This window comes from Xyrauchen texanus, chromosome 39, assembly GCF_025860055.1.
Source record: "Xyrauchen texanus isolate HMW12.3.18 chromosome 39, RBS_HiC_50CHRs, whole genome shotgun sequence".
NCBI lineage: Eukaryota > Metazoa > Chordata > Actinopteri > Cypriniformes > Catostomidae > Xyrauchen > Xyrauchen texanus.
Genome location: NC_068314.1, coordinates 19,652,685 through 19,774,580, shown reverse-complemented (window position 1 = coordinate 19,774,580; position 121,896 = coordinate 19,652,685). Strand labels below are relative to the sequence as shown.

Sequence of the window (121,896 nt, the reverse complement as noted above, 5' to 3'; positions counted from 1 at the left end):
TGTTCATGGTGTAATGTCAGATTGCAGAATGGTGCAGCACTGCTATGATTTAGTGCTATATGAAGAAGTGAATGGACAAGGTTTTTCAGTGTCTGCATTGCATATACGTTGAACGCCAGTTCTGATTTGTTGTTAATGGATGTGTATAAAGAGTCCATAAATGTCTGTCACACACACATTTCTCCGCTTCATACGTTCACCACAATATCGCTTTTCTCAGTTTATTGCAAAAGTGAACACATTGTAAAGATGTTTAAAGCTCAGTTGTTCAAAGTTAATTTGTTTCTCCTGTTCAGGAAACGCAGTCACACACATATGGAAAAGACTGAGTTTGAAGTGTCTGCTAGAAACAGACGCAAAATTAATCAAACAATTGTTCTGCCAAGTAAATTCCTTGATCAGGTTTACAGTTTCTCTACGAATATGCATCATAAAGTCATAAGTCATAAACAGCAGTTGGATTGTGATTTGTTGTTTTTATTTAAACCAAGGAGAAACACAGATGGGTCTTTATGATCACTACAATGTCCTCTGTAGACTTAATCCTATTTTTAATCTCTAGAATGATACTTATTCTATGTCTGAGTTGCATTCACATAATCAATGTGAATGCGGAGGTTGAGTGTGATTCGGAGGTTGCATTTTCTCTCTAAAATTAAAAATTGACTCCACTGACGGTTGGGCTATGGATTTGGGGATAGAGTTAAAGAAATATGAAATATGTTTTTGCTGAACATAACCAAAAATGGGAATAAAGTACATTTTAATTGTTTCGGAGTGAAAAGATTATTTTAAAATGCTGTGTAAATTGTGCTCAGAACGAAATGAAAAACATTAAATTTTTAGTACCTCATTGGTGTACTAATGAAACCGATAAAAATTCTGAGGGCAAATATTTAGTGAAAAACAAAGTTTATTTAATTAGCATATATGTGAATGTGTTAAACAGGTAATGGTTATACATCAATAACACCAGCTTTAAATCACGTCAGTAAACAGTTGACACAAATGGTGAAAATGTACATGAGAAAATATGTTTTAGGTTATGTATATCAGGCGCTCAGCACCCTGTTTGCAACTATAAAACTCATATTCACTCAAAGTATAAAAAACTTTTACAAAACATTAAATGCAAGGTAACAAATGGAAAAAGGATCGCTTGCTAAACTAGCAAATTAATGTGTACTGACTCTTGAAAACATATTTTTACCCATAAATGGTCATAGGTCATTTAGGTATGGAACCACTTCTACACAATGTCCCAAACAAGATTTTTGGTCTGTCTTGTACAGACAGATAGATGTTTCTTCGGGGTTTAGGCTGGAAGGCTTTTACAGAAATTGATGATTTTTTCTTCTTTTTTTGTAGACTGGAAGTCAGTATCATTGCACTTTTCCAAAATGTAGGTCCCACTGCATAACTCAATATAATCACCTGGCAAATAAATTCACAAAACACTGATCTTTATCTGTGACCTTGTCAGGCTCTGCCTGATTACCAACAACATCAGCTTCTAGGCATAAAATCAAGTCTTTTTTACAAACTGTCATTGGATTTTATTGCCCTAGACCCAATGAAATCACATGATGAGTTTTCTATCCTAAGTGTTGATACATTTCCTATTAGTTTACAGTTTGTGCTTGGGCAGGACATATGAAAGGACTTTCCCCTTTATTTATTTATTCAAGCCAAAATACTAATAGGCAATAGGCTTTAGTTATGCCACAGCCATGAACCATAATTTGCTTCTTGCTAGTCAGTTGCAAGTGGTATAAGTGAGAGGGACATTCTCATTCTAGAGAGCACTTGATTGGACAAAAACCTGTGCAGTGCAAGATGAGTCATTGTTTTGTACACATAAAATCCATATGTATATCTGCAAATGGTTATGTCAACTTTCAGGGAGTAGACTAGCACATAGATGGCTTCAAAGTTTATAGACGTGTAACTATACCCACAAAACTAAAATTTTGTGTTTATGGGGGACTTCATTTCTTTTATTGTACAGTCTAAATATTTTCAAATTTTATCGAGGATCACGATGAAGGATTGATCATTATAAAGTCAGAATATTGTTTGTGTGTATTATTTTCTTGTTTTGCTTTTCAGTGATATTATATAGTCTGCTATATGAAAATTGTTTGGCTAAAATGCAGTAAAGAACAATTGAACTAGTTTAATGACACTTTGCAAGATGGATTCTTTTGTTTATCAAGGATAATTTTCTGTAGATGGTTCATCATAACTGTGAACCTTTCAAAATCTATGCTACCTTTATAGATACCTGTGGCCTTTCATCTTGATTTGGCAATATGCTTTGACTACAATCTTCATTTCTCCCATGGAGGAACGTTAGTTCTTGTGCTTTTTGGCCAGGATTTTCTTGAGAGTGGGTTTCTGGTCCTGCGTGGTGTCCTGCTGTGGATGGGACAGCTCAGGTTTGGCTTCGTGAATCTCTTTGAAGCTTTGAAGTGACTCCTTAGTCTCCCGTTTGGCCTGCCTCAAGAGACGTTTCATATTCTTCACCTTTTCCCTCAGGTGGTTGTTGGCCTTCTCCAGGGTCTTCACTTTCTGAGAGAGATTTTTGACTCTCTCTTCCTCCTCAAATAAGGCCTTCTGCACGTTGGAGCACCATAGCTGAAGGAAAGAAAATGGAGTAAACATGAAGTGAGCAGTGGTACACTAAGTAATATGTGTGTGGTGATTGCTTGCACAAAAGTTGCCGCAATGATGCTATGGTGTTTTGGGTGGTTGTCAGGATGTTACTATATGGTTGCTAGGATGTTCAGTGTGGTTACTAGGCCATTGCATGGTAATTGCTACTGTTTTATCATGGCTCTCCTCAGCAACTGAAACGATTTTAGGTATTATTCATGTCTGTAGCACAAACAGCACAAGATGAGTTTTGTGAACATAGCTATTCAATGATAAAATTTGCAGTTTAGTGGAATGGGATTTTGAACCACACTTACAGCGACTGGTTGCCAAGTCGCTAAACTGTCACATGTTGCCTCAAATTGCCAACTCCCATAGATTTTAGGTCGCTTTATTGCCGTTACAGTGAATGCCCCAATATCATGGTGATTTATTGCTTTATGCTTGTCAATTTATTCCTCTGTGCCTGCACAAGACATAAACCCTAACCAATCAAGTTTGTTTTGATAAGATCTTGTAACACAAGTATAGCTTACTGTAAAACGTAGCAGGTATAACATGTTCTGTGATTTTTCCCTTCAAATATGTGCATTCTTGCAGCTCCCAAATACACAAAAATTGCTCTTTGTGTTGCTCAACCTACAGTATGTGAGGCATGTTGATCAAGGAATAAGGAGTATGACATAATGAGGAAATGTGACTAATTGGGATGTATTATAATTAGGCTTTGATTAGAAGCTGGATATCAAACCAGCTGAAACTAATCAGATCTTCTGAAAGCAGTTTTTGTACTTTTTAGGTGATGATAACATCATAAGCCTGGGGGAAGCCAAGTATTAGATGCTTGCCTCCCACATGTGTTCTTGAGTCTTGCCCCAAAAAGATTGTACATCTGGAAATTAGTCACAGCTGATCCAGCTAGCAGGGCCCTTTCTGTAAGTGTAGATTTCCTGTAGCTCAAACAGTAATACTTGCACTTGAACCAGTGTGTAGATCAGATGCCATTGTAGAGTTATGTGATATAAACACATAACGACTGGCATCAATATGGAATATATTACGGTATCTACCCTGAGGTCACGAGAACCTATGCACTCAAAAAAATATTTTAGCCTATTTGTAAGATGTATCCATTTCAATTGAATAACAAATGTCCATCTAATTGAATTGAATAGTCTTGAAGAAAATGTAATTAATAAAACTTGCATTTTGTAAGATATGTACATTTTATTTTGTTAAAGATTAGGCAATTAAATTAGATGGAAATTTGTTATTCAATTGAAATGGATACATCTTGAAAATAAGCTCAAATATGTTTTGAGTGTGTCTGACATTAGTGGTGATATATCCAAAATATACCATGTTGGCCAATCCAACCAATGTTGTCTGAACACAGCTTCCTGTACATGATTAGTAATTAAATTAGGCAGGCTTCATTTCTATTGGCTGCTACTTCCAATTCCTATGTGGATCAAACTTTTGTTGACTTTGTTCTCATAGACATCTGGGAATGTTATGGGAAAGATTCTTGCTTAACTATTTCATTCTTTATGTTTCACATAAAATGCAGCCAGAACTGCTTGTTTGATGACAGTTTAAAAGCAGAAAGAGACATGGAGAGTGAGAGAACTTACAATTCACTTTCTTGACATACTACGCTTTACTTTTACTCTGACTTTTGTTCCAATTACTGAAACAACCAGAAAATGTAGTAATTAATGTCATCCTGACACATCCTGATTACTTTACCATGACTGAAACCTTTCATGTGCATTCAGGACCTGACTGAAACAAGCCCTCAGACAAAGGTCATTGAAAAGAACACTGGAATGTACAATGATTTATTAATTTCAATACAGTTGACCATGTATATTTCTGCAACACGTTGACATAGCAATACGACACTGTAGCAATTGAGATGAACCATAATGAAGTCATGCACAAATCCTTAGACTCCATTTGGTATAACAAAAATCCCTCTGCAAAAACAGTGTGAATGCATGTAACACAGGGTTTAGATTTCAAACATACCACTACCATTATGAGAAACACATTTTCCCAAGGCAAATGAAAAGCTAAAGAAGAAAAGATGACCAGGGAGGAATGTTAATATCCCAGTGGTCGTTACGCTCAATTCTCCTGAGACTTAGACCATACACTTAAGTGTGAGCACAAATTCACTTAGCAAAATATAGGTTTGCACATTTTAGTTGGTTTGGATCTCAAGAAAAGTTGTCTACTTATTCTTGCAGAATCTCTGTGGCCAGGGGTGGTCTGGGAAGAGAAATCATCCCAGGATTTTACATAGGATTTTAGGTCGCTGTCATTTTCTGCATATCATTGCCACCTTAGGCATATTGCAGCGTCATCTTGTGGCCCATTCTACATAACACGGTGGCTCACTCAGCCATTCTGCCTGTTTTGCGACCAGCCCGGTTCTCCCCATGGCCAGTCCACCCCCGATCGGCCCCAAAGTGCATCGGCACACCGGGAAACTGCCTGGTATGCCACATTACCAATCAAGCCCTGTCTGTGACAGAAAAGTTCATTTTTAAGCACAGCATTCATGCAATATTGTTTTTTATGTTCAACATTCAAAGCCACAAACAATCTGTTTGTTCTCTGTCAGCATCCTTTACTCTCTCTTAACAAGCCAAGAGAACCACAAACAGACATGCAAAAGAACCCAACTGTAAAACTCTGCCATTCCCCGCTGTTTTTTCACAATGGTTTGTTTTTCTCAGAGGCACAGTTTTTACAGATTTTGAGAAAATGAGCACACAAAATGGCTTACTTATAGTTGTCTCTGCATATTAAGCTAAGATACAGTAAGATATTTTTACATAAAAACATGACACGTCACCTTTAAGGGTGAAGTGTGTAACTTTTTCAGTGTTAAAACAATGTCTCATATCCCAGCTTAGCATGCAAAGACAACAATAAGTAAACCATTTGAAGGTTCATTTTCTGAAATACTGTAAACATTGTCACTGTGGTGCTAGAAAAATGTGTTTCAATCTGTTTGTTTTGAGTGACTCGTGGGGTGCGTTTCACGTACAACAATGTAACCAGTGCTGGAAAGAGTATTGTCACTTGAGTACAAGTAGAATTACTGATAAATACTATGACTCAAGTAAGAGTAAATAAGTAGTTTGCCGAAAAACTACTAAAGTTATTACGTTACAAGTTACTTTATGAAAATGTAATTATATATAGTATATATGCTTCCATTTCTAGAACACAAAGACATTTTTGTTCTTAAAAGAAATTGATGCTTCCTTTTACCAAGGATGCATTCACTTAATCAGAAATACTGCCAGAAGATCGCAATTTATGTAATTTTAACTATATCTGATATTTTGAACAAAACATAAACATAAAACAGCATTTTTAGCCCCATGTTTTGAATTTCGGGGATATTCTTGTAAATTTCTGTGGCATTTTTGCCCCTTGTCCGACACTATTGGCACTGTATCTTTCTAAGGTATATAAAAAGTTTTTTTTAGACATATAAACAAGATATCCCCACATATATGTCAAACTACATTGTGATAATGTTTGGCACAGTTAAAACATTGCCAACCTTAAAATCAAGTGAAGTTTGATTAGTGGTTAAACGAGTTCAAACGGTTCCTCATACCTGAATGAACGGTTCCTTTCCAGAATAAAATGTAATCATCTAGGTTACGGATGTAAGCTCCGTTCCCTGATGGAGGGAACGAGATGTTGTGTCGAAGAAGCAACACTAGAGGTCTCTCTTGAGCGCCTTTTGCATCTCTGATCTATGAGAAAAGGCCAATGAGAAATTGGCAGACAAAATGTGCATGTCCCGCCCCCGGACATATGGGTATAAAGGGAGGGAAATGGGACGAGCCGACAATGAGGTTTGGCTGCAACAGTGGCTCGGTTCAGCGACGTGGCCAGGAGGACACAACGTCTCGTTCCCTCCATCAGGGAATGGAGGTTACATCAGTAACCTAGATGTTCCCCGTCTGTCGCTCACTTCGACGTTGTGTCAAAGAAGCGACACTAGGGGTCCAAGCGGCTGTGAGCAGCGCGCAGACCCGAGGAACCAATCATCCAGCCGCGTCGGCTGTGGGAAGGATGGAGGGTTCCAGTCCAGCCCGCGCTGATGGCGGCCCGGGCAAGCAGGTTGGACATCTGGGCGTCAGCCTCAGACTGCGCGTGCTGGCCCAAAGGTGGCAGCCCGGTGGAGTCATCCACATCAAACGCAGGACCACTCTCCGATGCAGCTCAAGAGGATAGGCAGGCTGGCTGTGAGGCGAGCCGCTGTTGCCTCAAGCCCGGACGGAAGTCAACGAGCGTGCCGGGGGGGCGGGTGGTTCGCGGGGACGTACCTGGCAAAACCGAGCCCGCTGCCATCTCCAAATCGCCTCCATCGCCAGCCGCGTCGTCCTCAATCCCGTGGGAAGAAGGAGCGGTGCGGAGGGCGGAAGGAAGGAAAGCCGCGACTGCAACGTTGCCAATGTCCCATCCACAATGAGCCATCCACAAACGCTGCTTTGGTGTGATCGCTGGCCGTCAGGAGCAGAGAGCACTCTACCGCATCCAGAAACTACACAGGGGCGGAAGGGCATCTTTATAAAGACGCGTCCTGAAAAGGCCGTTCAACACCAGCTGTGTATTTGCTCTTTTAACTGAGCTGTCGAAGCGCCCAGGGGCAAAGCTGCACTGCCGTGCAGAGAAGGGAGAAAGCCGCTGATATGCACCGTAGATCCAACAGCAATCCCACTCAGAGATGGGAGGAACAGTGTGTGACTCGCATCTTGCTGCGTACACAACCAGTCAGCTCCGAAGAAAATTTCTGAATGAAACAGACGTATTTCCCTCCCTTTATACCAGTATGTCCAGGGGTGGGACATGCAAATTCTGTCTGCTAATTTCTCATTGGCCTTTTCTCATAGATCAGAGATGCAAAAGGCGCTCAAGAGAGACCCCTAGTGTCGCTTCTTGAAGAAGCTAGAGAAGAGAGGACACAGTTTATGCGCGTTTTAGTTTATAAACAGATTTAGTGCTTATAACTTTCTTCTTCCCCAAAATTTGGAAATATTATGTATTTTTTTAGTACTTTGTAATTGTGGTGAAAAATAACGGTAGCGAAGTTGAATACTTTGTTTTTAATCAACTCAAGTAAAAGTAAAAGTACTATTGTTTATTTATACTTAAAATCTTAGACAAATTTGTTGAAGTACTGTAATGAGATTATTTGTAATTCATTACTTTCCACCTCTGAACATAACACACTGCTTAACCACCATAATAAGATGCATCATTGGAGAAATGAACTAGTCACAGCACAATGCTTCCCGAAACCATAATAACTATGTCGCACATCCATCATTCGAACCACGTTGGTTCAGCAAAATAGAGCATTAATGATGTTACGCATGGGGTGGAGAAATAATTTGTGCGGATATCAAATTTGAATAGCTCATTTACACATATACCAGAAAGCTGTTTAATGCACGAAAGCTGCTGAAGACATGAAAGTGCCATTGTGTGATGTAACAGATATATTGCGCTGGGGTTTCCCTCTACACAAACATCACAAGCCGTGTTTTCCAACAGAAACCATGTGTGTAAAACGCTTTCTTTTGACAGTCTTTAATCACTTAAATGGCGTAAGGAAGGCTGCATTAACGTTTACAAAACAGCTCTTTCTGCAAAACCCTAGAATAAGCAGTTGCATGTAAACATGGTCAAAATCTTGATATAATGAAAGATAAATTAAAGGTATAGCAAACTAACAAGGAACTATAGTTCTTACCACAGGTAAAGCACTGTATTTTTGGGAAACACCAAATCATTGAACTATGTTGGTCATGATGGAACTTGCGACCATAGTTGGCTAACGATGCTTTGCATGACACAACAACACTGAGTGGGGGTGGGATTATCTGTTTGTTTGATCAACAGAAGACTGGGGTGTATTCAGAAGGCTGTTTGAAAATGTTTATTTTTGCAATTTTGTTTGATGGTGCAGAAATGACAAATTAATTGGTGCAGCTTTAAGATAACTGTCATACTGAAGGAGTTTCTTTGGCATTGGTGGTAATAGCCCCTTGTCAGGGAGGCAAATACAAGTTAAAAGAGATTTCATCTACTGTTATTTTGCTATTATAAATGCACTAAAAGTCACTCACTCTGTTGTCCTCCTGCACCTCCCAGTCTGGAGTGTACATGTGAACCTGTGTGCCGGCTGTGCAGTTGGAAAACTGGAACAAACTGGCAAACATGCGATGGTTCTCTGGGGTGTCTGGGAAGATGGGGTCCTGGAAGTTAACACCATGAGGAATGATGCTGTAATTTTCATCCATTCTATAAAGAAATGCAACACACAAAACATTACTTTGCTGAATTATCATTGTGTATGGATTTGACCTCATTCTAGAATAAGAATATATTTAAGAATTTTTTGGGAAATTCTAATAAGTGGTGCTCATCATGCACATTGGTGCAACAGACATGAATAATACCTCAAATTGGGTAACTTGTTGAGTAGAGCTGTGCTGTTACTTTTGAGTGATTGAATTTAAGATCATCTGGGGGATGAAAAAACAAGCAATAAAAATCCTATAGATTTACATTGAAGGAGGGACACAAGTCAGGACACGAATATCATAGAGATTTAGGGATAGCCTCTATTGACTCCTTTGGGCCAGTAAGTAACTACTTTACAACACTCCAACAACGATCCAGAATACCCTTGCAACCACAAAGAAATATTCTAAAAGCTATTTAAAACACCTTAGCAACCACATAGCAATATTTTGGCAGCCATCCACAATACCCTAGAAAAACATGTAAAAATCTACTTAATCTAATTTATTTAAATTAATGAATTAGAGAGAGTGGATTCAGATTCTATCCTACCTTTTTCAGCATGTTACAGTGGTCCTATGCTTAGGAAATTAGTGGTGGTGGCATTGTGGGCTAAAGCACATAACTGTTAATCAGAAGGTCTACAATAAAATGTGGAACATGCAAACCATAGGCACTCCTCAAATTGATCTGAAAAATCCTCATTCCCATAAAAACACCCACAGTAAACAAATGATAGAGATTCCTCTTCATTAACCTCTTTTATTGCCATATATACGTGTGTGTGTGTGTGTGTGTGTGTGTGTGTGTGTGTGTGTGTGTGTGTGTGTGTGTGTGTATGTGTATTACTGTACAATGAGAAATGTCTTGATAAAATAATCAAAAGATATTGCAGAGGTGAATTTTATGTATGAATTTTCCTTTGTTTTCTATGAGCAAACAAATACAAACGATCACTAAGGAGCTGAAATGAACTTAACCATCTTTATTCAACACTCCTTTTCCAAGTTTTACCATCCACCTAAAAAATACATTTTTTGTGCAAGAATCGCATCAGGTTTTCTGGATGACTCTTCCCCTAGAAAACATCATTAAGTACAGAATGTATCAAACAATTATTCAGTAGCCTACTTAAGTCTTCACTTTTCTCTGTCTTTTCTTAAACAATATAGTAAGTTTTGTGTTGTTTTTGAACCAACAAAAAGCCTTGAATAAATGTGTGCGATTTTCTTACCACATAGCTAAATCTAGAAAATAGAACAAGGAATGGCAAACTTAAGTAAAGCAGCCAATTTATAATGTAAAATTTTCATATAAGTGGAGGCGCATTACTCGGTCTCTATTCTCTGCTGCTACATCTCTAGCTGTCTCACCCAAGTGAGGTAGCGTTACCACGTGTGTAGCGTTTATGTCAGAGCTGATATTAGATAACGTTGATTTAACGTAACATTATATACATAGTCTCATCATTATTTATAACAAGTTAACACTGCATTAGCTACATCCCTCAATATATGTTAACTAAATTAGGAAGCTTGCGCACCTAGCTAGATGGCAAATAGCTGGCAAGCAACTGAAACTAGCACCCTAAAAACAGTAAATGCATAGGTAGCTAATATGTATAGCTAATACTCGCTACATCTCTTTGGTTGAGGGGTGAAGATGAGTATAGGTGCAGATGCAGTGTTACATTCAAACCGGATGTGGGATATTCCGCTTGATATATCCGATCTCCGACTAAAAGCATTTCAGTGCCAGATGCTTGGAAGATGACATTAAAGGAAACAAGACTGCAAGGCTCCTGTTAATGTAGCAGGTGTTTGACTGTCGTCAGATTTGTCTCCAAACAAGCCAATTCATTAACTATCTGCAATGCTAGAATTTGTGCTACAGGTGCATGATTATCCAAAGAGAGTATAATTTTGATTTGAACACCTGCTACTCAGCTAACATTTGTTAAACATGCTTTACTATCATGTAATGTAGGAACTTTGACTATTATATCGTTATTATTTAACAAAAGTGAATGTATATCACTAATTTTGTACATCTTCCTGGGTGCCGACAAGATTGTGTGACGAGTTTAAAATTTCCACACGACTTTCCAAGTTGTAATTATGACTTCAAGTGCTGTTTCATTGCACTTTTCCCAGTAGGAAGTTGGAAATCCGACTTCCTGAGTTAAATGGAATGCAGCAAGAGGCAGAATGTTTTTACTACAAGTGTGATAATGAAGCATAATTTTATGGGCATGTGAGGAGTTGCGTTTAACAGCGAACATGTAGATGGAAACCTTTAGATGCTTCACGCTACAACCCCCCAATATTCAAGCCAAATCTACGCCCTTGGGCAGAATGGTTGGGAAACACTGGTTTAGGTAGACAAATTGTATTGTAGACATCTCTCAGACAGCAACAGTTTCTTCTCCTGTCTCTCGCATTCACTTTCTTTCGTGAAGGGGGCGGGGAGGGGTGACAGCCATTAACAGTAACAAAGATTTCAAAGTACAAATGAGGCAAGTTATTGCTGGCATTTGAAGCAGGAAGTTTTAAATCCAATCACAGTAATGATGTTAACAAATAAATCAGACAATTGACAGGCAATTTAGTGATATATTGTGGTCTTGAAATAAAATCCAGAGTCCTCATTGTCTGAGACCGATACAAGACAGATTCCTTCAAGAAGTGGTCTCGAGACCGGTCTTGGGCACCACAACACTGCTGTCAGGGTATGTAAAGGGAAGAGATGAAAAAGTAAGAATCCAAAAAAGAAGAGGATACAACGACGAAGGTAAACATTAGAAACAGAAAGTAACAAACTCTACACCAGTATGCTGGCTAATAAGGCACCACATACAAACAAGAATTGACACAGGAACAAAGAACAAGAGGGTATATATACACATTGGCTAAAAAGAAGGCAAGGAACACCTGGGATATAATTAGGACAATGGACAGGAAGACAAACACCACAGAAGATATACATTTCAAACTAAGTGTCTCATGGATATTTCTCATGAGTTCAATGTGTGACAGAGATTATATTTGAGCGGCTTATTTTTAGAATTTTTTGGTCCAATAATTATTACCTCTGTTTTGATGGAATTGAGAAGAAGGAAATTTCTGGCCATCCAATCCTTGATTTCATTGATACACTCTGCTTATTTGAAGAACTGAGAAATTTAATCTGGTTTACAAGTATAAATTTGGGTATCGTCAGCGTAACAGTGGAAACTTATTCCATGATTCCTGATAATATCTCCCAGGAGAAGCAGACAGAATATAATGAGAACCTTAAATATAACGAGGCCTTAAAACTGATCCCTGTGCCACTCCTTACTTTTGTTTGATTTGACAATTCCTCGTTTACACATACAAAGTGGTAGCGGTCTGATAAATAAGACCTGAACCATGCTAATGCAACTCCACTAATGCCAACATAATTCTCCAGTCTATTCAAGAGAATGTCATGATCTATGGTGTTGAAGGCAGCACTAAGATCTAAAAGCACTAGAAGAGAAATACAGCCATGATTAGATGATAAGAGAAAGTCATATGTAACTCTAATAGGTGCAGTCTCTGTACTGTGATGGGACCTAAATCCTGACTGAAATTGTTCATATATATATTTTCCTTGTTGTCCGCCCCGAGTCTCACTGTCCTTGTAGAAAACTACAATTCCCACAATTCCCGGCCTCCCTCACTGCCTGCACACATCATTGTTCTCACCTGTGTCTCATTTAGTCTTTACTGTGTCCTTGTGTATTTAAACCCTGTTTGTTCCTCCATTCTCTTGTCGGTTGTTGTATGTTGATATGTTGTTCTTGTTCGCTCGAGGTTCCTTTTTCGTTGTGGATGTTTTGCTGTCTGTTCTACCCGCTGTGTGTTCTTTTGTATTTGAGTTAGTTTTTCCCCTCGTGGACTTTTCTTTGTGTTTTGCTTATTTGTTATTTTGAAATAAACCGCATTTGGATCCTTACCACCCGTCTGCCTTCTCCTGCTTCCCGCACTCATAACAGAACAACCGACCACACAAATGGATCCAGCGGTCCAGCAGGCCAACTACCAGCTGCTTTGTTTGAAGCAAGGGGACCGACCGGTAGAAGACCACGTCTGGGACTTCCTTGAGCTGGCAAACATCTCCAACTTCCCGGACTCGTCCTTGGTGGTTTTCTTCTGGGGTAACCTGAACCCCTCGCTGAAGGAGCGGCTGCCCCCGGGGACGCGTGGCTGGACCCTGCAGGAAATCGTGGAAGAGACTTTGCTGGTCAGAGGCTCGCCACTCACTGTGGGCGTGGCAGAGGAGGACCCAACCTCACCTTCCGCAGTGGAGACTTCCCACTCGCCCATGGCTCTTCCCATCACGCCTGCCCCACCTGCCAGTGAGCAAACCCCCACACCAGTCGTTTCCCATGAGCCTGCACGGCCCACTTCGTCTGCCCGGAGGAGGAAGAGAAGACGGGCTTTCGCCTCCCGGCCCACGCCTGCCCGGTCTGTGAGCCAGAGCCCTCGTCAGCCACGGTCAGCGAGCCTGAGCCCTCGTCAGCCACGGTCAGCGAGCCTGAGCCCTCGTCAGCCACGGTCAACGAGCCTGAGCCCTCGTCAGCACCCCGGTCAGCAAGCCAGAGCCCGCATCACCCACGGTCAACCAGCCAGAGCCATTAGCCCCCGATGTCAGTGAGCCAGCGCCTGTAGCCTCGACCGTCCCTGAGCCAGCGCCTGTAGCCTCGACCGTCCCTGAGCCAGCGCCAGTAGCCTCGGCCGTCCAAGAGCCAGCGCCAGTAGCCATGACAAACCAAGAGCCAGCGCCAGTAGCCATGACCGTCCAAGGGCCAGCGCCAGTAGCCATGACCGTCCAAGAGCCAGCGCCTCTCGAGCCTTCCAGGGCTCCGCCTCCCGAGCCTCCTTCGGCTCCGCCTCCAGAGCCTCCTACGGCTCCGCCTCCTGAGCCTCCTTCGGCTCCGCCCCCAGAGCCTCCTACGGCTCTGCTACCAGAGACTCCAGAGCCTTCTAGAGCTCCGCCTCTAGAGCATTCCAGGGCTCCACCTCCTGAGCCTCCTACGGCTCTACCCCCAGTGACTCCAGAGCCTTCTAGGGCTCCGTCTCCGGAGCCTCCCTCGGCTCCACCTCCAGAGCCTTCCAGGTCTCCGCCGCCTGAGCCTTCCTCGGCTCCGCCTCCTGAGCCTTCCTCGGCTCCGCCTCCTGAGCCTGCCTCGGCCCGGCCTCCGGGGCCTCCCTCGGCTCCGCCTCCTGAGCCTTCCTCGACTCCGCCTCCTGAGGCCCCAGAGCTTTCCATGGTTCCGCCTCCCTTGGCTCCGCCTCCTGGATCTCTCTCGTCTCCACCTCCTGGGCCTCCCGAGCCATCCTCGGCTCCGCCTTCCTCAGCTCCGCCTCTGGAGCCTCCAGAGCCCCCCTCAGCTCCGCCTCCTGAGCTTCCAGAGCCTCCCTCAGCTCCGCCTCCTGAGCCTCCCTCAGCTTCGTCTCCAGAGCCCCTCTCAGCTCCGCCTCCGGGACCTGTCCCTGTCCTGAGGCCGCCTCCTGGACCTGTCCCTATCCGATGGCCTCCTCCCAGGCCCCCTGAACCAGCCCCTGCTCTACAGCCATCTCCCAGACCACCTAAACCTGTCCCTGCCCGGTCGACGCCTCCCAGTGCACCTAAACCTGTCCCTGCCCGGTCGATACCTCCCTGGCCTCCTAAGCCTATCCCTACCCTGTGGACGCCCCCCAGGCCACTTGACCCGGTTCCCTTCACACACCCCCAGAGACTGCTTGCTTGCCCTCTCGGCCTCCCTGGTCTGCCAGACTGCCCTCTCGGCCTCCCTGGTCTGCCTGTCTGTCCCTTGTGCCCCCGTGGACTGCCTAATTGCCCCTTGTGCCCCCGTGGACTGCCTAATTGTCCCTTGTGCCCCCGTGGACTGCCTAATTGCCCCTTTTGCCCCCATGGACTGCCTAATTCTCCCTTGTGCCTCCTTGGTCTGTCTCTGTGTCCCTTGTGCCTCCTTGGTCTGTCTCTGTGTCCCTTGTGCCCCCTTTGGTCTGTCTGTGTTCCCCCTTTTCTAGCCCCTCTCTCCTTGAACATTTGTTTATTTTTTCTATTCTTTTGTTTCTTAGGACCGTCTGGAATCCGGTCCTTTTGAGGGGGGGCTATGTCACGTTCCTGTGTTGTCTTCCCCATGTTGTCTGTTTCACATGCCACTTTTCACGTTCCATGTCACGTTTCCTCGTTGTCTGCCCCGTGTTTTCCGTTTCACCCTTCACGGATCACATTCCATGTCATGTTTTCCTTGTTGTCCGCCCCGAGTCTCACTGTCCTTGTAGAAAACTACAATTCCCACAATTCCCGGCCTCCCTCACTGCCTGCACACATCATTGTTCTCACCTGTGTCTTGTTTAGTCTTTACTGTGTCCTTGTGTATTTAAAACCCCCTTGCCACCCCATAAAAAATTCTAGATCCATCCCTACACCACATACAAACAAGTATACACATGGGCTAACAAGAAGATAAGGAACACCTGGGTGTTGCCAACTAGTTTCAATGGAAAGTAGCGAAAGCCTGCTCAAAAAGTCGCTAAATGTCACTAGATGACGTCATATGCTTATTAACTTATTCATGACGTCACTGCGTCTCTTTAGCATTTTGCATAGTGTCCGCGCTTTACATGTGTTTGCTTCTCTGTGCTAACCGTACATACTGTAATACCCTATTAATTCCCTATATCTATCAATCACTCAGAGAGAAATTTAGAAGCAGAAATATTTGTGATTGTATTGTGTGTATACACAAATGTAGCAAAATGTTATGTGTTTGAATAAAGTACAATGTACAGAGTTGCCTAAGTAAGTGTCTGAATTCAGAGAGTTCAGAAATAGGAATGAACAACCGTCTAAAAATCTCCTGTGATTAAGTGCATGAAAAGAATAAAAATAAATGGTCAAATTAAACACTTTAAATATAAAACTAAAGGGGAGCAAACAATACAGATTCGTGATTGGTCCTTGACAATTCTGTTTGCTCATGCGCAGCTCATTCACGTCTATGTCACCTGCTGTGCGGTCAACTGATTGTGCTGCTCCACCTTCTCGCCTGCTCAACTCTCTCTCTGTCAGTCTCACTGAACAGAGTATACGCAGAGAGAGGTGTGCCTCCGTGTCCGGGCAGGAAAGCAAGACCACGTGCTCACGGTATTGGCGACTTCTATGGAAGTAGCTAAGGTTTGTCCAAAAAGTCGCTAGATCTGTTGCTAGTCACTTTTTTTAATAAAAGTCGCTAAAGAGGTCTGAAAAGTTGCTAAATCTAGCAACAAATTCGCTAAGTTGGCAACACTGTCTGGAATACCATTAGGGCAATGAACAGGAAGACAAACACCACAGAAGAAATCAATTTTATAATAAAGGGTCTCGTGAGTTCAATGTGTGACAGTCATGCAGTTTGTGTGTTTTATTGTCTATCCTGCGTGGGGCCTCTGCACTATGATAGTAAGCTACCACTTGGGACACTTGATGTCAATGACCCATATACAGTATTTTTACACAGGGAAACAGTCAGGATGAGGGGAGGTATCAATAAAGAGGATGCAGGGACAGCTGTATTTGTTTTCTTTACATATATGTGTTTGAATTAGAGCTGCCTGTGTATTTTTCTAAACATCTAAACCTAAAGGTATTAGGTTTAAAACAAAAAAGTGAGGTGGAAATATATATAATAAAAATAAGAGGTTTATAGAGCATACTGTAAGCGTTAGAGGAATTATACTTTGCATGTAGCTTAGGGAGGTCTATTGTTTCTTCTGTGTTCTTTCTTTTTTGTTTGTATCTGTGTGAGCAAAGAATTCATTACTTGATTGGCATTCAAAGCTGCTCTCTGGCTGGTTTCTTGCTGTTTTGTCCTGCAGTTTCTCAAACTTCAACACACACTTATGCACACACCTCCCAGTGGTGAGGAAATGAGGAAAATCTGTATCAAAGTTTCATGGGTGGTTTGAAACTTATTAATACAAAAACCATGGTTACATTGGCACAAAGCAGGGAAACAAGACACTCTCTACATCTAGGACTCTCCACTACACTTGTTCTCTATTATTATGCGTGTTATTGTTGGCAGTTTGCCACATCAGCCTGCGGGAAAATCTCACTTTTTCCAGTCAATTTGTGTTTGTACTCTCTAATGGTAGAGAAATGCAAGTTTAATGGTTTGCAGTTCTTAAGTGTAATCAGAAATTGACCAAAGGCAGACAATGTATATTTTTTATGTTAGACATTTACCTGGGAAGTGTTTTATGTTGTAGGTTTTGGTTGGAAAAAGGAAATAACTGTTACGGCATACAAATGACAATTCAGAGAGCGTGTGTGTGTGTGTTAGCATGCCAAAATTCCCAAGAGACCTTAGCAAGCACCACTTTTACTATTGCTCATACTTCAGAATTAAGGATTTGAACAAACCCAAAGTATTACACTTTGGTACATAAGGAATTTTAGGCTTCTGGTTCCAATTTTGGCTTCTTAATTGTTCCATTAATGATTTTTATAGTATTTTTTTTATCAGGACTAGTTCATTCTCAAATATAAATGTATTCACCCTTATGTCATTACAAACCTGTATGCTCTTATTTTCCCTCTGAAACACAAAAGGAGAAATACTAAAGAATCTTTATGCATCTCTTTTCCATACAATGACAGTTCATGGGTGATCATGGCTGTTGCTTCAAAATGGAACATAAATGTCCATACTGCATGATTTATGTGCTATATTGAAAGTCTTCTAAAGCCATACAACAGTTATTTGTGATGAACAGACCAACATTTAAGTCATTATTCACTGATAATCTTTCCCTCCACCGAAGCTCTGAAATATTACTTGCCTTAAAAATAAAAAATGGTCCACTGAAATGACAAGCCAGGTTTGATTGACATCATTGATGCCAAATGCCATTGGTTCTCGAAGGTTTGTACTGTATATGTTGAATGAAGAATGAGATAACAGAGTTGCAGTGGATTGGAAGATTTTTAGTGCAATATGACTAAAATGTAGTTTTTTTTACTCACACAGAGCATCATTAGGCTTCAGAAGACTTCGACTACCACTTTTAATTGTTTTTTTTGTTTGTTTGGTCCTTTTTGGAGGTTGGCAGACATGGTCACCATGAACTGTCCATGAATGGAAAAGAGCTGCATGAAAATTCTTTACAATTTTCCTTTTGTGTTTAACAGGAAAAAAAGTGAAAGGCCATAAAAACAAAAAGACATGAAATTACTATACAAAATTCAATTACAAAAGTACGTTCTTAAGGACGTTCAGTGTTCCACTCTCCTAAACCTTCAAAAAGATCTTCTATGAGTAAAAAAAAAAAAAAAGTAAAAACTCTAAGCCTCTCAAGAAAAGCATTAAGTCGCCACCGAATGTAGCTGTTCTGTGCACCATATTGCATTAATTATTGTTTCCATGCAGAGCGTCTCCAGTTTCTCAGGCTTTTGACGGTTTAACTGGCGAGAACTGGGCTGCCAAACTGGAACAAGCTCTCTGATTGGTTCGTGGCTCAGGTTCATGACATATGGGACATAAAAAGGCATGTTGTGCATGTAGACTAAGGCAAAACCCAAAGTCTAGCCAAACAAGTGGGCATTTGGAAGGAGTGTTTCCCTTTTTGTCTTCTCCAGAATTCAGTCTGGCTGCCAAATGCTGTGATGAATTGTGGACAGCTTTGCAGACTTTTGTTTGGAAAATATGAAAAGAAATATGGAAGTCACTAGAGAACACAATGGAAATTTTGCTGATTCAAAACCGACGACATGGAGTGTGCAAATGACACCCACTGGAAAAAATGCACCACAGATCCCCACACAAATCTTAATGGAATAGCTCACAAAAAAACAACAACAACTAAATCTTTTGTCATTATTTACTCACCCTGATGTCTTTCCAGACCCATATACTGTTAGTTTTTCTGTGGAACACAAAATAAGATTTTCTTTTTCTTCTCATTTCCATATAGCAACAGTTCACAGAGACCACAACTGTCAAGCACCAACAAGGAAAAAAAGTACCATAAAAGTAGTCCATTCCACTTGTGGGCAATATTTCAAATCTCTTGAAGTCAAATGATAGCTTTGTGAGAGAAACAGTCCAAAATGTACAAAATTATTTTTCAAATGTTCCCCATGTAATGAATATTCCCAACTACAGCTCCCTAAGCCATATGGATTACTTTTATGATGCTGTAAAGTGGTCAATGGAAAGGAGGATGTGAGAACCGGGTTGACAATATAAATAATAGTTTTAATGATAAACTTAAAAGACAAACACACACATGACAGACATGTCCGTAAACGATCTCTCTCTCCTGCACGATCCTCTGCAGTCGACCTTTATCCCTCTCGGAGTCTTAATTAGTCTAATATGGGACCGGGTGTGTAGGATCACGACCCGGCCCCGCCCTCCGCCCTGCCACATTCCTCCCTCGTTCTCTCAGGCTGGGGAGCCCCTGGCCTGAAGTACACCCCCCTTTCCCTGGGGGAGGGCGTGCTTTAAGCCTAGTCTGCCCGGCAGGTCATCCCCATCTACCTGGACGAGGGAGGGGACAAGGGGAGGGAAACAGAAATAATTAAAATGGGGGGTACTTCCTGTAACAGTGTAGTACCCCCCCCCAAAAACACTAAAATTTAAACGAGAGGGAAAAGGCCAACGCAGAGCGGCAGTGAGAGAGAGAGGAGAGAGAGATGAAAAAAAAAAACCTACTCGCCGGTTCTCCGATATGCCGTAGCTTGTTCCTCGGCCACTCCTCCACCCTCCAACGCTGCGTTCTCAGGGAACAGAAGGGGTTTCCCCCACCCCTGGCAGCGGTTCTCCCGCTCCAGGCGGTCGGCAGCGAGCCCCTCCCTGCTCGCGGTCGGTGGTCTCAAACCCCGCTGCGTTTGAGCGGTCGGTAGGCGACTCCTGCGCCCCTGGCAGCAGCCCTGACCGCTCCAGGCGGTCGGTTAGGAGCCCCTTCTCCCCTCGTAGACGACTGCTCCGTTGGGGTGGATGGTAGTGGCGAGAATTCTACTAAGGCGTATTCCTCCTCAACAACCGGCTTGACAATATAAATAATAGTTTTAATGATAAACTTAAAAGACAAACACACACATGACGGACATGTCCGTAAACAATCTCGCTCTCCCGCACGATCCTCTGCAGTTGACCTTTATCCCTCTTGGAGTCTTAATTAGCCTAATACGGGACCAGGTGTGTAGGATCACGACCCGGCCCTCCGCCCTCCGCCCTGCCACAGATGCATTCATCCCCATTCATATACTTTTACTCTATGCAAAACAGCACAGTGAATATTCTGCTTATCATCATTTGTGTTCCACAGAAAGAAAGAAATTCATACACGGTGCAACCCGAGGGGTGAGAAGATGATGATAGAATTTACATTTTTAGGTGAACAACAACAACTGTTATGCTGTTAAACTATTCCTTTAACTGTTGGATTTAGAGTAGAGTTTTTTTAAAGATGCTTTGAAATTCCAGTGTTTCCCTGGAGGATTGTTTCTGGCTTTAGTTAACTGAAACACATTGGAGAGTTACAGGATTTTCCCTCCATGTGCCCTATGTGAAAATGATCACTGCACGACATTAGGGCATGTCTCAAAGGGCATGTCTTTTTTAAATTTAAAAAAATATATAAAATACATCAAGAAGTTTCGACAAGTCCTCTTGTGCCAGAGATTCTCAAATCCAGATTAATCATAGTTTTTAGACTTATACTGTTACACATGATTTCAAAATGTTCTGCACCAAGCAACGTTTTGGCACTTTATTTCTAACTTTTGCTCTGGCGTGTTGAGGGGTGGCGTGCCTTGTTAAAACTTTATACAAGTATGGTTACAAGTTGCCTATGATGCTTACTTAAAACAGCCAATTGCAAAAATACTTGCATGGAGAAGAAATTATAAAGATGAGTGATTTACAGTAAAAAAGGTCTTACATTTTTATCTATTTCTTACCCACACCTATTATATTGCTTCTGAAGACATGTATTTAACCACTGTAGTTTTATGGATTACTTCTGTTTCTGTTCTTTTATGTGATTTTTGGAGCTACAAAGGTCTGATCACCATTCACTTGCATTGTAAGGACCTACAGAGCTGAGATATTCTAGAAATCTAGAAAAGAAAGTCACAAATATGGGATGGCAAGATAATTTTTGGGGTGAACAACTCTATGGGAGTAAAAGTTGTACATATATATGTATGTGCCAACTGAAAGCTGAAAGCATAAAATGAGCCCAAATATTTCATAAAACAAGCACGTAAGAGGTAGAGGATGTGTACAACTTTGTAAATGAAACGTATTCTATTTCTGCAGAGCTTTTTGTGGAGTTTTGGTGGCACATATTCAATTTGTGGGCCTACATATGACCAATACTGGTGTGGAATGCACTTGAATATACAGCAGTACGATTGCTTTAAGGCTGCATGGGAAGCATGGCTTCCCCTAAAACAGTTAAAATAATCGATGTATATATGTATATTAAGCTACATATCACTCTTAGTTTTATAAATTTTATTAATTAAAGTGTGAATATCACACATCCCTATCGCTCTGTTTAAGTAACGTAACGTGTTTTTTTTCTACATGAATATGTCCATGAAAGTCAGTGGTCGCACTGCCCATAGAATCCTATTGATGCCAAGCTTGATGTCTATGTACATACAGTACCTGTGCTATTATATTTTAAAGAATCAAAGATTGATGTTCAAAGATTTAAGTTCAGAGAGGCCCTTAATAGGTAGTTCTGGGTACCACCTGGATGCCTTGCTAAGGGAGCTTCATGAGTGCTAATTACATTGGATTTTTGGACATCATAATTATTTGTTTTCTTTACTGTCATTATTGGATTAATACTTTGAACAGCAGCTTTTGGTGGCAACATTGCGGAATAAAAAAATAAAAAAACAAACAAATAAAAAATTACATTAAAAATCTCAGTAAACTTTGTAATTGATAAGTGATCTGCATTTCCCTGAAAAGCAGCAGCCCCCACTGATGTACATTAACAACGAGGAGATGGGACAAAGTGTCCACAAGGACAACTTTAAACCCAAAATTAAGATGCAATGCCAAAACAGTCTGTTCGCACTCTCTTGGACCTCTAACCTTCTGCCTTCATGTAACCCCAAGCAGTTAGACACTGTAGGTGCTGTGTAATTAGGTTGGGAAGACGGAATTCCAAAGCTGTTTTAACTGCTTTGTTTCTGAGACTGGGAGAATGAGTATTAACCTGTACATTAGCTTTCCCATGGACTGAGTAAAACTGCAATCTATAATATAGTCACAGAATCTAAGCAGCATTTGCAACAATGATTTTCTTTAACCTGTATAACCATTTGAAGAGGTTGCATGCTAATAGTGTATCATAAGGAAAGAGAAGCAGCTATTTAAAGTTAACATAAAACTGACCCTATTTTTCACTTTCCTTATTGTGCACGATTCAAGAAAAAAAAAAGATTGTCTTCATAATCTTTATTTAAATGGAGTGTATATGTATTTGCACTAGGTGTAAATAGCACTAGCCACAGAATGCAACTATTTGCACCCCAATAGGCTGGTGGAAACCAGGGGCGGCTTTAGGGTCAGTGGTTATCCGGGGTTAGCTCAGAGACATCCATACATTCATCATTATACACGGGATACAGTTTAAGATATGTTTAAAAGTTACATTGGCAAAGAATATATTTTTTAATGAGAAATCTCTCAATATTTTTGTTAAAGAATAAAAAACATAAAATGTATGCCTGAGCATAAAATGAGTTGGACTGAAACAGAAGTGGAGCATTCGTTTAATCATAATCACAATTGGTGTGTGTGTGTTTTGGGAAGACTGCAGCTGTGTGAGGGCTGGTCAGAAACTTTGCTAGCTTTTCTCCCTCACAAATAGAAATCAGAGAAACTATTAAAAAACTGACACAAAAATTTTAATAATACGAACGATTAAATCTATGGTTGTCGCTTAAAGCCCCGTTTCCACTGTCAGCGGTTTTGTCGCTGGATGGGACAGGAGGCCATTGATTTTCAAAGATAGCTGGCGACTTCCGGCGACACGAGCAACAGCAACCGTTGATGACAGGATGTGGGCTTGTCAAGAGATACAACAAAGTTGAGAAAACTTTATGCAAATGCAAAGCTATATCATACAGTGACAGCCAATGAGATTATACAGTGAAACTCACATCATCTGTCACCTGTGAGATAATGGAGATGAGTGATGGAAAGACGAAGGAGTTGTTGTTGTCATCGATTTTACTGTGCTATATCATGTTTCTGTTACCACTTACATGAATACAATAAATCAATGATTTGTGGAAAACCATGTCAGAAATTGTCAGCATTCTGAGTGAGTTTGATTGATGCATTAAAAGATAAATCTTTGAGTTGATATAATACATTGAGTTTTTCTGCGGTTTATAACACTTTCCCGTCCAGAATGCTCATGCGAGGTCGGTTGATCACACATGTTCCCTTCATCGTCTGGGTGATAGGAGGATGGCTTTCTCCCACAGTTCTACATCGATTGTGTGTAGATTGTATCTGTCCTTTTACCAAAGTCTCGGGAGACTAACCATACGAAAACTGACCATGGAAGATTAGGGTTAGGTTTAGGTGTTGCTGTGAGGGTTGGTGTAGGGTGTCTGTGGGATACCCCAATCATGTTTGTTAGTATTTAAATAAGGGGGCAAATAGTATCTGCCACTATTTGCACTGAGTGCAAATAGCATCTACTGCTATTTGAACTTAGTGCAAAAAGCCTCTGCCTTAATCAAAATGTAATTTTCGGATAATGTGAAATCAATTTGCTGCCTTCACACACTTTCTCCGTTAATGTTTATGGTAACTTACAGTGACCCTATTTAAACCCTGTAAATGCACTATAGTGCAGCCACATGTAGTTAAAAAGAGAAACTGAGCCATATGATGTTTTATACGTGTTAGCGTCTCCTTGGTGAAATCTAAGAGTTTCAACAGCCCCATAAAATGTTGCCACTATTTACAGTCATATGCCTGCAGGATTGCTATCTGTGTATTTTTGTTAAATCCTGTTAACTATTAGTTACAGCTGTTTGAAGGGTTCTAAAAGAAAGACTGTTTCAGTAAATTTGTTTCAGGTGATATTGTCAGGCCTGGGAAGCTGGTTTGCAATCAGTGTATGAAGTGTTGCCTGTCACAGTAAAAGACTTTGCCAGAAATGCTCTGAGTGTGATGAGTATAGCACGACATGAGGGAGTTGAAAATACTTCAGTGTAACTAATTGGACCAGAGGGGCGAGACAGGAAACACAAGCGAATCAGTCTAGTTGTCTAGAGATACAAGACTTTAGGCTACAACATGAACCAGGTCCAAAGTGTGTGTTTGAGTGAAAAAAGAAAAAAAAAAAAATCATGACAATAGTGAATCAAAAATTATCTCTGTTTTCCCAATCCATTTGAGTTGCACTTCTACAGTATGTGGTTGGCCTGTGAGCTACTTCATCCCATGTAAATTATTCTGCCAATTTGAATTAATTCTCACTATAAACAGAAACAAATACAAACCAGAACAAATTTTTTCTTACACAATTTACAATATTCTTTGTGATTATACTGTACAGTAGACAAAGTTATTCCATTTGCATTAGTCATTAATGAATATACCATGGAAGATCAGGATAATTTCCCTGGTGGACCATGCATTAACCTTACCATGGGCAAATACATGCTAACACTCTGAGCTAAAAAGAGGACAGTTAGTGCCCATAGTCAGACATATTGAACTATACTCATGGTAGTGCTAAAATGCATGGTTTTCCTTTTGTTAAATGAACAATGTTTATAAGCCATCCACATCTTGACATGTAGTATATCTTTCATCAAGCCAACACATTTGCATTCCAGCCTAGTCTAAACCAACTCATGATTTTGACTCATGAGTTAAAATGAGCAAATTCTAACTCTTACCTCAGAAAGAAATAGTAGGAGTTATTCTCTATGACGCTGTAGGAGTAGCAGGGGAAATATCCCAGTCCGCTCACATTGAACCTGGAGCCGGCTGGCACCTCCAGCATACTGCCCCATGCCTGATCGCACAGCAGCTCGATCTCCGCGGAGAAGAACAGATCTGTTTCGTACTGCCACGGCAGGTAGTTGTACACGCTGTAAGACTCCTTGTGGATGGCGAGCACCTTGGCAAAGACGATTATCTCCGCTAGTTCTGCCCTGCACGCTTCAGTCTGAGGTCTCCAGTCATGGGGCAGCTGGCATCCCCACGCAGCACCAAGAGAGAGCGCTAATATGAATGGCACTAGAGCACCCATTGTATGCAGCCTTACCTCCCTCGTGCAAACTGCCTCTGACAAAAAGTGAATCCGTGCTCTGCACGCTGATATCCCTCCAAACAAGACTTAACCAGATCCGCGCAAAACGCACACCATTAATACAAAACTCTGCAATGCACTGAATGGTATTAAAGGCGTTATAAGCGTGCTTTTATATGCTATAGACACAGTGCATCCCTGAATTTAAACTGATCTCTCAAGGTCTTATTCCACTCCATTCTTCCCTGTGCGCTCTATGCATGTGCTTTATGCATGACGCGCAGTTCGACTCGATTAGCGGAGCCTTTCAGTGACGCTCAGATCTATTAAAGACCTGAAGCAGAAAACAGTCACAAAGTGCCGCACTGCCACTAATAGCTGAGCGTTCAACATAGAGCACTGTTGGCTCCAAGAGAGTCACACTAAAAAAGTTTAAATGTTCTTATAGGGTCTATGTGTGATTTGCTGTTTTCAGCACCCCGACAGAGACATGAACGGATTATGTCACAAAGGTCGCCTGGTATCACTTTATAATAATTGTATTTAATAGCATTAACAAACAGTATTACATTAAATAATAGTAGTTGATGCATTACAGTTCATATTAGTCAATGTACAGTCTTTTCAAATAATAATAATAAAAAATATATATGAAATTTTGAAAGATTCTGCACTACATATTTAGGTCACTATCAAATGTTAACACATTTATGACATAACGTTAATTCCGTTGAAAAGTCCTGATTCTCTAATCACACTTGGAATAATACAGATCATCTGGTTTTGGAAAAACTTGCATAGTCCATGTGGCAGCAGCTCAAGTGCATGCTGCCATAAAACAAAAAGGGGTACATGCCAACACTTTGACATTCTGAATTTCACTGTATTATTACTAACTTATCACTAAAATTATTTTGCTGGTAATATAATACATATAAATAAGATAGATGCATTTTCACTAGTGGTCTAACTAGTGTGGATCCCACTATATAATATACAATCACATGTACTGTACAGTACACTTAACAATTATAGGTTTATCCAGAGAATTAGTGTACATCCCTCATTGCATGCACTTTTTATTCACAGTTTGTCTTTTGCTAGGAAAATGCATTATGGGAGGCCAACAAAATTGTGCATCTTCATCAAGTGAGCCTGTTAAAAGAGTTAAAATGCACACCAACAAGCTCATTTTGTCTGAAGCAGACTTCACATGCAAACATTTGCAAAACCTACAACATACAGATCAAGGGAGGAACTAGGAACTCCAAAGAGTATTTTAGACACATTAATGAGTTCATAATTTTTGTTTATGGTAAGAAATATCTGCAGTGACCCACATTTTAGCACACAGTTTACTTGCAGGATTAAGGATAATATACCCTTTACTCATGACATAAGGTTAAAGGTGAAGAACAAACATCTCCAAGCTGACAAGCAAGCTTACCCTCAAGCAAATAATTAATGCATAACATGTGAAAACGTGCAGAACATTTTATCACCTCACAGGAATTCTGTAGATATCCCCCCGCTCATAAGCAACTAGTTGTAAATGTTCTTCATTGGCCTCAATTTCATCTAGTCACTCACACGTCACACACATTGCACTCCTCACATAAAATGCACAAGAAATAAGCACATAGTAGCAGAAAAATTGGCTTTATGTATACACTTTTTAAATATTAATTTACTTAGATATTTGACGTTGCTTTAATTTCAAGTAAATTTTAGGTGTCTGAGAGAGCAGCGAAATTTTGCTTCCTAAAATGTAAGACAACCATTCAATTTCTGTGATGTCCAGGTAGACTTTTCAACCAGAGTAGCAAAACATGCAGCAATCTTAAAGGCATATTCCAGGTTCAATAAAAGTTAAGCTCAGTCAACAATACTTGTGGCATTATGTTGATTACCACAAAAATGTATTTTGATTGATCCCTCCTTTTCTAAAAAAAGAAAAGAAAAAAAAGGCACAAATCTGGTACATTGAGGCACTTACTAAAGAAGTGAATGGGGCAAATCTGTAAACATTAAAATACTCACTGTTTCAAAAGTATAGCCACAAGACATAAACAATATGTGTGTTAACATGATTTTAGTGTAAATTGCTTACTAACCCTTTCTTTGTAAATGTATGTCCAATTTTACAGCTTCGTTGCTATGATGCCATTACACAGCAATTCTACAAAGTAACACCTTGTTAGTTAATGCAAGTGCTTTAATTAAATTATAAGCTCTACATTTCTATATTTAAACCCTCCAAAAATCTCATTCATCATTAGTGTCTCACTGTAACTTTTGCTTCTTCTTCTTTTTTTTTTTTTTTAAAGAAAAGGATGCAATGATTCAAAATAATTTTTGGGGTATCAAACTTCCACAAATGCTGTTGATTGAACTGAACTTGTATTGAGCCCTTAACATTAATTAAACTGAACATTTTTAGCAAGACTTCTACAATAAAAGATGACTGAATGAACAGAAACGGCATGAGGGAAAGAATGAAATGAGACTGAATGAACCAAAAGATAGATTAATAAACATTTGTGCTAAAAAAATAAAGAAAAACTGAGCATTATTCCTAGGCCTATAACAGATTTTCGGATAATCCACCGTTAACTCTTGTATCAGGACAGTGAAATCCAACATTTGTTCATGTCTAATCCAGTCTTCAGAAGCTTCAGATGGATTGGCCAATCAATAACATTTGCATCACTTAATACATTTTTCAACTTTAATCACATCCTGTGTACAACATTTAAAGTTAATTTGTTGCACAAAATTAGTTCTAAACACATTTCATGTAAGTTGAAGATCTAATTAAGATATGTATTTGCTATATCTAAGGTGGACAACAGAGTCTGAGAAAATGGCTCATCAGACAGGATGTGATGCCTTGATGCCTTTCTACCTCTGTGTACTGCCTGCAAAAGCAGCATATTTCAAGTTTTGAACAGCAATTGAGAAAGGTCTTCCTAAATGTATCCTGAGCTTTACTGCCACCCAGTGGTCTGTTGCCATCTTGTCAGATTCTCACTTCTCTAAAAGTGTAAATGCATCAAATAAACATCAGCATCACATCCAAACACATAGCATAGATGATTTTGAAAACACCCACTAAATGTCTTAATTGTGATCCATTATTCTGTATTTGATTGTATTGGTCCTTGGTTTGTAACAGCTGGGATGCAGGACAAGAATAAACACAATAAAATGTGAATATGTGCAGTTGTTAGCTTAGGATCTGTCCATTAAAATACATTTGTTGGAGCAAACTTATATGGACAGTTCATTCATGGTAAATAATATTTTCACATTTTATAGCTAACTCAACATAACAGTTTTTACTGATTCCATAGGTTATGTTTAAGACCAATGCAAAAAAATCAGATGAGTAATGAATCAATGTGGTGTGTTGCATTGTTTTGTAGTCTAAAATTTATTTCTAAATTCCAGACTATTACATTTTGTACCATAAAACTACTCTTTAAAAAAATATTTTATTTCAGTTTCTTCACAGAAACTGATAGTGGTCTACATCTGTTGCAGTATACACTTGATTTTCCCTGTTAGCCTGTCGTATTTCAGCATTTGAGTTATTTGTCAGAAAGCAAGTATACAAAAGCCTTTCTGCAGAGTTTGTGCTGCTCTTTTATTGCAGGGCTCCAAGGTGTACCATTTCCTCTTGAAATGAATTCATATGGCCCCGGCTTGCCCTCCAGCCCTCTGGTTCCTCAAGTCACTGAAGCATTTTGTCTCCCACGGTATAGCTGACACCTCACCATGTTTACATGGCTGGCATCACCTAGCAACCTACCACCAGGGACACCACACATAGTCACAGGAAAGGGTGTCAGGTGTGCCAAAGTTCTTGAGTGCTCATGTGAACAAGCAGCTCTACCTGACAACATTCTTTAAAATTCCTGCTCTCAGCTCGGGTGGGGCAAGTAGAAAGTCTCCTTGTTTGGCCCTTAGTGTTTAAGATATCAGAAACTACCATTTAATTCCTGAATTACATTTTTATTTTTTTTGCACCATGTCTTTGCATGTTTATAGGTTTAGCACAGTCTGTCTAGTACTGGCGTTCTCAACGGGGGGTGGTACTGCCACCCTGGGAGGCATTCAGAGGATGCCAGGGGGCGCTGAGAGCAAATTAGTAGAGAGGTGGCGTTAGGTTACAAATGGGGGGCGTTTATCAGTCATAATAATCAAATCTATTGTCAAGTTTCTCTTTGCATTAAAACGTTTATCTAGACTTGGAGTATATCAGTACTCAATTATCTATGTTGGAAGTCCAGTGACGCATCTGAAGTGTCTGGTTTACCAATTTCAAATACACACTCTGAGGCACAACAAGGAGCAAGGTGTGAGAAGCAGAAAACATTTGAATTTGGCACAGAATTCTACATCATCATCCTTGAATTTAATATAGTAACACTAACTGTACTTAGAAACTTTTGTACTTTTGGCAGAAATAGATTGATTATAAATATTATCATATCACTACTTAAGCTATATTAAATTGGTCATTAGGGGAGTGAGGGAATATAATACATTTTTGTTACAACTTATAAATATTATACTTTGTATTTATTGATTTTAAATGTGTTTAGAATAGGTCTACTGTTTATAATTACAAAAATGCCATAGTTTGTTTTATAGAAATCATGTTACATCTAACCATGGTAGCGAAGAAGATCCATGCTTCCTTGTGTTTACGATGGTCTTGTTATGAATACCACTGTTAAAACTATAAAAAAATTAATAATTAATTAATAATTTAAAATGGTCTAAAAGGCAAATGTAAAATATATGAACAATATCACTTTTATTATTAGTTTCTGTCTTTGCATTTTCATTTTATATGCCCCAGATATAGCCCTCTGTCTGCTTGAATTCAAGAAATGCAAGGTTTGGTCTCACATTCAAGATGCGTAAGCCTGCTGAATTTATTAACAAAACTTTAAAATTATGCAATGCAAGTTGCATTGAGCAAATTAACAAAATAACACAAATACTGAGTTTTGTGTTTTATGTTTTCTTCTTTTGTAGTAGGGAGGCTTTTATCAAAAAAAGCTTTAGAACCACTGGTCTAGTAGTACTTTGGTGGGTGTCATAAAAATTGCAACCAGAAGGAGGCAGTAGAAAAAATTTAAAGAATGTTCTAGTTACTGACGCAACCTTGGTTCCCTGAAAGGAGGGAAGGAGGCGCTTCATCAGTAGGTGATGCTGAGGGAACTCCTTCCAGGGCAATGTCCTTAAAACCCTGCACCGTCATGGCAAGTTGATTGGCTGGTGACTCTTGGCGCGCCGCCCTATGCATGCATCATTGCTGGCATGTAAGTTATAGTCCCATCACTTTAAGGCATACAGTCGCCTCATTGAGGGGGCCTTGGCCTGAAATATGATGTTTTACACTGGTTGAGACAACTCTATTGTGTCTAACAAGCCCCGTTTATAGGCCAGACATGCAGTCTCCATAATTCTCACCAAGGATGCCAGATCGTGCCTTAAGCTTGAGAGAGTAGATCCGATCTCAAAGGAATTTACCATGGGGGAACATTCACAGCTCTACCACATCTGAGACCATGGCTATTGGGCCATTTGGCACAACACGTATCACTGTTTCCTTGTCTTCCTTTATCTTGCACAATACTTGATGTAGCAAGCTGAAGGGGAAATGCATATTTGCCAGAGGGTTTCAGGTTCGGTTTCCTGAAATACCTCCCAATTCTACTGAACTGATTGCAGGTGGAGTCTTCATTTCCCGGTCTGGGCACCCTGATGCTAGAGTTAACCTGCTCTGGTGCTCAGGTAGCTGGGAACATGCGTTGCACAAAGGAGTCATGACTCGCTCCAGAGAAGAATTCGGCTAGCCAGGTTCAACATTGGGCACTTTGACCGTACTCTCCTTGCCGGTTTATATACACCACAACTGCAGTGCTGTCCATGCGAGTCAGGATGTGAAACTTTGATGTCTGACCAAAAGGCTCTCAGAGCCAAGAGTAAGTAGTTCAAGGCGATTTATTTGCCACACAGTTTGTGCACATTTTCATGTGCCAAATGCCGGACATCCATTGCACAGGGCTGCCCAGCCTGTGTAGGACACGTCGTGGTGACATCTTTGCATCTGACCATCTTGACGGGTGTCACACTTTTCCAAAATACTCGGTTCTCCTCAATAGCTATCATGACTTAACATATCCAAGCATGATGCGTCACTATAAGGCTAGCTTGATGAGGGACCCTCGGGCTGATCTAGTATTGTAGTTTTCTCATCCGTAGCAAGCCTAGCAGGGTGACGGCGGCTGCAGAAGCCATCAAGCCCTGTCCTTGCTGGTACTGAAGCATCCAAGTGTAGCAGAATGGACTGAACGCGTTCATCCATCAGGTGCCAACATGGTTACAGAGTCGTGTTTCATTCCTAGGAAGTAAACTTGATGACTGGGCACTCACATGCTCCTTCGTCCAGTTACCTTTGATGCCCCAATATTCGAGCAACAGATCTCTGTGCTTACACGCATGTACCTTCAACCAATCGTTGAGATAACACGGATGCCACTTGGACTCAGTGGAGTGAGCGCAGCATCTACATATTTCATATACGTGCAAAGAGCCAAGAACAACCCAAAGGGCAGGACCTTGAACTGGAAGGCATTGTCCTTAAGGGCGAATCTCATAATTGGTCTGCAGCAAAGGGATATACATGTCTGCAAATCACTTCACACAAACCAGTTCAGTGGACGGACATAAGACAAAATCTGTCTCTGAGTAACTACCTTGAATGGAGACTTATAAGTGTCCAATTCAAGTGCCTTATTTCCATTATGTGCAACAGCCCACATTCCAACTTGGCAACCATAAATGAAACTCCGTTGAAGAGAGCTGTCCTGGGAATGTGGAAGAAACCTCTCCACAAGGTCTTTGCTGCATGCATGCCTCGCAATGATGATTAACCTTTGTGTTGTGACATGTTCTCTGACATGACATGACATATTCTCTTCATAGAAATTAATTGTCACGCCACAAACTCTGGTTCACGACAGCTGGGAAACTGTTGTTTTGGCTGACTAGGTAAAACCTAAATTCTCTGTGTTGTGACATGGCAGTCTTTTGATATGGTGGTAACAACAGTAAAAACCTCCCAAAGACCTGCCAATTTCCTAGGCAGAGATCTTGGTGACCAGAGTGCCAATACTTGGCATATTGCTTTTAACAAGCACCACAAAGGCAGCTGCAGTAAAGACTGAATATGGAGGTTATTTATGACGGTGTGAAGCTGGGCTCCATCTTATATGCTCACGATGGCGTCAGCATAGATTGCGTGCTAGAAATGCAATGCAACAGAGTGCAATAGAATTGGCGTGATGGTAAAAGATGGCTTTCAAAGTCATGCGTCCGGAAGAGTTCTCCCATAGCGTCAGCTTCTGATGCAGTGTTGAAGTTACCTTCTTGAAAGGCAACCATAGTTACTACGATGTAGCCCTTGAGAAAACTAATAGCCCTTTTCAACCAAAATGGCAATGGTTCGCTTGCAGAGTCTGTGCTCCGCTGGTTCACAGCCAGGGCAATCTGGAGCCTTTCATAAGCCGGCCTCACTTTTCCACTGACTTAAGACAAGAACGGTGACGTAATGGGTTACGCAACTACTTTACATTCCAATAAACAAACATGTCATGTCACAACTGTGTTTGTGTACAGCTTTTACTCTTGTTTTTGAGGACATATTTAAATATACAGTACGGAGTAATGCAGTCTAATGTTATTACATTGCTTAACAAGATTGTCAGAGACAACATCTATGCTAAAGATGACAGATAATGTAATTATATTATTTTGTATGAACTATGGCTTAACTAACTAAATTCTGTAAACTGTAACAGTGGAATCATTATTAACATTAGTGTAGCATATGGTTATATTTGGAGTTTTGCCATAGCAAATACTGTAATATTATGTTTATGTCTTTATTGAGAATCCCTACGTTTACTTAACTTATAGCTAACGATCTTCCGAAGCTGATGAGTAGCTGGTCAAAATTGCCATTTCTGAACAAAACAATGCACAAAATAAGAGGACAACAGTGTAAGGAAAGCTAATAAAGTTGGCAAATATAATAACTTACTGAGATCAGCAGCAGAGGACACCAGCGATTCAGTGTTTATCTCGGCTGAATTGAATATCCTGGTTGGATAATAGGCTGGTCGGTGTCCGGGTCCAAAACATTATTGCTCTGTCCACTGTTGCTTTTGTTCCCTGCACTTCCTTAAGTGTTTTTCAATTTGATTATGATTTGGTCTATTGTCTGATTGAAGCCGGCATGCATCATTTCGTGCTGTATCTTCTCGTAGACAATTTTTTTCCCCTTTGCAATTTCTCTAGTTTATCTCGGATCTTCGTAAAGACCACATCCCAAGTAGAATGCTTGTTTCCTCCGTGTTACCTGAACGCATTTGACGTCTGACAGTTTTGTGTGTTCTTATTGTTTTTATAGAGTAAAGACGAACTCCTTGCTGCAGACAGTAGCTACTGCTGTTGTTTGGGAAGAATTTGGTGACAAAACATTATCCCGCCCTCTGCTCCCTTATATAATCGGTTCCTGCGTGGAGACCAGCAAGTTTTGTCCAGTGGTGTCAGACCAGATTTTGGCCCCGGAATGGCCTTTTCTGCTGTGGAAACGCACGGAACAGTTCAAGAATTTGCACCGGCCCAGGAATCCACCCTGAACAATGTCGGTGGAAAAGGGCTATAAGTTGACTACAACTAAATTCAAAGGCAAGGCATCAAAATTTGAGACAGTAGAAAAATAATGGACACCCAAAAATCATTTTTTTTGAGGCATACAGTATTTTGTTGAAAAAGATTTAGCTAAAAGTTTAAGCTACAATACAAAACAAATTTTGTTAATGAACAGAATGCCATTGTTGAGTGAGTACATAAAAAAAAAATCAGTGTTCAAAACAATATCCTTGCCTTACCTAGGTTCACTATGGTAAGCCTACAAAATGATTTACAATTAGAGCTGTCAGGTCGAATTTTACCTGAAATTCGCAGGCTTATGTCATTTATCCCTGTGTCTTTACATCATGTCTGCAAACAGAAAAAGCTTTTGCATTTTCTGGCTGCTGGGGAACAGGGACTTGCAGAGAGTTCCTCAGGGGCAGGGGCTCAAATATAAAAAGGGCTATCCATCACCACAGAGCTAATTTTAATTAATACCAATATTACAACTATTAATAATAACTACATATTCTTCACCCTGGTAGACATTGTAAACAGACCTTGTGGTCACAATAATGAATGTGAGACTACTAACATAACCTAATGGTATTTAATTTTTTACATTGATAGAAATAATTACAACAAAAAAGGCAACTTTGAGTGGAGAGATGAATCCAAAGAATATTTAAAGGAAAATCAAAACATTATGAAATAAACTACAGTATCACCATCTGGACAGATTATTACACACAGTTGTACTGTAGTGACACACCCACTGTATGTCACTTACTGTAAAGTCAGTAAAACTATACATTTCACATTTAATTTACATTTGGCAGCAGTACACTCTTCCTCAACTCCATAAAAGCTGCAGAGAACATGAGCACCTTCCTTGGCCTCATGATCCAACACATTTCTCCAACACATGATCCAACACAAAATTCCTCCAGTGTGTGTGTGGCTCATGATCCTTTGCTGCTGATGTTGAGCAGTGCATCAACTATGCCGGTATTATTCTTCTTCTTCCATGTCCAGAAATGGCATCAGGAACATCAATACATGCTGCCTCAGCATTGTTGGTGGCTCTTTCATAGATGGTTTTGAACTCCTCCTTATTACTTATCTCTCTCAGCCGAGTGACTACACCACTTACAATGGTTTATGCAGCTCTCAAATCCAAGTCTTCATTTTGAAGGGCAATGGAGGCACTTGCTGTTTCAAGAAAGGCAGTTTAAGTTGTCATTTCCAAACAGAGCAGGAATTCAAAGTTGCTTTAATGCAGCTCTATCTTTGCTTCTCCAGTGGCTCCATCTCGTGGGTCTTGTTCTGTAATTCTAGTCAGAAATTTCACAATTGCTTGCAGGGTTTTCATTGAGATTCAATGGGCATGTAGGGAGAAGGCCTTGAAAACCTTAGAGAGTTTTTGTAACTCGAGTGGATGCTGATCTGGACACATTTGTTTCACATTTGAAACACGCCACTATGAAAGCATAAAGCTGTTCCACCAAAGTAAAAGCTTGCCAAAGGCAATTCCTTGTTGTGTCAAGAACAATGTTATATCAATTAAACGAAACAACCTGTTCATCTGTCTTTCCTATTCTCTGGCTGCCAGCATTTTTTGGTGAGCTCTTTCAAATGCTGTTGTTAGAGCATTTCTCTTAAGTGCATGCCATTTTATCATACTCAGCATATGACACTCACAACTACTGTGTTCTTTGATCTTTTGTTTTGCGTTCTTCCAGTTTATAACACCAACTGCCATCCATCCACCTTGGTGTTTGTACATGTCTTCATGGCTCATAAAAAATCAACATCTGAAACAGTACATTCTGTAATTTATGCCATCAGGTGAATATTCAATCCAGGGACTGTCACTGTACCACTGCTTCTGGAAAGATCACCTCCCTTAATTTTTAAGGAATTTCATATCAGGTCGGTATTAACATTTTTTGATGGCAAACTTAATATAACCTTGATTTGACTTGTTTGAGTTGAGATATTTCTGTACTATTTCTGTACTAACCCTGGATCTGTTGGATTTTTACATTGTAAACGTTTTTAAAATTCTGTGTTGCTTTTTGTGACTAGGAGGAGGGTGCCACCAGGCTGTGAGTGTGCATGCCCAGGCTCCAATCGGGCTAATAAGCTGAGAAGAGGGATAAAGATAAGCCAGATGTGGCAGTTTGAGAGAGAGAGAGGCACATGTAGCTGCCATGTGTGTGTTTATGTCTTTTTGTTTCGGTTTGTTTAATCCCTCCTGTTACATTGGTGCCGAAACCCAGGAAGGAGGAGGGATGCGCTGTCGTGGAGTTCTCACTACTGTCGTCCACCCAAAGGAGCAGCCATGGCCATCCGCCAGGGGATGGAGTCGCCGCAGCTGGCCACTAGGACGTGGAGGAACGACCGTCATTCACGAGGGGAGGAGGGGTTCGCTGTCTGCCCCCTGGAGCGGTGGAGCATGCTGCCAGAGGTGGATGGGTCAGAGGAATGGCCACCATCCGCAAGGGGAGGAGGGGCTCGCTGCCGACTGCCTGGAGCGGTGGAGCCTGGCAGTAAGTGCGCACACCTGGCCACCAATAGGGCTAATCAGCTGAGGAGACGGATAAAGATGAGCCGGATGCAGCAGTTGAGCTAATATGAGACAGATAGTTGCAAAAAGGCTCATTCATCATATGTTTATAAAGAGTCAATATATATACTTGATATATATATATATATATATACTTATAGAAAAACTGTCCCGTTCGCTTCCTCCTTCTTCAACTTTTCTTTAATTTTCTGCTGTCTCTGTTTCTTTGGGCCTCTTCCAGGCCTGGACTGGCCATCGGGAGCACCGGGACAATTCCCGCTGGTCTGGTGACTAAGTTGGCCTGCTGCCAGCCAGCGGTTTTTTATTTTTTTTATTATTATTATTTTATATTACTACCTTTACCAGTGATCATTTTTGAATTCGTCATTCAATAAAACTATTATTAATATTAATAACAATAAAAAAAATTAAATCATGAATCTGTTAGTCTTGACTGGCAAGGCTACGATTCGACTTTACGTCTCAGACAAACGGTTAAACAGAAAATGCGAGCAGCACCCGATGATGGGGAGAAAACGGCCAGGTGGAGCAGAGAGGGAAAAGACAAAAAAAAAAGAAAGCACTCCAAGAAGAAGCAGCAAAATGTTGCAAAATTACTGACCTGTTCAGGGCTTCAAGTGCAGGTCAGTTTCATCTGTAAATACTGTAATTTTTTCTTCGTTAACTTAGTATTGAACTGCTAGCAAATGTAAGCGGTAGCGCCTGTCTAACGTTACATTCGTGGAGAAATCAAAACAAATGAGTGCACACAGAAAACTCACAGAAGAAATGTACTGAGGTAAAAATTCTAATTGTTGTTTTTTTTATTTATAACATATGATTTAGTTTAAAATAACACAATTACGTGAGCTGTTTTGCTGAATATTATCACGATTGAAAATGTTACATTGAATTTATTGTTCAATAAACAAGTAGCGTAGTTAATATTTATTATTAAGTTACTTACATTTGAGACGCAAACCATATTATCTGTTTTTGTTCTATTTCACCGACTAAAATAGTTCCAAAGGAAAGCTACATCAGCGCTGTGTTTTGTTACTGAATGATTCAGCGTTTTGAACGAATCTTTTGTATGAATGACTCACTAATTAAGACGGTCACTTGCCTCCACCTATTGACGGTTTAGTTTAATGTTTAAGTATTGCATTTTTTTATATTCAAACATTTATTTAAAACATCAATCTCATAACATTATTTATTGCAGTTGTAATTGCAGTGCACATTTTTTAATCCTAATTCTCACTAATGCCTATCATGTCATTGGACTGCAAATTTTTGTTGACATTGTCTGTGACACAAGTAGCCTGTGAAAGAAGCTTCTCCACACTGAAGCTTGTGAAGAACAGACTTAGGACCTCTATTAATCAGGAACACCTTGAGGCTTTCATGTTAATGTCAACAGAGACGGAGATACTTGTTGGAATTGACACTGACAACATTATTGATAAAGTTGCTGAGAGCAGTGAAGTCTTACGCAACCTGCTGACCTTCTAAGCTAACATTTTTGTTTAACCTCTCTTCTGCAGTTTATACACTTATGAGTGAGAAGTAGAGAGGTAGAAACCGCTTTGGACTTCTAGAGTAAATGCTTGTATGTACATTATGTGCAGACCCATTTGATATTAGGACTGCTTTACTTCTAGGTTGGTTGTTTATGTTTTTATGTTATGGCCATACTGTGAAATAAATGTTATTTATGGGGAAAAAAAACAAGGTTGTCCGTGTTTCTAAATTTTATTTGGGTGCATAGGATGGCCTGGATGGGTGTAGGATTTCCCGGCCTGAAATTGTGTCCCAGTCCGGCCCTGGCCTCTGCTGCCGACTTATAAAATAAAATATAATATAAAATTAAAAAGGCAGCATGGCCGTCTTCAACTGGCAGTGTATCTGACACCACTGATGCACTCTAGAGTGCTGTTTGAATGGTAGATGGTGTTATGCAGCAGCTGCTGTTAGTAGTGGGTTGCAGTGCTCTGGGGGCCCAAGCATCAGCAAGCCCAAAAAAGCAACTGTACTCTAGAAACAAAACCACAACCCACAATAAAAATCCCATATTTATAAGTGACTTACTGAAATAACAAACCCAAAGTCGCTTCTAATAATCGTACATGGTAACACAACTCAAGTAAATTGTTCTTCCGCAAGTTACTTGCAATTTCAAGTTTCAACCACAGATGTCGCTAGAAAGCACAAAGTTCCATAGTGCAGCCAGAGATTGTTTAACTAATTTTAATAATAACCAGCACTGTCCTATCAAAGGAGAGAGCATAATATCAACTAGTGTGTTAAGACAGTAAGTCATGGTAAGTAAGTCAAGTCATCCCACACAAATGAATGGGGAGAGCCGTAAACTGACACCTACCTTTCAGAAAAATGTCATGGTCTTCTTATAATAAACAGCAATACTCCACACATGGTTCATTCAAAAGGGATTGTTTAGTGTAAAACATGTTGAAGATTAGCAGGCAGATAATCAGTTAATTACAGGATGAACTGTTTCCTCACAAAAGCTGTTTATTCAGCACACTGAAGCATCTCTTCCATAGACATCCATTCAAAAAGAACTGCCTCTTGACTCCACGGCAGTGTACCGCTATAGAAAGTCTATGGGACTGCCGCGTTATTCTATATTAGGCTATTAGCCTGTAGCTGGTTGACCTTAGAAGGGCTCTGGTGCAGCTTAAAATACCACTGAATTTCTCAGGCAGAGAAGAGGACCCCTTGTGATCGGTGTTGGTTACACGGGCTTAATATTATAAGCTATATATACATATCTCTTATTTTAAATATAATAAAATATATACTAAATTATAATTCATATATTAAAACTTAAAATATTTTTTTACCTCACTATTTTACAGCATAATGTAGGATTTAATCTTTTTTCACTCTGACTCCAATGCAATCTGTCCTGACAAGCTTCATGTCATCTTGTTCTCCCCTTTATGCTAGCACTTAAACCCTTAAAAAAAAACTATGTTCTGCACTATTTTGACATTATGAAACAACCAACCAACCAAACAAACAAATTCAAGACTGTCCCTTTGGCAAAGATATTACTGTTTCAAAATACATAATTTTCTGCCTCAGTATTTCCATCAAGAATGCAGTAATGCTGTTTACCATATAATTGCATGGCTAAAACATAATTTTGTGTATCTTTATGCAAACTACTATATATCAACAAAAAATATTGATTCAAAGAAGAAAAAAAAGGACGTTTGTGATCTATTTACAATATAAGGCAGTTCATCTTTATTTCAGTGTGTTCATCTTTATAAAAAGTATTTATTAGATCATTTGCACTAATAAGAAATTTATCGGAAGCACTTTATAGAACAAGAAGGCTAGTAAAATAGTAGAAAAATAGAAGAACAAATTAAAAAGTATTTTTTATGCTAAACATAGTAAAGAATCCAACATGACAAATATTATATGTTGTGTTGTAATAGGTTTTAATAAGTAGACAGATACAGAAACACAGATCTAAAACCACCCAATCTACAAAAAGCACTGTATGGCATGGTGCTGAATGATTACTAAATACCATGTTATTGTATTTAAAAGGTACTTCAAGGCATTTCAAAGAATAACCTATACCATAATTACCTATATTCACGACACACACATTATTCTCCATACTACAATGTCATTTTTGTTTGTTTGTTGTTGTGTGTTTTGATAGTAATTATCAGACACATTTTTAGCAAATGTGAAAACGAAAAAAGAGACTATTTTTGTTTAATGACAAATTGTTGTGTGAGGAGTTTGATATCGAATTAATTCCATATTCTTGTATCATGGTATTTACATACTACTCCATGGTACTAAACAGTATACTGTTACATTTTACATAGCTGTCCAAAAAACATTACAAGTTTTGGCTCTTTTTTGTTAGTGAAGGTACATTTTGTGAGGTTCATTCATTACATATGTATACTGTCTAAATACTGTCCTCTAAAATGAATAATGTCAGTTTAGCACCATGACTATAGTGTCAAAAGGTAAAGACTTTCAGCAGCAGCATTCAAAATAAAAACTCCATGTGGTTGGCATCACCACATCCATGTTAGAATTACATGAGAAACTTTTCCATACAAATTGATTCATAATTTTCAGCCTGCTTTTCTACTCATTTGCAAAAATTCAACATTCCAAAACACTTTAGGGTTCTATACTCAATTGTAACACCAATTGTCCTATTAGATTATTAAAATATCTGTCTTTATCCCATTTTGGAGCGCCTGTGCTTGTGTCCAGTTAGGCAGTACAGTGAAGCCCCTCAGGCATTCACTGTCTCTCCTGCTGTGCAGATACTCACAGCCCTTGAAACATCCACCGCTGGGCTACATACCTGAGCCCTCTCCTTGAGGCTCACCATCAGGCCTCTGAGAGGTGAAAGGAGAGAAAGAAGAACAGAGAAGCCACAAATGCATGGATTGAGTTACATGAGTTACATTCCAATTTACATACATCAATGAAGAGATATAATCGACTAATTGAACATGCAGTACAGCCTCTCAACCAGGGAACAGTATCCATTCATAAATAAATACATGTAATGACATATAAATAGTATGACACATACATTTCATTACACTATCAAGTATGTTATTTTAATACAGTGACCCAAAAAATGTATTTAGCAGCAGTGAAAGGTAATTACAGCAGTACTGAGTACGGTCATAAAAACGCATTTGTGCATGGAACTACTTTCTTACCCGACCGATCAGAATCTGCCGTTGATGGTTCAAACCAAATGATGCGTCCAAGCATTACTTGGTAATTAAAAAATTTCACTCCAGAAATAGTATCATGGCTTGTGCTGTTTCAAACAAGTTATTGGATAAACACGGATGGATGTGTGTGTGTGTGTGTGTGTGTGTGTGTGTGTGTGTGTGTGTGTGAGAGAGAGAGAGAGAGAGAGAGAGAGCATGAGTGAGTGAGAGAAAAACTGAGTTTGTGCGATCACCTGTTGCCACTCCCAAGCAGAGATGCTGTCAGCTTTCTGAAGGTCAGCTTTCTCAGTGGAAAAATAGTGTCCAAGTGGGGGTATTTCTCCCTATTTCGCGGTAGCCAGTGCGCAAGAGCTGATCACTAAAGAAACCGCAATGTCCTCCGCCATTTTAAACAGCATCCATTGTGTAATTAATCAGTTTGTTGTGTCTTTCAGCTGTGATGAGTCATAATGCTGAAGTTGTTTTTTGAAGCCGTATAAAGCTATTTCAAAGCTTTAGTAGTGTAGTGTAGTAAAAGTAGTAAGCGATCACGAAGAGCTGTTGTATGTAAACGGCTGACGCGGATTCACTTCACGTCACCTAACTGGCTCATATTACACAAAACAATGATCTTTTGCCACCCCCTGCTGGCTAACATATGTCAAGTAAAAAAAAGAAAAGACAAACCAAAGCTCTTAACAGATTTGCACTGCTCTTACACTTTACTTTAGAACGTCACAGACACAAGCGGAGTGATACACACACAGTGAAGCATCCGATTTAAAAATAAAAAGTGATTGGAGACTTTCTGTTAAACGTTGTGGAATATATTCAAAGTTAAAATGTACCAATTTACTAAAAGTAATTGCTAAAATGGCTGTGAATATTTTGGAGAAAAGGTCTAGCATCCTTTGTTTTCAAAGGCCACTTGCTTTTGATATTTTGCATCTGATGCAATGACATTTAGACATTTTGTGTGACTTATGTTAAGTTTTCAAAAGTGTCCAAATACCTTTTGGGGTTACTACGTGAAAGCAAGTCTTACCATGTTTACACCAGATTGAGCTCCACCATTAAATAACATCTTTGAATTGTCTTGCTCCTGATATGTGACAAAGAAAATACATCACATTAAATCTGCTTGTCAGTTCCATAATGTGTGTATAACTAATATATATTTGACAATAAAACAACACAATTCACCACTTAAGATTTTCTGCTTGTCTCACTGCATCAAGTCACTATATTACTTAGATTATGTTACTAAAAGCCATGAAAACTGAGCTGAGATTGATTGGAACCCCATTGGTGCTTACTATTGACTTTAATATGTGGGTGTCTGCTATCTAAGACACTGTCACAGATAGCTGCAGTGATCTTTTCCTTCCTGTGCTTTGCGGTGGACTCACATAATCTGAGTTGTCCTCCAGTAGCTCTTCTGCCTCACTGTCTTCTGAGCTGCATCCACCACGTTGACATCTCACCGCACGCCTTTCTCGTCCAGATCTCAGAAAGTCCACTGCGGAAGACTTCCGGAGCAGTGCTGTAATAAAAAACGCTCAATGAAATCACGTTATCAGTTTAGGAATCTTCTACAATCTGGAAGCAATACAAACTACAGGCATACATTGGCTATACCCAATATTTCTAGTGTGTACAAAACATGATTAATCTGAACTTTCATTGTCTACAGTTCAAAGTGTTTATGTAATTCAATTAGCAAATTCTAAAATTAATAAAGTGTATAATATACTGTAAAATATTATTATATAATACATATAATGCTATGATTAATGTGCTTAAAAGCAAACTCTTACTAGGATTGAACTGCAATTAGCAGTTTATCTAAATATTTTTCCTTTGTATCAACATTTTGCCACTATATTTCATTAATACCAGTCAAAAGTTTGGACATGTTTACTCATACAATAATATTACTATATTCCATACTTTAGAATCCTAGTTAAGTCATCAAAACTGTTAAATAACAAAAATGGAAGTATGGGAATTATTAAATCATAACTATAGTATATATTAGCTTTTTCAGTGAAGCCACCCTTTGCTTCTATTACAGCTCTGCACACTCTGGCCATTCATTCAACCAACTTTGTATGCTGGCCACTTGTTTGCTGTTTGTTCTTTACTTTTTTATTTTATTTTATTATTATTCATAATTAAAATGTGAGTTTTAGAGAACCATAAATTATGTCCAGTGGTTAAAATCTTTTTGATAGATAGGCCATATATCAATTCTACAAACTCTAAATTGTCTACTCATTATCAGAAAATAGTTAAGTGCTATGTAAAAGGAAAAGATTGAGTGGCTTAAGCCTCCAATACCTGCTTCACCGATGTAGGTCACAAACATCAGGATGAGTAGCATTAGAATCACCTGTCTGTACGGCCCCATTTCTCATATCAGCTCTGAGCACAGAGTCTGACTCCTGCTGCTTTGTACCATACCTAAGAGTGAGGCCCCTCCCACAGCAGCATCAACAACAACAACAGGGTCTCAGAGGGGTGTGGCCTTCAGCATCCACACTAAACACATGGAACTGGACCAAGACAGGAATTTAAATTTACATAAACCTTAGCACAGTTTACGCAACACTGGGCACAGAACTGCATTGCTTTAGGTGATATCAGAAACCGTGAGAAGCAAACACTGATTACAGGGCTGATCATATCAAGAGACACATAAAGCAGGTTTTATATGAACATGTTTCATTTACATTACATTATCCGAAGTGTTATGGTACAAGTTTGCAGTACATAGCACTTATTGTGCTCTATTTTCATGAATGGGCTAAATGCAGTGATACGTGTAACAGCCTTGCGTGACGTCTTATCCCATTTTCATGAGTTTTGAGAGTTGATTGAATGAGCAAAATTTTCTTTCCAGCGCAAAGTGAAATTGAGTCTGGGTGGAATTTTTTGCGCTATATGTGGGTGTATGCGCGCAAACTGTGGGTGTATTGTAGGTAAATGAAGTGCACAACGTTTGAGAAGCACCTCTATTCTCTGCGCAAAGTCTAAAATCAGTTCCTGCATTTAAAGTTTAGAGATTCCATCAGCAGGATGTTACAAAGTCCTTTTCCAAACTCTAAAAATATAGTGGAACATCAAATTATGTCTGACAATCACTGTTAAAGCTGTTTAACAAAACTTTATAATATTTGTGTAAAACCTGTATTCATAAACAAATTTGTATGAACCCTTTTCCACCTGTTGTCGTAGAGTGATATTTAATCACTGCAAAAGAGGCCAGTGAAAGAAGTTGGAGAGGTGATTATATTCAATTTTTTTGATCACTTGTGAATGTGAATGTTTATTTTTGGTTTAATTTTTTGTTTCAATAAATTAATTTAAAGGTGGAGTATAATCCAATACACTTTTTGTCTAATTCCATGAATATCTCTTCACAGTCCACTAGATGTCTGTTCTGTGTGTGCGCTGAAAATCAATTTGGTGTTTCCACACAGCCCTGGCTCAGTAAATGGGAAAATAATTAAAGTGGATCAGACTGATCCACACAACACTATTGCCCATGCATGAATTTGGGGGGGCGGAGCTTCTGAAAGAGCACGGGATGAGTGCGTTTATTTGGCTGTTGAGTTCAAATATCAACAGTCTTTCTCAGGAATCACTTACTGTCTCCACCTTTAAATTTTAAAGCAAAATCGACCGGTTGAAGTGATGTGCATGCAAATATCCACAGCTTAACCTGGAAGGCCGATACAATAACTGTTAATACTAGCCATGATTTGTGTGTCAGTATATCAAAACTATTAATAATACTCACCTTCTCTATAATTTAATGGAGCCTGCATCCACATATAAAAGGAGCGTCACTGTCATCGAAATACGCCTAATATTCAACAATGACGCAGTTAATACACAAAAGAACATAAGTCCCTATTTCTGTTCTTCTATTTAATTGTATACAGCCCATCTATACTACCAACTTCTCATGAATGTGTTGTCTTTGTTTACATCATTGGTGCTTGACAGTGAATGGACTATAGAATAGGACACAGATGGTGAAAATCCAGAGAAGAACCTCAGAATTAAATTGCACTTGACCCAGCCCTTACAACAGCACATATTTGCATGAAAATTCCAAAACTTGATGGCTATGCCCATTGACTTTGCACTTAAGATTTATCGTATAGTGCTGCATTTAGCGCTATCGCTCTTAAAATAGGGCCCGTCATTTTTTAATGAAAAAGACATCAAGATTTTTGCTAAATAATGACTTTTTCAAACTTTAAAGAGAGGAACTATCCACTAAAACTGAATATGCCCTCCATTGAAAAAAATGGAGGGCATATTCATTAAAACACTCTTTTGAGTTCCGTATAAGAAAGGAAGTCATTTGGGTTTGGAAAGACATCAGGGTGAGTAAATTATGACAGGAAAATTTGAGCTTGTTTTAATATTTTTTTAAACTGGTTTACATCTCTTTATATATGTATGTATATATATATATATATATATATATATATATATATATATATATATATATATATATATATATATATATATATATATATGTATATATATATATATGTATATATATATGTATATATAGATATATATATATATATAGATATATATATAGATATATACAGTATATATATAGATATAAACTTAACAATTTATCCTAGATGGTAATGGCAAAATGTTTGTTTTTATCAGCTTGCATGAATTTCACACGTTAAGTTCAAGACAAAACATAAAAAAATAAAAAAATAATATATATATATATATATTTTAAAGCTAAGTTTTGTCTTGAACTCAACATGTGAAGCTGATAAGAACAAACATTTTGCCATTACCATCTAGGATAAATTATTAAGTTTATATAAATATATCCTGTTTGTGGATTTTAGCCTTTAGCACCATCATCGGCTCTGCTCCAGGAGAGTGTGCCTGACTCCACCTGAACCTCAGCTCCCTCATCAAGAAAGCACAACAGAGAATGTACTTTCTGTGGCAGCTGAAGAAATTAAACTTGCCAAAGACAATGATGGTGCATTTCTACACAGCCATCATCGAGTCCATCCTCACATCCTCCATCACTATCTGGTACGCTGCTACTACTGCCAAGGACAAGGGCAGACTGCAGAGAAGGTGATTGGCTGCAATCTGCCGCCACTCCAGGACCTGTACGCCTCCAGGACCCTGAAGTGTTCTGGAAAGATTGTGGCTGATCTCTCCCACCCTGGCCACAATCTCTTTGAGACACTCCCCTCTGGAAGAATGCTGAGGTCCATTAGGACAAGGACAAAAACCTCACGCCACAAGAATAGTTTCTTCCCATCCGCCACTTGCCTTATCAACAAGGCCCGGTACCCACCCTGACACTCTCCACACTCAACCTCTGGCTCTACATGCCACTGTACTTACTCTGCTACTTACAGCGGTGAAACACTTTCTTAAGATGTGTTACATTCATACGAGCAGACGTAGAAGTAAGTTTGAAGTAAGTTTGGAGCAGAAGAAATAGAAATAAACCTTGTGTAAATTGTCAACTTTACGCTAAGCTAAAACGTCATGGTTAGTGTTGTAACCTTCGTTCCCTGAGGGGGATTTGACGTTGTGTCGAATTAAGTGACACAAGGGGTCCCATTCAAAAGCACCGCACACTAGTCCGTGTTACGTGAACTGCCGACACAGATGCAAGCAGGCTGCTGCGTGCTAGAGGCAACTGTATTGGCTGCACGTAGCCCTCCACAACGCCCCCAAAAGAGATGACATATACAGAACTTAGGTTCCCAGCACCCCTGAGGGGGGGGACAGGTGCTACATGACTAGCATGGGAGCAAGTCCGGCAGCCTTTTCTCTCTCTATGTATCTCGAATAGAGTGTGAAGCGGTGCATCGACCTGAGACTCCAAAGGAGGAGATGGCAGGCGAGTTGTGACATATGACGAGAGTGCACAGCACCTCTATGTACGCTTCCGTTGTGGTGCTGTCTGAATGGATCAAGACTCCGAAAGCAGAGGTCTGTCCAAGGGTTGAAAGTCTGATGGCAGGAGGGGGTGATTATCACACGGTATGTAACACAGCGCCATGCCCATCTCGAGACTCGAGTCCATAGCCAGTGCTGAAGCATTGAAGGTCCCAATGAGCACAGTGGCCTCCTTCATCCATAAATGGAAGAAGTTTGGAACCACCACGACTCTTCCTAGAGCTGGCCGCCCGGCCAAACTGAGCAATCGGGGGAGAAGGGACTTAGTCAGGGAGGTGACCAAGAACCCGATGGACTCTCTGACAGAGCTTCAGCATTTCTCTGTGGAGAGAGGAGAACCTTCCAGAAGAACAACCATCTCTACAGCACTCCACCAATCAGGCCTGTATGGTAGAGCGGCCAGACGGAAGCCACTCATCAGTAAAAGGCACATGACAGCCCGCCCGGAGTTTGCCAAAAGTCACCTGAAGAACTCTCAGACCATGAGAAACAAAATTCTCTGGTCTGATTAAACAAATATTGAACTCTTTGGCCTGAATGGCTAGCGTCTTGTCTGGAGGAAACCAGGCACAGCTCATCACCTGGCCAATACCATCCCTACAGTGAAGCATGGTGATGGCAGCATCATGCTGTGGGGATGTTTTTCAGCGGCAAGAACTGGGAGACTAGTTAGGATTGAGGGAAAGATGAATGCAGAAATGTACAGGGACATCCTTGATGAAAACCTGCTCCAGAGCGCTCTGGACCACAGACTGGGGCGAAGGTTCATCTTCCAACAGGACAACAACCCTAAGCACACAGCCACAATAACAAAGGAGTGGCTACGGGACAACTCTGTGAATGTTCTTGAGTGGCCCAGCCAGAGCCCAGACTTTAACCCGATTGAACATCTCTGGAGAGATCTAAAAATGGCTTCGCTCCCCATCCAACCTGATGGAGCTTGAGAGGACCTGCAAAGAAGAATGGGAGAAACTGCCCAACAATAGGTGTGCCAAGCTTGTAGCATCATACACAAAAAGACTTGAGGCTGTAATTGGTGCCAAATGTGCTTCAACAAAGTATTGAGCAAAGACTGTGAATATTATGTACATGTGATTTATTTATTTTTATTTGCAAAGATTTCAAACAAACTTCTTTCACATTGTCATTATGAGTTATGTCATTATGAGAATTTTGAGGAAAATAATGAATTTAATCCATTGTGGAATAAGGCTGTAACATAACAAAATGTCGAAAAAGTGAAGCGCTGTGAATACTTTCCGGATGCACAGTATATAAATATATTGAAAATTAAAATGAATTAAATCAATGATTCATAACAAACACATTGTGCTGTGGCCAGGTCTGCATTTGTACCTGTAGCATCCCCCTGAAATATCCTTGTTTTTCACTGTGTTCATGTTCAGGCTGTTGTGTTGCCTGTAGTTAAGGTGTGCCATCGCTCAGTTCAGGTTCACAGCCGCCTCACGTCAAACAATTTAGCCCTTGTTTACCAGAGCACAACAAATCGGATCCTGAAGATTCTTTGGGATTAAACAGATTAGAGGTGGATAGTGTGTTTTTGTGGACAAAGGGTCTTGTGATTCAGGGTATAGTATTACTTGTCCCTCTAATTAAGAAGCCATCGAGAAGCTGGATGGAGGGTACACATGGAGACTTTCCATCAGTGGAAAAACTCCACCAAGGACCCATTAAAGTGAAACCAAGCATGATAACCCTGAAGCAGACCCTGTAACCACCTGTAGCATCATGCCACTTCACATTTAGAGTATCTACTTAAAATTCACGGCACACACATTATTCTCCACTGTTTCACTTTAGAGGTTTGTGAAATTCCACAAGCAGGAAGTCTGGAAACCTAGCCCCGCAGACACAGAGCTGGCATTAAATACAACCGAACTGAACTTGATAGCTTATTGTTAACTTGCTGGTGCATGTATATAGATGTTTTTCTTTGCAGGTGTTATGCAAAAGCAGAATGCATTGTTTTGGCTGGAATAAATGAATTTCAATTAATCCTCTTAAGTGCATCGTAAAAATAAATAAAAAATGGTCATGCAACCTAAATAATGTGGGTAACACTGTAAAATGTACCATTAGTTAAAAACATTAGTTAACATGAACTAACAATAAACAATACTTCTATATCATTGATCATTTTTCAACATATACAGTAATAACACATTTAACAAAAGTTATGTTAAAATGAATGAATGCACTGTGAACTAACAATGGACATATATATATGTGTGTGTGTGTGTGTGTGTGTGTGTGTGTATGTTTTTTTTATATATGTGTCACTGGTCTCTTGTATAAGCTGCTATGTCTTGTTAATGTGTGTGTTTTGTTGAATAATAAAAAAAATTGTGCATTGTTAGTTCATGATACCTAATGCATTTACAAATGTTAACAAATGTAACCTTATTATAAAGTGCTATTTATTGTGCTTCATGTGGCTTTTTATTTAATATGATTAATTTATACAACTGACTATATAAGGTTATAGCAATAAAAGTAATTTTAAGAGCAAGGCCAGGTAGAAATATCTCCTTTACGTTACAATGTTAAAAGTGACCACAAAGTCAATGTAACATTAGTTTCTTTATTTGTATACATGTATACATCTTTTTATTTATTTACATTTTTTGTAAGTATTTCTTTGTTTATAGTCATGGCTAAAGCTACTGAAAATACATGTAGCCTATACTTTGCCATATTTTGTCAGTTATCAACTGTAACAACATCAACATTAAAATAACATTAAATTAAACACAGGGCAGAAAATATGAATGTGTACATAACCAAGTAATACATTGATTGATAGGCTTTAGGAGCCAATAAATGCAAGAATCACTTTTTTTGTGCTTTTAAAACCCAAACACTGAACATGAGATTAAAAGAATGGATACAATTTATGTTAGAAACAAAGCAATCATTTTCTGAGAGAGAATGTTCTGCACATTGCACTTATCCTTGCTCTCAGTTCATTCCATAGTGCCCCATATTATGTTTCTTTTTAAGTGGTCAATTAAAGTCATAGATTAAAGCAGTCCATCTTTTGAAAGTAAGCCCCATTCTTTTTCTTTCAGACACAAACAGCTATTTGCTTTAGGTTACGTTTCATAAAGATGAAATTACAAACAAAATCTATGCAGAATTGCTTGAACTGCAGTAACAGCCAGGCAGCCTCTCCTGTTCTGTTATTTTAACAAAGGCACTGGAGTAAGCACAAACATTTCCAAACCAGACAACTTCCCTCTTTTTTACACAGCTCTAACTATCTGTTGCGTCAAATTAGAATGTTAGCTTTGTATCAAGGTTCATTTGTGAACATTCACAAAATCATAATTATAAAGATGTTTCTGAATTACTGGTTGTCATTTATGATGTAAAATAATGATCTCTTGCACACAGTTTCATTGTCTCAGAGTTATGCTTCAAATCAAAACCGTCGAAAGACTGAAAATAATCTTAATCATTAGATTCTCTTTTAAAAGTGTCAAGTGCTGATTGTTAGGTATTAGAGACAATGTTCAAATTTAGGCAATGAACAGTTGGTTTGATAAGCAATCACTTGTCTCTCTAATTGACGCATTAAATGTTCTGCTTCTGTTTTGAGATCAATACATGTCAGAAGGCTATTTATTAACTTTGAAACAACACATTATACCTTGTTTTCACCCTTTCACCTTGTTTGAATAAACCAGAACATAGCTGTCCATCTATTCAAACACGAACACATAAGCACCTTCATCTTTAACTTATCAGATCCAATCTGGAGCAGATATAGTAAAATGAACAAATCTAAACCAAACACTTGTTTTCTCCTTGCAGTCTCTCAAAATCCCTTGAGCCTCAACTTCCTTGTAATGTGGAGCTGTAACAAAGGCTCTTGTACTCTGCTCTCTAGTAACCTGCTGCATAAAGAGGTGATAGTGTTGTTGGTGTGAGTCAGGAAATAGAGACGCACAGTCATGTGGGTGGTGTTTAGGAGCTGCAGCAGGTCTCTATGTTACTGGTTGTGTACAAACATATGCACATATAGATCCAGTCTGTCTACACCCTTACACCTCCTTCTCTCCAGAACTTGTAAATGATGTTCGTCTCAGCTTCTCCTTCACTTTGATGAACTCCAGAGCATTGCAATTACTGTCCTCCAGTCTTGCTTGTTCTTTCTCTAGCTAAAACACCAAGAAAATCAGGTTACTTGCCAGTGGAACTGAAATATCTCATTTAACCAAATGCAGGAAAATCCATTAAGCAAATATTTGATTTTCTTTTTTGGTGTTTACTTATTTACAACAGGGCTCTTCAAATCATCGAATTTTCAAGGACCCATCGGTGGATAGAGAGACATCTATGTCATATATATGTCATATATTGTACATTGTACAAAAAAGCTAGCGGTACTAAAGCCTGTTTTAGGTACTTTTCTCCGGGACTAGTACTTTTTGTCGATTTCGCACATATGGAACTATAAGGTTCCTCCAAGACGTTTTAGGGGACATTTTTAGCTCCTACTCCTGGGTAGATACATTTGGGGGCATATACTGTGGGAGGTACTGCAGCCTCTAATTGGACAAAACCCTGCATTGAGAAAGGAGAGGAGCTCCATAGCCACCAAGAGTAAACAATAACCTATCCTGCTACTGAGAGGACTGCGCTAATTTTACAATTACCTTAACAGAAATAACATATCACATACAAAGTTTTCAAAGAGAGACACGTTTTGAGTTTTCATTGTCTCTGTACTCTATTCTGGATTACTATCAATTTTTTCCTGGGATTACAGATATAAATAATAAGATGTTTATCAAGAGTGTGTAATTGAACTTTATTATACACTAAACCGTCATTAATTCTTGTTTACATGAGGGTATATTGTGTGCCTGTCACTGCATGGTTAACTTGCAACTTTTTTCAATGAGTCTAATAGTCAAAAAATAGTCTAATAAATAGTCACTGAGTGAGTATTTCAGTACACTAATTTATGTTGAGTCATAAAACCCTTTATTGTAAAAGATTGTGCTGATAAATAGGTTTATAGTGCATTTTAAACATGTTGTATTCACTGAGGTCACAATCAAGCGTGTGCATCGCTTTTAAAGAGCACTTTTGTCGCCTCATATCATCACTACACCGGCAGTAGGCAGCACAAAGCACTCACACGCATGCTTTATGAGCACAGTTTAAACTGTAATCTGCATCCGAAAACTGGAAAATTATGGATGAAGGTAGGATCAAATAACATGCCTAATAAATTGTTCAGATAGTTCCATTAATCTAAAAATACTGTTGTTTAAACCATTAACTGATAAGGCAGCTGCCTACGTTTTCAGATGCAGTCAAAGTTCATATAAAACTGCCTTAAACAAACAAAAGAGTAGCTCTGATACCGTCACATCCGTTGGTGTTGTTGATTTAGTTGTTACTACTGAAACGCACATGCAAATAACATCAGAATAAAAATGGCGATACTAGATGGCGTCACTAAGGTGGTTACTTTGTGAGTGCAAATGCAACAGGGGAAAAGTCTCATTGGGTGCCCCGTTCCTCGTAAGAGATCTCATCAATAAAGTTACAAAGGGAAAAGTACCAGGACTCTAGGTGGGAAAGGGCCTCATGTTGTATTTTATTAAAGTGTTGCATTTTGGGCGATACATCGAATACCCACGATATAAACACGATGATTTTGCTGACGATGTAAATAAAATTCAACAGTACCGTGAATATCGCAATGATTTTAACAAGCTTTTTATTTGGCCATTAAGTTTCATAGATTGCATCAGTAAACTAATTTGCAGGTTCACGCATTCGCGCAATTCCAAACATTAGTAACTGCTATTAAGTTATTATACAAATCTACAAACGCGGAACAGTGTAGGAGAGTTTGACAGCGGTTCAAACTGTCAAACAAACATCGCACTTTCTGTTTCATAATAAAAGCTCCTGGTGAAGGTGAAATTTAACACGACTGCATACAGTGTCAAAATAAAATAAAAAGTAAATAGAACAGAAAAATATTAATTTATCTTTAACAGGTCTTATCCTGAAAATAGTTTACACACCTTGTTCATTCACAAAGATTAAAAAATAAATAAAAAAATAGATGAAGGTAAATAAGATTTTTTAAATTAAGCTTCCATATATGATTGTATGTTAAATATATGTATAAACGTGCAAATCAATGAAAATAATTACATTTTACTCTCCCTTGTGTTCATTTAGTGAAAAACTGTGGGAAACACACCTTCATCATTTTATAGCTTTAATCAATTTGTACTTAATGCCTTTGAAATATTAATTCTACATGGCTACAATGGCTGTTTAGATGAAATGATGGTTCCTCTGATTAAAAAAAATAACAAATTTTTCATCCTATTTCAGAGCAAAACATAATTATTGATATATATATATATATATATATATATATATATATATATATATATATATAGAATATCATCAATTTGCTGAAAAATATTGATATAAATTCTGAAGCCATTTCACCCAGCCCTATTTCAAAGGTATAGCCACAAGATGTAAACCACATTTTTAAACAATATGCATGTTAACGCGATTTTAGTGTGATAAAATCACTTTTCTGTGTAAAGTTATATCCAATATTACAACTTCGTGGCCATGACGACACAATGCTATTAATCCTAAAATGATTGCAAAATGTTTTAATCAATGTTACAGCTCAAATAATACACTAGTTTCAACAGAAGAATTAATTATTTAAACCCTACAAAAATTTGCCCCATTCACTTCCATTGTATGCATGTGCCTAACTGCAACCTCGATTGTTGCTTTGTTTTTGTTGTTATTATTATTAAAGAAAAAGAAGGATGAGTCAGAATAATTTTTTGTGTCGAACAAAATGTCAGAAATGCCGTTGACTGAGCTTAACTTGTTTTGAACACTGTATAATTGTAATTTTACTTAACAATACACTTTAACAGAGGGACAATGTTTTAGCTGAACTTTTCATTTTTATAATTTTTTTGTTAAATACACATTTCCTTTTTTTTCACAAAAAATATTTTGAGATCAAATAATAATTGACAGACCCCCGCAGAACTGCAGTGGGTCCCCAACTGAAGACCTCAAATTTATTTGAACCTGGTTGAACTAACAATAAGACTAAGATACACCTATGGCACATTTAACCCACAGAGGCAGTGAGCTTAGTATTGTAAGACCACTGAGATTATGGGAAAACTAAAGAGTTACATAGACTGTAGACCCTCATTAGCCCATGTCAATTTTACACAGGTGTGGATGAATGGTTCCTACCTCCTCCAGTTTCTGTTGTCTCTTGAGGAGCTCTTGTTCCAGTGGAGAGATTTTCCTCCTAGCCTCCTCCTCCTGCTTTCTCTGTCTTATCATCTGCTCTCTCTTCCTTTGCTCCAACACTTGCTGCAGTTCTGGCTTATTCTCCACACAAATACCCCTGAGAAAGAGAGGGAGAGCAGAACATAGTAAAAAAAAAATAACATTGAAAAAAATAAAATGAAGATAAGAAATTAGAATAGAACAGAACAAAATAGAACAGAATACAATACAACAGAAGAAAGAAACATAATTTAGATAGAACAGAATGAAAACCGAATACAACAGAGAAAGAGAAAAAATATATAATATAATAAATTAGACGAGAGAAATAACATTTAAGTGTAGAATAGAATGAACCGCATGGTCCAGTGCACTTAATTAGACATCCAGCAGGTGGAAGTAGTGTCATGTTTTATCAGCTCCATGTGCTCAATAAATTTGCTTATAGAAAGATGAAAATGTGTGCATGCATGAAAAATATATGATTCAAGTCTGGAAATCTGTGTATGTCTGGAAGTCTCTAATGTAGCCTGGGGAAAATGTAAAGGAGAATCAGGACACTTGGAGATTTGATTCATTATCTCTGATTTACTTTATTATTATTTATTTTTTTACATCAGGCAGAGCATCCATTAATATTCCACTGTTCTTACCCTTCTGTATAGAGTCTTGCCATCTTATTCATATCATGGCCAATTTAACTTATATTAGAATAATTTTGACAGCTTCAATGTCTGAATTGTGTACTGTACTTCATTCTTTAACGGCAGTAAGGCTGTATCATTATCAAGTAATTCCTGACATTTAATCATAGAAAACATTCCCTGTCTTAGGTCACTTAGGATCACTACTTTATTTTAAGAATGTGAAATGTCAGAATAATAGTAGAGATAATTATTTATTTCAGCTTTTGTTTCTTTCATCACATTCCCAGTGGGTCACAATTTGTTAATATTTGGTAGTATTGCCTGTATATTGTTTAACTTGAGGCAAATGTTTTGGATAGCCTTCCACAAGCTTCTCACAATAAGTAGCTGGAATTTTGGCCCATTCCTCCAGACAGAATTGGTGTAACAGAGTCAGGGTTGTAGTCCTCCTTGCTCTCACACACTTTTTCAGTTCTGCCCACAAATTTTCAGATTGAGGTCTTGAGATCAGGGCTTTGTGATGTCACTCCAATACCATGACTTTGCTGTCCTAAAGGCATTTTGCAACAACTTTGGAGGTATGCTTGTGGTCATTATCCATTTGGAAGACCCATTTGCGACCAAGCTTTATCTTAGAGATGATGTCTTGAGATGTTGCTTCAATATATCCACATAACTTCCTTCCTCATGATGCCATCTATTCTGTGAAGTTCACCAGAACATCCTGCAGCAAAGCACCCCCACAACTTGATGCTGCCATTCTCATGCTTCACGATTGGGATGATGTTCTTCGGCTTGCAAGCCTTACCCTTTTTCCTCCAAACATAATGATGGTCATTATGGCCAAACAGTTACATTTTTGTTTTATCAGACCAGAGAAAATGTATCCAAAAAGTAAGATCTTTGTCCCCCTGTGCACTTGCATACTGTATTCTGGCTTTTTAAGGTGGTTTTGGAGCAGTGGCTTCTTCTTTGCTAAGCAGCCTTTCAGGTTATTTCTATATAGGACTCATTTTACTGTGGATATAGATACTTGTTTCCTCCAGCATCTTCACAAGGTCCTTTGCTGTTGTTTTGAGATTGATTTGCACTTTTTATACCAAGTTACGTTCATCTCTAGGAGATAGAATGCAACTCCTTCCTGAGCGTTATGATGGCTGCGTGGTCCCATGGTGTTTACACTTGCGTAATATTGTTTGTACAGATGAATGTTACCTTCAATCATTTGGAAATTGCTCCCAAGGATGAACCAGTCTTGTGGAGGTCTATAATTTTTCTTCTGAGGTCTCAGGGGTGATTTCTTTTGATTGTCCCATGATGTGAAGCAAAGAAGCACTGAGTTTGAAGGTAGGCCTTAAAATACATCCAACTCCAATTCACTATATCTCCTTGACATCATTTTCTGGAATTTTCCAAGCTGCTTAAAGGCACAGTTAACTTAGTGTTAGTAAACTTCTGACCCACTGGAATTGTGATACAGTCAATTAAAAGTGAAACAATCTGTCTGTAAACAATTGTTGGAAAAATTACTTGTGTTATGCACAGTATATGTCCTAAAAAACTTGCCAAAACTATAGTTTGCTAAAATGAAATCTGTAGAGTGGTTAAAAAATTAGCTTTACTGACTTCAACCTAAGTTTATGTAAACTTCTGACTTCAACTGAATATCTTAGCACACACTCGAACCAACACTGCCGAAACTCTCATGACTGTCTCTCAAGGTGCCAAGCTGCTGTTAACATGAGAGATAATTGTTAACTTTAGTGCCAAGATAGACATACTACACTGTATTTGCACACAGACTGCTAATTAAATTAGGTATGAACTTGCTCTCTCCATGGGGAGGTGTCGTCAAGACTACTGAGAGGAGGGAAAGGAAGGAAGTGTGTGTGTGTGTGTGTGTGTGTGTGTGTGTGTGTGTGTACCAATTCAGCACATGTGGGAGTTCCAATTAGCATCCCTGCTAATTTAGATGGTGTCCTTTAAACTGCGGAAACAGCCAGACAACAACAAACAAACACAAGGGGCGATTAATGAAGATAACAAGAGAGACATCAGGCCCCCGGACAACTCCTGAGTGTCCTCAATATAATAACAGGCTGGTCTATAGTCCTGTTTCAACTCTCGGCTATGAATAGTAACTTAGCAAACCTTGCTTGGATCACTGACATCGACCTGTTCCTGAAATGATCCATACAGTAGATGGTGTCCATTTACCTGTCATGGCCCTGAGCATGTATAACAGTGATATCTGAGCTGTATTTGTCTCTCTTTCTTCAGTATCGTCTTTTAGCATCTATTCTTTTGACTGATAAAGTCAGAGTTTAGCATTGATTCTCGAGACTTGTTCCACAACTTAATCTGCCATTAGTTTGAAAAATAGCATTTTCACATAAGAATAAATCTGAGATAAACTCTATAATGCTTTTTATACAAACATACCATTTAAATGTATTTTTATTTGATCAAAATTATGACATTATATCTCACTACCCTTAAAACCGTCTACAAATATTAATTCAGTGGTTTGCAAGTTAATGTAATCCTGCAATGAGGATTTTGTAAACATGTTTGGCTCACTGTCCCTGGCAGAGGGCTCGAGGCTCAGCACTTGACCCGAGCTTAAATACTCCCCAGACTTAGTTTGGTTATTATTGAATAGACAGGGGGAGTTGGGGTGGTGGAAGGATGCCGGAAGCATCATGGCAACATGGAGGTAGCAGCTGTTTATATACAATTACTCTGGCAATGTGATTGGCCGGATTAAATAAATATGGTCCTCCGGAACTTTGTTATAATACTCTGTAACACAGTTAATGATGGGTAAGGAGGAGGCGAGAACCGGCTTGTCAACATAAATCATATTTTAATTAGAAACTTAAAACAAGGACATAAACACACACACGACGGACATGCCAGTAATTCTCTCTCTCTCGAGCCATCGTCACCGGCCGCCTTTATCCCTCGCGCGCCTCATCAGGCCGATTGGGGACCGGGCGCGCGATATTCCGACCCGGCCCCGCCCGCCCTCCGCTCCACATACTCCATCTCAATAAAACACAAATATTAGCTCAATACTTCATACAGATTAATATACAGTATATATTGCACACAAAGAGACTTTGTAAAAAAATTTCTCCTCTTTTCTCCCCAATTGGTAATGCCCAAATCCCACTACTTATTAAGTCCTTGTGGTGGCACGGATACTCGCCTCATTCCGGGTGGCAGAGGACAAGTCTCAGTTGCCTCCGCTTCTGAGACAGTCAATCCGTGCATTTTTCCATGTGGCTCGTTGTGCATGACACCGTAGAGACTCATACTACTCTCCATGATTCACGCACAACTTACCACATAAGGAGACTTGGTTGGAGTCACTCAGCACATCATGGATTCGAACTTGCGACTCCAGGGGTGGTAGTCAGCGTCAATACTCGCTGGGCTACCCAAGACCCAAGATGACTGTTTTTTTATGGACAGTGCTTCACCTGAGTGTGAAGATGACATGAAGCGATGGTCCGAGGTTAGTTACATTGATATAATTAAGTATTCTGAGTTGATATGACAGCCACCAAGTTGAGGCTGAAATAAAGTTTAACTCTAAGTAACACTTAAAAGGTTGTTGTTCTCCTCTGGATCACTTGTTTTGGCAGTTTTTACTTGGCGTCTTGAGACCAGAACTTAGCAATTAGAGTCATCATTGGCGTCACCCAGTGGTTGGTCAGGAAAACTGTTGATAGCCAATTTTACAACTTCGTTACCACAATGACGTAATGGCAACAAACCCTAAAATCCAATTTATACATGAGTTATAACAAAATAATTAATGTGTGCTTTTATAAAATTATAAGCTTTAAATTTCTGCTTTTAAACCCTCCAAAAATTTGCCACATTCACTTCCATTGTAAGTGCCTCACTGTAGCCACGATTTTTGCTTTTCTTTTTAAAGAAGAGGAGGGACAAGTTGAAATACATTTTTGTGGTAATCGACATTATGCCAAAAATGCTGTCAACTGAGCTTAACATGTATTGAATCCAGAATATTCTTTAAAGCCTACATCGGAAAGGTTAAATATCAGGTTAATGTTTAAATATTTATATTTAAATATTTAGGTTAAATATCAAGAAAATAGAAGTTAAATGCACCCATGCAATAACCGAATCCTAAAAAAAAAAAGAATTTAAGTGTATTAATAGTTGTAATAAAAGACAACAGCTAAAAGTAGTGACAGACCAATATATCTGCCATGCCGAAAAATTGGCTAATACATTTTGAGATTAACGGCACTGGGAGATAACTGCTCACTTGGATGATTAAACAAATTGTTCAGTTCCATTTCTGAGAGACTATTGAGTATTTAATGTGTAAAATAATGATCAATTTCAGCAAATTAGTGGATTTGATATTTGCTGTTATTAAAATATATATATGTCAGGATTATATTGGCCATCAGCCACCATGCCCTCTAGACTTCAGCAATGGTATCAATCAATGAAAAACCTATCGATCAACCACAAGCCAAAAGACCTGAAAGCACAATCACAACAGACAAAGAATGGGTTCAGCTGTGCTGAGAAGCCATTTCCCTGCTCTGTATGTTTGTGTTAGGTACAGTCTGGGGTTTGGTGCCTTAGCATTTTCAGTATTTACCCAGCTCATTGTTATTCAGCCAAGGTTTTACCACTAATTTACCATCACCCTGTATGTGTCCATGTGTTTATGTGTGTGCATTTTTGTATGCGTATTTAGGAGAGATAGGACTGTTTAGACATTGACTCCATGTGGATCATCTAATCAGCTCTACAGTGCACACAGGAAAGTTTGTTTTCGGCTCAGTATCAGAGTGCAGAGTATGGTCACATAAGTTTTCATGTGTGCATCAGTGTGTTTGTGTGCGCATGTGTACACTTGTTTATCCTCATACCGTTTATGGTTCATTAGCAACTCCCTGTGAAGTTCCTGGTGGCTTTTAGAGGATTTCACTGGATTGACCAGCTTTTTGGGCTTGATGAGGTCATCATCCTCTGTCATGTAATCGGGCTGAGGAGCATAACTGGCCACTGGGGGTATCTCGCGATGAGGATAACCAAACGGGTCCCTGTCTGGAATTCTTGGCTGGTGAGGCTGTTCCCATTGGATATCAGCATATGCTGAGGCTGAGTAGAGAGGGAGAAAATAATGTGAGTTGAAGAACTGTAAAAAATATATGTTAAAAGGAAGTAACTTTTCCCTCCTGATGTGTTTTTACTGAAAGCCGAAAGGCAAAAAGTTAAATAGCATAAAAATACATCAGGAAGTGACAAAGTGCTCTATAAACGAAGTTCCCCTTCTGTCACTCACTCGATGTTGTGTCCCCCTTGTGTCACTACAATCAACACAACGTCTCGTTCCCTCCATCAGGGAATGGGGGTTACACTAGTAACGTAGAAGTTAGTTTCAAATTTTTTGTCACATCTCGTCACATTTATTCAAATAAGTATATTTTTTGATTGTTCGGTGCAAAGTTCCATCTTAGACCACTGAGAGGAGCAGTTTGGACATTTGGAAAGCATATATGATTTTAGCAGATGAAACATTCAACCTCCTGTTGCTGATTTTTAGCTGATTATCAGTCTGGCCAAAGAGGCCGTTCACTATTCACTGTATATCGAGTTTATTCTATGGGGTCAGAGCCTACGAACCATAATGCAACCCAGTCTCAGTGCATCAATGCTAGAGCTTCTTTATCCTCTCAGATTAAAAGTGTAGTGATCCATGCTAAAGTGACAGCAGATCAAGTATCATATGCATTGATGCTTAGTCTCAATAATGCTTTGCTTGGAGGAGGAACCAGAGACTGTCTTCGCCATTCAATATTAAAAAAAGCTGAGCTCAATTCTTAGCACTTCTCAATCAGATTGTATGAGAAGAGGAGAAGATAATGATGATATAGTAAGATGATATAAAGATAATTCATGCATGTAAAAGTATTTGTGACCCAGTGTTTGGTATCAGAGGTGAAGTTCTTTTCTGAGTTTTCAATTATTGGAAGCCGTAAATCTATCTATCAACTGATCTTAAACAATTATACAGAGATGTAATACTAAGCTTTTAGCACAATTAATTGAAGCAATGCACAGTTTTTATTCTCAAATAATGCGGCTAGTTGAGGAGAGGTCTATGCTATCAAGACTTTTTGCCTGGCAGACAATATAATCCCAGACCTAGGGTACAACGGGACTAAAGGCCCCCTGGGGTAAATGGCCCTTTTGATTTTATTTTCTCTCAAAACTCTAGCAACAAAAACGCAACATGATCACACAGGAAGTCATCATGTTGTTTCAGAGAGTTCCAGTATCCTAGGATCGGCCACGTTATACCAACACACTGACAAGTGGCATCTCCTATCATCAGACAGTTTTGCATTGCCTCCAGGATGTTTGCGTTCCTTGTGTTGAGATCAAAAGCACATCGCGTCAGCAGTGTGGAAGACACAGGTTTGGATCCTGCGTTGAAACCAAGAAGTAATCATTGTCCAGCGTGATTTGGAGATTGCATTTTTCCCTCTAACATTTTTATTCCATTGATGATTAGGTTTAGGTTTAGGGTTTGGGTTGGGGGGTACGGTTTATAAAATATGCACTCTTCACTGCTTATTACGGCTGCACCTGGATATCGGAGCTCACACAACACTGTATCCGCAAAGCAACCAGCATTGTGGACGACCCCACACACCCCTCACACAAACTCTTTACCCTCCTCCCGTCTGGCAAGAGGTACCGAAGCATTCGGGCCCTCACGGCCAGACTGTGTAACAGCTTCTTCCCCCAAGCCATCAGACTCCTCAATACTCAGAGACTGGTTTGACACACACGTGTCCTGAGTTGCACTTTAATTACTGTCACTTTATAACTGTCTGCTACCTCAATAACTGCTATGTGCATAGAACATTATCTCATAGTATGTTATGTTTACATTTTTAGAAACTGTCATCTTTTTGCACTACTGAGTACTGGTCGGCGCTGCACTGTCTATTGTCCTGTTCACTGTCAGTAATTTGTTGTACTGTCCTGTACATTTTGCACATGTTTGCACGTGCACTTTATATAGGTATATGTAGGTTTTTTTTATATAGGTATTTTATTTCGTTGTGTTGTCTCATGTGGTCCTGTGTTGGTCCTTTGTTGTTTTTATGTAGCACCATGGTCCTGGAGGAACGTTGTCTCGTTTTGCTGTGTACTGTACTAACTGTATATGGTTGAAACGACAATAAAAACCACTTGACTTGACTTGACTTGACACAAGCCTATACACCCAACACGCTTAGCGATTTGGCCACAGGGGGCAGTGTTTCAAATTTCAGCAAGTATAGCCCGATTTTACCAAAAGAAAAGTCTGTTTCCAGTTTTACTGCCAGATCAGTCTGCAAAGAAATACCACAGCACTTTCCTCAATACCTGTTTGTCTCTATAAACTACTAAATGTTCCTGATCCGTAAGGTCACTGCATGCCCTGTCTAAAGGTTGATTTTGAGGTATTTTGTTCTCAAATTTGGTAACATTTAAAATGTTTAAAATTTATGTAGCTAATGAGAATATTTTTTTCCTTAAAGGTGCACTCAGTAACTTTTTGTTTGTGTCATCTTGGACTTACAGTGACACCTAGTGGTGTGGATGCAGCATCAATCAAAATCAATAGTTTTCAGTTACAGATGCCATTGTAGAAATTCACTATTCACAATCAGCCATGATTAATTTAATCAGAGTGAAAGTGTCCAATAACAAGATGGTTACTGAGACGGAGTAGTATTCAGCTGGTCACGTGACTCTAAAATTACAGCCCCCCTGAGGGCTCCTCGCCACCTTTTTTTTTAAACAGCTTTTTCATTAAAACAATCTTCTGTTATTATTTATTTCCACACAAATCATGTTCCATCAGTAATCAATAAAAGGTATACTTTTTCAATCTTGATTCACTTTGCGACCAGATGCCTTTAGCGCAATTGTACCCTACATTTAAGGAGAAACAATGCCATATAGAAACAACAATATAATTGAGACTTAGGGGTGGACTCTTTAGGCAAGAAACCAACAACATAGCAACCATCCAGAATTCATAACAATTGGACAGCAACATTCTCAGAACACCTTGACTGCTGCATATCAACACCATGGCAACCACCCACAACATCCTAGCATCATGACAGCAAATTTTGCATGCTCTTTCTGCAATTTTACAGATAAAACAGATTTTGATTCATAAAGCAACAAGTCACATGCCGTGCAAATATCATATTCATCAGAGACGTAAAGCTCTGATTAAAGCTGTCATAGTCCATATGACTAACATTACTGATATGAACCTTATTCTGTTTCTACTGTTGCTGTCACTGAACACCACTCATCCATTAAAAGAGAGTGAGATGCTTCATTTTGATAAGGATTATGAAACCATGACCTGTGGTTGGACAGAGTATCTGTATGTTGATCAGAGATTTTCATATGTGTTAAGCCAAGTCAGCTAAGCATATTTCAAGTAATTTTGGAGTGGAGCCAGTAAAGCAGGCTTTTTCAACTTGTTTTGCTTTAGCACTCAGATATTACATTGGACCAGACACAGTGCAAAATTTGTAAACAGAAACAGAATTGATCAATATTACCATGAAATCCACAGGCCCAAAAATATTAATCTGTTAAAATTACAAAGGCTGAAAAGGAAAATGTTCTTTTTTTTTTTTCTTTTTTTACATTTATTTGATGCTTGCGTGCACTCGACAACCAATATTTACCACACAAAACAAACCATGTTCGTCATCCCTGCAAGTTAATCTAATGTTGTCTATTTTTGTATTGTATTATATATATATTTTTTGAAGATTAATGCAAAGATGATGCAAAAAGCTTCTACTGTAATAGACAGATTTGCACTAGAATACCATAGAGTCTGATTGGATGACTTTGATCTCAGCAACAAAAGAAACGTGGAAGCGTGTACTCTTCTTTTGTAAAAGTTGATAATCCTAGTTATTTTGCTAACCTAAATATACCCAATTATATGGTTAAGTACATTTTATTATTTTCATTTAGCATTGCCTTTTCTTGCTGTTTGTGACTCCATAAGAATAGACCTGCGACCCAATTTGGGGTTGTGGCCTACCAGTTCAAATCCTTTGCAGTTATGCCTGTGCATAAGTTTATGTATAAATTATGTCTCTTACTGATATTTGATGACAAATGAATATATTACAATGGCTGATTGCAGTGCATGGCCTATTCACTATGTAATGTGCATATGTGTACAGTGTTTTCCAAATAAGTATTTTGTACTGGGATGATATTGCGTCATGGTTGTGAAATACAAGTGGTTTTGATGTATTTATCCAGAGCTTACTAATAGAAGTCTACATGGGATAAAGTTCTACATATGTACACATAGAGAGAGAGAGAGACAACTCTACAAGAAATGTAGTACTTCTACATAATTTGCTGTTGTGGAAGACTGCCCTTGTTCTCCCTGATTAGAGATCTGAAACATGGTGAAGAGCAGCATTGTCTGTACTTTGTTCTGTCTGTACTTTGTTCTGTACTGTGTCTGCTCTGAAAGTTAATATCCTTCTATTAATATAATGTAAAAGCATAATGTATTTATCAACATCCCCCATAAACCCACAAGTCACAGAGACAGGGAACTCCTCGCCTTCTGCTGATCATATCTGAGTCCAATTTCAAGAATTGCAGATTATACATTTTGGGGTCAATTAGATTTGAATGTCTGCTGATGGGGCTGCAACTAGGGCTAGGAATTGCCACAGACCACCCTATTCAATAATACAATGATATTTCCTAACCAATTTGATGTGTATTGTGATATTGTGATTCTGTAAGTATTGCAAGATGTTTTGATATAAAAACTTTGTTAAGTCCTTTTTTCAGAAAGAAATGTCTATTGAACAACTGTTGTGTCTGAAATGAAAACTGTTTTCACTCTGTAATAAATACTTTGTAGGTAAAAGGTAAGGATGTGCAAAACTACCCATTTAAAACTACTAATCGACCAGTCAGTGTGTTGTGTGAGCTAGGCGACTAGTTAGTGTGAAATGTTGTGCCAAATTCGTGACCTGTTGAAATCTGTTATTAGAAGCTGCTGTTCAGTAAGTTTTTGTGTCAGTTTAATGCAAACAGATTTCTTAAAGACACATGCTACGACAAGTGATCCATATACCATTGTTTTACTTTTAATATTGTTGTTCTTAATTACTTGTATTATTCCGTTTTTTATTGTTTATTTGTAATATCTGTATTATTGTCTTTCTTCTTTGCCTTCTATTCACCACACTTACTCTGGTGATATATCCCCTCAGTGTTCCCTACATTGGTCAATGTAAAGCAGCTACACCAATGCTGACAATTGAATATTAAATTATATTGATATTAGGGTCTGCTGAAATCTGTTACCCCTCTTTAATTTCCAAACTCAATCAGGTGATGTCTAATCTCTTATGTGTTATCCTCTAATAGATTTATTCCGGTATATGACACAGTATAGAGAAACAGCAGTGTCACCAAATCTGACAGTACATAAGAGGTTACCGAGAATCTCAACAATAAAAGCATATTTTATTGATTATAAAATCTTAGCAGGAATAAGCAAAGGTACAATATAAATGTAAAATAAAAACCAGCAGAGAAATTTCAGCAGAAATGTAGATGACTTAAGTGTCCCCATTAGTGTACCAAGTGCTCTTGTATGCTTAATGGCATTGGCAATGAGGCAGCATCTGAAGTGTTGTGCACTTTTCTGACCTGTTTTATATGACTCGAGCTCATTTGAGAGGGCGTCTCCCGGCGATGTCAGCTGTAACATAATGAGGGCTGTCAATGTCAATGTCAGTTTCCTGATGACCCTCCGTCTAAACATGGTCATATACCACATGAATAAATAATTTAGAGGACAACACTGAAGAGATTAGACATCACCTGAATGAGTTTGGTGAACATTAGACACACTTAGTTGAAATTAAAGGGGGCAACAGATTTCAGCAGCCTCTAATATCAATATAATTTAATATTGCATTGTTAGCACGGGTGTTCCTGCTTTTCATACACCAATGTAGGGATACGATACGAGTAAGTGTGGTGAATGTAAGAAGAAGAACAGATACAATAATACAAATAAACATATTTCGTGCCCACAAACTATAAAAAATACTATAGTAATCTATATAAAATAATACAAGTAAATAAGAACAACATTAAAAGTGAAACACACAATGGTATATGGATTGCTTCTCGTAGCATGTGTCTTTAAGAAATCTGTTCGAATTAAACAGCCCCGCCCCCTGGACTCGCCTGTTTCGAGTAGCCTCTCGCTGCATCCTGCGGTGGACATCCAACCCGGCCACATCCAAGTGTGACGTCAGAAGCCTCCACGCCCATGCCGTGAATTTCGTATCAGTAACTACGTTAAATTCTCAACTGAGAATTTTGTTTTGTATACTATTACTATTATACTATACTAACTGCATTATTATATCACCAATTTCATGTTGTTATTTGGATTAAGGGTAAATATGAAAAATATATTATTTCAGTGCTTATGTGTGACGTTACATCCTGTAAATCTTATTCTGCTTGTAAAGAATATGAGATTTGATTGTCACTCTATCAGTTGTAAATACTGCATATTGAAAAAGTTTGAAGTTGTTCAGTCATTGCTATGCAAAGAAGTTATACATGTTTAGATAATGTAATGTGATGATAAAACTGTTGCGCGTGCCGTATTTGGACATGGGCGAGGCTTCCGACGTCACACTTGGATGTGGCCGGGTTGGATGTTCACCGCAGGATGCAGCGAGCTGTACTTGCCTGTTTCTTGCATCACTTGTCAGTGCGCAATGACGCTCACTGAGCACAAGCATCGGATGCATTCTCACACGGAAACTTACTGAACAGCGGCCTCTATAGAGGCACATATTCCAATTGATTTCGGCACAACAACGGCATTTTTTCCATCTGTTCTTCAAAATATAACATATATAATCTGATTGTTTCCTCAAGGACACGTCTTTGTGTCTAGCGGTATTTCTTGTCGACAGTGGTGGGAAAAAATTTGCGAAATTACCTACCACTGCCCATGAATACACTGGATGTCAGATTTTAAATATTGCGGCGGTGAGACATGTCGTTTAGGCCATCCAACAGTTTGATAAGCCTTTTTGCAGACAACTTTTTTAAGCATTTTAAAGCAGTGTCAGACAGATTCTGCGTTACTCCTGACAAATACTCTCTACAACACCTTTCAAATAAACTTTTAGATTATGCATAATAACAGTAACATTGAACACAGCAGATTATTTTTTAGGTCTGACAGTGATCAAGCTGTGCTAGATGGCTGTAACAGCATGCATTAAAGGACTAAACGTAAATAATTAAATAGACAAAACTTCTCAAAGAGAAACCGGTTTGTGGGATTCTGCACAAATACAGCTTCTATGTTTATCTATTAATTGTTGTAGCATTATAGTAAACATGTTTTTTTTTTATTAAATAAAAAATGTATTATACATCAGGGAGATGATTTTAAAATCGTTTGGCTCAAAAGTTGCGATTTGTAACAGAATTTTGTTTTCCCCCAGCCCTTGCAGCAAAAGGTGATGTTCTTTTCTCATCTATGCATCTTAATTTAATGAATTCAGTACAATCCAAGGTTCAGTGATGGCATCACATGGTAATATCATGGTATTTTCATATACAGTACAGTGGTCACAAAAAGTATTGGACACTTAAGCCACACTTTTGAATTTCACTGCACTGGTTTAAAAGAGTCCTAGCAGAGTAACCACTGATGTAGTTTATCACATTAACTAATGACATACATTATACCACTAATGGACAACAAGCAAGTGTCCAAATACTCTTTGTCTTCATTATGAACAACATTGTTATTCCACTTTTTACAAGATGTAATATAAGTCTCAGGTGTCCCCAGAATGTGTCTGTGAAGTTTCAGGTCAAAATACCCCACGGATCATTTATTATAACATGTTGTAAATGCCTCTTTTTGGGTGGAATCAAAAACACGCTGTTTTCGTGTGTGTCTCTTTAAATGAAAATAAGCAGCTGCTTTCTAGAAGAGGGCTGTGCCTTTACAGCTCCTGCTTTGGATACTACAGCAACAACAAATCAGAACCAATATGACTGACACCATAAATACCGGAATTCAGCCATATATGTATGAACCGGAGTCAGACACTGATGAAGGAGTGACACCGGCTGAACGTACATAGTTTTATGTACAGACAGTAAGAGTAAAAATAACAATACAATCAGAGACCATGGTAACTGACAGTAAGCGTTTTCGGGTTAAAAAATAACAGAACACTTATGACGCTTACGAAGCTGAGACATTATTCTTCTCAGTGTAGCTGCTCCAGCGCTGAAAAAATGGCAGACTATGTAAAGATCACTCAGGGGAGGATCTATGATAATAGGGTGGAGTCCGTCACCAGTCGTAAGCAAGGCAGGAACGAAAATCAATCACTTTGAGACACTGTTTTTGATTAATAGAAATATAGGAGAGAGGAGTTGGTGGACTTTTAACATTGTAGGGTGGCTGTGTACACACACTGCCGACTCACATTTATGTTCAAACACCACGTAAAAGTGAATTTTGCATAATAGGTCGCCTTTAAAACCTAAAAAACTTATTTTAGTAAAATGTTTCAGTGTTCTTGTGCTATCATTCTTTGATATTTTGTTATCTAATGCAATGTCATACATTTCAGAGCGCCTTCAAGGGATAGTTCACCCAAAAATTAAAATGATCTCACCATGTACTCGCCCTCATGCCATCCCAGATGCGTATGGCTTTCTTCTGCAGAACACAAACTGTTTTGTTAGAATAAATATGAACTTTTGCAAACCTGTTCGCAGTCCTTTTCTGCATATTGCGGTCCGGATTGTGGTCTGTTCTGCATAACGCAGCGGCTCATTTTAGCTTATCGCGGCCCATTCTGCCCCTTTCGCGGCCAACCCACCGGCCGGCTCGGTTCTCCCGATGGCCAGTCCACCCCTGATCGGCCCTAAAGTGTGTTGGCCCACTGAGAAAATGCCCGGTATGCCAGATTACCATTCCAGCCCTGATAGGGTCCACTATAGCCTATTCTATGATATTTGATTATTAATAAGATTACTGACTATATTTATATAATATGGTGTCTAAATGGTATTGTAAGGTACTTCAAAGAATATAACTGTTAGAATTGTACAATATTATTATTGTTGTTTTTTTCATGGTATGTATTTATGGTAATACCAAGTGCATTTTAAGTCTTGGCCTTCATGGGCAATTCATGCCTTTAAGAAAACTGTTCTCACAACTAATAATGGACATAATAAAATAATAATACCAACTGACATTTTTAAAACACATCCATTCATGAAAGCCAACACTAAGAAGGTCTAATACCAAGAAAAATCTATCTAATAACATTTGCAATCTAAATGTTGCTTACAATAATTTTTGTTTCGTAAGGGTACACAGTTACTTTTCAAAACTTAAACTGACACTGAATGCTCCAGCCTGCCTAATTTACACTTAGAAAACTCCTGATGTTGCTATAACAATGCAAAAAGCACTTACCAATTTACTTTGAATGAAAATCAGCCCTCCTTTCCTGTTTACATCTCAGGTTTTTAAATCCATAAGGATCTCTTTCTCAATGTCGATAGCAGCAGTGACAGCCGACTCGTCAGCTAGATCTCGCGCTCAGCTGCTCCTCTGTCTGCCACTCACTGAACAGAGTAGACAATGAGAGAGGTATGCCTGCAGCAGTAAAGCAAGACCTTGCACTCTCATGGCAGTACTGGCGACTCTTCTACGGAAAGTAGCTAAGATGTGTCCAAAAAGTGCTTTTTAGAAAAACGTCACTAAAGGGGTCTGAAAAGTTGCTAAATCTAGTGACAAAGTCGCTACGTTGGGAACACTGCGCACTTCGCTTTCAAATTATGTACATCTCTTAAAGCGGGATTGCGTCACTAAAAGGCTAGCTAGAAGGCCTCGACTGGGACATATTCTAAAGAACACACCAAAACAAATAAATCAATCTGATTGGCTGATTAATCTGTAAATCTGACTTTAGATGCCTGTTCACTTGAACTGTTAAGGGATTCTTTAAAAATTCGGAAGGCTTAACGGGGTGGAGCTCAGAATCACATGATGCTTCGGAAGCACTCAGCATTGGGCATGTGATTTATGAAACAGCCGTCATGCTTCGCTTGTAAGGATCAAGGAAAACATTTTGATTGGATAAACTATTCGTTGTTTGCTATTCGTTGTTTGCTATTTGTTTTTGGATGAATTAGGATTGGAAAGTGATCTAAAATAATAGGCAAAAAGGTGAATGAGAATGAAAGGATGACATTTTTATTTAGTATTTATTAGACATGCTAGGCCAGCAGCAAAGGCTTTGACTTCATGGTTATGTAGCACAGTTTAGTTTTCTCTGCATCACTGAATGTTTTGTCCCCTTGACCACCAGGAATTCAGCATTAAAATTTTTGTTTACATAAAAATCCTCTATTAGGTAAGGAGTTTGTTCCCACATTGGATTGTATACAAACAGAATGCTGACAGTTGTCATAGCTACATCAGCATTCTCAGAGGATGCCCATTCTCCCATGGGTTTGAGTATTTGTATCCGTGTTTGTGTGCAGCATTATTTCCCTTAATCCCTTCTGAATACTGGTCCTTGGCAAGCCATTAAATTAAGGCAGAGCTCTCAGACAGGGAATTAGCATTATAAAAGGTCCACAGCAAGAAGCAAAGTGACATTCTCTATGGACAATAACACACAATAACATAATTCAAGCATATAAATGTGGACTAAAAAATTTTATAAAAAAGTTCTCTAACGACTTACTCGACATTGTGTCATGCTGATGCATATGGGAAACCTAGTTGAAACCCTTCTACAATAATGGCAATCCTAAGATTGTATATGATGTTTAAGCCCCACCCTTTTAGGCGTGAATCTGTCCGATATTTAAGTGGGCACACAAACACCATTCCTCAGAATTTTCTTCCTTCAATACTGCTAGCATCTCTCTCATTTAGAACCTCTACAACTTCAGCGTAGACATACACGAGTCAGCGGGCAGGATCTTAACGGCAACGAAAAGACTTTCCACTCCCCTGCAGTGTTCCGGCGAACATTCACTCCACCTCGCCACTTGAAGCATCGCTGGTGAACGGGCCGCTTCAGCATCCTGATTCCCAGCAGTGCTTTGGCAGGTGTTCAGTATCCTTATAAGCTTATTGTTGATATTGTTTGTATATATATCACAAAAGAACCACTTGCGTGTATGCATCTTTTTAAAGACATAGTTCCGCATGTGTTCCAAGCGGCATATCCAGTTGTCAGAAGTTCATGAGAACTGCGTTCGTTGCTTGGGCTGCGGCCACTCTTAAGCAGCTCATATGGAGACAGATTGCCCTCACTGCGAGCTGCTCGATCTTCTCTTGAGGCGGCTTTGCCTATATATTATATGCATGATGAGCACCGGCTCTCTGATGGAACGCGGGACCACATTACATTTGCCGGTTCTGATGATGGAGATGATGCAATGTCCCTGGCAGCATCAGAGACAGCGAATGGTCCAATTCTGTAAAGTGATTCCCTCCTAAAATCATGAGTACTGTGCACAACCGCTTACCACCGGCATGCGGCGCTCATTCACATCTAGCGAGCGAGCCGACGTGCATGTTAATCCGCTCCGAGGATGTGTGGAGGGTCTACATGGCTGCACGATTCAGTTTGCATGCTGGCCACCTTGCTCCCAGTTTGAAATTAATCTTCCCTCCCAAATTCACTAGGTGGGGAAATTAATCATCATTAATCACATTTGAGGTGTGTATTGATGAATATTGTGCACAACCGCTTCCCAGTGGTGAGCAGCACTCAGTCTCATCTAGTGAGAAAGTCGATGTGCCCGTTATCCCGCTCCAGGAATGCGTGGCAGGTCCACATGGCTGCACAATTCAGTTCAAACATCGGCCACCTCGCTCTCAGTTTGAAATTAATCTTCCCTTCCAAATTCACTATGTGGGGAAATTCATAATTATTATTAATCACATTTGAGGTGTGTATTAAATAATATTTGATTGGCTATTACTGGCCCAATCAGAACTTCTGTCATGCCAGCACAGGGACTTATTGCTCCAACATCTGAACAGCCTGGGCTTCAATGTCAACTGGGTGAAGAGAACGCTCTTCCCCAGCCAACAAATCTCCTTTTTGGGAGTCCATCTCGACTTCATGAGAGAGCGTGCACATCTCATGAGCGAGAGTTTTCAGGCCATTCTCCAGTGTCTGTCAAGAACACTTCCACTGAAGCTGTTTCAAAATGCATAAGGGCTAATGGCGGGGGCATCTACCATCATTACATTAGGTCTTTTCCACATCTTTTCCACAGCATGCCTGGCACCAAGGACGCATGCGCATTGCTATATCTTGCCACTGTCTAGCTGCTATAGCACCTTGGACAGCCCCTGCTTTCTATCAGCAAGGTGTCATGCTAGGGCAGGTTTTCAGGCAGAAAGTTTTCAAGATTTGCTGGTACTCAATGTCCCAAGCTCCGCTTGATGCAATGGCCCACAAATGGCCTGCGAAACACAAATATGTGTTTCCCCCATTGTGCCTCCCTCACAAAGTCAGAGAGAATAAGGAAATGATTCTATTGGTTGCACCGAAGTGATCCAATCAGTCCTGATTTCCAGAAATGGGAACAGGGATCTCCTCTTTCAAGAGGAAGGCACAATCTGGTATCCCCAGCCCAAGCTATAGAACCTGCATGTGTGCTCCCTGGGCGGAGCATGCTAAACGTCCCAGAACTGACCCAGTTGGTTATGAACACCATTTTACAGGCTAGAGCTCCATCTAAGGGACGCCTTTATGCACTGAAATGGAATGTGTTCAACCATATGGGGGTTTTTACGCAGCAAAGACCCAGTGAACTGCCCCATACCTGAAATTCTTACATTTCTTCAAGAGCGATTGAATTCAGGGTTCACTCTGTCAATGTGTCAAGTTTATGTAGTGACTATATCTGCATATCATGCACCTGAAGTCGGCACTTCTACAGGCAAACATGATTTGATCATAAAGTTCCTTAGGGGTGTTAGGCGGCTCTGGTCTAAATCAGGTTGGTGATTTGCAAGCACTATCGGTCGACAATTAATTTCTGGAGTTTGGTCCAGGTCTTTCAAAAGCCACCATCAAACACAGAAAATGCTATGTGCCTAAGGTTTTATCCACGCCTTTCATACTTTCATGCATACTCATGTCGGTCGCCATCCCGCAGGACTGCGGCATCATTTTCTTTTGAGTATTATGCTTCGGTATCTCTCTCTCTCTGGGAGGGTTATGTTGTGTAGTGCAGCGTGATGGGACTTGTTTTCCCATGTATGTCAGCATGACGCAATTTCGAGTGGACTGAATTGTAAGGGAACATCCCTGTTTCGTATTCCTGAGATGAAGGAATTTATATTTATGGGCCATTTTTGGCCATTAGACCAGTTTACTGACTTAAAGGCCCATAACTTTGTGTAAAATAGAATAGAATAAGAATAGAATTACTTCCAAAAAACATCCAAAACTCAGATTTAAGGTTTAATTCGCATAGCTTAGTGGGGCAAAAGTCCTTAATAAATTAATAGACTTCCAGGATATGTTGGTAAAAGGCGTGTTTGGTATTCCTACAGAGTTGGGTGATTTAAGATAACTGTTCAAATACACACAGCAGGGTTTATTGGTGTTGAACATGGTTGCTCAGAAATGCAGTATGGACCTTGTGCTTTTCAGCTAAAACAAACACAAGGCCAGATACTGCCGGTAAAACATTACATCAACAAAATTGTGAAAGATCATCAATAGCATGCAGGGATATTGATTTATGTTCATGATCTATCATCAATCTACAAAAACTATAATCAATAGAAAGCTAAGATCAAAATTGCAATAAGATCTGCAATGAATCAGCACAAGACACGTGCAAGAGTTGTTGAGTTTAGAACTCTACCTTCGTGTATGTTTCTATAATTCCATTCAAAGGAGCTATTTTGTTATTTGAATGGCAAATAGTGAATTCCTATTGGTCAATGAAGTCTGTAGGCTTGTTGTGCACCAAGAGTAACAAGTTGGGCACTATGCCCAGAGCAAGCATGTCTCTGCTCTCTCTATCCCTCTTCCTAATCTCACTGAACTGATTTCTTCAAGTGTTTTTTATGTGCTTCATTTGCACTGGCATTCTTAGTTTTCCTTTTAGATGATATGAATAGTTTGCTCTCAAAAACATTCTGTATTACTTTGGAAACAGTAATTTGTGTTTTTATTGTGTGAAGGAGGTAGAAATCAGAGTGTTTTTGAAAAGCATGTATAGCAAACACGTTGTAAATCTATCTGTATTGTTGACATTGTACAATTTAATTGTTACAATTCAGTTATTACAACAAGCTCTAACACAAACAAAATCCTAAATCTATCACAAAAATGTAACGCACCCTGTATTCTAGAAGCTTAGTTTAAGTTTTGTCTTTGAACTCAGCATCATTAGAACAGCATCCTGTAATCTCAGACAGTCTCTATCTCTCTTACCTGACTTTACAAGGACATCTCTGGGTCTGCTGGTCTGGCCCTCAGGAGGGTACAAACTGTGTGCAACTCTCTGGTCCATCCTGGTGCTTCTTTCTCATGCATGTATGCATGTATGAGATCCTGTTTCCCCTAAGGTTCTGCTGTTCTCTCAGACACATGCCTCCTCTCAGAGTGTAAACAGTCACATGACCACTGGCCATTCCTAAGCCACACCCTTCCTTCAACTCCCAACACTTTTTTTACTCTCTCTCTCTCTCTCTCTCTCTCTCTCTCGCTCTCTTTCTCTCTTGCTCTCTCTCTCTTATAGAAGTCAGGAGCTGATATGATTAGTGAAGGGGCCAAATCACTCTCTCTCTCTCTCTCTCTCTCTCTCTCTCCTGCTAAATCTCACATTACTCATCAGTCTATCTAGAAACTTTCATCCCTCACACAAACTTACAAAACCAAGCAATTGAAAACAAACAAACATGCAATGGTCATGTTAACATTAGAGATTACATATGAAACATTGACTCATTTCACTGGGCATAGTCCTTCTATGGCCATTTGTTAGTTATATAAGATGAGAATTATAAACTATGCATGCCAAGATGATTATATTAGAGGTTGGTTGGTTGGTAGGTTGGCAGGTTGGTTGTGATTAAAATCATACATCACAGTATGAGTTACTTTATATTACAGTAACAGTATCTATATAACACTATAATGGTTTTTGCTTGACATTAAATAACCACGTGGTACTGCCTATTTTTGGATAATTGAGTGAAATAAATACATTACAACTGAAAGGTACTTCATCTCATCTTAACCTAATGGACCAAAACCAATCATAACCAATTATACATCAGGCATCAGTGCAAAAACAGCTGCTTTACATTATGTAACTCTTGAGTTAAAAACAGAGGACTCAAAACAGTACAACTAATATTATACAATGGATAGTTCGAATACTGAATTTTGACTGAATGAGCCACATTTGAAGCTGCCGTGAAACAGATGGTAATAAATAGATGACTGCATATCCGTTTAATTCTGTATTAATTATAACATTATAATATATATTTTTGTACAACACCATGTTTCTTTATCCCTCTCAAGTGTAAATAGCATAATACAGGATGCTGTGTGCATCTATCTGCTGCGGTATAAATGACAGTCTATAGTAAAATTTCAAATGTTGACACTTTATACCATTTTATACCACAGCCTTATATCATGTGCGTTTTTTTATTTACTGTTTTTGCAATGGATTCTTTTTGATGGAATTGCTCTCCCTAAATTTCTTTAATTCTTTCGTCATTTTCTCACCCTTTTTTAAGCTTGACAGCTTCATTTCGAATTGTAATTGCATAAAAAAGAATCACCAATACATTTATATATAAAATATATATAAATATTCCATTCATGTTCCACAGACAAAAGAAATGTATTCCAGTATTTTCATTTTAATGTGAACTATCCCTCTAAAGAATCTTTTCTAGGGTCAGTGGCATGACACATTTGTATTGTTTAACGTCAGGAAGCATTGCTGGAACTTCCGAAGCCTTTTGACCCAGCTGTGACGTGTCAAGAAACAAGGTCAAAGACATTTACGTAAAGCAGGATCCAAGGCAACACTGCATTGTTCATCTGCAGGGCTGTTCGGTGGCTTTCTTTGTGACATGTGAGTGTAGACTTACCCACTCCATTCTGGTGTTTTCTGTTTTTCACACTCTGCTGCTCAATGTTGTATGCTTTCTGAGAGAGAGAGAGAGAGAGAGAGAGAGAGAGAGAGAGAGAGAGTGTGAGAGAGAGAGAGAGAGAGAGAGAGAGAGACTTATCAGTTTACAAATATTCACATCAGTGTCATCAATAACAGCATTACTGACTCTCTCTGTCTGCTCGCCCATCCTGCAATTGATTTAGGATATATTATGAGAGACATCAGTGGTTATGGACTCAGGAACAGGTGGATGTAATTTGTCTGCATGTTAACAATTATCTCTTGGTAACAAGAGACCAAGTGTTCCATTTCTTTTTTCTTGACTGATTTTGGTAGCAAGCATTTATCACTAGGCTCTTAAAAATAAAGATTCTTAGGTTCAGTTCTAAGAACCATTGTTTACTGTATATGGTTTGTAAGTTAGCAATTTTTTGGAGATTGAAGAAATTAGTCAAAAAATGAAAATACTGCCATCTGTTACCCATATGGCATTCTTTCTTCCATGGAACACAAAAGGAAATATTTAGCAGAATGCTCACACTTCTCAGATACTTAACTAGTAGTCCAAGGAACTCAAAGTAGGGTACACATTAAAAAAAGCCTTAATTAAAATAATTATTAGGATAAACACATTCAACAAACCGATGGTCGTGACCAAAAAAGCCTTCATGATGAAGTGTGCAAAAGAACATGGTCTCAGATTTGAGTTTTGACATCCAGCAGTAGAAACTGTTGAGCACACTTTCCCCAAATTAAATGGATCTCACATCACCCAACATTACTGCAGCCTGCAGTTACAGATTAATGCCTGAGGGCTTTCTTTCCTGAACTACTTTGAAAGCAAAGCTGCATGCTCTGCAAGAGTGAATGGATACTGTTGCTTTAGTTTTATGCTGTTGCTAGGAGAGGCCTGCTCAGGCTTAGTGTTTATCAAGCGCCTTACTGTCTGCTATTGATCAATTCTAGAGGATGCAGCATGAAAGAAAATATTCTGAGGAAAGGATATATCTGTAGCATTCTATCTACAGAGGTTTACAGACTTATTAAGGCTATGTTCAGACTGTCAGTCCAAGTACAGTTTTGTGCATATCCGATTTGAATCCGATCATATTTAGCAAGTCTGAACAGCAAAATAAATCACATGTAATTCTTCATATGTCGTTTGAAATCCTATTCAAATAACATTTCTTGAAATCCGCTTCAGTCTGACCTCTCTTATCAGATCTTAAGTGGCTTTTTGTGGTATGTCACTTTTTCACGCTACATAAAGACATGTTATATGTCACACATTGTTGCAGGTAACTCTGGCAGAAACTCTATGGTTGCGGAGTGTAGGTCTAACTGAGAATATTATTAATGGAATCTTCCCACGCACATTCTGAAATTCAAAAGCCACATTGTTTCATCAAAGGTGGCTACCATATGAGCCAACCAGTCACTGCTAGTCTGTCTGGACATCTCACACCACATTAAACTATTATAACAGCATAGTTCATGATACTAGCCTGCTACGAAAATATCGATTCCATTCCCGTGATTCCATGTTGTTGTTTTTTTTTTTACACTGACACAACATAATTGCTAAAGCAACCAATGCAGATATGTCAGAAAATGAAAGTAGCCACGGGACACACAAATCAGATCTGATGAGATGCGATATACACAGTGCGGACAGTCATTCATGAAGATCGGATTCCGATCAGATACACCAAAATATCGGATTTGGACTGACAGTCTGAAGGGACTGAAAGTCATTCCTTACACATTCCTATTATTCACCTGCATTTTTATTCACCTGCATAAACAGTAACACAATGTTTTTTTTTCTTTGAACAGGTTCTTGGCCCTGAGATGTAGTTTTATTGAGATTTAATTAATTTGCTTGTATTTAAAGGGGATTTGTGTCATCTCTCATTGTGAGGAGAGGCTTTAAACAGAATATAATCAACAAAGACTTTACTAAGAGGCTGGGAGATGCAAAGCCTCCTTGAGTAACAATGTAGTGAGGTTGAAATGAGCTTACGTTCTTTAAGAGTCAATCCATATTTGGAGTAGAGTTCTATAAATGGTATGGAGGTATTTAATTGTATGTAATAAATCTGATTTATTTTTCAACATTAAATGATCTCTTATCAATGGAATGGCCTTCAGTCCATTTAGCTCAGGAATTGTCTTGAATCTGTGATGTTATATTTCCAAAAACTATTAAAAATAGCTAAATATTAAGCACCTTTAAAAGGCATTACCAAAAAAATAGAACAACAAAAAATTAAACAAGACTGTCCATCTCTAAGAATGTGAACGAACAAAACAACACATTGTAGTATAGATTAGTGAAGTTTTATCTTAACAAGAAACTTATTGTGGCATTGTCACCATTGGCTTGCTCACTGGGAGTTGTAAGGAACTGTTCTTTGTAAAGTTGCTTTGGAACAATATTATTAAAATAGCTATGCAAATAAATGTATTTGAGTTGAAATTAAACAGTGTAGCGTAGTATAGTAGAGCATAGGGCTGCACAATTAATCTTTTTTTAAACTGCATTCACAAATTTTGCCTAGTTAATTAAGAACTAAATAAGTATTAACTAGCATTACATTTTCTACAATATTAGTGAGCTAGCAGAAATCGTATACAAATTAATGTTCCAAATTGTTGTTCATTTGCTTTATCGGATTATCATATATAGGATGACAGACCAAATCACAAGCTCTTTTTAAGTGAATTTTCACCCAGGATTTGAATTGAGTCAGAGCTCTTGATATATACAATATTTCTTCACACTTAGCATCCATGTATTACCTTTACAACTGTTTAATAGTGAGCTAAAATGTTAGATGTATACCGGCAAAACTGTGCATTTTAAGGGCATGCATATTACGGCGAGTAAACTCTTGTAACCCCTCATTCGATCACGCTCTGAAATACATAGCTGCAGAAGTTTACGAGAATCTCACAGTAGGTTATGTCTTGTGTGTGCACCACTCTGATCTGCATAACCCATTAGTTACTTATATGGCTTGAACAGTCAGATGCATTTACACTTAAATAGAATAAAATTAGAGCCTGACTGAGATATAGTATATTTGAGACCGATACCGATTTGGTGGCTGATATAGTTAATTTTTGAGCTGGAATGAAAATAGACCTTTTCTATGTGGATTGTGAACCAATTTTGCACCGATATGACTATGCAAAGGTTTTTATCAAATAATATTTTGCATTATTATTATACATTGTCAACAAATTCTAGAAATGAACACTGAGAAAATAAAGAATAAATAAAAATACAATAAATAGCTAAATAAACATCAGTACTGTATGTTCAGTATCAGTCAGGTGCTGACACTTTAAATAAAGAATACATAAAAAATATAGCTAAATAAATATCAGTACTGTATGTTCAATATCAGCCAGTTGCTGACCATTTAAATAAAGAATAAATTAAAATTATAGCTAAATAAACATCAGTAGAACTGTTTTTTAATACTGCCAGTCAATTAGGGGCAGGTTGTAAAACAAGAAGCATTTACACCTGCCGAGTCAAGAGATAAACAGCGGCAGCTGTGTTACGCCGTATTCTGCTATACAAATTCAGGGGAAACTTCTGGAAAACCAGACTTTTAAATATTACATTTTGTAAATGCAATGACTGGAAGTGTTTTGCTGAAGGGGGTACTAAATTGCGAATCCTGAACTAAACAGTTTGGTGAATACATGTTTACACATAAGGTTCCACTCAGCTGATAAGATATGAAAGTAGCTATGTGATAAGATAGTTAGCTTGTTGTCACGGAGAGTAAAAGATAGATGTTGTTTATTTACTTTCCAGCATTGCATCTCAACAACTCGGTAACAACATAGCCTGAAATCAACACTCAACAGACACAATTCACCACCGCACCATTGTCTGCTGAGCTACAAAAAGATGCTCTGAAGTTTACCTTTCAATTTGCTGTGTTACAGACTGCACTGACAAACTATAGCTGGTGAACATAGCAAACAGATGTGATAAACATGAGTGGACATGGTTGTCAGGGACAGTGTTAATGTTATAATAGTTAAATTGAAAAGGGAAAATTATGGGGTCATTGATTATAAACTGTCGAGTATGTATTTCACAAAATGGTAAGCAATTTACCGTGAAGACACCGCTTAACTCTGCACTATCAGAAGAACCACCATCAGCTCAGCTCTGCAAACAATGGAGTTGGAGCGCGCTCTATTCTAAATCACCCGAAGCATTGTTTTCTGCATTATATGTTCTGAAAAAAAAAAGTTTTCATATCTGTGCATATTGGAAAACATATATGCCGATACGATATATCGGTGAAAGGCTAATCTCGGCTGATAATATCGGAAGACCGATAAATGGGTTGGGCACTAAATAAAATTATAATAATAATACTCAACACAACAGAGGCCTTTGTGGTAGATAAACTAATTCAAGAAGGTGGAGAAGGGCTACTTACTTCGCCCCATGCCCATTCTTCATTTTAATATTTCCGTTTCAATTCCTTAGATCTGGCTACCAGGAAATATTCTGGTATGATAAAAAAATATATATTTTATTCCGGTATAATATAAAATATAATAAATATAAATATATATATATATAGATCAATATTACATTTCAGTTCCTAGCATTCATCTCTGATACTCTATAGGAAGCGCTTTATTTTGACACCTTTTAGATCGGTGGTTCTTACCCTTTTATTGATGAACGGGAGGGCTGTATCTGGGGCCTATAAAATGAAAATGCATAGAGAGAAACTAAACTAGTGATATTGTTCATATATTTCAAAAATAAGTGAAAAGACCAATAATATTGCATATTTTGTCCCACTGAAATGCATATTCTACATAACATCATTGATTTTGAGTTGGATGCAAATGTAAATTTAATCATATCAACAACAGTAAGGTTATTTATAACGTCTAATAAAAGCAGGTGCACAAACACCATTCCTCAGAATTATCTTCCTTCAAGGCAGCGATTCGTCTCTTATTAAGGAGCCCTCTACTGTTTCGACGTCAACTACATGAGTCAGCAGGCAGAATCTTTAAGGCAATGAGAAGACTCTTTGCTCCCTGCAGTGCTCCTGCAAACATCACTCCGCCTCGACACTTGATACTTCGCTGGTGAACAGGCTGCTTCAGCATCCTGATACACCGCAGCGCTTCAGCAAGTGTTGTGTATCCTTAACAAGATTTGTATTTTATATTGTGTATAAATGTATACATATATATATATATATATATATATATATATATATATATATATATATATATATCTCACTTACGTGTTTGTGTCTTTTTAAAGATGTCGTTCTGTAAGTGTTCCTTGTGCGAGAAACACATCCTGCCGTCAGACCAGCATGAGAGCTGCATTCTCTTTCAGGGCCGCGTCCATGCAGAGTCAGCTCTCATTGAGACAGACTGCCCTCACTGCGAGGGCATGACTCTCAAGACACTCAGCTTGCGAATCACCCTCGTTCTGAGGGACGATTCAGCCTCCCACCTGCCTCTTCTGCGATACCCAAGGGGTCACACGAGGAGGCGTGGCGGGTCCGCGAGGTCGAGCAGGATGAATTTAAGGAGGATCTCATGCTGGCACACGCATTGAGCCCCTCAATCTCCATGCAACGCATATACGCTGATAATTTGTGCATGACAAGCTCTGGCCCTCTGCAGGTGTGCTTGGCCTCATCTCGTTCGGTGGTTCTGATGCTGGGGATGATGATAATGTCATGTCTCTCGCTGCATCAGGCGAGTGGTCAGTCGATGATGCTACTGCCCTTCTCCCTAGCAAGGGTGAGGAGTGTGTATGCGCCTCTGATAAGGAGGTCGGAGAGCTTGATACCAAGTCTCCTCCAGAGGAACCTGACACAATCTCACCTTGATGAATGGTTTCGGCATTCCGGACAACATCAAGCGACCGTGTCTCATAGATCTGCCCCATTCTTCCCTGAAATTTTTTATTAATTATTAAAATCCTGGCACACGCACTATCCAGCTCGCACTATATACTCTCTAATGTGGATTACAGGGAAGAAAATGGTTATGCCTAACTATCCCCTTTGGAGGAGGCAGTAGAGGAACACCTCTGCCTAGCGAGTTGCAGGGAAATCACACCCCATTCATCCTTCCAAGCCCTGTCGACTGATGTCCGCACTGGCTGGAAGAGCATACTCAGTGGCGGACCAAGCTGGTTCAGCACTCCACGCAATGGAGGTACTCCAGGTATTTCAATCCAAGCTCCTCAAGCAAATGGACGAGCAAGGCTACAATTCAGAGACATTCAAAGAGCTCTGCACCGTTACAAATTTAGCACTGCGTGCCACGAAATTCACTGTGCAGGCCATTGGCAAATCAATGGGCAACCTGGTAGTTCTGGATCGTCACATCTGGCTGACCCTCACAGACATTCGTGACAAGAAAAAAACCGTTCTGTTGGATGCTTCATTGTCTCCAGCTAGCCTCTTCAGTGGCGCTGTGGATAAGTTCACTGAGCATTATGTCGCGACTCAGCAACAGTCACAGTCTTGTGGAGTAACATTTCACAGCCGGCTCGCTCCCACTCTGTTTCAAGTCAGTGCCCAGCAAAAAGCCCCATGTCCACTGTATCAGTGCCTGCCTCGTCCCGGCAGAATAAAATCCCCCACACAGCAAAAGCGCTCCTGATGGGCACAGCCCTTTGAAGCTGAATGCAGAGTTCGCTGTTCACTATGGGTCTGCTCTGAAGAAGGCTCAGTTGAAGACACACAACACTGTTCCCCATCTCCCCACTGCTGGTTGTTGGGAAAGAAATATTGCTGTTCACAGTATTGTACAAAATTATGTTTCTGTGTCTCACATCTGTATGAATGCAGTAAAAAATGCAATAAATTCAAAAAAGAATATAGTGCTCGCTGCACATGCACTAGATGCTCACACATTCTCAATAAAGAGTTATTTTCCTCTTCAAAGCCCACAAACTATGCACAACCGCTTCCCACTGGTGAGTGGTGCATTATGTCACACAATTAACTAACCAAATTGCCCTCTGTCCCATTACACAGACACGTGCGAACCCTTATTGATATTTCAGATTGGGTGCCAAAAATGAATGAACAAGGGTGTCTGATCCAGTTTGCACGCTGGCCAATCCGTTTCAATGGAATTCTGTCTTCCACAGTTTCGTCTGAAGACGTGCCAGTGTTACACGCAGAAATACACAATCACCTTGCGAAAAACGTGTTAGAGGTTGTTCCAAATCGTCAAACCCAAAAAAGGGTTTTATAGCCGGTATTTTCTTGTCCCAAAGATAGATGGTGTGCTTCGTTCAATCCTAGATCTGAGACCTTTGAGTCGTGCACTTGCAAAGCGCCCATTCAAAATGATTACTCATTTTGGGGTAACGTCCCCTGGTCATGATTAGGGGTTCTCGCTCTCAATGGGGTGAGTGTTAAGTTGTGCGTAGATCACAGAGTGTAGTATGAGCCTCCCATGCTGTGAGTCTCCACGGTGTCATGCACAGCGAGCCACGTGAAAAAATGGATCTTATCGCACATCCGCCCACACGATTGGTTTGCGTAGACAGATCTGAAAGATGCGTACTTTCGTGCCTAAATTGTACAACAATCACAAGAGGTTTTTGAGATTTGCATTCGAGGCAATGGCGTATCAATTCAAAATCCTGCCCTTTGGGCTGTCTCTGGCTCCTTGTATGTTCACAAAGTGTATTGGTGTGGTTCTTTCCCCTCTGAAACTGAGCGGCGTGTACCTTTTGAACTACCTCAACGATTGGCTGTTACTGGCCCAATCAGAGGCTCTGTTATACAAGCACAGAGACTTACTTCTTCAGCATCTAAACAGCTTGGTTCTCAATGTCAACTGGGCGAAGAGCAAGCTCTCCCCCAGCCAACAAATTTCCTTTTTGGGAACCCGTCTGTGTGGTACGCGCAACTCACAAGCGATCATTCTACAGTGTCTGTCTCAGTTCAAACTGGGGAGAACACTTCCACTGAAGCTGTTTCAAAAAGCATTGGGGTTTATGGCAGCGGCATCCACGGGTCATTCCTATAGGTCTTTTTCACATGAAACCTCTTCAGTGCTGGCTCAAGTGCCATGTGTCATGATATGGGCACATGCGCATCACTATATCTTTCTGATGTATAGTTGCTCTAGCACCTTGGACAGCTCCTGCCTTTTACCAGAGAGGTGTTACGCTAGGGCAGATTTTCTGGGAGAAAATGGTGATTTTGACACCTCCAACCAAAATTGAGGGGTGGTGTGTGATGGATGCCCAGCTTCCGGCACCTGGACAGGTGCGAGGAGGGCGTGGCACATCAACCGCCTAGAGTTATCGGCTTCATTCCTAGGCTTGAAATAGTGAACTATCATGTTCTGATTTGCTCAGATAATATGACTGTAGTGGTGTATATAAACCACCAAGAAGGAATTAATTCACTGCCATTGATGAGACTAACGCATCACCTCCTCCCATGGTGCGAGCGTCATCTACTTGAGAGCGACATATGTCCCAGACTGTCTGAATTATGGTGTGGACCTATTTTCACACCAAGGGGTGATACCAGGCGAATGGAGTCTTCATCCTCAAACTGTCCTTAGGCTTTGGGAAATATTCGGCTAAGCACAAATTTCGGCCAAGCACCGCTGGGAGTGGGCTTAATGGCCCACAAATGGCCAGTGAAATGCAAATATGCATATCCCCCAGTGTGCCTAATTCACTCTGTCACTCTGCGAAGTCTGAGAGGACAAGGAAATCATTCTCTTGGTTGTGCTGAAATGTCCCAATCAGCCATGGTTTCCAGAAATTATAGAGATGCTATACAGCTCGCCATGGTAAATTCTGCTGAGGAAGGATCTTCTCTCTCAGGTGTAAGGCACAATCTGGCATCCCTAGCCCAAACTGTGGAACCTGCATGTGTTGGACCTGAATGGAGCGCACTAAATGCACCATAACTGATGCATTCAGTCATGAACACCAGTTTACAGGCCAGCGCACTGTCCAGGAGACACCTCTACATGCTAAAATGGAATGTGTTCACTGATTGGTGTCTTTTATGTGGCAAAGATCCGGTAAACTACCCCATACATGAAATTCTCATATTTTTTCAAGAGCAATTAGACACAGGACTCACTTCGTCAATGCTCAAAATTTATGTGGTGACTATATCTGCGTATCACGCACCTGAAGCCGGCGCCACTATAGGCAAGCATGATTTAATCATAAAGTTCCATAGAGGAGCAAGACGATTAAATCCACCACAGCTGGCTACATTTTCGATTGGGACCTAACTTTGGTCCTAAAAGCACTCGCAAGACCCCCTTCGAGCCATTGGACTCTGTTGATTTTCACATGCTCTCCTAGAGGCATGGCCTCCTCATGGTGTCATGGCCTCCAAAGATGTGTCTTTACAAGGACATTGCAGCAGGACAGTCTTCTCAAAACAAATTCAAAAAATGTTTTACAACCTGGACGTAACTTCTCTCTTTTCAAAAGTCCTCTCTGTTGAGAGCGCTTGCTATTTAGTTTGCCAAACATATTCTTATGCTCCTCCTCTTAAGTATGGGCTCCCCATAATTTTACACAACCGCCTGCATCATACTCATGTCGGTCACCGTCCCACGGTACTACTATGTCTTGTTTCCTCTCTGGAAGGTTATGTTGTGTAGCGAGGCATGATGGGATTATTGTCCCCATATGCGTTATCACGCAATGACAAGTGTACTTGTAAGAATTCATAAGGGAACATCTCAGTTACGTACGTAACCTCGGTTCACTGAGATGAAGGGAATGAGACATTGTGAACGCTGGCCGCACTACAAGACTCAGAGTTCTTCTCAGGTGAACGATGCCCTCCTTGTACCTCATTCAGGAAATTCTGAGGAATGGTGTTTCTGCACCAGCTTTTATAGCGGACAGCTTTGTGCCTAAAATGCGTGGCTCAAACACCATAACCAATATTAGAATATTGCCGTTATTGGAGAAAGGTTTCAACTAGGTCATGTGGAAGGACAACTCCCCATATGCGTTAGCACGCAATGTCTCATTCCCTCCATCTCAGGGAATTGAGGTTACTTATGTTACAGAGACCTTTTTGTCCACTCCATACTATGTCCTGATACCTGCAATCCCAGAGATCTGCCTTACCCTCGAAATCTCTCTTCCTTAATCTCGTGCGACTCATGTGGATGCAGTATTTTGGCTTTGCTATATGCAACACATAATTTAAATGAATTAAAATGGAGTGAATACTGTTCACAAGACTCTACACTGTCATTTAAGGGTTAAACTTCTGGCACACTGTGTCACGCCACACAGCAGCATGATCGATTTCCTTGAAGCGCTAATATGGTTACAGGTTAATATGGGTGCAGTCTCAAACCTCAAGGGGATAAGTACACAATCACCAGGGTTGGGGAGTAACGTAATACATGTAACGGGATTATGTATTTAAAATACAAAATATAAGTAACTGTATTCCACTACAGTTACAATTTAAATCATTGGTAATTAGAATACAGATATATTCAAAAAGTATTTTGATTACTGAAGAGATTACTTTGCATTTTAATTTATTTTTGCTTGTTTCATTTCACATTTAGTCCTTTCAGATTGTATAAAACATTTATACATATAAATTATGCGATCCAAAGTACATTTGAACAGCAGTGAAACACTTTTTATGATTTGTTACATTCATACGAGCAGACAGAAAAATTTGTAGTTTGGAGCAGAAGATAAATAAACCTTGTGTAAATTGTAAACTTTACGCTAAGTTAATATGCTATTTCTAGCCATTTTACATATACATTATCCGGCATGGTAATATTTTATTATCAAGAAAATTTACATTGGATAAAAATGTATTTTTCTAGTAAGACCTGATATTAGGGCAAAAATCATATTCTTGATAATAATTTTTGTATTGTTTTCCTGTAAAAATCAATTCAATTGATCTTGTTTTAGAAACAACACTGCATATACATAAGATATTTAGTTTTTCAGAGAATGTATTTTTAACATGCGTATTTTGTCTCACTGTACTGGCAGAGTTTTTATAGTCAAAACAAATGAAAAAAATCTACCAGTGCTGAAGAAGTAAACCAAAGTATTTAGAATATGTTACTGACCTTGAGTAATCTAATGGAATATGATAAAAATGTAATTTTACAGCACGTATTCTGTAATCTGTAGTGGAATACATTCCAAAGTAACCCTCCCAACCCTGACAATCACACACAGGTAAAGGGAAAATTGACTTCATGAATTGCATCAAAACTCAGTCTATTACCATTTTTAATGTTCACGCACTTACGCAGTACTATTTCGTCAATCTCCATGTACAGGGAAGCAAAGAGAAAGTCAAAATGAGCCAGTGTGTGTGTGTCTATGGCAGGCTCCGGTTGAAGAGAACGAGACCTCAACATTCCATAGGTATGTGAAATCCTCTGCAAAAATAAAGTTGGAAAATAAAGCTCATGGAAAAGATACCTTTTATCTGGTAAGGACAAGGTGTGACAGTGGAAATTAGTTTTCTTTTAGCGTTTCTTTTAATCAGGATCTTGCTGATTATAATGTCATCTGAAGACAAAGCAAGCATTTTTCTACAACCAGATAATATTCAAAAAAATATTTACACAGAAGGAAAGTTCCATTTATCCATAGTTTTAACTGTGGTATTTGCAATAAGATCATAGTAACCGTTCTCGCAGTGCTGTTTATGATGATATGTGTGGCTGAGTGCTTGGAACTGGTCCACATGTAAATGCATGTCTGCGCTGATCTGTCCATTGAGCCATGCTGACTGATCTGGGTAGAGCTGTTTCCTTTTGCATTTGGAAAGTTTGCCTTTTGATATTTCCCATGCATTACAAAAAATGAGAGCTCGCAATCACAGAGACGGACAACTTTGTAGTCGCACCAGTGTGACCTCTTGCAAAGTTTACTCGCACTGTTAGGGAAAATGTTCTTTTAGTCACTGTCTGGAGCCCTGCGTGATTATATATATCTTTTTTATATATATATTTTGTGTTCTACAGAAGAAAGAAACTTAAAAATGAGTAAATTATGACAGAATTAAAAAACTATTCCTTTAAGTATAATATAGTACTGTAGTGTAATGTAGTGTAGTGTAAAATAATATTGTACAATACAGTAGTATATTGTAAAACTACATCAAGCTCAGTAACAGTCGAAAACAGAACTGTAGAAAACAATATCTGACTCTGAAATCAAAGTTGTCCTCTCCTCAATCACAAAGGACTGAATTTAGGGCACAGCCAAAGCAACCTGGCATCACTTAGCCTTGAGGAGAGCCAAGCGTGACCTCCTCTAGAAAGCACCATTGTTCTCCAAGATGGGCTGGATGCCACATTGCCCCACATATAGTGTCCAGTTACTGGCCAAAGTGATCGTTTGACCTTTCTGCTTGTGGCCCATTCTGATCTCCCATGTTTTATTTATGCTGTTCAGAATGTGTGTCTGTACCCACTTACTGGAAAGTAATATTGCATCCTTGCGCATGGGTCACAAACAAAAAGCGTGTTTTTAATAGATTTTGGCTTTGCTTTGCTGCTCTGGTTTCAAGCTGAGGGTTCTCAGGTTTCCCAGACAACACAAACAATTAGTGGAGGCTGTGGAGGGGACATGCAGCCTGCTAATTATCCTTGGAAACCTACTAGTGAACATGGGCATGGATTAACGCTCCAGTCTTCCGCTGGGACCCACTGCAGCAATGGAACAAAGACCTGAACAGAACAATTTTATTTATGATAAATACAATGTTTAATAGTTTATCTTTCTGTTTATTACATGTGACACAGCTTTGCAGATTTCTAAGTTCTTGGTCCCCTTTCAGGGCCTTTAGAGTATGTTTATAAATGTATAGGTAAATTTTGTTTAAATATTTACAAGTAAACCCTAAGACATTAAGAGACCCCTAAAGGCTTCTTTCCTTATGTAAGTTAAACTTTTCCCATTGCCCTAATGGTCATTATGCGTTTTAATGGCAACCAGAGTGGTAAAAACCAGGAAAACGGCATGAGATCAGAGTCCATCTTCCGATTTCCTGATGAGATGAAAGGAAGTAGAGATGGTAATAAATGTGGGGCTGTATGGGGCCATGCTATTATACAAGTGTACGTGTGTGTAGTCGAGTGTGTGCACAAGTAGAATACACATGCCCTTTTCGCTAACAAACAAACCTGTTTGGCAAAACATCGACAGAATGACAAACTCTTACCAGTAGCTTTTACTGACAACCAGGCTAGGGATGGGTTAAAATTGCTGAATAGTTGCTCGGCTGCTGATTAGTGAAGATGACAAATAAGTTTATATTTATTTTTCCTTTTTAGCTTTAGTCTTTTTCTAGGATGAATTTAGAGATGCAATTTCTCAAAGATTTTTAGCGTAATGTTTTCAGTTTTGTTGTTTCCAGAGCGTTTAACCATGCTGTGCTTTAGCGTGCTAACAGTAGCTACTTTTGTTGGATTGTCAGCACCCTAAAGGTCTCTCTGGGGTGTTGCATCAATCCCATTTCTTATTGCAAATGTGGCTTTCGGATAACTAGCTACCCTGTCAGTGCTCCTGCTACACCCATCAAGGCATTGACTTTATTCACACTAGCACCATCTTTGATTTTTTTATTTGATTTATTTATTTTTAATGGAAATGACAACGAGCCTGTGAGGGATAGACTTACAGTCTCTTCAATGGCACAGATGGTATAAAGCTGTATAAAGTTCCTACTGTAGACAGGGTTGGGGAGTAATGAAATACATGTAACAGGAATATGCATTTAAAATACAAAATATAATAAGTAACTGTATTCCACTACAGTTACAATTTAAATAATTGGTAATTAGAATACAGTTACATTCAAAAAATATTTTGATTACCGAAGAGATTACTTTGCATTTTATTGTCATTTGTTTAGTTAATATTTGTTTAATGTATACACATAAATGAAGCAATCCAAAGTGCATTCAAACAGCGGTGAAACACTTTCTTATAATGTGTTACATTCACACAAGCAGACAGAGAAGTAAATTTGAAGTAAGTTTCACAAAATTCACGTTGGATCATAATTTCTTTCTTCTAGTAAGACCTTTGATATTAGGGCAAAAATTGTATTCTTAATAATAATGTTTGTATTGTTTTCCTATAAAAATATCTAAAAAACCTTAAAACAAGATCAATTAGATTGATCTTGTTTTAAAAACAACACTGCATAAGATATTTTGGTTTTTCAGAGAATGTATTTTTAACGTGTATTTTGTCTTACTGTAGACTACTGTCAAAACAAGTGAAAAAAATCTATCTATGCTGAAGAAGAAATCCAAAGTATTTAGAATACGTTACTGACCATGAGTAATTTTACGGAATACCTTACAAATGACATTTTACAGCATGTATTCTGTAGTCTGTAGTGGAATACATTTCAAAAGTAACCCTCCCAACCCTGACTGTATATCACATCTGATTTTCCACAACTCATGTTTTCTAGAGTTCTTTGTATACTGAATGTTCTTGGACAGATATTTTATCAATGTTTTTTCCACGGAAAGATCCCAAAACACTTTAAACTGCAGTACAAACCGTTGAAGAGATGGTAAGTCAATCCCTCACAGCCTTGATGTCATTCCAATTAAAAATCAAATATGGTGCTAGCTTGAATAAGCTCTCTACCAAGGTCAGTCAAATCCACCACTTTGAACAATGCCTTTCATAACAATTATTGTCAGAGTCTACATTTTTTATAATTGTTTGTCTAAATACACATGCAGACTGCTTTTGCTTAAGCATCTACTGCCACGAGTGTTGCATTTTAAGTTTTTTAAGTTATTTTAAATGAGTTTAAACTTTTTAAAATATGTATCCATTCTTTTTCATTCAGAACATGACAGAACAATGTCTGTTGGACATAACCACTAGCACATATTCTTATACAGGTCTACGTAAACTAGTTGTTTACACAACCCGCTGACTAGTTGATTTAGAAAATATGTAGTTTGCACATCCCTAATCCAGGTGAAATCTCCTCTTTAAACCACTGCATTAGCATAAATCCCCATAAATATTAGTGTGCTGACATCAGTTAGCACAGCCTGCTCATCTCTGGATCTAGGATTTAGAACATGCTGTGCAGATGTTTCTCACCTGATCATCTGGCTCTTAAAAATGAACATAAACAGAAAATAACAATTTGCTGCATGTATAGTATTTTAAATGTGCAGCTCTGATGTAGCCTATGTAACGGGAAGGAAGGTTTTGCCCTCAAATCCTTTGTTAAATTAGCACAACTGATGTTTAACAACATGCCGCAGGGGACAGGGTGCAGTTCCGTTACAGCTGAGAACTTAGATTTTTATTTGTTGAAAGCTATGCGACGCAAATCTGCTGCAATAGAGCTTTGTTTATGTTTTATAAGTTGCTAGATATTAGCATATATTATAGTTGACCACAAATTTAACATTCGATTATGAAAATTAAGTAAATTTCCATGCAAATCATTTTTTTTTTCTTTACATCTGTTTCCAGTTGTATGCATTAGTAAGAGGCTTCATATCTCTAAAGGCTTTATCAGTTGAACAAATTCTGCCACCTGGTGGGTAAAACTAATATCAAGCATAAAGTGTTGGAGCTATGGTGCAGTGGGAAGTGTATGTGTGCATGACACTGTATAAGAGCTTGTTGAGTGACAGGGACACAGGTTTGAATCCAGTGAAATAAATGCATATAGTAAAAAATGTTTTGACATAAGCAAGAATGTAGATGGTCAAACATTTTTTTTTTTACATTTCATAGTTAGTGGAAGACCAATACAATTGTATGAAAAAGTCTATATCTAGTCTAAAGACAAGCATTTAATCAGTGATTTTATAACATAAACATTTAAGAGTCTCAAATTAACCTAATCTAATAATCGTATCCCATGGTCCACAATTCAACCCTCAAACTGACATTTTTTTTTCTCCTTTTTTTTCTTTTGATGGACTGAAACAGTACCTGTACTAATGGTAAGAGAAAGAAAGAGACAGGGAGAGGAAAGAAAGAGATGTTTCTGCTTTAAGTGTCTTCTGTGAGGCCCATTGACTCATTTGTTGTGGACTGGTCTGGTTACTCGTCTCTAGAGTTTGTATGCATTCAGGTATCTGGACCCATCTCACTTTGAATCTGACCCACTTTTGCTGGTATGCATTCACTGACCAAGACCAGCCAACAGAAGCTTCACTGTAGCTTTGCATAAATTCATCATGGTTAACAATTCATGATCCTCCTTCTAGACTACATGCTGCATGTTTCTACCACTGAACTGGTTCAACGTAGCTGTGGGTGGTTCAGTACAAACACAAATTTACCACTAAAATAAATGTTTGATTTACAACATTAATGTGAGCTCATATAAGGTGTGGGGTACTTAATAATAGCAGTATAGTGGCTATAGTGTTGGCATAATAAATTAGCAGTGTCTTTGTCATACAGCCATATCAGGGGAATTTTAATTATACAACATTTTAATCTGCCTTTGTGCAAATTATTTAATAATGTACAATCAAGGAGGTTAATAATACCTGGAGAGAACTATTCTTTAGCGTTGCCATTCAAATCAATGTTAGTTGCTCAGCTGGCACATGTAGCCTCAGAATAACATACGTACGTGTAACCTGCTCATGGGCACTCAATTATTTATTAATAATAATAAAAAAAAAACATTTCACCTGAGTTGTAAATGGCATGTGACTAATCACTAAGGAGCTACTGAAAAATGACTTCCTGACAATCTGATAAATCTAATTGGCTGGTGGCACCACAAGAACGCATTTCCCACTTTTAAGAGCCCTTCAAAATCAATCAGGCACTGGTAAAACATCTACCATAATCAAATGTTTGTGAATTACAATTTTTAGTTTTATAGATGTTTCTATTAAATATTATTTCATCTGAATAAATGACTACTTTAGAATGGACACTAAAAGAAAAAAATATTTTTGCATCATTATGGCCATCTACATCTAGGGGAGATATAACATAAATAGCCAAACACTGACCCCTTGTACATAATCAGAAATCGTTAGACAAAAACACTTGTGTGGAGGCAATGTCGTGGCCAAGCGCCGTGCTGTGGAGAGTGAAGCGGAGAATATGAGTGGAAAATGATTGCCTCCTGTGATTAACAACTGTCTTGTGCTTCAGTGAGGTTTGGGACTATTAAGGAGAGGAGACAGCAGCAGTAGAGAGAAAGAGCTTAAGTACCGTAATTTCCGGACTATTGAGCGCACCCGAATATAAGCCGCACCCACTGATTTTTAAATAAAATATTATTTTGAACATAAATAAGCCGCACCTGTCTATAAGGCGCAGGTGCCTACCGGTACATTGAAACAAATGAACTTTACTCAGGCTTTAACGAAACACGGCTTGTAACAAAAATAAATAGGCTTTAACGAAACACGGTGTGGCAGCGGGGGCGTGGTCAAGCGCCCGTCCGGGAGAGAAAAGCGGTAAGGGCGCTTACACCTGAGCTAAATTATGTCTAACACCGGTGTCTAATTTCAGTAAGCATGGGGAGAGCGTCATAAAAAGGCAGCAGCCACAGAGCTGAGAGAGTGACACACGTCAGTCTAGTGTTGGCGCATAGAGGAATTGAGAAACTTTATAAAATTGATTGTAAACATTGCTGTGGCCATTAAAAGCCTTACCTGGAACGTCAAGTGCCCTGCTGAAAACTGTCACACTGGTGCCCGTGTGACAGTTTTCCCAAGAAGGACACGTGAAGCAGGGCACTTGAAATTAGACACCGGTGTTAGACATAATTTAAGCGCAGGTGTAAGCGCCCTTACAGCTTTTCTCTCCCGGACGGGCGCTTGACCACGCCCCCGCTGCCACACACGGCTTGTAATAAAACATTTGCAGTAAATAGTAGCCTACCAAGAAAGTCATTGGTCACTATCTTCCTCGTCCTGTGCACTGAAACCACTGAAGTCATCTCCTTCAGTGTCGGAGTTGAATAGCCTCAGATTTAGTTGTATTTTTGCACTGTCAATTCCTCACGCTGCTGTTTCCAACGTCTTATCATCGACTCATTAAGACCAAGCTCCCGTGCAACAGCCAGATCAATCGCCTTCAACTTGAAAGCAGCATCATATGCGTTTCTCCATGTCTTTGCCATGGTGAGGGTGACAAAATTACTACCGTAATCAGAATGATGGGAAGTTTGAGCGCGCTCGATTTAATCTAAACAGTAAACAAAAAAAGTTGTTTTGACCTTAACCCGTTCGGCAATTTCATTGGTCTAATGAAAGCTTCACGCCGCCAAAAAACTGAGCACGTCACAGAATAATTTTTTATATATATATATATATATATATATATATATATATATATAACATTTGAAAGCGGGAAAAATCCATATATTAGCCGCGTCATTGTATAAGCCGCGAGGTTCAAAGCGTGGGAAAAAAGTTGCGGCTTATAGTCCGGAAATTACGGTAGCATATCTTCCGTGTTGTTTTGACTTATTGAAAACTATTGTTTTAAAATAAATAGCAATACAAAAATTAAGCCCGATATACACTGTATGATTTTTACAGTCCTTTAAGATTTTTGCTTGTCAGACTGTATGATATGAACACATTGATATCACATTGCTATGTTCCACGACTGCTACCGGATCCTTGAATAATATGTAACGTGCGAGTAAGGGCCCCCAGGGAGTTGGTGCCTTACGCAGACTGCTTATTATGCGTATAGGAAGTGGCAGTATTGATAAGATCGTGCCTGATCACAAATACAAAAAATTACAGATGTTGAGAAACTCATCGTGGTCCGATTAAATCATTTCTTTTGTAAGCTCTGTATTTATTTAATTTGGGGAATAATGCTTTCATATTGCAGAAGTGTTACACTTTTCTCCAAGTGTTTTCAGCTAATTTATTTATTAAATATTTTTATATAAAATGAAAAGAAGAAAAAAACTGAAAGAGCTTGAGTAGAGTGATAACCGGGCACAAAGGCTGCTATGGTGCAGACGCAGAGCAGGTTTCTTTCCAAGTAAATTGGGGTGCGAGAGAAGAGTGGACTATCTCATCTGGCCGTACTAATAGCAGTAACACTATACGGCTGCATGATACATTTCTGACACTGCCAAAACTTCGTTGAAGGCTAAAGATCATCGCCAAGACTATTATTCAGCCGTGAGTGAACATGTCACACTGAATGACATGTCACACTATGACTACAGAAATCCTTTAGGATTCACAAAATTTGTCTCAGATGGCAGAATCGTGGCCAAAATCGTACAGTGTGCACCGGGATGTAGGCAACGATGACATTGGCATAATGATTGCTAGTCATATCAGAAAAAGTCAAACAATTAAAATGATTATAACTGAGCTAGCAGGCAAATAGACTAAGTTAGTTACTAGTTTAGAGATTGGCATTACCAGCATAAAGTACAAAAAATTCCATTGACCCTCCTTCCTCCAAAATGAAATTGAAAGCATTGTAGTGCCACAATCCATTATAAAATACCCATTAGAGTGGCTAAAGCTATCTAAGGAAATAACACACTAAGAGAGCTACCTGGCTGACTAGCGGTCCAATAAAATATCTTACCTGTCAATCAAGAAATAGTCCATTGCTGGGTCAGTTTTAAATCCTTTAAAATCTCTGAGTTGTCGCCACCTCTGAAAAAGCCAATCCGATGTAATTTCGTGTTTTATTATGAGCTCACCCTTTTTACTTGCAGACTCTTCTCGGTTCAAGTTTCCTTATTTTGAAAACGGTTGATTTCCCAAAGGGTTGCCTTTTTGAATGATCCATGGTCCATGTCACTCATTTGTTGTGGCTACAAGCTTTCAGCATCAAGCTACTACCACACCTTTCACTGCAATTACTTTATACACATGCAGTAGTAACTCTGGACCTTCTTTTCTTTATTTAGGGATATGACGTAAACACCCACAGACAAATGACAGAAGTATGCAATTTCCTGCCAAATCTGTCCCGACAGCTCTAAAATATAAATCATTATTATAGGCTTACCATAGTGAATTGGGGTTAGGCAAAATCATGGTTTGGAAGACAGAATGTTGGTGTACTTGCTCATAAATGAAATTTTGTTCATTTTGAACTAAATTCTTTACATAGTCTAGCTTTAAAATATAATTAAGAGTGTTGTTTATCTTCCTCAAAGTAATATATTGGTTATAAATGTTTAAACGCATAACATAATATCAACCATGAGATTCATCTGCATAGAAGAGCAATGCCTTATCAAAAATGTTACTCACCTAAAATGTTCCTCTGCAAGTAACTTGCAGTTTTATGTTTCAACCACTAGAAGACGAAACGTTACATAGTGTAGCTTTAAATCCAGGGTAATACTTAAATATGTGTAATACAGTGTTACTTTATTCCATCAATCTAAAAAAAAAAAAAAAAATTCTAAATAAACCTGTGCACAACAAACATAACTCTTAGTCCCTCTAAATGGCTAGATATTCTCCCTAGATCTTAGAGTAGGTATTAGTAGGTCCTGTCTCAAATAACATGTTTTATATACTTTTTTTTTTAATTGTCTTTTTATATTTCATAAATTCATGATCGCTCTGCAATCCAGGAAGCGGCTACAGAACAAAACTTGTTCTTATAGAGTTAAATTCCTTTTGATAGGGAGTTATTATTTTTATCTTGGCTGTTGGATCATTTTGAAAGGATTTTGTCTGATTGGCCTAATCTTTCTCAGTAGGTCTCTGGCACAGGAAGCATTAGCTCAGCTTGACATCCCATTTAACAATAGGCCAATCACATGCTATAGTTCTCTGCTCAGGAGTTGGTTGATGAAGCCCTCTAGTATGTATTCCAGACCAGATTTGTTATTATTAACAAAAATATAGGCTAAGCTTGGGAACAGAGATACTCGTTTAAGAGCAGTTTCCATCCCTAGCATGTTCAAAGTGAAACTGGTTGGAATGGAATATTAGCATGCGACACAGTATGTATTGTATACTGCTTACTAATTAAAAAAAATACTATATGAAACTAAGCAATGTAGAACGATAAACATTTGTAATCCTTAGTATGCTACTTTCACATGATCTCACTATGTTGCTTATTTAATTCAGTGTGGTGTCCACTTATCAACAAAAATAAAACATGCCTATTTTGCTTTTTAATCAACTTTTGGCACACAGACCAAATTATACAGCTAAATAATGATATAAAATAGATATCACTATTTCACAATTTTGCATATTTAATTCAGTGTGGTGTCCACTTATCTCCCAATTATTAATAACAACATGCTTATTTTGCTTTTTAATAAACTTTTGGCTCTCAATAATAAGGCTAAATAATGATAAAATATATAATTTTATAAAAATATAAAAAATGTGGTTGATATAGTTTCTGGTTTATTCTTCACATTAAAAATGTTGTCTAGGTATTCTGGTCATACATTTGAAGAACATTTGCATGCTGTGCACAGTATGCATAATATACACTGCATAAATAGTAAAACGCAGCAACTATGCCAACACAAAATAAATAAATATATACAAATTAAAATATTCTGACCAGTCAAATGTGGATCATAAAATAGTCTCTCTATGTTTTCTATTACTCTTAGCATAGTTAAGCCAAATCTGTCTGTCACAGGACAGATCATGGTCTAAGAAACCAGATTTTGGTCATTACTCTGTTTTGTCAAAATGTGTAGTTACTGGGTTTTGCCTTTCCAGGGCAGTATGGTAGTATGCTATTCTGAACATAGCCAGGATGAGCAGAGATCCTTTTTTGCCTTGGAATGAATCCAGCCTCCAAATTGGCTAATGTACCACATTTGGTTTTCAGCAATTGAATGACTTTATGCATGTGTCTCATTGCACCGATGCATGAAATGCCACGAGAGAGATCTATGATACAACTGAATGAAGCTTCTAATAGGATGAATGCTGAACAAAGGTTTACAAAAATTAATTGAGTCTAACCAGACACTACAATAATGCACATCATTGCAAGACAAGATATAAATAAACACACATGTTTGAGTGATAAAGTTTAGGCCTTAGCTCACAGGCTAGTTTGGAACATGAAAAGTCTTGTGATGTGAGTGTCTATAACAGCACAGTGAGGTCCAGTCGAGGAATTCAGCTCATGCCAAACAGCCCGGAAGCTGGCAGAGAGGATGAAATTACAGCTCTGACAAGAGGACATTTTCTGCTTTATTACTGAGAGCTGCTTTCTCTCCCGCACCTTAGGCGTTACTTTAGAACTTGCATTCCAATCACTGATGAACTATCAAAACAACAATCTGCTTAAGGGGTGTCAAATTCAACATTCTCATTTTATATCAAATATACGTTTCAAGGTATATGTAGCACCATTCCTGCTGAAAAAAAAAGCATAAAAAAAACAAACAGCATAGAAGCTTAAGATGGGTTGCTGGTCAGGTTAGTGTGTTGGTTGATTATAGAGGGGTTTTGGGCAAATTATCTGACCAGCTATCGCTTGAACACCAGCTTGGCCAGGCTGGGAGACAAACCTTAAATACATTGAACCTTAAAGTTGATAATTTGCTGCTACTATCCCTCTTTTTAAATTTTTTTTTGTTAATTTGGCAAGATTGCCATTATGGTGTGTACAGTAGGTTTTTTTTAGGTCACATTTTCTTTTGCTTCCCTCCCCTTGTCCCCTCCCTCATCCAGGTAGACAGGGATGACCTGCCGGCAGACAGGGTGATTTCACACACCTGGACCCTAATCAGGATAATCAAGCCTCAGAGAGGGATAAAAGCAAACTGGAGGCTGCAGTGGGACAGAGAGAAAGATTTACAGGCAACTGTCCGACACTGCGTGTGTGTGTTTGTCTTTTTGGTTGAGTTTTATATTAAACTATTATTTATGTTGTCAAGCCGGTTCTCTCCTCCTCCTTTCCCTTTAAACCCTTTACAACAGCATAAAAGTAATCCAAACAATTTGAGTTATTAAAGAGAAAAAGCAGTTACATTTCGGTCTGTTCTCACTAAAAACAGATTGCATCGCTTGAAAAGACATGGATTTTTGGATGAACTATTGCTTTAAATATATCTAATATAGTAACAGACTGTAACATTACCGAGCAGGCTGAAGACACAGGAGCAGAAGAAGACGATGAATTGTGCAAACCCAAGTGCAGTTTATAAACATAGAGTGATATATACAAGAGTGATATTTCCAAAAATGTGTATCCAAAACAAAATAAACATAAATGACTTGATTCGACTTGACAACCGGCAATGGCAAACATGAGGGCTAAATACATGAACATGGGTAACTAAAGACAGAGACAACCAATGACAAGACTAAACTAATGAACATGAAAACAAGGCCATGAAACAAGAACCAATGATAAAACAGAACTGATAACAAGACTCATAAACATAGACCAATGAAGAGACAAGACTAAACATAGTGAAACATGAGGGTCACATGACAGTAACATGACAAGGAACCAAAAAGAACAAAACACATGAAAACATGGCAGAAACAGGAAATCGCATGACAGGAACAAGGAACTTCATATTCAAAATAAAATACATGAACAAAAACAAACGGAAATGTGACATATCCCCCCCACAAGGGGTGGCTCCTAATGCCCAAACATAAACACACAATAGAGTTCAATAGGGAGCTGGGGGGGCAGGGTCCTTGAGGCATGGCAAGACGTGTTGCAGACGTGGCAACATGGCATGATGAGGCAGGCGTGCTGGCTGAGGCTTGCAACACTGGCTCTGGGATGGACAAGGCTTGCAACGTTGGCTCCGGGATGGACGAGGCTTGCAACGTTGGCTCTGGGACGAGCGAAGCTTCAAGAACTGGCTTATTGACTGTGACAGGCATGGGCGCTGGCTTGTCAAACGTGGCGGCCATGATGGGGGACTCTGGCGTGGCGGCCATGATGGAGGACTCTGCCGTGGCAGCCATGAAGGGGGAATCTGGCTTGGTGGTCATGCAGCTGGATGGATCTGACATGGCAGCAACTGTAGGAGTGCATAGTTCCTCATCAGGCACTCCTACAGTGAAGTTGGAACCACTCATCAGCAAGATAAAATCATTAAATCCCAACAAAGTCCATTTGATTTGGTCTCGAGGCAAACAAGATTTGATAGGCTCTTCTAGTCCAAACGGAAAATTTTCTTTAAGCAACATCATTATAGTTTACCTCGCTGGCCAAATCGCAAAAGTCCACCACAAAATCCTCTAGGGAATTCCCCTGGCGGAGATGCAGGAGTGCAACTACTGGGTTCTTAGTGGGTCAAGTATTCTGTAAGGTTACTGAGCAGATTGAAGACACAGGAGCAGATGAAGACGATGAAATGTGAGAACCCAAGTGCAGTTTATTTACATGAAGAGTGATACATCCAAAAACGTAAATTCAAAACAAAACAAACATAAACAACTCGACTCGACACGACTCAACTTGACTTGAAACAATGTTACATTAACACAATACTTGACAACCGACAATGGCAAACATGAGGGCTAAATACATGAACATGGGTAACTACAAGACAGAGACAACCAATGAGGCATGGCCTGGCAAGACAGGACATGGAGTTTGGCCTGGTGAGGTAGGACATGGAGTGTGGCCTAGCGAGACATGACATGGAGCATAGCCTGGCAAGACAGGACGTGGAGCGTGGCCTGGCAAGACAGGAAGTGGGGTGTGGCTTGGCGAGACAGGGTGTGGAACTTGGCTTTCCAAGACAGGGCATAGAACATGACCTAGCGAGACAGGGCGTGGAGCGTGGCCTGGCAAGACAGGAAGTGGGGTGTGGCCTGGCGAGACAGGGCAAGGAGCATGGCCTGGCGGGACAGGGTGTGGAACTTGGCTTTCCGAGACAGGGCATAGAACATGGCCTAGCGAGACAGGGGTTGGAGCAGGATACCAGGGCTGAGGCAGTGGCCAGAGAAGAGGCTTCATTGAAGATAGCAGTTCTGGTGGTTTGGGTGCTGACTCCAGAAAGAGAACAAGGTCCGGTGGCCTGGGGGGTGACCACAAGACATGGTCATAAGCTCTGGGAGGCTGCCACAGGGTCAGGAGAGAGCAACTCAGAGGGCTGAGCCGTGGAAGTCTCAGGGATTGGTGCAACATGGGAATAGTCTTGGTGGCTGTGAGCACAGGCAGTGGCAGGGTATTGGTATTGATGGGGAAACAGCCTTTGTGGCTGTAAGTACAGGAAGGGACAGGGTAACGATCTCTGTGGTCGTGAAAATTGGCAGTGACAGAGGAATGACCTCTGTGGCTGTGAATACTGGCAGTGACAGGGTGCAACCTCCATGGTCAGGAGCACAGACTGTGAGAGGAGAATGGCCTCTGTGGTCATGAGTACAGGCAGTTACATGGGAATGGTCTCCATGGACATGAACACTGGCAGTAACAGGGGAATGGTCTCCGTGGCTGTGAACACTGTCTGTGACAGAGCTACAACCTCTGTGGCCGTGAACACAGGCAGTATCTGGGGAGTAGGAGTCCTTCTTCTCCTCCTCTGCTTCTGGACGGCCATGAGCACAGCTGTGGGAGAATCGGAATGTGGAGCCGTGGCAGGCTCATGGGACAGAGACGTGGTATTCTCAGAGGTCAGTTGACTTGGCATGATGGGACAGGTGTGCTGACATGATAATGTGGGGCAGACTTGGCAACATGGCAAGGCGGGACTGCTTGGCTTGACATGGCAGGTGGGACAGCCTGGCACGACAAGGCAGACGGGACAGCATGGCATGACAAGGCAGATAGGACAGCATTGCATGATAATGCAGACGGGACAACATGGCATGATAAGGCAGATGGAACAGCATGGCATGACGAGGCAGACATTGCTACATGGCATGACAAGGTAGGAATGGCAGGCATGGCAACATGGCATGATGTGGCAGATGTAGCAACATGGCATGATGAGGCAAACGTGCTGGCTGATGCTTGCAACACTGGCTCTGGGACAGACGAGGCTTGCAACGCTGGCTCTGGGATGAATGAAGCTTCAAAAACAGGCTTGTTGACCGTGGCAGGCGTGGGTGGCAGGAATGGCGGCCATGACTGGGAGTCTGGCTTGGCAGCCATGACAGGGGTATCTGGCTTGGTGGTCATGCAGGTGGATGGCTCTGACATGGCAGCCACTGTAGGAGTGCATAGTTCCTCATCAGTCACTCCTACAGTGAAGCTGGAACCAATCAGCATCAAGACAAAATCAATAAATTCCATCAAAGTCCTTGTGATTTGGCCTCGAAACAAGATTTGACTTGAAACAACGATACATTAACACAATACTTGACGACCGACAATGGCAAACTGTGAACTGTAAATTCATGAACATGGGTAACTACATAACAGAGACAACCAATGACAAGTCTAAACTAATGAACATGATAAAAAGGAAATTAAACAAGATCTAATGATAAAACAGATCTGATATCAAGACTGATAAGCACAGACCAATGAAGAGACAGGACTAATAAACAAAGTGAAACAAGAGGGTCACATGACAGTAACATGACAAGGAACCAATAAGAACAAAACACATAAAAACATGGCAGGAACAGGAAATCACATGACAGGAACAAGGTACTTAGTTTTCAAAATAAAAGACATGAACAAAAACACACACAAATGTGAAACAGACTATGCAATTACATGAAGTCGAAACATTGTGTAATGGATTAGATATAGATTTTAATGTTACAATTACATCACAATTACATTTCAATTGCATTACTCTGGTTACACATATTACTGAAATAATATTATTTACGTGCAATACATTTAAAACATGAGTTACATTCATACGTTCTTCTGTACGTTAATTTCTGTGAGGGAGAAATTGTGGTGTTTACTATCTGGCTTGCATCACAATGGACGAATAAATAAAGAATTTTTTTTCTTTCACATTACTTGAATTCACATTATTTTAATACAGAACTTTCTCTGGAAAGTGTTAGTAGGGTGTTTGGTAAAGTGATTTGAAAGTAAATGAATTAGTAAGGTGAATACATTTTCCAAGAAATAATAAGCAATGTAATCATATTACAACATTAAAGTAATTAGTAATCTATAATGATTACTTTATTTGAGTAACTTATTCAGCATTGCCATACCACTTGTATTGACTGAGAAGGTGAGCATACTGTGAATTTTATCAAACTATTTAAATTAATTTAAATTAGTAGTTTTGATTAATGTTGCTTTTATTACTAGTAAAATTAGTAGTACATTCTGGATAATACTTTATAATGACTCTCATTAATAAAAGATAATACGTTATGAACAGTTAGGTATTGTATAGCTAATTCAAGTGTAGGAATGTTCACATTAACAAGTTATCTTATCTTAAGTAGATGGTTTTCCTATTTAGAAATATACATTTAAATTATTTAAATATACAATACAATCTTCATGTATTTTTTTTTGCCAATATATGAACAACTTGTAATGCAACTCAAAAAACGAGTCCTTTACGGACTCCCTAGCTTGCCAGAGAGCCTTGCCTCAGTAAAAGCTTCTCTTCCGCTATTCAACAGCAACAACAAACTGCACTAGGTAACGTTGTCTTACAGATGGAATCCAGCACACGTCCGGTTCACAGCACAACACCGACTCCTACACAAACTCAAAGTAAGCCAAAAAAAAAAAGTTTATCTACTGAATCCTGTCTGGCTAAGTGGGAACACGATCGTGGTTGAGCGAAAACAAGAGTGAACATCGGAAGGGCATTTGATTCCTGGAGAGACCTTCGTTCGGTTTTGGAGATCAACACCAACCCTGAATTGCCGTTCCTCTTATTGGACAGGTAAGCTTACATATCTGCAAAACATGCGAAATATAGTGCCATAAGGATTGATCTGCGTAATTTTAGCTAACTTGATCTTGCCTGCTAACGCTGACAAATTGCAAGTTTCCTTGCTTCATAACTTTCAAATAAATTCAATGATATTCTCTTTCTACTAAAAGTCAGGTATACAGGATAAATGTAAGCAAATACACTGGTTTCTTGATCGTAGTACAATATATGACATGCAAAACATACAATAGTGCAACATAAAAGTGCAGTGCAACAGTAAACTGTCTGGTATGGTTCGGTAGTACGTAGCTGTATGTGCGTATCAGTTTGTTATGTAAGCTGATAAGTAGCTTTAGTTTAGTCTCAAATTTTGTAGTAAAACAATCATAACTGTGGAATATTAATTATCCTCACGTTCAGCCTCTTTGTACGTTACATCATTGTCTTGGATGCCCGCTTGCTCGCGTCCATATGGAGTGTGTGCACGAGCAACAGGTAGCTGGCTGCAGTTCACTTAACGGCCACAGGTGTCATTAATAACAAGGATTTCTGAATCTTACATCTTGCACCTTTAATATCACAAGGAATATAATAAAAAATATTTTCATGTTAGCAGCAGTGTAAATATGCAGCACACATTATGTTGACTCCTGTGCTGCTGGCACATCAGCATTGAACTGTAGATGCTAAAAATGTACCGCCCCTTACTAAAATGGAAAATATAATGAGCAATCTTGCTTATGCTTCCCGCTGCTTCATGCGCATTTAAGGAGAATCTCTGTACACATTTTAAACAAAATCACAATTCACTCAATGGTGTTGCGGCATCGTGTCAGTAGTCAGTCAAAAGCTGTTATGGCGGCCGTATTATCATTATTTGTTTTAGGTGAGCATATGGAAAATTAGATAGGTATATAGGGATGAATTGATTAGTCAACATTATTGACAACATCGACAATAAAAAATTGGCTACAAATTTCTCCAGATGCACTAAACTTTTACAGCTTCAGGTGAAGTAGATCACAATGTATAAGGCAATTATAAAAAAATACCAAATAAGTAAATTCAGTAGCACTCTCATTGTGGAATAAGTGGAGCTGGAGGTCTTTAAAGGAAACACCCTGGTGTTACATCTTAAATGCAGTTATATTGAATGCGTTATAGCTTTATTAAATGTAAAAAAAATATGGAAGAAGATCATGTAAATAACTACAAACTCTGAAACTGGCATTTCTCTGTGTGGTTGGTGCCTCTTCTATGAGTTGCGCGAGGTGTTCCAATCTAAGGGGAGATATTGAAACTGCATCCAGCTGAGAGACACACTCTGTCGCGGGGACGCTTGTCCCTTGTGCGCACGCTTAATGCGGCTAGATTATAACATGATGGCTCATGACTTACTGAATCATAATATATGTGTCACTGTGTCTTTCTTATCATAAAAAATATGATATATGGCAATATGCAGCTTTATTAATAAGAGACAGTTTTGTTTTTTTGCAAGTTAAAAATGGATTGAAGTGAACAGAAAGGTGAGAGAGGTAGTTTGCCCCATTATACACTGCAACAAAATTTGTTTTTGATTTGTTTCTGTTTTGGCTTGTTTTCCAATATAAATATCTAAAACTCCTTTAAAACAATGTACAGTTTCCTTGCAGCTATACTGCAGAAGAAAAAATTGATATCTGAGAATGTTGAATGTAATATAAAAAATACAAATATTTTAAAATATCTAAAAATCCTTTAAAAAATATGCATTCATCCGAGAAACAGTATCTAAGGTATATAGACTTGCTTTTAGAGAATAGATCTTGAATATAAGTATATTTTGTCTTTACTGTACTCGAAGAAGTATAACCAAGTGAAAAATACACTTATATACAAAATACACTTACTGTATATTTAAGATACATTCTCTTAAAGCAAATCTAAATATCTTATATGTTGCTTCTCAAGTAAATGTATCTTTTTTTAAAGGATTTTTAGACAATTTTAAATGGAAAACAAGACAAACAAACTTGATAACAATAGGATTTTGTTTTTGCAGTGAATTTCTTTACTGAATTAAACTTAATCAAATGTATATTTTCCCTTTAATACAGTGAATGTCATTTAGAGTTATTTTTAAAAGATTATTTTGTCCTCTTTATTGTTAGAAAGCGTGTTTAATGCATCCTTTTAAGTCAGGGAACAAGCTGAATAATCGGCAAAGAGCTAATGATTAATAATTGCAATATTCGCTGAATAGTCGAATAATTGTTCTAATAATCATTAGTTGCAGCCCTACAGAAGTACAAGAAAGGAATGGGCATATGGTCAACATATGTTTGTGCTAGACTACTCTGCTGCCTGGTAAGTTTTCAAGTTAGGGACTACATAGAAATATGTAATTTTCTGGGTTCAATACAAGTTAAGCTCAAACAACATTTCATTTGTAGCATTAGGTTGATTACCACAAGAAACATTATTTCAACTGGTCAATACTTAAAAAAAAAACCCTTCTGTTTAAACTTTATTAATTGAATTGTAAAATTGTTTAAATTGACGGTCATTCAAGGGTTTTAGGTTTTACAAGGTTATGTTGTCATGGCAACAATGTTGTAAAATTGGATATAACTTTACACAAAAAAGGTAAGTGATATTATCACACTAAAATCATGTTAAAAGGATAGTCAAACATAATATAAAAATTCTCTCATCATTTACTCACCCTGATGCCATCCAAGATGTTTATGACTTTCTTTCTTCTGCTGAACTCAAATGAAGATTTTTAGAAGAATTTCTGAGCTGTTTTGGTCCATACAATGCAAGTGAATGGGTGCCAAATTTTGAAGCTCCAAAAATCACATAAGTCAGCAGAAAGGTAATCCATATGTCTCCAAAAGTTAAATCTGTGTCTTCAGAAGTGTTATGATAGGTATAGGTGAAAAACAGATCAATGATAAATCACTTTCACATTCTTCTTCTTGTGCTTCACATTCTTCATGCATATCATCCCCTATTGGGCAGAGAGAAGCATTTCTAGCAAAAAAAAAAAAAAAAAAAAAGACTTAAATAATTATCTATTTCTTATCCACACCCATCATATCACTTCTAAAGATATGGATTAAAAAACTGGATACGTATGGTTTACTTTTATGATGCCTTCATGTGCTTTTTGGGCATTAACCTTTTGACACCCTTTCACTTGTATTGAATGGACCTACAGAGCTGGAATATTCTTCTAAATATCATAATCTGTGTTCTGCAGAAGAAAGAAAGTCATACACATCTGGGACGGCATGATGGCTAGTAAATGATGAGAGAATTTTCATTTTTGGTGAACTATGCATTTAACAAGCATATTGTTTACTTCTTGTGGCTATACTTTTGAAACAGTATGTATATTTACAGATTGGCCTCTTTCAACTCCATTGTAAATGCCACACTGTGACCCAGATTTTTTAAAGTAAAGAAGGGTCATGTTGAAAATAATTTATGTTGCAATCAACATTATGCCACAAATGCTGTTAACTTGTATTTAACCTGTAATATTCCTTTAATAAATGAGCTTTAAATGAAAATATTTGTCAATGTTTTATCTAGTAACATACAAGCAATAGAGCACTCAAAGCTATGCTTAACTGTGAATATAGTCACAGTTAAAGAGGTTGCAGGGAGCTGAGTATTGTGTCTAACAACAGTCTTTAGCCGTGTCTACTGTATGTTTACAATTTAGAATGGCCTCTCCTCATTGCTTCAGTCAAGAAGATGGATCAGGATTGTTTTCATTCTATGGTTGTGACTCTTGCCCTGATAAATCTGACACTTGCTTGAACAGTCAAATGTCTCATGCTCAGACAAAGGTAATAAGAAGACGATCCTGTCTCCCATAATCCCTCTCTACAGCAGCTGTCACTTGCAGGACTAAGCAATGAGTCAAATTTAGTCACCACCACTCCCTCCATCCACACCTTCCCAGCATGCGGTCCTCCCCATAGCTTAGAAAGAACTGAAATATTTTAGACATTTTAAACAAACGGTTGAACACTCCCATTGCTAAATAATTTAAACGTACACTTGAAAGTTATGTATATCTTTGAGAAAACATGTCTATTAAATAGCAAAGACAAAATAGGAGCGCCTTAAATTCTTGGTGTTGATTCTGAATTTCAAAATGTCAACAAGTCACAAGAACCTCCTAAGACAGAGGTCTTTATCTCTGTTCCTGGGGACCCACAGCACTGCATATTTTTAATGTTGCCCTTATTTAACACTACTGATTCAATTCATCAGCTCATTAGCAGAGGCTCCATGACCTAAACTGGGTTTGTCAGCTAAGGAAGACTTACAAAATGTGCAGTGTTGTGGGTCCCCAGGAACAGAGTTGAAGACCTCTGTCCATAGACACATGTCAGGTCTATAAGCACATCATGGCCTGTGTTGTCCACGTAACAGTAACACAGACACCTAAACTGCTTAATGCTAAATTCAAAGCTAAAGGCTTACTTACTTTCTTGCCATAAGAAGCCCCCATGCTGAGACTGTGTGGTGTTTAATGAGGGTGCTGCCTGACTTCAAGGTCGCAGATTCCGGAGATTTCCTTGTGATTTCGAACTCTGCACCAGTGCTAGGCTCTCCACGACTGGAGCTATGTCCACCCCAGCTCTTCCAGGGAGGGAGGGGGCCCTCTCGCTGTCCCCTCTCGCTGTCACTGGCACATCAACAACAGTTGGCTAGTCCAGCAAAAGTGGCTAGTTTGGTTAGATAACTAAGACAAATTCTCTTCAAAGCAGATTATTTGGCTTCACAAAGAGGTCCAGCTCAGAACCATGAGACAATTTTAATTATGTTGTCATCATGGGCTTCTAAGCACCATTCCAAGTTTTGATCAAACTGAAATGATCTGACGTACACCAAATCAGAGGCAAAAAGCAAACTAAGCATGTGAGTCAGAGTAAACCAGACCTTCAGAGGCACCTGTTACTCCCCTTTCCTTACAGGGCTTATCCACTGCACAAAGATTATGCTAATTGACAGTGACAGAGTAGGAAGTCTTGGAAAAGCTCATGGTATAATGGCCTCTGTAACTGTCAAGATTCAAGGATGGGGTTAGATTTTTGCTGGGATTATAGAAGCAAGGGAGGACTTGGAGAGTGGTCTTCTCTGTATTTACATTAGAAGAGAAACAAAGTGATAAACAGATTCGGCCATGACAGGGCATTGATATGGCAAGTATTATTATTACTACTGGCCACACTTAAAGTTGGGGATTTTTCAGAACCTCTAATCTCAAGTATTAAACTTTTGTGTATAACCCATCCAGCACTGTTTTATACAAATATGTTTACAAATAATTTTTCTTGTTGATGGAAATGTGATCAACCTGCCGGATTATAAACTGAGTGAAAACATCCATATAGATTTACACTGAAGCCATATGTAGGGATATAAATATCATAGAGACTTGGTGGGTTCTTATGACTTATGCCATTGTTTTCAGAAAATGTCAAAATTTACTCTGTAACTTGTAGTCTACTACAGTAGAAGCATTCCTTCCCAATCCAATGTACAGTAGTCTAATTTAGCAACTTCATCAAGGATTGGTTTGCACATTTTTGCATTTTTATCTAATGCCTGAGCTTTCATATTAAATGCAGCAGAGGGCATCCTTGGGTAGGTAAGGGCTTTTTGGTCATTACTGTATGTCTAATCACTTCTTCAAACACTCCAACACTCCATAGTTCAACACTGAATAAATGTTAGTCATTGCAACATGATGATGCATGTCGAGTTTAAAATTGATTAATGATTTTTAAAATGATGATTTTATAGGCAATTCAATCAATGCAATTTTGCTATGTGGAGGAGCTTAAATGAAAAATGGCGGTCTGCCTTAAGAATCGAAAGGGTAAAAAGCAGACATTGAACACATAGAAGAGTAACATAAATCTGTGATTTGCATGAAGTGATATTGTTTTGTCATATTGAAAGAGTTTTTAAGTAGGTCAACGATGAGATGTCCCCATTTTATGTCCGCAACAAATACAATTTACAAAAGTGATTTTATATACATAGAAAAACTATTAAATGCAAGTAAAGTGTCTTTAATGTTTCAAAAAACTTTTCGGATATAAAATGTCAAAATATTGGTTAAATAATGTTCCAAACTGCAAAATTGTCATTCAGTGCAATGGCCCAAACATTGATTTTACAATCTTTAAATAATCATATAAAATACCAAGCATTGCTGGATACAGGGTGTAATCAGACCACCATCCACCAACGCTTGGTTTAACGTGGGGCTTTGGGCACAGCTAAGCTGGTGAGGGTGAGGTGTGTGCATGGGGATGTTTGATGGTGACCTTGTTGATAGCACCGGGAGATAAGGTACTTGTATTGCTCCCAACATCGAGCTCTAAATTACTCGCCAAGTGGCAAGGACCCTTTGAGGTCACACGACGAGTTGAGGATCTCGATTATGAGGTTAAACGAACCGATAGAGGGGGGCGTGCGCCAAATCTATCACCTCAACCTCCTAAAACTGTGGAGGGAGGAGGCGGTCCCTGTGACGTTGGCCACGATAGTTCCGGAGAGGGCGGAGCTCGGTCCGGAGGTAAACAAAGACTGCATTCGCAACAACCCGGTTATTTGTGGAGATCACCTCTCCCTGCGGCAACTCACAGAGGTTTCCGAGTTGCAAAGAGAATTTTCAGATGCGTTTTCCCCTCTTCCGGGCCGTACAAACATCATACAGCACCACATCGAGACTGAGCCGGGTGTAGTGGTACGTAGCCGGCCCTATCGCTTACCAGAACATAAAATGAAAATAGTTCGGGAGGAATTGGATGCGATGCTCGATATGGCCGTAATAGAGGAATCCCACAGTGATTGGTCCAGCCCGGTTGTTCTTGCGATGGGTCTGTACGCTCCTGTGTGGATTATAGAAAAGTCAACGCAGTGTCTAAATTTGACGCATACCCAATGTCCCGTGTTGATGAGTTGCTCGATCGGTTGGGTTCGGCTCCCTTTTACTCGACCTTGGATTTAACGAAGGGCTATTGGCAGATCCCCTTGACACCAATTTCCCGGGAGAAAACGACCTTCTCTACGCCGTTTGGATTACACCAATTTGTGACACTTCCTTTTGGTTTGTTTGGGGCCCCAGCTACATTTCAACGCCTCATGGCTCGGATCCTCAGACCTCACACCGCCTACGCCGCTGTCTATCTAGACAATATCATTATTTATAGTAATGATTGGCAGCGGCACATGCAACATCTGAGGGCCGTCCTGAGGTCGTAGCGGCGGGCGGGGCTCACAGCAAACCCTAAGAAGTGCGCGATTGGGCGTATGGAGGTACGGTATTTGGGGTTCCACTTGGGTCATGGCCGGGTGCGGCCCCAAATTGACAAGACTGCGACTTGCCCTAGACCTAAGACCAAAAAGGGGGTGAGGCAGTTCCTGGGGCTGGCTGGCTATTATAGGAGGTTCGTGCCCAATTATTTGGACATCACCAGCCCGCTGACTGACCTCACTAAAAAGGGAGCTCCAGACCCGGTCCAATGGTCGGAGCAGTGCCAACAGGCATTTATGCAGATTAAAGCCGTACTCTGTGGGGGGCCGCTTTTGCATGCACCTAACTTCTCTCTCCCTTTTTTATTGCAGATGGACACTTCAGACAGAGGGCTGGGGGCCGTGCTCTCGCAGGTGGTGGAGGGGGAGGAGCGCCCGGTCCTCTACATTAGCCGTAAGCTCTCCTTGAGGGAGACAAAATACAGCACTGTGGAGAAAGAGTGCCTGGCTATTAAGTGGGCGGTCCTCATGCTCCGTTACTACCTGCTGGGGCGCGCCTTCACTCTCTGCTCTGATCACACCCCACTTCAATGGCTCCACCGCATAAAGGATACTAATGCCCGGATCACCCGTTGGTATCTAGCACTCCAGCCCTTTAAGTTCAAGGTGGTCCACAGACCGGTGCAGATGGCTGTCGCTGACTTCCTCTCTAGAAATGGAGGGGAGTGGTAGGCAGGCCGGATGGGGCCCCGGCCTGAGTTGGGCGGTGGGGGAATAAGGCAGCGGGTGCGTGGTCAAGTGCCCGTCGGGGAGAGGAAGCGGTAAGGGCGCTGGCACCTGAGCTAAATTATGTCTAACACCTGTCTCTAATTCCAGTGAGCAAGGGGAGAGCGGCTTAAAAGCAGCCACAGCCTCAGTGTTCCCAAGAGAGACTGAAAAAGTATTAAATGTCAAGTGTATCACAAAGATTAAAAAACCCTGTTGCCTGGGGAGTTATCACAACCCTGTTGTCCTGTGTTTTCCCTCTCTCGAAGTGAGAGTCCTACAATGGTATAAGAGGAGGGGATGTGCATTAGATTAGCTCATTAGATTTTCTCTTCGGGGCCGAATGGTCGATGGTTCAATCTAAGTCTAGTGATTTCCATCCCTCACCTCTGCTGGATCCTTACGCCGCATTACAGCGGCTTTCTCCCCTCTCTGCATGTGTGCACTGCAGAGATCGAAAGAATATATTCTAAAAGAGCATTTTCACTCACAAAAGAGTATATTCTAAAAGAGCGGAACACATCGGAACGTCTTTTTCAAGATACGTCTTTTTAAAGATGCCTTTCCAATTGTGTGTTATTCCTGGTTGCGGTCGATACCTCTCACCTTCTGATGGCCACGATCACTGTCTTTCGTGCCTGGGCACCACCCACACCGAGACATTTTTTGTGGATGCGTTATGTCCTCATTGCGAGGCAATGGCCATGGCATCGTTGCGGTCATGGCTCACTTTCGTTAGCAAGCAAGCCACCCCAGTGGCTCCCTCCCTCGGTCCTTCTACCTACGCGTATGAGGCCTGCGCAGCGAGCACTGGGGGCGATTTGGGGACCTCAATTGGACCACCTCCACCGGTTAAATCCCTGCAGACCTCCCATTCCCCGGCACACTCATTTGCTCCGGTTAGGCATTTGGAGGTGTGCACTGGCTCGTCCCAGGGCGAGTTCGACCTCTTAATCGGTGCCCGTGAAGGTGATTAGCTCTTGAGCGCAGCATCGGACAGCGGGCTTGTCCTGTCTGACGTGGAAACCTCCGTTGGGCTTCCCCCCTCGGGTGTGGTCGCCCAGTCACATCCGCATGGCAAAATGACAGACATGCTTTCCCGGGCCACCAAAAGCATCAGGCTAGTTGGAACCCTCCACTCTCCCCTGAACCCTCGCGGCTGGACGATTGGTATCACAGCCATGCCCCGCCTCAGTGCATTTCGTCCTGGAAGTGTACGAGGAGCTGACGAGTTCATGTTTTTCACATTTTCACATACTTTTAACACATTTCTGATGCTACAATAATTTAATAAATACTTTTGAATCCAGAAATGACATTGCGTGCATTGTTGTTGTTTATTTATGAAAAATAGTTAGCATTTTGGCTTTGTACTCACAGAACGATGCAGACCCAGCAACGTAGAACCATGAATGCAAATCAATGTGTTGGCCACTACACAGAGCCTACACCATAGGTTCGACACAATAAATCAGCCTTAGTTCACCCAAATATGAAAATTCTGTCATCATTTATTCAATCTCAAGCCGTTTCAAATGGGGATATTAGGCAGAATATCTTAACAATTTTTTTTCAAGACAATGTAAGTGAATGGGGTGTTGAGGTCCAAAAAAGACAAGATATGCATAATAAAATTTGTCTATATGATTTGTGTTCTAGATTTCAAGTCTTTTGAAGCCTTATGATAGCTTTGTGTGAGGAACAAACTGAAATCTAAATCATTATTCACTAACATGCTTCTCCTCCTCCAGAGCTTTCAAATCACATCTGCACTTTCAAATATTCTAACATGGTGCATCAAAACACATTGCGCCAGGTTTGACATCAATAACTATTGCTCACAAGAACCTGTGAGCAAACCTAAGTTAAACCAAAGTCTTGATACACCAAATTTGGAACAACATAAAGCTGGTGAGCAATTGATGACAGAATTTGATTTTTTTAGTCAAACTATCCCTTTAACTCACTCTCAGCTAGCATGTCAATTGGCTTTCCCCTTTGCTCACTTCACAACCCCCTCCCCAACAACACTACACTCTCAGTACACCCCACCAAATCCAAATAATCCTGTTTGCAGAGAATAGAGATCAGTGTAAGTGAAGAGTTGGGATTACTGAGAGGAGAGTAGGGATAGGAGGGGTTTCAGAGCAGAACAAAGCATACATAGCCTAACAAACAAGAAGGTTTTAACAGATGCACTCCAGATGTAATGGAAAACATCCAATTCAGGAAGGAAATAGGCCTAAACCACCTAATTCAATTCACCTAACTAAGATCATTTGCCGCAGCTAATGTTAGAGACAGAAATGACACACACGAGAACAACGCAATCTCCACACATTTCCCTGAGCTATCCTTTTGTACCATTATGGAGAAAAATAATTATTTTTAGAAAAATAAATCAGGTTCGGTGTTACCAGGTTCAATGTGAAATCCAATGAAAATGTAAACGGATAATTTATGGCCAATAACCCTCTGCGCCTAGCACTGTATGCTGAATGACTTATCAGCTGGCTTGAAATGTTTGACTGAAAATGGTTCTCTGTATTTTTTGCTCAGAGCTGGACACGGGCCCAATTTAATCTAGCGTACCACCGTAATTACGTGAAGATCCTCTTAGGACTCTTTGTGTGTGTACTGGTATAAGGGATGGACCCTCATCACAGAGGCAATGTGGGTAAATTAGACCATTCTCCTCTCCGCTCTTATTCTCTCTGCCATTCTTCACAGAGGCAACATTTACAAAGCAGCAGAATACGGTTTTTTAACCCTGTTTTAGAGTTGTATATATGTTTGTGTTCACACAAAGTTTGGTTATAAATGAGAGTGAAAACACAATTCCATAATCAAAGTTACTTCCTGAAATGTTCAGGACTAGAATTTTGAGAGTGAGATTTGAAGCCAGTCATTTAATAAATACTTGATGCATGAAGTTGTGCCTTGTTTGGACTTGTTTATTAAATTAGGTTTTTACAGTTGTGACTAAAAAGACTTTCTTGTGCTATGGATATAACCATCTTGAATATTTGATTTAGTCTTTAAAATAAATTAAACTTTACTTTTCTGGGACTGCACAGCATTGATTCACTGTTGGTATCCAGGCACATTAACCCGCTCTTTAAAACAACAGAACGTGTGCTTGTCTACACCACGTGCCTGAATATGTGGCCAGTTATAACACTCTTTTCCATAATTTAATTATTATTTGAGGATTTTATGCCGCCTTGAAATAAATAAATAACACAAACGTGTCTCTTTAATAAAATTCAGTTCCTTTTAATACTACAATGTTAATTGTGGCAGGCAAATAGTTTTGTGAATAAGGCACAATCTATAATGAGCCTTATTTTTACATTAATCATGTTTGTACTGAAAAAAATTCGAATTGTTTTATTTATATTTTTAGGCCTATTTAGTATCTACCTGGATTGCAGGTGGCAAGTTAATAAAATGCTGATTTTTGCACAGAAATTCTGCACACAAAATTGGGGTGTTGAACACTCATGTTATGTTCCGGTCATTTTGACCCAAATAGGATATTATTTTGCCTGAAAATGCTAGTAAATGATATCCTATTGTACTAAAACTTACTGACTTTGGCTGTTATGAATGGAGGTGAAGGCAGACGAGGGACGAGGATCTACTTGCAGTGGTATTTTATTAAACAAAGTGAAAATTGACAGACAGGAACAAACGAAACATCCATGATGGGAAAATTTAAACAACAGCATGAAAACATCAAGGGACCACGAACAGGATGAACAGGATGAACAGGGCATAGCATCAACATCCACAAACATCAACGATCTACAGGGGAATGGAGAAACAGCAGGGTTTTAATACACAGGAGACACGATGATGACAAACGACAATCAGGTGAGCACAATGACACAGGGCTGGCAGTGATGAGGGCCGGGAATCATAGGAAGTGTAGTGCATGACAATAGACACGGGGTGAAACACGGGGCAGACAACAGGGGATCGTGACATTGGCACACTAAATGTTTCTCTTTTTTTCAATGGCTGGTCATTTTTGACAGGGAACATCACAAGTGTGACTTTGTGCATTTTGTACAAAATAAAAGCATTTAAAAAAAAAACAATTATCCACAAATAATGCTTTTTTCACTCAAAAGCAGAGGTGCATAAACTCAGGTCAATGAGGCTTACTACCAATAAGCTCCAAAAAGAAATACACAACCTGTGCTAATTGAAATAAAACAAGTTGGCAAAAAGATTGAATCCAGTATTTGTTGATAATACAGCATAATGGGAGATTCATAAGCAACTTTTAATAGGCTGGTCATTTTTGACTGGGAACACAAATCTAGGTAAAAAATGTCAGCACAGCACAAGGGTTAAAAATGTTTTGGGTTTTCACCCCTAACTGCCAGAAATCATACAAGAAACATAGCCAGAAATAGAAAACAAAACATATTGGTTTGCTAAATGTGCATTATAGATCTCAAATCAATACTTATTTTCAAGAGGCAAAGTCCAGAACTTGTATGACACTGACCTAAAGTGACAGGAAACTGAGATGAAAACAGCAGGCTCCCAAGTTTACCACATCCTCCTTCAGGGAAACGTGTGTTTTGAGTTCAGCCTCTTTGAAAGAAAAATTGCAATTGAGAGCTGATGCACTCTCTATTGATTTGGCATAAATGCAGAACATTTCACATACTTCTTACAGTGGAGACAGAAACCATGAGAGATCAGTGCACATTTAATCTGATGCAGGTTGAATAATCCAGAACAGTGCTGTGTTTTGAAATTTAGTTATCATTATAATTTGTTATCGTTAATTTTCTGAAAATAAATAAATAAACATTTGTTACCAAAAATTCATGCACAATTATTACATTTACTGTATTTTGCAGCATTGCTAAACAATGCAACTTCTAGCATGAACACTTACGTGAATGTGCAAAGGACGCCAAGGTTTTCAATTAATAATGTCTTTTGGGTTGTTTCTCACGAAAACATGCCTTGAAGATTTGGAATTTGACCCAAGAGTCACATGATACTTTGGTGTCCTTTTTGAAGCTTGAAAGCAAATTCACCATCCAATGCTATTACATTGAAAAGACGGACCGGTATATTCTTCAAAATGCAACATGTTTTTGGCCTCAAATTGGGACTGTACACTTGCCAAACAAATACATGCCAGATTTGGAGCATATTAGGTAAAAAACCTATAGTAGGACTAGTTTGTAAAAGTATGCATCACATCTAGGGATATTAATGAATAATATATGATTAAATATTCATTGCTAATAATTTGAATAAGCATGTCACATCCTGTCAGCAGCACCTAATAATATTAATAATAAGAAGAATAAAAAAAAAGATATATTTTGTGTAATGTGTCATGGCAGGTTGTTGAGTAAACCAGGAAAGATTCAATCATTCATAGACTCAATGCATTCTTTCAGGTTAACATTTATCAGATTTGAATTGTATCTGTTTTATTTGAGAAGTTAGAGATGTGTAGTATTACCTTCAAAGACGATTCAGGACAATAAAGTGACATAAAACTGCAAAATAGAATAGAAACATCTATTTAAATATCGCACAAAGACATCAAGACAATCCCACATACTTATTGTAGTGCAAACAAAAACCATGATTGATTGTTGCATTCTTTCAGAAATAATATGCCAAAACTGTGTTGGGTTTTGTACAATCTGTTTTATTGAAGGTTTAGTTTTATCTTCAAAAAATTAATCAGGACAATAACTATAGAGTGAAATAATAAATAAATAACCATGACTCCACGAGTATAATAGAAATGTACACAGACGCTCTAATTTTTCCTGTCTAGGTGAATCATGACCCTTTGTTCAAATTGAAAGACTGTTCTATTGGGGTTCGACACTGAAATACTGAAATTCCCTCGTTCGCAGCTCTCACAACGCATTTTGTCCATTAAAATATGATGCATAAAGATACACTGCTCCAGGTTTGACATCAAGACAAATACCACATACTGTACTTAGTAGTGCAGAAAAAAACATTACTCATTAATGAGCAGGTCAGCAGGTTCAATCTATTGAGATTTCAACGCATTCTTTCAGGCTGTAATAAACCAGAACTGTGCTGGGATTTGTACAGTAAAGGTGTATTTTATTGAGAGAGATTAGTCTTATATTCACAAGATGAATCAGGACCATAACTATTGAGTGAAAGAACTACAAAATAAATTAGAAGTGTATGCTGTCGTGACTTATTTTTCACGTCTTGTTGCATTACAGCACCTTGTTGTCACTTAAAGATGTTCAAGTGGGGTTTGACATAAAAACAATTAATAAAATGACATATCCTCTCACTCTAAGTTGCATCTTTAGAGAGACCTTCGGATAAAGACAGGAAGAACTAACCTTTTGTTTTCAAAAGCATATCGTGTGGGAAGCTTGGCTCAAGGGCTGTGTAATAGCACATATTTTTCTGTTTTCTGAAGTTGGCTGAAGTTCACTTGCGTTCAGAGAGAGTGATTATCAGATATTTCTCATGTGCCTGGAGCTCAGCTCACCAGCTCGTAGCACTATTCTCCATGCTTTGATGTGAATGTTGCTCTCTTTTCTTTCACCTCCTCACTTCAGTCCCTGTATCCAACATCAGAGCACACATATCATTCACAGCATATGCCTATGGGCTTTAAAACCTGCTCAGAAATGGTTCAAATGATTAAATCACTTAGACTATTCTCATAATTGTGATTAAATATGTAATTAAGTTCTAAATCAATAAGATAAATATAGGATCTAATTTTCACCTCCTATCATATAATGGGGTGAGGAGATATTTTTAGAGATATAATTAAAAAGAATTACATTTTCGAATCATCTGAAGCCAGTGCGTTTCTGTGAGTAAAACTGAGAGAGTGATGGCACTTTGATATGCCTCAGCACTTCTAAAATATCACTTGCTTGAACGGCAAACACATTTCTCCCTGGCAAGCACCGCTCTGATGATGTGTAATCTCTAACTGTCTCCTTTCCATCATGTACTCTGTCAAAAAAATCTCTCACACTCAGATGGTGAAAAACCTCAAATGAAGGTTTGCCTCATCGTTCAATATTAATGTTACACAGTGAATGTTTTGAGAAACCTTGAAATGCACCCCGATATTGTATTTTAAGACATGCATAGAAATCTTTAAATGTAGAAATATATTTTAATACCAGGTGGGAAATTATAAGCTATGTAGGTAGTTTTGGGAAGTCCTGCAGTGTGGCATCCTAAACTTCATCTACACTATTTAAATATAAAATAATTATTTTATAATTATTACACATGCTTCATGATTTAATATTTATTGAAAAACTACACAGAATATTTGTACTTTTAAAAGTCCATTTGTCACACCGCAGGACCGATTACAAAGAACCAATGAAGGGAAAAGGTTAATCAAATTTCATGTCTCTCCTATCTCTCTTAGATCACCCTTTCAGGGTTTATTTTGGAATAATGACCAGCTGACTGTCCATTATTCCTTAAATATATAAGGCTATATAATCCATGTTTTGGGTTAAAAAAAAGAAATGGGGGGGAAAAAAAAAAAAGAGTTCATCAATAGAAAAGTCCTGACAGAAACATTTGGCTTTATTTGAACAAAGAGCAAATCACTGCCCTTTATTTCACTCTCTTTATATCTATTTAATCAGCAGAGGGAGCCAGTGAGCCATAATTCTCAATATGCAGCTGGAACGAACGAGGACAAGCCTCGGCACAATGCAAAATTATGCTTTTTGTTTCAGTCCCACCACTGTTCTGCTCTCTCTCTCTGGGCATTTATTGAAAGCAAGGACATTAAGATACAAAGAGAGCTCTCATAACTCTACAGCCCTTGCAGAGACACCCACATTGCTGTTCCTAAGCACAAACACTATTAAACAACAATAGGCTGAAATGAGGGAAAATAGCAATAAGAGAAAACATTCCCATTTTTCTTTTTTTTTTTACAGGCCTGTCCTCTGCGACAAATTTATTAAACAAGGTATCTCTAAGTGGAAATATTACTCTGAATTTGCGCACTTATACAGGTGCTAGCGACTCCAGAGGAGGGCTTCTCTTAGCATTAGGCATCGTGATGAGATAAGAGTTCCTGCCACAGATGACAGAGTTCCTGATGCAGCTTTCTTTAAGAGATTTGAACCTGTACATAACAGCCAAAGGCATATTGTAATTCACGGTAGACTGGGGTATAGAGATGCTTCTGAAAGTACCTGACACTCAAAAGAGAATTGCTTATATCTTGTAGACACAAATAGAAGCAGACTCCTCATAAAACTGAGCAGGGGGTATTTATATCAAGTAGAGGTTCTGAAGCCTCCCGTGAAGCACGGATAGTGTGCAATATCGTGTCTGTCATGATAGACTTGAGAGTAGAAGTGGTAGAAGTTAAACAGATCGCTGATTTCCTCTGAAATGAGGAAAACCATATGCTAACTAGGAAGAGATGCTCCAAAAGTATGACATATATTGCATAAAGCATGCAGTCATGGCTTTTTGATATGTTCTCCAAATGAGTAAATACATAATAACATCAATATAGCCTTCACGTTGAAAAAGTAAGGTAATGAAAATATCAAACACAAACTATTTATTTTTCTGCTCATGTAGTTGATGTACACAGGTTGAATTTTCACTAAATGAATTTTTTGAAATTGTGTGTTTGGTTCTGTTTCCATGTACTTGCTGCAAAATTGTGGGAGTGACAACTGTATTTATTTGTTGAAGTCAAATCTCTAAAGCCCCATTTACACCTTGCATGAACATGCATTTCAGATCCGAATAGTATTTGGATATTCTTTAGCTGGATAACATTTACACCTTGCAGTCAAATGCATCTCCACTGTGATCGGATGGAGATACGATCAAATTTGGCTGTGCAAAATGAAAAATTATTTACAACAGAGGCTGTTACAAATTTTTGCAAAAACATGCTTTCCATCACTTTGACAGTAAGTCTTTTTCCTTCATTGAACAATTTCTTGTGGCCGCTACATCTAAATTACTGGTCGCCAAAGCAAATTTCATGATATTTATCGCACATTCAGCTCTGTAAGTGCTAAATATGCTTTTTATCTGAAACATGGGAGTGAAGCCTGGTTTCATGTGAGTGCCGTGAGCCACATAGTGATTAGAAACCAGGAGAGAGATACAAGCGAGTGGGGATTTGAGGACAAAGATTATATATTCCAAGTGTACTCCAATGGAATTATTATTGGAATATTGTTCATTGTTCGGGTGACAAGACTGTAAGACCAGGCAGTGTCTGTTGTGTTCTTCACATTGCAATGGCGGAATAAATAGAAAAAGGCAAGAACCCGCAACGCAGCACTTTAACAAAGGATGACTGTACTGTAACCTCATCACATAATTTATTACTTGTGTAGT

The 121,896-nt window shown here is 39.1% G+C and overlaps 2 protein-coding genes across 3 annotated transcripts; both read right to left on the bottom strand.

Moving 5' to 3' along the window:
* Positions 1-898: 898 nt before the first annotated feature.
* Positions 899-25,622, bottom strand: ccdc3b (coiled-coil domain containing 3b). The gene is made up of 3 exons (XM_052111610.1): positions 24,967-25,622; positions 8,820-8,994; positions 899-2,637 (listed from the first exon to the last, which is right to left on the bottom strand). The coding sequence occupies exons 1-3, from the start codon at positions 25,320-25,322 to the stop codon at positions 2,353-2,355; spliced, it is 816 nt and encodes a 271-aa protein (XP_051967570.1). The 5' UTR covers positions 25,323-25,622; the 3' UTR covers positions 899-2,352.
* Positions 25,623-49,906: 24,284 nt separating this feature from the next.
* On the bottom strand, positions 49,907-109,089 carry LOC127633073 (protein FAM107B-like). Of its 2 annotated transcripts, XM_052111946.1 has the most exons (5): positions 108,947-109,089; positions 76,608-76,665; positions 60,223-60,454; positions 54,615-54,771; positions 49,907-51,499 (listed from the first exon to the last, which is right to left on the bottom strand). In XM_052111946.1, exons 1-5 carry the CDS (start codon positions 108,968-108,970, stop codon positions 51,383-51,385), a joined length of 588 nt encoding a protein of 195 aa, XP_051967906.1. In that variant the 5' UTR covers positions 108,971-109,089; the 3' UTR covers positions 49,907-51,382. The 2 variants fall into 2 exon arrangements, with proteins under 2 accessions (XP_051967906.1, XP_051967907.1); XM_052111947.1 differs by lacking the exons at positions 76,608-76,665; positions 108,947-109,089 and adding an exon at positions 74,929-75,068.
* Positions 109,090-121,896: the final 12,807 nt, after the last annotated feature.

Coding starts and splice junctions, on each gene's coding strand:
- ccdc3b (XM_052111610.1), bottom strand. CDS start 25,322: ATGGGTGCTCTAGTGCCATTCATATTAGCGCTCTCTCTTGGTGCTGCG. Junction 8,995..24,966: donor TCCTACTATTTCTTTCTGAG/GTAAGAGTTAGA, acceptor ATTTCTTTATAG/AATGGATGAAAATTACAGCA. Junction 2,638..8,819: donor AGGTGCAGGAGGACAACAGA/GTGAGTGACTTT, acceptor TCTTTCCTTCAG/CTATGGTGCTCCAACGTGCA.
- LOC127633073 (XM_052111946.1), bottom strand. CDS start 108,970: ATGGGGGCTTCTTATGGCAAGAAA. Junction 54,772..60,222: donor TTGCTAATGAACCATAAACG/GTATGAGGATAA, acceptor TCTCTTTCTCAG/GGGTATTTGTGTGGAGAATA. Junction 51,500..54,614: donor GACAACAGAAACTGGAGGAG/GTAGGAACCATT, acceptor TTGGTGTTTTAG/CTAGAGAAAGAACAAGCAAG.